At 36.6% G+C, this 144,179-nt stretch overlaps 1 pseudogene; it reads left to right on the forward strand.

The window, feature by feature from the left end:
- Positions 1-55,024: 55,024 nt before the first annotated feature.
- LOC131409231 (large ribosomal subunit protein eL14-like) lies at positions 55,025-114,733 on the forward strand (annotated as a pseudogene).
- The last annotated feature ends 29,446 nt before the right edge of the window (positions 114,734-144,179 follow it).

Genomic DNA, 144,179 nt, shown 5'->3' on the forward strand with positions numbered 1-144,179 from the left:
AAGTTACTCACAATTCATAGAGGCCACCCACAGTTCCCTGCCATGTGGCTTTTCCAACATGGCCACTTACTTCATCAAGCCACAGGGAGAGTCTTTGGAGAGAGTCTGTTAGCAAGACAGAGTCTTATATATAGTAATGCAATCATGGAAGTAGAATCTAACACCTTTGCCATGTTCTATTCCCTTGGAGTAAGTGACAGGCCCCACCTACGCTCAGGGGGAGGGAATTATACAAGGATGTGTACACCAGGAGACAGGGACCATGGGTAGCTGCCCTGGAGTCTGTCTGCAACATCAGCTAATGTAATATTGTTGTCACAGCCAGGCAAGAGCCACGTGGCACTGGGTGGATCCTCTTTGAAATTTCACCTGTCGTATAATTTTCTTTACTCTTATTAATAAATACAAGTGTTGAAACCACTCTGATGAGTAGCATCAAAGTTAGAAAATCCAGAATGACTAAAATTAGCTCTGCAATTAAGATGTTTTGCATTTGAGTTGCACTTTACACTTTTTAGAGCATTTATATATGTTTTTCATTTTTGTTTTTTCACTTATAAGTATCCTGAGAAATAGACAGGGCAAGTGATATTACACATGTATTACAGGAAAGGAAAATAAATGCTTTCATAAAAGATCCATAGTTAGAATAGAGTCCTGTCCATCCTTCATAGAATGTTCTTTCCAGTGAATTTCAATAACTTTGCAAATATGAGTGAGGTCCTCTTCCCTTCTGTTTATTACTCAGCAATTATGAAGCTGGGTAGTTGCCTGCAGGAAGCTAGAGAAATTGAGAATTCCACATGGATACAGATTTATTTTGTGGCAATTTATTCCATCAAACTTTATTTAAAAATGAAAATTTGAAAATAGTAATAAAAAGTAAGACTTGTGATTTCTCCAAATGAGGCTTATTTTTCTTTTTTGATCAGAGGGAATAGGGCGTTTAGATGATTAAACTATCCTCTGCAACTATGATAAGGCACAATATATTCTATTTCATAGTTTCTATATTTTCTTGTTATAAAAATAAAACTTTCAATATTGTTAAATAAAATTCTATCAAAACAGAAAAAAATCCTTTGTCATAATTTCCATTTTAATGGAACTTTGAGTATAATTTTTTTTTTCTTTTCTCTTATGATTTACTCTAGGCACTGAAGAGAGACCAACAATTCGCATTTCACTCATCTTTACCAAAGGAAAACAATGTGCATACTGCTCAATTTTAAAAAATTTAAGAATATAATATATATTGATACTGAGTTCTAAAAGAAAACATTTTTTTCCTTATCATTAACTCTAATGGGCTAAATCTAATTTTTCAATCATGTTGGACATTTGTACGTATTTTGCATGTTAATTTTCAGATATCAAAAATGTTGATAATAATATAAAACAAATATGCTTTGAGAATTTGCAAAGAGAAGGTGTCAAAAGCATCAAAGATGTAACAATTCTCTGACTCAAAAGCTCATTCACTTTTCACTGTGGCTCAACGGCCATAAACACCATCATGCCTTGCTGCCTCCGTCAGGAGCACATTTCAACAAGTGGTTCGTTTATTGATATGCTTACAAGTAGGGGAAATATTGGCAGGTAGGGCACCAAGAAATTTTATTGTATCATTACAGATCAGAAGCATTTTGTTAAAATATTATGAGATAGTGTATAGTAAGTGCATGACTTACTCTTCAAACAGTAAAATGAGGCTCAGAATGTCAACTCATGTGAGTGACAATTGTTTGAATGTGGAGTGAAATGTTCTCTCCGCGTCAGTTTCACTTGGTTGTTCTGCATTAGACAGGGCTGGAGGAATCCAGCAGTATGATTAAGGGGACTGTCAAAAGGAATGTCTTTAGAGGAAGCCCAAACTATTATTTAGGTTGATACAATGGTATTAAAATCACAGACTTTGGGGACAAAGCAAAGGAAGCGTAAACTGCAGAAGGTGCAAATCTGTGTGAAGGGTGTGGATAAGAAGATGTTTTCCTAGCTACTCACATGAAAATTCTAAGACTCTGTAATTGATATACTTGGAAAAAGTGATGATGAGACATTTTCTAATAATGACATAATTCTAATCCATCAGGGCTGGTCATCCATCAAAGCTTTGTTTGTGATGCTTTGATTGATGGAATGAGAAGAAGAAAATCATTCTCTATTTTAGCCAAAGAGGAAAGGGACAGATTCATTTTAAAAATTGCACTCTGCTTTCAAGATAAAAATAAATATCTCTTAATCAAATGGATGCTATCAAATAAATAGCTAACTTGTAATGGATCCTAAGGTCTTGTGATAGCTATTAATACTGCCATGAAAACAGGCACACATAAGCACCACCTTAGAGGACAAGGGTTAGTTAGCCCTGTGTGGAATCCCTCTTAACTGATGGACCTGAAGCACTGATGAGTTGCAGGAGTGCCTCAGAGGTGCCTGGCTGTGGATCACTGAGGGTCAAATAACACGTCCACAACAGTGGGAGCCAGAGTATCATGTTCAAAAAGTCTTTTGAACAAAGTTAGCACCAGGAGCTAAGATGGGGAGACAAGAGGGTTGGAAAAAGCAAGCAAACCAAAGGTAGGGTTCTCTGGGCTAACTCGGGGGATGCAGAAATGCAGTGAGGGGCAATCCATATGAAGGAAAATTCCATTTAAGTGAGCAGGATAAATGGATAGCGTGTACATGTTTATAGATTCAGTATTGTGACTTGGAGGAAAGCAGCAAACATATATATACCAGAGAGAGGCTAAATCCATGAGATAAATATATCCACCTAAGGACAGGATGAAACAATTACTGGTGAAATATAGTCATCCTTGTTGAACAATTTTAGAGTAAATAGACACTGTAACTGGAATTGATAGGTAAACACTGTGATTCATAGAATCATACAGACATTTTTCTACTTCATTTTATTTAGAATAAGATTATATTATTGGACACAAAGTGAGGACTACATCCAAAAATAACAAATAATATTTTAACAGGTTGTTAAATTTGATTGGGTCACCAAAATCAAATAAATATGATATTCCAAAATGAAGAAGCAGAATAAAATGCAAAATGTTTAAGAAATTATTTGAAAATTAATTACATGATCCCTCGTCAAAAGTGAGAGTATAAAGGGTCAAGTTATTGGAGACTAAGAAAGAATTTCCTTGGAAAGGCTCTACCATTGGCCCCTCAAGTCCTGACCACATGGGTTGCCTAAAGGAGAAAACAGACTCAGTACAGACTGGACATGAATTGCTAGACTCTGATGGGCTGAGGGAGAAGCAAGTGATAAGGTGAGTGCATGGCCCAAATCAAAACCAGTGCAGGTGAGAAGTCCTTAGCAATTGGGATAGGACCTACAAATGTGCCCACATAAGAAAAAGTCAGCTTTAAATAGCAGCCAGGTCCAGAGAATATAGAACCAGCTGTGTCTGTAACAATCAAGTACAAATATTTCCCTCTCCCATTAACTTTTCTCCCTCCATATACTCCAGCTTCAGAGGATTCAGAAACCATGATTAGAATATAGTGGAAAAACACAGGGAGGAAAAAAAATAGGCTGGATATGCCTTCTTCCTTGGCTCATTTATTTATCTGCTGGAGGCCCTAGCAGGGAGCACAGTAGCTGTAACTTTGAAAGAAAGAGGAATCTTGCATTATTTCAAATTAGTCTGGATATGCTAAGAAAAGAATCAAATGTATGCATTTGTTGCCTTAAAGAAACTTTATATTATCTAAGTTTTGAGCAATAAGCAACTTTACCTAGAGTAGGAAAAGCTAGCTTTCCTGACAAAAGATAAAAGACCAGGGAAGAAGAAAATAAAGTGGTTTTGGAATTGGATTCCACTTGTCTTGCTCGTTCAGTGTTCTGGTTGTGTTATATGTTAGGTCCATTCAGGATTTTTTTTAACAATCTACATACATTACCGGAGATGCACGCTGGATGCACAACAAAAATCCTTAGACATAAAAATGGAACCAGGACGTCAAATGAAAATTAAATGAAGATCAGAGTTTTAATTATTATAGGCATTCTAACTCTCTGAGTCCCACTGTGTTTGACGATTTAAAGCAACTGTGGTTCTTATTATCTAAGAGTCACCACATAGGTCGTGGTGCTGCCTGAGTTTTCATCCAAGAGCAAGAGAAGAATTTACCAGACTAAATAAATTTCACAGAGTTACAGGGGGATAAAATAAAGTCTCTTTGTGATTATATACCATGTGTTATGATTGTAGGACATACCAGCCAAGATAAGAAGAAAAATAACAACAAACAAATTCACCTCACCAGAAGCTGAGTTTATATCCACCGTAGGATTTGGGCTCTGAAAGTTTATGGTCTCCATTTCTATAAGAACTTGAATAAGTCCTTGGATGCTAAATTACGGTTATTTGACAAAAGGAAATTCATACTGGTCAAAATCCGATTAACATTGAAAAATACCTGCTTTTCATTCTTGGGGATTTTCTTTCTCTGTACCTCCACGTAACAACTCTATACTCAGTGCAATGCTATTTAAACTTTTTCGGGGGGCATCATGGACTCATTTCAGAATCTGAAGAAACCTTTTGACACTTCCTTCTCCTACCCATAAGCATGCACATATGCACTTAGGGCCGATCTATTGCTTTTGGTGGCCATATCCCTTCCTATTTCTTAGGGCAAAGCTCCCCTCTTCTCAGTGATGGGACCTATTTAATTGTGGTATATTCAGAGCTGACACCAGCCCCCAAAAGAAAAGGACTAGACATAACAATCAACAGAGTGAAAGGCAACCTGCGGAATGGGAGAAAATATTTGCAAACCATATATTTGATAAGAGGTTAATCTCTGAATATACAAGAGACTCCTACAACTCATAACCCAATTAAAGCAACTAATAACCCAATTAAAAAATGAGCTAAAGACCTGAATAGATCTCCAAAGAAGACATGCAAATAGCCAATGGGTATATAAAAAATACTCAACTTTATTAATCGTCAAGGAAATGCAAATCAAAACCACAGTGAGATATCACTTCAAACCTGTCAGGGTGGCTATTATCAAAAAGACAAAAGACAACACATGTTGGCAAGGCTGAGGAGAAAATGGAACCCTTGCACACTGTTGGTAGGAGTGCCAAATGGTGCAGACACTATGAAAAACAGTATGGAGGTTCCTCAAAAAGTTAAAAATAGAACTATCATATGATGCAGCAATCCCACTTCTGGGTATGTATCCAAAAGAATTGAAATCAGGATCTCGAAGAGATGTTAGCACTCCTATGTTCATTGTAGCACTATTCACACTATTCACAATAGCCAAGATGTGAAAACAACCTAAATGTCCATTGACAGATGAATGGATAAAGAAAATATAGTATGTATGTACAATGGAATACTATTCAACCTTTAAAAAAAAGGAAATTCTGCAATATGCAACAGCATGGATGAACCTGGAGGAAATTATGCTAAGTAAAAAAGCCAGTCACAGAAGGACAAATATTGCATGATTCCACTTACATGAAGTATGTAAAATAGTCAAATTCATAGAATCAAAGAGTATGATGGTGGTTGCCAGGGACTGGGGAGAGGGGAAAATGGAGAGTTACTAATCCATAGGCATAAAGTTTCAATTAAAGCAAGATGATGAGTAAGTTCTAGAGCTCTGCTGTATAACATTGTACCTACATTCAAGAATACTGTATCGTACACTTAAAAATTTGTTAAGAGTGTAGATCTCATGTTAAGTGTTCTTACTACAAAACAAAAAAAATTTAAAGAAGAAAGAAAGAAAAGGATTAAGCATGTTACCCATGCCTGACCCTTCAGGTGTGCCATCTCCCTCATCTCAATGGTTTATTAGGTATGAGTACATGACCTAAGCTGGACCAGGTACACCCCTTGTATTAGTCAGGGTTCTCCAGAGAACCAATGGAATATATCTATATTTATACATATAGATATATAGGCAGAGATTTATTATGAGGCGTTGGCTCATGCAATTTTGGAGGCAGAGAAGTCCCACGATCTGCCATCTGAAAACTGGAGGCCTGGAAAAGCAGATGGTGTAGTTCCAGTCCAAATCCAAAGGACTGAGAACCAGGAAGCCAATGATGTAAGTTCCAGCTGAAGTATGAACGCCCTAGAACCAGGATCATCAACATTTGAGGGCGGGAGAAGATGGATTTCCCAATTTAAGCAGAGAGAGCCAATTCACCCTTTCTCTGCCTGTTTTGTTCTATTCAGGGAGGGCAGATAGCCCATTGAAATTGTTGAGAGCTATCTTCTTTACTCAGTGTACCAATTCAAATGCTAATCTCTTTTGGAAACACCATCACAGATACACCCAGAAATAATGTTTTACCAGCTACCTGGGCATGTCTTTGCCCAGTCACGTAGACACATATAATTAATCATCACATCTCTGCATGGAACTTTCTCCTGGGCTAACTGGGGGGGGTGCCCTCTTTCCCTTAGATTCTGAGGTAGCAGGATATGAGTCTCAGGCAGGTAGAAATCATTATTTCTGCCACATTTCAAGGGTCCATCCTGAAGGTAAGGAGAATACAGAGCCCTAATATCCTTTGAGCCTTGGGAACAAGAATTTCTTGAAGCAAACCATACTCATTGACTCTTTGGTAGTATGAGCTAACAAATTCCCTTTCTCATTTAAACCAGTTTGCTTTGGGTTTCTTTTTTTCTCTAACACATGTACTAAATTGCTAAAGTTTGTTTATAATTTCATGGGTTTCTGGACCCAAGAAATTCATCAACCTCCCAACCCAAGTTAGGAAAGCTTCTCTTTATGTGACTTATTGAAATGGAGTCCTGAGAATTAACAAGAGAAAAAGAAAATATACCCAAAAGAGAGGGAAAGACGAGTATCTCCCAATTCTTGAGTATTTCCCAGTTCCCTAGTATTCCTAGTTTACCTCCATTACCTCTGAGAAAGAAGGCACATATCTCTTTGGAACATTAAAAAATCCAGCAATGTGTTAATGTTTATGGGAGAAAGAACAGACAGTTAATACACACTCAGTCAGTGAACTTGTTTATAATTATAGCTAATTGTTCACTAGAATGTCAATTTATATCCTTGAAAGCACTTAGTACACAGATGATCAAAAATAACTGCAGATGAATAATTACGGGTAAAGGATAGGCAAAGTATGAGGATAACTATGCCCAGTCATAAATGTCATGTATTTTTATGAACTTGATACTGCTTCATTGTGTTTCTTAGAATGCTATGACATTTTTATTCTCATAAATATATGAAGTTTTTTCCTATGAAGAATAAAGTTGCTGCTCATAATGGTAAATAGAGGATTGTTTTGTGTGTGTGGGGGTGTGTATCTGTGTGTGTATGTTCTGTTTGTGTGTTTAGATTTATAACGTGAAAGAAGAAAGAGAGAAAGAACTGGTTTTTGAGGGGGGGACTCTACCAATGGATGGAAAAGGGAAAACTCCAAGTTTTTCTCTAAATTTCAAAGTAATGTCACCCATTGGGAAACAGCTAGTAGACTATAAGTTACACATTCTCACTATGATAGTAATCTCAGGTGAAATTTTTTTTTTTTGAGGAAGATTGGCCCTGAGCTAACATCTGTTGCCAATCTTCCTCTTTTTCTTTTTTCTCCCCAAAGCCCCAGTACACAGTCATATATCCTAGTTGTTGGTCCTTCTAGTTCTTCTATGTGGGGCGCTATGCCACTATGACTTGATGAGCGGTCAGTAGGTCTGCACCCAGGATCCGAACTGGTGAACCCCAGGCCACTGAAGCCAAATGTGTGAACTTAACTGCTGTGCCACTGAGCTGGCCCCTCAGGTGAAAGTTTTTAAATCTTTCCTTATGATTCAGGAGTGACTTTGTTTTCCATATTTGACTTAGTGGGTTGTGGTGAGCTTTAGATTGAACACTTTTTCTTCTTGAATATCATGGTCCATATGCTGTCTTAAAGTCTAATTCAAAGCACCATCATCTCTTTGCAGGGCATCTTCAATGGCCTCCTAAATTGATCTCCCTACTTCCTCTCTGGCTTTGTAGTCTATTTTCTACTGGTTAGCCAGAGTGATCTTGTGAAAATGTAAGCAAGACTCTGTCATTCCTGTGTCCTATGTATACCTTTCCATAACCTATAGGCTTTATACTACTTTACCCCTTGCTACTTCTCTGACTTCATCTTCTGATATTCTCCCTTTCGCTCTTGCTGTCTCTTGGCTAAGAATACTGGCATCCTTGCTGTTCCTTTAACTTTTGCTCACTTACAACACTCTTCCCCTATTTACTGGCATGACTCACAGTCTTACTGCCTTCAGGTCTCTGCTAAGATGTCATTTTGTCAGAGATACCACCCAGATCTCTTTATATAAAACAGCCACTTCCCACCATTATAATTGTTTATTCTCTTACCCTGACACATTATTTGTTTGTTTGTTCATTTATTGTCTATCTAGCCTAACTTGAGTATAAACTCCAGAAAGACAAAGATTTCATTTTGTTCACAGCTATATTTCCAATTCTTGGAAGAGTGTGAACCATAATGAAAATCTGTTGAATAAATGAATTTTCTCAACACAGAAGTAAGATGCACAGATTTCATAGTATGAGTATCTAGACAACCACCAATAGATAAAAATATTAATATCTAACTGATAACTAATGAACCTGAGACAGAGCTCAAGGAATTTGCAAGAGATTACATCATTAAAAAGGTAAGCAAGTCCAGAGACCCCGTCTTCATAATTACTTCTTTGTCTATTTTTCTTACATCTTGGAAGGAAGAATCAGCTGGACAAACTTCCAAAACATAAATCAGTATATCTTCTGACACCAGAGTAACAAGCAGCCTTATTTATAAGAAGTTACACTCAGAGAAAAAAATCCATGTAATAGAGACTAACAGTTGAGTGTGATGTAACAGAGCTTGGAGGATATGCCACAGAACAGTCAGAATTCAGCTTTTAAACCCCTTCTAGAATGTCAGGAGGCATTATGCATTGTTAAAGAGCTGCCAACTCCTTCCCCAGAGGAGATGCCATCTCAGTGATGGGGGAAGTAATTTTCTTTGCTGATCTGCGAAGGTTCTTCAGACCTTGAATTCTCTGGGAATTTGAATGTAAGGTATTATGAATGTGAAATGTTAAAAACAATAACTAGTTATTCATGCCATTCAAATGTAATTTGTTTGCAAGAAAGACCTGACTTCTTTTCTGAAGTGGTGTATTAACGTTTCAAATTAAATACTTGTAGTAAAAAATGTAAGTTATCTTAGGATCTGTGTAATTATAGATTACTTCTCAATTCTTTTATCTTTCATTCAATGTGCTCAGTACCATTGATTATAGACTTCCCTTGAACATAAAGAAGCTAAGTACATTTCACTTAAGATCCTCTTCTGGCTATGCTGTCTGCCACCCACCCCTCCCCATTCTTTCATAGGATCCAATTTACAGAAGAATAAGGTAGAGCACAGAAGATCAGATTTCCTCCATATGCCTTTGTGCCCTTAATTCACCATTTTTCTCCTATTTTTTTAATCTTTTATTTTTAAGCCCAGTTAGATGGAAATAAGGCTATCTTTCAATTAATGAAGTGATTTTAATTAAAGAAAATTCAGCAAGGTGGAAGAGGGCAATATAGAGATAAAAAAAGAGTTGGAGAAGTACGGGGGGAAAGTTGGATAATGAGAGAGGGATAAAATGAAGGAAAGGGAAAAGAAATGGGAGTAAAATATGGAGGGAAAATGTGGAAGTGAAGAAGTGAGGCTTGCAACTGACCTTGCCAAGGAGCGTTTGCCTAGGACTTCTTCCCTGCTAGCCTCTGTCTTTTTCTCTAAATGCTTAGACATTTCTCTGTCTCTATGAGGCCCAACACCCAGGGGTTTTATCAATACATTTTTTTTAAGACAGCGGAACACCGTTAGAAGGATAAAAAGGAGAAAATATGACAGAATATTTCCTCATTATTTAGGAAGTTGTGTAAGGTAACGCCTAAGGTTGTTTTCTACTACAAGGCATGATATTTTGATTGTCACTTTTAACCTGAATTATCTTTATCTTAAAAATTATTTTATTCTCTCTTCTTCTGTGTTTTAGTAACTCAGGTTGTTGGGGCATGTGGCTCCCTAATGCCTTTTTCTGTTGTAGTTGACACCTATGAGAGACCCCCTGCCTGAACTTTTGGTCTCCTCAGGTTATCTTCACCTTGGGTTGAGACTCAGCACAATCATATTCTAGTGCCGTGAATTTCAGTGGAACTGGTGAGCTGATGTTTGATCCATTCTTCTTCAGAGGTGGTCCAGTGTGCCTACTCTATATTTTGTTAGGGCCTAATTATAGAGAAAGAATATAAGGTTGAACAAGACAGACATAGCTTCTGTCATCTCAGAGTTTTAAATCTTATGCAGGAGACAGACGTATAAAAAATTGTTTAAGTGAGACGCATGGGGTAAAGGAGAAATGCAAAATATAGGTGTATGTAAAAGACTGGAGGTCTCTGAAGAAGTGACACGTAAGGTGAGACCTAAAACTTAATAAGAGTTAGCAAGTAAAGGACAGAGTGGGAGGAAAATTCCAGGTGAAGGCAGGCAAAACTCTATGATAGGAAAGATCATCGTAAGATATAAAGGAACTGAAGACATGTTGCTGGGGCAAGGAGCATGAGAGAGAACACGGTATCTAATTGAGGTGGGAGATGTAGGTATGGGCCAGAATGCTAACGTCTTAGAGGGTGTGAAAAAGATTTTAAATATTCTAATGGCAAAGGAAATTCACTAAAGTTATTAAGCAGATGAGTGGAATGACTGATTTAAATATTTTAAAAGTTTCCCTAGTTTTCCAGTAGACAGTGTATTGGAGAAGTTCAAGAATAAATATGGAAAACCATTCAAGGGTGATTGTGAGAAATAGTTGATAGAGGCTTGTCCTGGCAGGTTCATATTGGGTTGGAGAGATGTTGATAGCTTCCAGAAATGTTATAGAGTGAAATAAATATTAAGAAATCCAACTGCTTTTGGAGGAAAGTGTGAATTAATGGCAGACCTTAATTATCTGGATTCAAAATTGAGATTTGTTTTCTGATAATTGCCATAATACATATTTATGGGAAAGGGGATAGAATACTTGAAATAGGTACGTCTCAAAGATGTGGGAGGTATGGTGGCTATTTACACGGGAGTTCTAGGTGGTTACACTAAGTCTAAAAATAGTTTTGACACAGACTTCTCAGTCCATCCAAATCTACTAGCTCTAAACATAATTTTCACCAGTTTTTCACTACTGGTCCAATGAGTGTGAACTGTTTAACTGCTTCATTTATACCATCTTGATTGCTCTTCTGATTCTTCCATGCCAAGTATCAACATTTTTTTCAGTACCAGTCCTTCCATGTAGTATCTAAATAAACTTAAAATTACTAGATAAATTGCCCTTTATTTTTTTTAGCTGAGGAATAAGATGTATACCATTTGGTTTTTCAATAGCCATTTTTCTAAATATGTATAGGATACCAACATAGACCTTGCTCTAATGTATACACGTAAGAATTCAGCAGGCCAGGTATGTAGTTTTGTACAAAAGGTTGACATTTTTTTCTATCACAATGGTAGCATTCCAAATTCATTTAAGTAGAGGCTGTTCAGTAGGAATTAAAGTCACATATGAAATAATTCAGAGAAAACATTCACGTTACTGAAATGGAATAAGGGCTTGCAACTTAAAATTGTGTCAATTAAATGCTGCTGCTTTTAGTGAATTATTTAATCTTATTAATGTCTGGTAGTTAAATTCCATATTTCAAAAATATCTGTTTTTATATAAGGTCTTTTGTTATTTGTTGTTGTTGTTTTTTGCTGAGGAAGATTCACCCTGAGCTAACACCTGTTGCCAATCTTTCTCTTTTTGCTTGAGGAAGATTCGCCCTGAGCTAACATCTGTGCCAATCTTCCCCTATTTTGTATGTGGGTCACTGCCACAGAAGGGCCGCTGCCAAGTGGCGTAGGTCTGCGCCCAGGAATCGAACCTGGGCTGCCAAAGGTCAGCGCTCCGAACTTAACCACTAGGCCAGAGGACCACCCCTTGTAAGTTTTTAAACAACAAAGAAAGATTGGCAGTTTATTCACGACTAATAAAACGTTTTCTTCATAATTTAGCTTCCAACACCCTAAAGTAATTACTCACTTTGGAATTGGCTCTATTTAAAATCCCATTGTGTTACATCTCTCACTATACAATAGCCCCACCGTTAGTTCAAGTACAATGGGGAGATTTTTATCTCATTTTCTTACCTGGTGTATTCAAGTGTCCTTGAATATTTTTAAAATTCTACTTGAACCCCAAATTTGCAATATCAATATAGTGCATCCATCAAATAATAGATAGAGAATTAGTGGGAACAAATCAGGAAGAGAAACATATTCATTTGTTCACATAGTTTTGTTTTCATTCACTTCACATATTCACACACTCACTCCCTCAACAATTCCTTTGACAAATATTAAGTAAGGACGCCATGTGGGTTTCAATATACAGATAAATAAGACAGAAGTTGCCTGAAAAAAACCACATAGTCTTATGGGAAAGAAAGTCACATAAGTGGTGACTGTATAACAACCACCACATAAAAGATGTCTATGCAAGGAGCTGTGGGAGACAGAAAAGCAGCATCTCCCTCAGCTTGAAGAAGTCAGAAGAGACTTTCCAGAAGAGAGAACTTCATCTTTGAGGCATGAGTATGAGACAGCTGGTTGGATCAGGGAGCAGAAACATTTTTGATAAAGAAAGGGCATTTGTAAAGGCATCAAATCGTGAGTGAACTTGAAACATTGCGAGGATGGCAATGAGTTCCTAATGGACCATACGTAGGGTGCTGTCATGGCTCAGAGACAGAATGACAACTAAGGCCTCCTGAGCCTTTTGGAGGAATTGGGCTTTACACCAAGTTCAGTGTGACCTCAGCTAGTTCTCTATGGTGTGTCAGAAATGCTGATGGAGGATAAGTCAAAACAATGGAAATGGCAACCCCTCAATCTGCCAATAAAAATAAACTTGAAATTAGATGGGAAGTACCCTGCAATCACTGTGTAACAGCAGAGAGGGCATATATAAGGAGCTTGATGTTTGAAATGACTATATCTGAAATGGTTTATGGTAAAGAATATATGACCATGGCAGAAATTCCTGATTGATTTTAGATTAAAAAATAATGCTACTTCAGAACAACTTTTAATTTTTATCTTGTAGGTAGAAGGAATTGTGTAAATGACAATGTTTCTACACTTGATCTTAGCCAAAAGGCGGAGAAGAGATAAATGACAATGTTTCTTTTTTGTATTGGCTGAGAGTGTTGAGCTAAATCTGAGGTCCCACCATAACAAGAGGGAGGATCATTTTGCTGTACTTATTGAGCCAAATTGCTGGCTTTACAATGTCCCCACTCTTTATTTACAATTTCACTATACCATCATATTTTCTTCTGGGCATAATTTTATGTGTATATATAATAAAATACTACTAATAATAGTTAGCATTTACTAAGGACTTCACAATTTACCAAGCATTGTTAAAGTGTACTTTTATTCCAAAAACAAATGTATGCAGTATCCTCATTTTGCAGATGAAATACAGAATGAAAGTATTATCATTATCCTCATTTTACAGATGAAGAAACTGAGGCAGAGAAAGGTTACTTGTTTTACCCAAGCATGGTTGCACAGCTAGGACGTGGCAGAGATGTGATTCAGGGCCAATATGCTGAATCATTTTGCTATCATATATTTTTGTTTCTCCTTCATCTTCAGAATTGAAGTGGATATAATTAAAAGGTCCTAGAAATGCTGTAGGGAATCATAATCAGTGATTAGTTGACTTGCCTGTTTTATTTCACTGTGCTTAAAAATACCTTCTGATTGAGTGATTTAAAAAAAATCTTTAACATATTTTTTCTTTCAATATTTTTTCTTCTGCATTTTTATTTCATTTGAAATGTATTTGGTTAAAAATGTTATATATTATCAATTTTCCCAATTGAGTAATCTTATCTATTTGATTGATATGTGTTGCCAAATTTATGAGATAATAAATTCATATATATGTATGTGTGTGTGTATATATATATATATATGCCTTTTGGAGAGCTATATTCTTCAGCTGATTTGCCTGACAATTCTTGTATTCTTTTACTTTTTGTTGGTTTATATTAGTTATTAATATCTCATTTACATTTCATATCTTACATTGCATTGATTAGAAATTACAGAAAATGGTACATAAGCATGATGATATTAGGCTTGATTTTATTTTTCCTGATTTTAATGGGGATTGCTTTAGTGTTTCATTTTTAATTATAATAATAGCTCTTATAACATCAATTAGCATGTTAACATGATGCAAAGTAAAAGCATTCCACCTATTTGTCTAAGGTGATGGAGTTAGTAAATGACATACCTGGGACTCAGACCCATACCTGCCTAGCTCCAAAGTTCACGTTTATGAGTAATGTTCTATACGCCATCCAGGAGATTTCAGCACTACTGCAGCTTTAAATCTATTTCAGTGTGTTTATGATCGTCTCAATGGGATACAGAATATGAGTTAAAGACACCGCATGGTAATTATTTTAACTTTTTTGTCACTTGTATTTTTAAGGTTTTGAGATGATATTGGACACATTTCTACTACATCACTTGTATGTTTTACCTATCATAATCTGTATAATCATTGCTGCGTTATCGATTCTATCAAGTTTTTAAATACTTTCCTAAGTATAAAATAAAACTCTTGGACCAAATCCATTATTCCTTCCTAACCGTTCCTTTCAATTGGAGTATATTAGAGTATGCTGTACTTACATTACATGTAATATGTTTTGGTTTCTATTTAACCCGTGCTATAGCTTCTTAAAACTGCTGAAATTAGCAAATTATCATTTTTATTTTATATATACATAGGTAAAAATTGTCTAAAAATATATGCAAGTGATTCTCTGTGTACCAATCATGGGATTATTTTTAGGCAGCTTGGACTCCTGAAAGCAGCAATTGAATTACACTAAGAAAATAGGAAAACTTTAACAGTCCTAAATTGAACAGTGCTATTGTTTGTTATTATTCTGTAAGTGTGCTTATACAAATAAAGGAATCAGGAAATAATGACATCAAACTATATATAATAATTTTTTAACCTAATCATAAAATATTTCTGAACTCTATTTTGTGCATCTTCTAATTTTAATAGTAAGAAATTTGCACTGTGCCCAACTCTGTATCAGCTTCCTTAGCCTTATTGTTATTTGATTTGTCTTCCACTCGCTAAAGGCATTCACCTTTTGCAATTGTTTTTCTTTTCTCAGTGTACAGTACTTTGTTCCTTTATGTTTTCTATAGAAAACAGACTACCTACTATTTACTAAACAAACATTCTATTTTTAGCCGTGAGCTAATTGGCCTATTTTTATTATATCACTTAATCCTCATAACAACCCATGAGTTTGATATTGTTTAACTAAGTGAGTTAGAAAATAAATGGTGAGTGAAGTGCCTGATTATGTAAGTAGGTTCCAGAACCAGGATTTGCATTCAGATCTACACTGATTTCAAAGCACTACCACTTAACCTCTTCTAGACTATGGAACTTTCAACATCCTACTGCTGTCAAGGGTAAGGCGCTTACATTGAGTCATTATTCTGTTCACCTTTACATTCAATCACTTGGGCAACAAGAGAATGGGCCCACTAGGAATCTATTTACATAATAGATCTTAGATGATTATCATAAGGAAAAAGATAGTCAAAATCCATATGTTTTGTTCCAAGGCAGTTGGTAAATGTAGAACAAAGCTCATCATTAAGTTGGTTCTACAGCTTAGCCCCTGCGAATATAAGGGGGCTTAAAGGTAAAAGACCTATTCTCTATAGACTTTGGGAGATATTGAGAGCAGAATTCTCAAATACTTCTGGTACTGATAGTAATGGCTGGAGTCACTTTGGCAATGATAGTGGATATTGTGTTTGTGACAGAAACCAAAGCTTTGGCAGGGGTGGCACTGTTAGCCATAGGGTTAACAGCAGCAATATTGCCCTCATTGGCTCATTCAGTACCGTTGTCACTGGACACTGACATTCTTGGAAGGGACATTGTAGCATGTGCTATTTGCAACTTCTTTGGTAGTTTTTGGAATTGCTATCTCCTTTGGCTATGTTTGCCTACAAGAGTCCTCACCTTTCTTATATTTCTCCCTTTCCACCTCATTTATTTTATTTCTTTATTGCTTTAATGCCTGACCTTACCTGGATAGGAAACACAAGGAAAAATGCCATTCCTGTTTTTAAGAACTCAGTGTCTACAATGTGCCCAAAGCCAAAGTCAGGGAGTCTAATCCTATTAGCTAAATACAACTCTTTCTAAGACGAGGCACAATATCCTTGTTGGGCAAAAGTCTACTCTAATGTTCAGTAAATATTAGACTCAATTCCAAGTAATGCAGAGGAAGCTGTCTTTTGAAGGTGTTTCCTTTGAATTATCCCTTTGATTGAAGCTTATTTATTAACTCCATCATCAAGAATGTTTGGGAAATACACTATATACAAGATCATGCATCTCACATGTACTGCTATTTTTTGTTTGTTTGCTTGTTTTTAAAAAATATTTCCTCCCCTCACCGTCATTTCAGATCTGGATTATCGTTATAAATTTCTAAGCAATCACACTGTGTCTAATCTCTCCCTGCAACGATTCATTCTGGGTGTTTATGCATGTTTAATCCTCCAAAAACCAGTATTTACTTCTGGCCATATTTCCATATTCAGAAATCTTAATATTTTGTTTACCACATATTATCAATTCTCAAGATGAAGACTAGGCTTCTGAAACTGGAATTGAAGGCACTTCACAATAGGACTGATGGCTAACTTTTTACACTTGTTCTTTTCTGCTTGTTTTTATTAACTTTCAAACAAGTATGTTCTGAGCAGACTTTATAAATTGCCATTTTCATGTCTTTGCTATTACTATTTTCTCATTATCTGGGCATTTCAACCCATAATTCAAGCTTCAGCCTAAGACTCATCTCCTCTATAAAAGCTTCCTCTAGTCCACAGTGGTCTCCTCCTTCATTCATACATTTTTTCATATATTATATTTGTTATTCTTTTATTCCTCAAGCAACCTGCAAGTGCCTAGAGGAGAGATGTTATATGTGTTCTTTTCTGTATTTCCTATAGTAATGTAGTACCTGTACATAGCAGATTTTCATTTTGTTTTTGTTGGTTGATTGACTAGGTGATTGAACAAAAGTAACATAAATACTATTTCTTGACCTTTAAAAGTTTATAATATTCATAATATTGCCTTATTTTTTGCTAGAGGATTCTCAAGGGATTTGGAAGTATTCTTAAATCATGACTCATAAGAACGTTATGGATACAACTCTTATAAAATGAAGATGTTGTTCTACAGTATCCACACAGTTTTTTTACTCTCATTTTCTATTCTGTAAGAATTCAGAGAAGTAATATATTAATATGGAGAAGATGGGACGTTTTATTTTAAAGGTATTGAGAAATTTAGAAGGTCATCGAGGAAAAGGAAGGGATTCTAGATGGTAGATGGTGAGATTCCCACCATAAATAGCTGAAAGAAAAACACAAATAGTCTACATTTAGGTGTTTTAAGGAAAGTTGCCTGGTGTGGATGCAAGCTTCTTGAGTTGACATGATGGGACATAAGCCTGGAGAAGTAATGTTGGGTCAGATCCGTAGAATGCTTCCATCAAACACATGCAAAGGGGAGCTACTTAAGATGTAAAACTAAGATGTGAAAGAGAAAGGCTATTTATAGGTCACAGGTCTGTTCCTACTTGGAAAAAAAATATTGCAGACATTACTTCATGGCTTTCTGCTTTGAAGGCCTATTATGCATGGCCTATGTAAGTGTCTGAATGTAACTGAAACAATCAACTTTCTTGCCTTTTTCTCTATTGGAGTTCTCCAACTTACTTTGAAAAAACCCCCAAACTTATATAAGTTATTTTAGAAAGTACACAATGTGTCAAAGGTGACCGGAGTCGACTTGGAGAGAGCTCTGAACATGACTTCAACTAAAAAAGAAAGATTTCAAATATTTTATAAATGCTTGCTATATTACCTGTATCAGCGACACAGCTGGAGAAAATTACTACAGAAACAGGGTAAGAGCTGGTGGTACAGAGAGTGATCTGAGACTGATTGGTCAATAGTTCATGCAAGTTGTATCATCTGTGCTGGGATGATCTTGCACTGGTAGGAAGAATATTATTGAAAGCCGGCAGAATCATTATATCCGTTTCTATGAAAAATGAAATACTTAGATGGAAGGCCCATAAGGAATGGCTAAAACTGGGACATATAAAGTCTGCCTCGTGAAACTATTACTGACTGGAGAGGGAAAAATAATACAGAACAGGTGATGGGCTTTGCTGATGCGATATCTTAAAGGGTGACCTATCCAAGCAACAGAATTAGTTAGAGCATACTCACAATTTTATTTTCATAGACATAAATAGAAGATTTATATTTTCACATACAGAGATATTTGTTAATTATCAAGTGAATATTTCTGTGCTTATGTAATGCATGGGGAATGTTAGTGCTTCTTAGATTGCCCTAAGTAAGAAAACACTTCAGAGAAACTTGTCTTTGAACAAAGAAGATGGAATTGTGAATTTAGTTTCTTTGCTTAAGTATGGCCCTCCTAGATCTACCTGTTTTCCCCGCACAGTTGTTCACAGCATCCAAAGCAGTTAATCTCTCTGTATAGTGGACATGGCTATTTTTGCAGTGCCTTAAGAGTTTTGTTGGTTGCCAGATCATTAATGGGCTATGAACTATGCAAGAAACTTCTCCTGCACCAATAAAAAAGAAGCTAGCAGTGAAGTCTGGCCTGAGAATAGATGAAATGCAACAATAAAAGCCATAAACACATTTTTTCATTTTGAAGTCCTATTAAGAATTAGAAATAATTCATGTTCAGGTGGTTTTGTGTGGCAGAGATGCTGTAATGAAAGAGTTTGCAGGACTTTTAAAAAGTTGAAGATGAAAAAGGAGAAGATCATTGGACTTGAGACAGACGCTGTGACGGGGCAGCAGGGAAGTCATTGTCTTTGTTTCCTTCTTCCTATTAAAGTCTCAGGCTAGTAAAAATTACATTTATAATTACAAGGTTATGGGCCCATATACAATTTATCAGACGGTTACTTTTTTGGAAAAAAACCTCACTTGCTGTTTTTCAAAGCACTTTCATGTATTGTTATTTTAAATTCATGCTAAAGATCTAAAAATGTATTTTGTGTTTGAAGCTGCTTCTACTGATGGTATAGCTCTTTCTGGGTCTGAGAGTAAAAGAATGAGAGATGAATAGCATTTCTTCTTAAGCAAAATACCAATTAGGAATGCTTTAGCCTGGAGTTGCAGTTTATCTTGAGTGAGTCTGCCAGTACGTGAAATTTGGTCTTTTTGCTTTTGAGTTTCTGCATTTTGGGAAAAGCACTTGGAATAAGTGTTTATAGAGCTTAAAAGCATGGATATAATACTCATGGTTCATATACTCTGGTTCTTTCACTTACTAATTGAGCTTGGGGTAAATTAGTTATTCTCTTTGTAATGGGTTAAATTGTATGCCTTCCAAATCGTGTTGAAGTTCTAACCCCTCAGTACCTCACAGTGTGACTTTACTTGGAAATGGGGTCATTGAAGATGTAATTAATTAAAATGAGGTGATTAGAATAGACCCTAATCCAACATGACTGATGGCCTTATAACAACGGGAGATTTGCACACAGAGATACTGTTGGGGAAATATAACTTAAACTCTCTTCCCAACCCATAGAACTCTCCACAGAACTCGTAGAGAAATAAAACAGTTTTATTATTGATGGGAATTAAACCAGAATGTGATAAAACACCATAGACGATTCATCAAGAGATTGTAAGGACTGAAAGATATCCTCACCCTTTTATATAGCCAAGCAGATACAACCCGTTACATGCATGTTTTCAAGATAAACAATGACTAGTCAAATAGAAGGGCTGGACAGCACCTTTTGTTACACATAGTTCATGCTAAATTTATCTGGTAATTGAGGTGACCATCTGGGTTAGCTAATTGGCTTTATCCAGAAGGAAAACAAACTTCTCCTATTTTTATGACGGGAGGTAGTTTTGCAGCTTGGAACAAGGTCCCTCCGAAGTTAGGTTCCTATGTTCCCACAGAAACTGGGAGATGGGGGTGCTATCTCCCTTGAAGATTCTCCTTCACAGCCCTCAGAAGGAACCAACTCTGCTGACACCTTGATTTTGAACTTCTAGCCCCCAGAACTGTGAGACAATACACTTCTGTTGTTTAAGCTCTCAGTTTTCAGTACTTTGTTAAGGTAGCCCTAGCAAACTAATACACCCTTTATATTTCAGTTTTGTCCCGGTATGAGTAAGGTTTAGGAAGACCTGAGAACTGTAAAGTGGGTATGGTAGCACTATCTACTTCAGAGAGTTGTTAAGAAAATTAAATTAGTTAAAGCACATAAAATGTTTAGAAAAGTGCCTGGAGCATAGTACTCAATACAACTTACCTGTTATTACCATTCGTCTTTCCTGGAGCAAATTACATAACATAGTATTCATGGACGTAGAATCAGGAGGTTAGACAAAATTCTCTCACGTCCTTTGCATTTCCCAAATTCAATTATTCTATTTTTTTCTATCTTAAAATTATAAGGCCCTTTTTTTCATTTCACTACAAGTCAATCAATAAAAGTATATTGAGTATCTTCTATTCAATTCAACAAATATTTATTGAGTATTTCCTATGAAGGATACATGTGAAAAATTGATTAGGTAAAGTCATGGAAATATAAAGTGATATGGAGGAAGCACAGAAGAGGAAGAAATCAAATCTGGGGACCAGAGGGATAAGTGAAGACTCAACAGGTAAGATGATGTCTGGAGTGGAGTTTAGAGGTTGAATTCATCACCCAGGAAAGTTCAGGGATAGTCATTCCAGGCCCAGGGAACAGCAGGACCCCAAAACCAATTAACAACACAGAGTATTGCTTGTTGCTTCAAGTATTTCTGGAGCCTAAAATTGTAGGAGGAGCAAAGGGAGATGTGGCTCAAAGGGCAGACATGGGCCAGATTATGCCAGAACAAAGGGAGAGTGTCGAGTTAGAGATGGAAGCTTTAAAAAAGAATTGAGAATGAAATGCAATAAGTAATAGAATTTTGAATACACATGATATCTAACACGTAATGAGAGCTAACTATACATCAGGCCCTATTCTAAGTACTTTTATGTATATTAACAAATGTAATACATATGGCAACACTATTAGATAAATATTTTTATCTTCACTTTAGGGGAAAAGATCCTCAGGCACTGAGATCTTAGGTGATATGTCTATGATTATATAAACTAGTAGCAGAGGCAGAATCTGAAACTATGTGGTTTTGGTTCCAAAAAAGAAGTGTATTCACATCCATCATGCTATAGCAAAGGGTATCAGATGCCATATGCAGATACATGGAGGGAGGTAGACCAGAGCAGACAGTAATACTCGTATATGAATCCCATCTGTTTTTTATGGTACAGTTCAAACGCTACATTTTCTGCAAAATTTTCCCTGATGCCCTCCACCGGAAGTCATCTCCTCTGTTGTAAATTCATTTAGTACCTTTGGTTTTGTTTGTTAATAGTGTATGGTTTATAAAACTTCTAAAATCTGTACCAAAACGATTTATATGACAGCCTTAGCTTCTTTATATAAGTTAACAATTTAACACCAAGAACTGTATGTGAACAGCATTTTGAAAATAAGAGGTGCACAATAAGTATCTGATGGATGAATGATAAGGGAAGAAAAGTAAATAAGACAACGGCAATATATTTTTGGAAGCTGGCAAGTAACTGAATGAGTTGTAACGGAGTGACCTGAGGCATTTTCGGAATAAGTGGGGAAAGCTGGAAAATAAATTGGTTTCCACGAGTAATTCTCCAAAGACTTGGAAACTGGTAGCACTGGATTTTGGGATTACGGAGGAGTGGCTACAATAAGCAGGAACGATGCGGTAGGGCTAGTAATTTAGGTCTGAAATAGTGATGGGCTGGGTAAGGGTGGGTATAGTGAGACTGCAAGGGCAGGAAAGGATGCAAGACACATTATAAAAAAGCAGCAAAGGACCCAGGGCCTAACTTCATAAAGAAAGGGAGAAGGTGAAGTGGCATTAGATATGATGTATTAAAATCTGCTAACAGAGTGATCAGAGAAGTTTTTTGTTAGATTATTTAAGGAGTGCTTCAGTGAGGATCTGATGCTTAGCTGATATTTTTATGTCTTTTACTTTGGATACATATTCTCTAATTCTTACTGAAGGCTATCTTTGTTGTTTGACTAATCTAAACAAATATTCTAAGCCATTACAGAGGCTTCTAGCTAAACCAAAGGTGAGACGATGACGAGGAAACTCTTACTGTCCTTTTGTAGAAATCCAAATGTCTCACTTTCCTGGAAACCACGTGTTAACATTCTCTTAGCACATTTTCTGTGAGAGCCCTCTAGATTCATCCCAAGTCAACATCCCACACAGAAGATGCTAGGAGTTCTTGCTCTCATTTCTTCTTGGCACACTGCCCAGTGACCCTGTACTTGATCTTCCCCAGTACATTAGCTCCAGTTATCTGGCTATTCTCTAGTACTTACCTTGAATTATCACTAAGAACAAATTCTATATGTGAGGTGACGCTGAGGAAATTTGCTTCACGTCAAGAAACAGTTCAAGATTTTTCTGGAACATGGGATTTCCACACACTGATCTGCCACTTGTTTTATAATTCAATCTTAATAATATGAACTAGGAGTCTTAGAAGAAATCTATTGTGAGACTCTTGCATGATTAATGGAAGATTCTGTCAAATCTGCATCTTTAATGGGCAAATAAAACAATCCCTTAACTAGGAGTTTTTATTCTTTATTTCTCACTTAGCTACAATTAAAAAAAATTTTTTTCCCGGTGTTCACATAATTATTTTCTATGTTCTTTCCTTGAAGTTTTCTTTTTTTCTTGATTGTTTAACTTGAAAACATAATGAGAATGAAATTGGGGTAAAATGAAACCGTATATTACATTCGAATAAAATCATGATTTTAATTTTAAAACTTTTCAATATCAAAAAAAACTTATACAAAGGAAGGAAGTAGAATTCACATTTTTTGAGAACTTATAATATGTTAGCTGTTTTATGACTCAGATGAGATTAAGTCAGCATCTCAATAAGGTAGTTACTCTGTATCTCTATTTACAGATAAGAAACCTGAGAGTCATAAAGATAAAGTTGTATAGCCTGTTCAAAGCCATTCAAGAAGTGGCTTGAGTGTGATTCGAAACTGTTTTGTCTGACTTTAAAGTTTTTTTTTTTTAAATATCACCTTGTTTTCTGTCTTCATAAGGAGTAATGACCAGTGTCCAAATGTACTGTTATAAAAGGGAATTAGATGGCGATTGTACCCAGAAGCATCATAAGTTAACAGAAAGATCCTAAACCTAGACGATCTGGTTTTAATTTCCTTCTCCATTATCAGCTAGTGGTGGAACCTTGAATGGTCTACTTAGTTATACAATAAAGACGGCATTAATACACATACTCTTGATGTGAGAATTTAATGAGGGAATGTGTATGATCATGATTTATAAATTCTAAAGTGTTCTATAAACTGTAATTTTTATTATTGTACAAATTGCAATATAGATAATTCTTTCCTGAGATTAAATCATCATAATAAAATATGAAAATTTATATTTAAATCTAATTGATAACTAACTTTATAATATGTTATACTATGTTCAAATGACTGAAACCTATGATCTCAAACTAATCTTGTTCTCTAGGACTACTCCCTATAGACATATATATTTAAATATCAACATAAGAATTTTATTGTGTGTTATGTGTTTAATTTTATGTATATTTTCTCATTTTGAATTTATATTTTCTTTTTCTGAACTTACATAAAATTCAATACTTAATGTCTCAACATTTTATAATTTGTTTAACTACGATTCAGGAAAACATTCAAATTGAAGAAAAATATTCTTATATTTGCTATAGATTTTACATTATTTTAATCAAAAAGGAAAAAAAGAATGGGAGTAGTAAATAAATGATATATAGATAGATATAGATGTAGACATAAATATATAGATAGATAGATATACCAGATAACAGAAAAATGGGAGGGGGTCTGGATTATCCTATAAATGAATTACCCATTCATTAGAAATGTGCATTTACTGTAGCTTTGTATTATACGTTGTTCATATTGCTTTATTGCTTTCGATGATAATATGATTTATTATTAATTCAAGAATTGTGTCCCTGAGCCATTATATGTTTTTTATTTTCTGAATACAACAGTGACAAGAAATCTGAATCAGGAGTATTTTGAGAATACAGAATCCACCAACTGATGTGATGATTTGTAGATAAAAATTACTTTAATATATAAAGACTGAGTTATGGTAGTTATTTTTAATGATGTTTACGAGATTATATAACCTACATGAATATATTTTGCTTGTTACATTACCAAATTCCATATAATGGAACATGATATGTGGCTAAAAGCCAAAATCTAGTAGATATGCCACTGTGCATATGGAACCACCCAGCTCTCTCTGACACGTAGCAGGCCCTCATTAAGCATTAGTTAAACCTAAGAGAGAAGAAATTTCAAAAGATTTTTTATGCAGGTAAGAAGAGTATAATCTTTTAAATTTAGAAATTTAGGCAATGGATGTGAAAGATACATTTTAATGAATGCAATTAAAAAATAGTTTCAGTGAATAATAGCATTACATCTTAACTTCTGATTGACCCATTCTTTCAGGAAAAGATGATGAGCAAGAATTAACTCACAATGGATAGAGAGTTTGGTCTTCTACTCATGGTTAGATGGGCTTCTATTGCACTGGCAGGGGACCCTCCACTGGAAAATCATTTCCATAGCAAAGTGGGAGGGGAGTCCATGACGAGGGTTGTATATTTCTGTCATGTTCCACGTAGTGTTGAAAAGTATCAGAGGGCGATAAGGATAATGCATTGTTCCAAGTATATTTCTTGGCTTTAATGCTTTGTACTATAGGGAACCATTCAGGTTTTGGTGATATCATTTTCTAAATAAGCTTGCTGTCATTTCATCTTGCCAGCCTCTAGGCCCTCTGAGCTTGGCTTATGCTTTTGGGTTTTCATTTTAGCACACAAAATAGTATTTTCCAGCACAGGCTACTCTGAGGCCACCAATACATTCTTTGAGCTTTATCTTTAATTACATTTAGACAGAGTCAATGTTTTTATTTATAACACAAAACATCTTTAAGAGAAAGAAGAGAAGCAAGCAAAAACAATGAGAAATGGGATTAGAAAAATCTCTTTATGTAGTTGATCCTCTGTGGGTATAAAACAAACAGTGAGTACGTATAGGAAAAACTACACTGGCTGAAACCTTGCATTTATGAAACATTTATATTGATCAGCTGATTAGTGTTAATAACAGGTTATTAACAGTAATAACAGGTTAGGAGATATTACTGGGGAATATAATTTTTATTCATTGTATAACATTTTTAAAGCTAACACCCACATAGGCTAGATTTTGAATAAATTGCTGGAAAGATGGGACTGGGCGAGTAGAAAGAATTACTTCTCTGGTTCTCTTTTGATTAGTTTCGAAGACTGGTCAAAATAATGGATTTTATAATATTTTTTAATTCACTCCAGAAACAGTAGAATTCCCTGCCTTATAGAAATTTTGACATTTATTTTTCAATTTGAGATTAACAGTTGAATTCAATCAACTTCCTTTTTGTGATTACTCATTTATAATGAAATTTAAAATTCTGAACAAATAGTTTACTAACTATTGCCCTAATGCTCCTGAACTGGAAGTCTTAGGAAGGATTCAGGTACCTGCCAAAAGGTCCAATTTCAGCCTCATTGCATCTCTTGGCTTTTATTCAAAGACTGCAGCTGTTACTTTCTTACAATACCATGATGCTTCTGTTTCTGTAGAGCCCACTTTCACTACAGCATCTACACGTTTCCTCAAAAAATTTTATTAGAAGTAATCATCTGGTGGGGGCCATCAAGAGACAAATGTTGAATGTTGTAAACTCTCCTCTCACATCTTTTCACCTGAGGAAAGCTTCTTATTCAGCCCATAGATAGTTGAAGTTTTTCTTAGATGACTTGATAGTGTGACTTGCAGTTTAATCATTTAAGAAATTTAAGCAGTTTAAGAAATTATCACCATTCACTAAGAAGCTGCGATTCAATTTTAATTTGATCATTCACTAATAATACTACTAATAACATTTTACTATTAATCAGTGCTACTTATTTTCTCTGTACAATATGCCCTACATTGAACCAAACGTTCTACATGCATTGATTTTAATTCTTATGCCTTTACTGTAAGATAAGTATTATTATACTCTCTCCCTCATTTCACATATGAGATAATTGAGGCCGAGGGAGGCTCAGGAACTTTCTCACTTCATTAATTTCCTTCCAGTACTAGGTACTGTGCAAAATCTCAAGGATACATTAAGTGCTTAGGATATATTACTACAAACAGACAAAAAAGCATGCCATTATTCAGAGGTCTGAAACCTATTCCACTATTCTGAAAGAGAAGCTAAGATGCTTTAACCTTCAACTTTGTTATTTCCAAATACCTTTGTTCTTGTCTACTTTGAAACCTGTATCAGTTTTCTTTCACTTGCAAGTAACAGAAACCCAGCTCAATCTAGTTCAAGGCAGAAAGAAAAGAAAACAAAAAACAAAATTGAGTTTCATCTGAAGAGTACTGGAAATTTTCAGATAATTAAAGGAAGAGCTTCAGAAACCTGGGAAATTGTGGGGAGAGGAGGCTATTGATAGGCCAACACACATAAGCCAGTATTTAAGGATCTTGGCTGTGAACTCAGGGTGCTTTCTGAAGTCAAATATAACTCTTGCTTCACCTTCTTTTTCCCTGTGGAATTAAATGTACTTAAAGATAAGTAATAATAAAAAGGAAACAACACATAATCTATGAATAACATGGTAAAATATTGTATCTCAAAAAATAAATGAGAGGATCACTCAGGCAAAATATCATGTCACCTACAACGTGGAAAAGTTTGAATTAACCTTAGACTTCTGTATAGCAGCAGTCACCTGCTAGAATATAATGGCCACCACATCTACAAAAATCTTCAGGGAAAGGAAATGTGGTGACATTTAATAAAAGATAAAAACAAAAATCTCACTAAAAACAGGCATCCTAATATAAACCAATTTATCAGGACTAAGATGAAATATGTTATATCAATAAATGTGAATGAACTAAACTTCACTATTAAAAGAAAATTATTTTAGCTTCAGATCTCAATGAAAATCTCAACTGTATGTCATTTGTAAGAGAAATATCTGAAAAGAACTCAGAGTGGTTGAATATAAAAGATTGAGTAAGGAACAAAATAACAAAAATAAGAGTAACCATCTTAGTATCAAGGAAGTTAATTTCTGATGTAAAACCAATATACATAACTAAGAAAGATTAAAAAGGAAAAAATACATAATCTAAACTGAATAGCTTTTATGTGTATGTATGTACAATATTTTATAGCATCAAAATTTATAGGCAAACTCATTAAGAAATCCAAGATAAAGTAGTGCCTAACAATCTATATAACATCATCTCAAAACACTTTCACCTAAAGTTGATGAGCAGGGGAACTGGATCAGCTCTACTCATTGGAGAGAATTCCCCTCTCCACTGTCTTTTAGGGATACCCCCTAATTGTGTCTGTAATCCATTCACATCTCTTTTTGGCTTGTGAACATACACTGAGCTGGCCCATGTGTAAAACAAGCTGTCTTTTCTCTCATCATTCGGCTCCTTTATTGTGACAAACTCATACAGCTCTAAGTGCAAGTCCAAAAAGGGATACTTCTCAGGCAATACTTGTGCCTTCTTGTCCTGCTCAGGTTCATTCTGGATGTATTATTTCTATTTCAAGATGGACTGGTACTGAGCAAACCCAGCTTTATGATTTACCATGACCAGTGGAATCCAGTTTATTATGGCAGTTGTAAGTGTATGGTCACATTGTGTCTCATGGTTAAGCATTCTGTTTCTTCTGGGACTCATTAACGTGCCAGGAACAGTTTCTCAAAGGCTGTATGATTCTCTGTTGAAGATGCCGTGGCCTTGTTCCAGAACCCCATGGACCTGTGTTGTGATTCTCTCACTGAGGCTTACCATAGCTCCATACGGCATCTTTTCCCACCATTTACACCACCGACATCACAGTATCTGCTGGATAGTGTGACTCAAGCAATAATGCCTCTTGCATCATAGCCTCAATTTGTTGGAGAATCTTTTCCTTCTCAGTGACTCACTCAAAGCTGGGGCATTCCATGTAATCCAATATATGGGCTGGTTTATTATCCATGGGTGTGAAATGTGTTACTTCCAGAAGCCAAAGAGTGCTATGCTTCCATCATTGTGGTAGGAAATGAATGATGCAGCAATTTGTCTCTTACTTTGATACTGTATCTGATGATTGGACCTCTAAAAGCTTCGCAGAAGTTGCAGGTCTTAAGCATTCTTATGGTTTATCTCCCGCCCTCTAGAGTGCATGTGTCCCACCAAGGTCTTCAGCATACTAGTCACCTCTTGCTCATTATCAATAAGTGTTATGTCATTGATGTAATGAGTCAGTGTGATGTTTTCTTTCTTTTTTTTTTTTTTGTGAGGAAGATCAGCCCTGAGCTACCATCTGTTGCCAATCCTCCTCTTTTTGCTGAGGGATATTTGCCCTGAGTTAACATCTGTGTCCATCTTCCTCTACTTTATATGGGATGCTTGCCACAGCATTGCTTGACAAGCGGTGCGCGGGTCCGAACCTGGGATCTGAACGTGGGAACCCCGGGCCACTGAAGAAGAGCGCATGAACTTACCACTAATGCCACGGGGCCAGACCCCAGTGTGATGTTTTCTTAAGTGTTCAGATGGTTTAGATCTTTTCAGACTACGTTATGACACAGGGCAAGAGACTTAAAACGCCCTGAGGCAAAGCCTAAAAAGCCCTGTAAATGAATCCTCTCTTCTAATTGGAATGGAAAAGAATGCATTCACTGAATCAATAGCCTTATTAATCTGTTCTGGCAATGATACCACATTTAGCACAGCAGCTATGATGGGAGCTACTACTTGATGAAGCCTGAGGTAGTCTGTAGTGGCTCTCCAGGATCCATTCAGTTTCTGCAAGGGCCAGATTTGTGAATTAAATGGAGATCTAGTAGGGACTGCTACTTACTTCCTTTAGGTTCTTAATCACATTACTAGAGTCTGCTATTCCCTTGGCCTGTGATACTGTGTTTGATTTGTTACCTTGGGCAAAGTAGGGGGTCCAGTTTCAGAGATTTTGCACTTGACCTTTCCTACTGTGATAACTCTTAGCCCACAGGCCAAGAACTCAATGTGGGAGTTACTTCAACTGCTAAGCTTATCAATTTCAGTTATACAATTGGGATCTGGGAAAATGACCACTACGTGAGTCTGCAGACGCGGTGGGCCACTGGGAGCTGAACTTTAGCCAGGACTCTATTTATTATTACCTGACCCCAGAAGTCCCCATTCTAACAGAAAGGGAATGATGGTATCTTTGTGAGCTCAGATCCCATGTCGCATATCCTTGCAATGTCTGGGTAATACTGTTTCCTCAATGTACGGTCACTTGGGTTCATTGTTGCAGTTTCCTTTGGGGAAAGACTCAGGAAATCATCATCGTATATACCTGGGTATTACAGAACATTTCCTCTTCAGTCAATGAATTCTAGACCTGCAAATTAGCTCAGGTGTGAGAACTGAGCAAGGGATTGCAATTTTGTATTGTGGCAACCACCTTTAGCCTCCCACACCTCCATTCTTGCCTCTTTCTGGTTGTGGATGTTGTTGAAGTTGCAGCACCTTTGTTGGCTACCTGTCTTTTTGCCTCTGTGGTTGCCATGTTAGATAAACCATCTCTAAAACTTCCTGCATGTCAAGCCCCCTTATCTGCCTCTCCTACCTTACCAATTTTCCAGTGCAGTAGCCCCTCCTTATCTGAAGTTTCCCTTTCCACGTTTTCAGTTACCCATGGTCAACCATGGTCCAAAAATATTAAATAGAAAATTCCAGAAATAAACAATCCATAAGTTTTAAATTGTGTGCCATTCTGAGTAGCATAATGAAATCTTGAGCTGTCCACTTTGTTCTGCCTGAGACATGAATCATCCATTTATCCAGCATATCCATACAGTATACTCTACCTGCCCGTTAGTTACTTGGTAGCCTTCTTGGTTATCAGATCAACTGTCACGGTATCACAGTGCTTGTGTTCAAATAACCCTTACTTTACTTAATAACGGCCCCAAAGTGCAAGAGTAGTGATGCTGGCAATTTGGATATGCCAAAGAGAAGCTGTAAAGTATCTCCTTTAAGTAGAAAAGTGAAAGTTCTCGACTTAATAAAGAAAGAAAAAAAATTGTATGCTGAAGATGCTAAGATCTAGGGTAAATTTTATTACAGTATATTGTTATAATTCTTTTATTATTAGTTATTGCTGTTAATCTCTTACTATGTGTAATTTATAAATTAAACTTTATCATAGGTATGTATATATAGGATAAAACATTGTAAATATAGGTTATGGTACTATTTGCGGTTTCCGGCATCCGCTGAGGATCTTGGAATGTATCCCCAACAGGTAAGGGGAGACTACTGTAATTATGACCTCCTGGCTTCTGGTAACTAAGTACTGCTGCTTGACTTTCACTATTTTGAGGCCATATCATCCCTATAAATGTTAATGAGCCCCATTCTGTGGTCACCTCTCTCACCATCATCCCTGGCCTGCAGCCCCTACTGAACTTCTTTGTGGTGCTGATGCCTCTGTCACCAACAATTCCTGATGCTTTGATGACAGGTGGCTCCTTTGGGCCCTCCCGTAGGACATATCCTGGTGAGTCTTCTGATCTTACATAATGTATTTATTCTAGCATGCCCACAACCCTTGGCCTCTCGTGTCTCTACTATTTGCTATGGAAACTCAGACCTTTACTCTTTTCTGAGTGCTGTCCATCATCTTTTCCATGTTTTTAAAAGCCATATCAGCAGTGAGTTAGGCACATCCCCTGGTAACCTTGCTGGGCTGTTAATTCCATGTCCTGAGAAAATATCCCCAAATCAATGGACTCTTATCCAGTCTTATACTTTAGACACCTTGATCAAATTCAATGCTAGGAATGCTTCCCTGGCTCCTCCTGGGACCTGCTGCCTAATTCTTGTAATTCTTTTGATGTATAGTCTGTTTTCTTTCTTATCAGCCACAGAATATTCCCAGCCAGTTTATGTTGGGATTTAACCCTGGTTATTGGCCTGGAAGCCAGGAAAGAGGGTGGAGGTAGCTCTTGAGGGGGGCACCTGCTGCAAGTCCAGAGAGTTCAGGGGTACGACAACAGAGCCAATATCTTCAGAGGCATCGAGGCAGATGGCCCCATCCCATGTTCAGGGTGCTTGGATTTCCCAACCAGCGTCCTCATCTTTGCATAACAGACTTGCCTGGCTTGAGCATTTAGACGTCTGGAGCTCTGGAATGTTAACAATTAGAGCCTACAGCTCAACAGAGCCTGTCCTTCCACCGCATGAGATAAAGGCTTTTATAGAGGCTACCCCAGAGGCCCTGTGGCTCTCACACTGAGCCCTTAACTCCATTTTAGAGTCTATTGCTCACCGTGAGCCAGTCCCAAATCTCCATCTAACTGCCTGTCTTCTCTGCCCACTCTGGGTACATTTGTCATAGTCTGAGTCCTCTAAGAAGTGGATGCCAAGATGGGATGAGACATGTAAAACATTTACTAGAAGAGATGACTGTGAAAGAGAATGGGAAGTGAGTCAAGGGAGCTAGTAGAGCCATGAGTCTGCCTTGTATGTCTGAGCCTTATGAAGGAGAGAAGGAAGGAAAAATAGGTTGGGAGGATGAGTGTTAGATTTCAGCACAGTTCTAAAGAGGTTCAGCAAGACCCATAGGAGATCTTTGACCAAAGTCACTTTAGTATTACTGCTGTGCCCAGTTATTGGTTGGGAGCAGCTCATGGGATGCTTGGCTCTGGAGCACATACCATGATGGACCTGAGAATGTAGCAACTTAGGCCTTTGGTCAATGACACTCCTGAAGTCAGAGATTTGGTAGGTGCGTTGCAGGACTGAACAGTATCAGCATGTTTGTACATCCACACAGATAATTACATTCTCCCATGCAAACATCTGCGGAGCAGTGGCACTTAAGAAAGTTTCTTTATTAAAATATAAACTACTCACTTGTGTTATTGTAATATATCACAATATACCATATAATATTACAATGCAGCATTAGTAATTCTGGCTCATAGCAGCGTTGAATCATGCTTCAATAGTAGGACATCTGTTAATAATTCACAATGTTAATTCAAAATAAAAATCATATGATTGCTAGAAATGCTAAACATGCATTGGTTAAAAAAATTTTTTTTAGCTGTTTTAGATAAAAAAAATTCTTAGTAAAATAGGGATATATGAATAGCTCCTTTATGTGAATACATATATATTTAGAATTACGTCTTGTAAGGAGATAAAGAATTTCACAGTCAAGACAGAGCAAGCATGTTTAATTTAATTTTAGTTTATTAACTTAAAATTGTGCTAGGGGTTGACCTGGTGTTTCAGTGGTTAAGCACTTGCGCTCGCCTTTGGCAGCCCAAGGTTCGCAGGTTTGGATCCCGAGCACGCACCGACGCACCGCTTGTCAAGCCATGCTGTGGTGACATCCCATATAAAGTAGAGGAAGATGGGCACAGATGCTAGCCCAGGGTCAATCTTCCTCAGGAAAAAAGAGGAGGATTAGCATTGGATGTTAGCTCAGGGCTGATCTTCCTCATCAAAAATAAAAAAAAAATAAATAAATAAATAAAATTGTTCTAGAGTTATTAGTTCTAAATATTAAAATCAAAAATATTTATTGTTGCAGATGACCTAATTGTACAATTCAAGAGAGTGAAATGAAATATAATTATGATTAATAAGAACATTCAGTAATGTACCTGCACCCAGTATTTACATATATACAAACAAATTACATATATATAAACAAATTCAATGAGAAAATATAACGAAGTCAAACATCTCATTTACAATAGGCAAATAATATATAAAATAATAGAAATAAGCTTAACAAAAAGAATACAAGACCTATGTGAAAAAACAAATTATAAAGCTACTTAGGGTCGTAAAATAGGTCTTTAATAAATAAGAAGACATAATCTGTTATTAGATGGGGCAGCGAAACATAAATGTGTCAGTTCTCTCAAAATAATCTTTTAATTTAACTAGATACCCTCCAAATACTGATTTGAAAAAGAAACCAGGTTATCTTTTAAATTCTTACAGAAAAAAGAAAACCTTGCCTAAATAACCGAGAAATTTCTGAAACTGGAGAATAGTACAGTTAATACAGAACATGCCTTATAACTTGTCGAAGATTTGATTGGCATAACTCCCAGTGACAAAAATGACCCTTGTTCCATTTCTACAGTTACAGGGTCAGCCAAAGTGTTAACTCAAGATGTTGAAAGTGATAGATGAAAAGTTGTTTTCAGCCAAAGTGTGTTGTGCGCTTTAGCCCAGAAATCTTTCCTTTCATTTATTTAGCATTTTCAGCAATTGCTTCTTGACTCTTACTCTATGACAGGTTCAGTTCTTGATGCTGGGAATAGAGCAATGAACAAAACAGACAATTCCTGCCCTCATGCTGTGTATGTGCTAGTGGGGATCATACAGTCCACTATATAAGTTTAAAGTTAAGGAGTGCCCCAGCCAGTGGCAGTGGTTTCCAGCACGTGTTTGGGAAGGACTGTGGTGCTATCATCTCTTGCATGGGAGTCTGCCTCTGAAAGGGGAATAGTTGAGCTTCCTCAAGTTCTGACTTGGCTCTCCCTGACTCACATTTAGGATCTACAACTATGTATCCATTCCGAGGACCCAAAAGATTAATCCTTCATCTATCACTGGAGAAGAGTTCTGCCCGCTCTGCTATAAAAGGTACAGCTGACTTTATGTATCTTTAGTCAAATTTGGTTAATTTACCCATGTAGAGTCTCTGTCTTGGCATCTCCTTCAAACGGAACTTACTACCAGCATTTGTCAATTAAATGATTTACACAGGAAATTATTCTTAATAAATATTAAAATAAATTTCAAAGTTACAACATATAAAATAGTATCAGTGATTCAAAAATAAAAAGTCACATCAATGGAACACAACAGAAGTCATAAATCTATTCAAATAAATATGAAGATCAATACGTGTTACGAGTGGCATTGATTAAAGTGGGTTGTTAAATTAGTGTTGCACGAAGCATTGAAATAGCCCACAGGAAGACAAAAAAGAGTCGAGCCCCCGATCTTAATCATTATCCCACAGTAAATTTCCATTGAACTAAATATCTTTTTATTATTATTATTGGAGCAAGAACACTTAACATGAAATCTATCCTCCTAACAAATTTTAAGCGCACAATAAATTATTGTTGACTGTAGGTACAACGTTGTATAGCTGATCTCTAGAGCTCATTCATCTTACGTAACTGAAACTTTATGCCTATCGATTAATAACATTCCATTTTCCCTCCCACCCAGCATCTGGCAACCATCATTCCACTCTGATTTTATGACTCTGCCTATATTGGATATCTCGTATAAGTGATATCATGCAGCACATGTGACTGGCTTATTTCGCTTAGCATAAAGTCCTCAAGGTCTATCCACGTTGTCACATATTTTAGAATTTCCTTCTTTCTTAAGGCTGAATATTATTCTATTCTATATACCACATTTTCTTTATCTAGTCACCTGTCAATTGACAGTGAATGGAAAATGTCAATTTAGGTTGTTTCCCCATCTTAGTGTGAATAATGCTGCGATGAACATAGGAGTACTGATATCTCCTCAAGATCTTGACTGCAATTCTTTTGGATATATACTCAAAAGTGGAATTGCAAATTATATGGTCATTCTATTTTCACATTTTTGAGGAACTTCCCTACTGTTTTCCATAGCAGCTGCACTATTTTGCATTCCCACCAACAGTGTACAAGAGTTCCAATTTCTCCACATCCTTGCCAACACTTGCTGTCTTTTGTTTTTTTCAATAATAACCATCCTGACAGATGTGAGGTAACATCTCATTGTGGTTTTAATTTGCAATTTCCTGATGATTAGTGAAGATGAATATTGTAATATAAAATAGCAGTCATTAAAAAAAGTACAAAAACAAAACATTGGAGAATTTAATTGCACTTATTTTTAAGCATTGTGAAATATCTAGAAGCAATGTTAGGGATAATTGTTGAGTTGAATTGCACTACAAAATTTCTTCATGGAAAAAAATTTCCTTAAATAAAGTCAAAATACAAGCAAATCTTGAGAACCAAAACGTTTGCAACACATACTAAAACAAAGCTTGCTGATTGTTACTTCTGTTGTTTTCCTTATCGTTTCCTTATTATTTGCTTTTAATGGTTGCCCTTTGGACGGTTTAAGTGTATTTTACTGTTATGTTTACTTTGATACTCTAAGAAATGACCTGAAGTTATAAAAAGAATATTTGCTTTTTTCTTTTAAGTAATTTAGTAACAGGAATTTCAACTTTGATTAAGGTAAAAGTAGAATAAGTTCACTGTGACTTTAACCTTTACAGTTTTTCATAAATTTAATTTAAAATGTTAAGTAAAAACATCACTAATTGATATTTAAATTAAAGGTGTAAGTGATACATTTATATGTGAATCTACACAATCTTTAATCATCTTCAGGAGAAGATAAATCTTCAATAAGCAACAATATGCAAAGTTACGATATATTTAAATGTCGATTTTGTGGACAAAAAGGAAAATGTGTAGACTCTTTAGAAAACTGAGATGTGGTATGCTATTTATTTTGCTCTCATTTCCATCGAATCAGTACTTCATCAAAATGTTCCCTTTTTTGATATTACCCGAATATTCTGTAAATTTTAATTTTGTATCAAAACATTCAAGGTGAGAAGAGAACCTGGGAAATTATGCCACAATAAATAAAGGAATCACTGAAATAATACACCTGTTTCTCCAACTGGAAAACAAAGTTGCTAGTAATTTTGGCATGCCACAATCAATGTATTCTGACTAATATATGGATTTTGAGTAGGTAAGATTACGGTGGCTTTTAAGATTTACATCTTCCTTCTTAGATAACCGTATTGTTACTGCTTCTTAGTAAATAATCTTTTGATATATCTGAATGTTTGCCTATCACTTTACTTTTTCACAAATTGCATTGTATTGTTAATAACCATGGACTTTTCTAACCAGTCCCCAAGTAGTTAATGGTATTACTGTGAAGAAAGATGCATATTTTAATTTGTAAAATAGGGATTTTGCCTTTTTTCCATTGTAATTTAGAAAAAACATGTTCAGCCCATTTTGGTTATCTTGTTTACACAGGAGCCATGTTGACATAATTCCAGTGGTGACACATTTATGCTGAAAGACTGTGTATACTGTGTGTAATTGGTTTAATTAGTAATTTCCTTACCTATGTCAACTCAGCCGTCAGATTGATCTTTTAAAAATATTGATCAGATCATGTTTTTCTTATGCTTAAAACTTCCTACTGTTGTTCACACACGGTTTCAAATATTTAGCCTGACCTAAAAGCCCTCACCCTCTGGTTTCTGCCTGCTTCTCCAGTCTTAGTGATTGACACTTTTTCTCTCTTACTCCCTCACTTCCTAAATTCCAGTTATACTGGTCTTCTTCATCTTCTTCTGTTTTGTTTTTGCTTTTATAATTCCTATAACTGGCCACAGACACTCTCACCTCAGGATACTCACACGTTCTCTCTGTCCAGAATTCTCACTAAAATAAGTCCTACTCTTGATTTTTGATATTTAACCATATTTTCGTGTCTCCGATCTCTCAGACTTGAGAACTTGGAGTTGAAATCTTTGAGTTCTCTGCCTTCTTTACAGTTTAGTCCTATCACATCCCAAATGCTCTCACTTAACCTTCTTGCTTCCTTTGTCACTATACTTCACATCCAGTCTAGGGTCACGTCTTCAATCATTTTAGCAGCCTTCTACCTAAAATCCTGCCATCTAGACCTCCCATTCCTCTCAATCCCATGTACCCAAGCAGATCTTTTCCTCTCACTTCACTACTTTGGTTACTTAAAGCAGTTATTCAAAAGTCTTTACGTTTCCAAAGAACCCTTTGAGTAAAAACTAAACCCATTTTTTAAAACATTCTTAAAACTCTATAATGTATCTCCTATTATCCCCACTGTTTCCTTACACAAACAACTTTGTTCTACAACTGATCATTCCCTGAATTGTTCTTTTTCACACTTCCTCATGTCATGCCCACTTCCAAGAATACCTGCTTTCATCCACTCTACACATCACCAATTACAGTCCTTTCCAATTTTTAAAGGAATTCAGATACCGCAAATTCAGATATTATGCTGCCACACCGAAAACTTTGAGTAATGTCTAATCATGATTTGCAATGGGTATTTGTTTCAAGGCATATCTATACCTTGACAACAATTTTTATTTCATATAACCCTTATTAATTCTGGTTCCCTCCTAAGATAACTCCTCTTCTGTGAGGCAACTGCTAATCCTCCAGTCAGAATTTACATCTACCTTCCACTGTGGTAGTTTGTCTCATTGGTGCCAGTTTTCCCCCTCCTGTATCCATGCTTTTTGCCACGTGACTTTGTAGTTCTTCAGTCTTGGAGTCAAATATATTTCCAACTCTCTTGACTTTGAGATTGGCCGTATGACTTGTTGTGGCCAATGGAGTGAGGTAGACAAGACAGGGAACTGTTTCTGAGCCTAGGCCTTAGAGGCCTCAGATGTTTCTGCCTGCTCTCTTGCACATATGCATTGCTGTGAAGATAACGTGCCATGGTTAGCAGACAGTCCATGTACCTTTAGTGAGAAACAGCCACTCAGCTGCCGAAGCCTGAGAGAGAACAGCCCGGTTGAGCATGGCCTAGATTGCTATTGAGTTTAGGAGTGGTTTGTCATGAGCAACAGCAATCAGATTCATTCATGCAAACATAGTCTTAGTTTGTACTTGGGTTATAGCAGTTATTGTCTTACTCTATTATTTGACAGAGATAATTCATTCAAAAATATTTATTATATGCCAGATTACTATTTTTTAACGAATGAATGAAACTAAAATTTTATATCTATTTTGTTATATATATTTATACATTATTTATCTTATTGATTTAACTCAAGAAGTAAACTTTAGTTTAGCTTTCAGGCCCCATCTGGGTAGGGGCCATCCCTTAACCATCATTGAATCCCGTAAGCACCCACTGTACACAGTACTCTGCACACAGTAAGTATTTCTTAGTGCCTGTAGAATGAATGAATAGATTTTAAACTTAAAATATTTCAAATGGTACAAATGTATATATATATATATATATATATATATTAAAAAATATTTTTGACAATAAGCTGGCATAATAGTTTTATAATTTCATCCTTGATTCAAAAATTTAATTAAAATGGCTATTTTTAGTTATTTTATATCTTAATTGTTGAGAGTTCTCTTTTGTACTTAAAGCGTGGGGGAGTACACCCATGTTTATGGCAGCACTGTTCACAATACCTAAAACGTAGAAGTAATCCAAGTGTCCATTGACAGATGAATGGATAAGAAAAACATGGTATATACATACAATGGAATATTATTCAACTTTAAAAAGGAAGAAAATTTTGATATATGCTGCAACATGGATGAATCTTGAGGACATTATGCTAACTGAAATAAGCCAGTCATATAGACAAATGCTGTATGATTCCACTTATGTGAGGTCCCTAGAGTAGGCAAATTCACAGAGACAGAAAATAGAATGGGACTGGAGGAAGGGAGGAATGGGGAGTTAGTGTTTAATGGGTGCAGAGTTTCACTTTTGCAAGATGACGAGTTCTAGAGATGGATGGCGATGATGGTTGCACAACAATATGAATGCACTTAATGCCATAGAACTGTATGTTTAAAATGGTTAGAATGGTAAATTTTTATGTTACATGTATCCTATAATTTAAAAAATTGAAGGAACAAAAAGAGTGGAAGAAAAAAATTCATTAGCTGCTCCTAATATGTAAGCCAATGGATATGAAAAGGCTTGATTTGGTATTTAAATCTTGGTGTAAGTTTGATGCCCCTGCCAATATTTATTTGTCAAAGAGTCTATGTGGTGAATGAGTAAAAAGAAGCTTTACATAATAATGTCCTTATAGTGAAACCACATATTCGTGATTTAGATTGTGGTCTATGTTTGGCGCATGGCTGAAGTGTGTTGATCACTATAGAAACAGTTTAGCAGGATGGTTAAGAGCCCAGGCAGGGGTTCCAATCCCATCTCCAACATTTACCAACTGCATAAACTTGGGTGAGTTGCTTACTCCCAGTTTCCTCATATGTGTGTGAATTAATATATATAAAGCTCTCAGAAAACTGGCAGGTCACAAATATTGCAATATCAGCTGTCATTATTATTACTGAGAAATTTGGGGATTGGAATCTAAATTCTATTATCAGGGAAGCCCTGCAATAAGGACGTTTTAGTAAAATATTACCTTGCTCTTTCAGGATGATGTTGATTCTGAGGGACATCTGCTGTCTTGGAGCAACTTGCCAGAGTCTCTCTCCCTTTGGTTCCTTTTGATGCTGTGTCTAGGTAGTTGGTACTTTTAAGTGCTTATGTAAATGTTGTACTTTATGCAAAGTAAAGGGACAAGAATTTACAGCTCAGGGACTCTTGGTTTCTATCTTAAATGTTCACAAATCTGCAGTAAAGAGGGAATAAATCTATTACCATGATATAGGTGTTTGGCGTCTTTCTCTCCTTTTAAGTGCACTTTCCAATAGTCATCTCTCCTCCTTGTTCATTTAAATAATTGGCAAGCGGTACAGCCCTTAGCAGAAGGTGGGAGCTTATTTATGTCTCCTCTTTGTCTGTAAAGACAAAAGAGAAGAACAGATGAGATCAGATCAAGGAGTACTTTGTTTTATAATCTCTCTGGAGAAATCTAGGAGTTCCCTTTCTCCAGGCTCATATTTCTTGTTGTGAAGTACTAGTGAAGACACTAATGAGTCGTTCAGTGCCATGGCTTCCCTTGGATATTTTCAAGACCTACTTCTTTCCATTTTGCATATGCTTCTCTTGTATGTTTCCTGTTGCTCTTCTTAAAGTCTGTCTGTGATATGGAAGAGAAAACCAAAGCAACAGCAATCCTCCTTTTTTGTCAGATTCGTTATGTCTAAAAGTGCATATTGAGTGCATGTCAAAGAAAATTTATTGCATCAGACAAAGACTAAATTGGCAACACATTAGGTAAAAACCAAATGCCACTGACTACAATAAAGTACAAAGATGAGAAGTCCAAATCTTCTAGCGATAGATTTCCTAGCTAGGGTATCTATGTTCTTATTAGCATATTGCAATGCTGAGTGCAGAAAATGATATGACAAAGTTTTCTTTAATGATTGGTACCAAACCTATGATTCCCAACAGCTTGGATTTCTTGCTCATCCTAAGTTTGAATTGCATTGGATGCATCATTAGTTTCATTAGATTCACTGATTTCCTAAGTTTGAATTGCATTGGATGCATCATTAGTTTCATTAGATTCACTGATTTCATTTATTAAAAAATATTTAGAGTGCTTCTTCTATTCAATATATTGTTGTGGAAATGTCACAATAGGTAAAAGTTTACCAAATTCATCAAACTAAAGGACCAGTCGGTTGGACAATATAGTTAATATCAAAAATTATTTTGAAAGATTGGATAAATAGATCCGATCTAGCAAGGGGTATCTTGATATGAAAAAAAAAAACATAAAGATCCACACAAGTACAGTATTTGAGAACATTCTAGGATTTTAGCTTACTCCATACTCATTTTGAGTCAACAATATGATGTATTGGTCAACAAACAAATAAACAAAAAACGATGAAAATACAAAGACAAAAATTAGGAGAACCTTAGAAGGCAGTCATAGAATTATAGAAGAATATGCTTCTAAAAAGACATGAACAGATTGGATGAATCCTTAGAAGAACAAACAGGATAGTGAGGAGTTTGAAATAAGAAGCTGTTCACCTTGAGGGGCCGGCCCGGTGGCACAAGAGGTTAGGTGCGCGTGCTCCGCTGCGGCGGTCTGGGGTTCGCCAGTTCGGATCCCAGGCATGCACTGACGCACCGCTTGGCAGGCCATGCTGTGGCGCCGTCCCATATAAAGTAGAGGAAGATGGGCATGGATGTTAGCCCAGGGCCAGTCTTCCTCAGCAAAAAAAGAGGAGGATTGGCAGATGTTAGCTCAGGGCCGATCTTCCTCACACACACACACAAAAAGCCGTTCACCTTGAAAAACTGAAGGCTTAGAACAAGAGCTGTTTTTCAATATTGGAATTATTCTACATAGTCCTAGAGATGATCTATCCATCAGTTTATTTATTCATGCACTAATTTATGATTTTATTTATTCAGAAATATTCATTGGCATATATAATAGCCCACACACTTAGTGCATACCTTAATGCAATGATGAACAAAAAAGAAGTGGTCCCTGGTCTATTTGAGATTATAGAATGAACAAATAAACACCATTGGCCAAGGCAAAGTCAATACAAGCACATTTCACATCAATATAAAGAAAACTTTCAAACAGAACTGCTCTCAAATAGAATGGATTCCACAGAGCTGATGTTTCTGTTTCTGCTACTAGAGGGATCACATGTACCAGATGACCACTTGTTTGGAAATTTAAGCACTGAGTGAAGTCTTGTACCAAGTCTCTCTGTAACATTTTATGACTATATCTCTAATTTAATTCCTTTATTTGAGGACAATTTAGTCAGGTACGATTCAAAGGAAATGTTATGATAATAAAATAATCAACATGAAGCTAAACACAATTAACATGAAATCTTAAGTTTTAGGTTTCCTATTTATTTATGACACTTATAGTTTACCATTTCAGAGTTCTTGGAAAAATTATACCCATAAAGCTTCCAAATTACAAAGATCGTTACTGTGTTTGTTGATATGGAATGGGGAGAATGAAGGTGGGATAGAAAATTCCTATTCTACAGCAGAGTTTATAACAAGGGTTTATTCAGGTGCAAGTTATAAAATCCAACTCAAATTAAAGATGTAGGCAGTGTATTTATACGTAACTATGTGGAAGTCTTATGATGGATAATGGTTTCAGGAATATTTGTTTACACTCTTCCAATCATGTCATCAAATATCTGCCTTTTTCTCTCTCTGTCTCTCAGCTCTGCTTTCTACTATGGTGACTTTATTCTCAGATAGCATCTCTATATGTGACAATGATGAGATCCTGTAGTTGATCCAGGCTTATACTGTGCAAGCGACTTGCAGTATTCACTTAAAGGAATCCTTCTTCCATGTAATATCCTTATTGATTCCACCAGCATGCTTCTGATTGGCCCTGCTTAGGTCATATGTACACTTGTATGACTAATCTTATGATGGAGATTGTAGTAAAGATAGGAGCATGATCAATAGTTTTATGCTGTGGGGGAGGGATAATTCTCCCAATACATTAGTTGCTTGGTAGACAAAAATATACTAGAGGACCATTAGAATTACTACCTTGCTGGCTTCATTAACGTTGGAGTTTGCATGATACAACTATATAAAGGTAATATCAACAATAAACTTTCATCATGGGTGGAGAAGTTTTACATAATATTAGTGCAAGCCTTATACTCTTCTACAAGATCTAAAAACAGGTAAGGATCCAAAGGCATCTCATAATTACTAAGCCAAAGAGATGTGTAGTCAAATCACAAAAATTTTATTTTACAAATTTCTCAGAATTTTTCTTCATCCTAACAGATTTCCATCTATATGAATTAGACCTTAATTATATCACTTGCAGTTCTGTGCTTAACCTGCCTCGGTATTGAATGATAATACTTCACCTTTATTAAACTTTTCTCATGTAAAGATGGTATCTAATCTTCATGGCATCCTCTTGAAGATGACAGGCATTATCCTTGTTCTCTAGATGGAGAATTGGAAAGCTTTCAAATGGCTCCAAATCACTAGCTAGTTGAGAGCTAAGTACAGTAATTCTAACCAGCACTTCAGAGTTCTATCTGGCAAACCCAGAAGGCAAAATGCTATGAAAGTTTCTTCTTTGATTCATTTCAATTCAGTTCAGCTCAATTTGATTCACTAAGCAGTATTAAAAACGCACATGTGCTCAATGTCGTCCTAAATACTCTGGGCAATGCAGAATATGCATGAGGAAAAATTCCTTAACCTTAAGTGTTTCGTAATTTAATTGCAAGTACAACACATAAACTCAAGTAACAGATACATAACAATTTCAGTTAATACATACTCTAATGTTCAACTGCAAAAAGTGATAGAGATCATAAGTACAACTGTACTTAAGGTATTATATACCAAAGTTTAGCATTGATTTTCTCACATCCTGAAATTCCTCCGCACCATAATTTTAAAATTTATTTTTGTAATTTATCCACTCCAAATTAGTTTTTGTATACCTACAGTAAGCCAGCTAAGGTCTTAAGTGCTGCATGCAGGGTGGTGATTGAAAATACACCATCCTGGTCCTCATGGAATTACTTTTTAGAGAAGGAGAGATATTAAATATATGCTGACCAACAATATAACATTATATTTGTTGTGAAGGGAATGTTCAACTTACTAGGGAGAGTACAAAAAAGAAATTTGGTTTCTATTGGGGTTTGGAGAAGGAAATTAGAAAGTTTAAGGCTGAGGCATTTAGGCTGAAACCTGAAGAATGAGTAGAGGTTCATCAAATAAGGATCAAGTTGTGCAAAAAGCATCCTTGGAAGAAGGAAGAAGCTGAAGATACAGCCTCTTAGAGAACAGCTTAGAACAGGCAAATAAAACAAACACAGATTTAGCTATATGACAGTGTGGTTTCTCTTAACTTGCTCTTTAGATTTCTGGGGTAAATGGGAATTTGACATTATGTTTGTTCAGAAAATTAGCGGATGTCCAGGGACTAACAAATGCAAAGAAAAGCTCAAAGAGAGAAAACAGACGACTTTAGCAGGAATTCTTGGGCAGCTTTGGGTGAGAGCTCTAGAAATCAGAACAAAAGGAACTGGGTTTATCCATAAGGTTGTGCTCTAGCAAAGGGCTTGAAGTTATTTATGAATAGTTTAAACTCAATTCACTAGATAGTATAAATTCATTAGATGGTGCTTAAATATCTTTCTATTTAATGGTATGTTGCTTCATTAATAACCTCAATGAACTTAAGAAAAATCTTATAATTTTGTGTTTTCCCATGTTAAAAAGGAGACAACAGGCCCAAAATAGAATCACTTTGTTAGGCACCACAGCAGCCCAAAGCAAGGCTTAATGCCTAATCTAGTTACACTTTCATTCTTCCTCAGAAATGTGACCTTTAACCAGCCAACCTGAAATTTCCTGCTCTGCACTAGGAAATTTACTGATAGACCTCTTCTGTTCACCTTAGGAGCACGACCTTGACTAAGACAAGGTGTTCTTTGCTAATAATTTCCTTTTTTCCGCTCTCCTTCTGCCTCTAAAAATCTTTCCTTTTCTACAGCTCGATGGAGCTCCTTTATATTTGCTAGATGGGATGCTGCCCGAGTCATGAATCGTTCAATAAAGCCAATTTGATCTTTTAAATTACTCAGTTGAATTTTTGTCAACACTCATCAGTACTTAGAACATTGCCCTGTATGTAACAGGTATTCAGGTAAATTTTGGGCGTTGATTGAAACAATGATTTCAGAGGATAAGTTTAGCAAAACTAGAATAAGATAATTATGATATTTGGAGTAGATATATGCTTTAAGATGCTGGTTGCAATGGTTTGCCATAATTGCTTCTTTTGCCCCAGAGCATCTTGTGTGTTACAGCACTCATCCCTCTGCAGCAGAGCAAGTTCAAGTGCCTGTCATCACTCCTGTACTATGAGCCCAGATGGACTATGTTTGATTCGTTTGTATCCACAGTGTCTACAAAGCATGTGGCATGAAATAAGTGCCTTATTGAGTGGCAGAATGAGCAAATCAGTGAAGTGAAAAAAGAAATGAAGAAATGAAGTGATCCAGTCATCTTGGATTATCATTTTGTTAAACTGATGCAGATGGAGGGAAAGAAAAGTGAGCAACACGTTGTGTAACATATACTAGTCACTCAAGAAATGTGTGCTGAATGGGTAAAGCTGCACACACAAAAAAAAGATATGACTTGATCATGTACTAGATGCATGAAAGGTGGTGATAACTTTAAATATATAAAAGATTCATATTTTTAATGATTTTTTAACTGTTATGTGTATAGGAATCACTGAGGCTTTTTTTAAGTGCATACATATTGAGGCCAATGCACAAAAATTCAATTCAATAGATTTAACAAGAATAGCAGCACTCCCAGTGCAGGTGGTCCAAGACCACCTTACAGAAATTCTGCATTAGGTGTAAATAGTGGCATGATTCATATTACTTGGAAAATCTGAAAGGAAGATAATTTTGTTCCCTTTGAGTTGGTAAAGCAGCATTTTAAACAACTCAAATCTTTTGCTCTTTTATAACAACAATTTGTTGAAAGAAAAAATCAACATATGATGCTAATTTCTCCCTTTGATTCTTGACCTGGAGAAAAGCACTATGAATTATAAGCTGACTCTCAGTGTTATTCATTACTTAAACACATTTAGCCAAGCATTTTGGGTATATTTCAGCAGTTCAAAAACTAATGCGTTATACAGAGTCCTGCTGAAACTTTCCCTATACCTATGGCTTCACAAGTAATTATGTTCTTAACACCAGGCAGGAGGACCAATCAGGGCAGGTGATGGAGCCGCTATAAGCAGCAAGGCTAAATGTATATCTAGCATGGCCAATTTGTAACCGAGTTTCCAGGAGTGCTGCTATTCTCCTTTGAAATGTAATAGGGGATAGAGCCATACGAAAAAAGATTGAGGGTCTGTTTGCCACTCATTCTCACATCTTCTGGGGAGAGCTGTTTCTCTCTCTCCAACCATGCATTTTTATAGACTTTTGTGAACAGTAGACTTCTGTGTTCTCATCTGACCCTGGGATCCTGGCGATAGTTAATTTCAATGAAAATGGGCATCCAAACCAGTTAGGATCTTCAGAGGCATGTCTTGAGAGTCTTGAACCAGAAATAGAGAAATGTGTTCCTACCCTACTTCTGGTGGTGAGATGGATGTGCTGCAGCCGATGTTCCAGCATTAAAGACTGGCTTTGCCAAAGAAAACCAAGACAGTATGCGTGGGTGTGGGGGAGTGAGGACAGAAGGAAAGAGAGCAGAGAGACAGAGAGAGACAGGAAGAGAGAGAGTTCAGTGACAATCTAGGTCCCTGTTTCTGGTATCTTGGAGACCATTTGCCTTTCTCTTGGCTACATAAGCTTTACAAAAACTCTCCCAATATGCCTAAATCAGTTTGAGTTGGATTTTTTAAAAATTCGACTTTATTTTTCGGAGAAGTTGTAGGTCCACAGCAAACTTGAAAAGAAGGTGCAGAGATTTCCCATATGCCCCTTACCCCAGGCATGCACAGCCTCCACAGTTATCAACATCCTCCATGGTACATCTCTTGTAATTGGTGAACAGTACTGATACATCATTATCACCCAGAGTCCGTAGTTTATGTTAGGGTTCACTCTTGGAGTTGAACATTCTATGGGTTTGGACAAATGTATAACAGCATGTATCCATTATAGTATCCATTATAGTATCATACAGAGTAGTTTCACTGTCCTAAAAATCTTCTGTGCTCTGCCCATTCATCCTTTCCTTGCCACTAAGTTGGTTTTTACATTGCAACCAAGGATTTCTAACAAATTTGGTTATGGGGTTATTCATCAGTGACTCCATAAAATTGGACTTGTTGTGTGAATTGTGGAGAGTTAACTCTTTGGAGGAATAACTTCTTATATTGTGAAACTAATTTAAAGTTTGACATAACTATTCATTACATTATAAGAGAAACTCCTTGAATGGAAAAAAAAAGCTTTTCCTCTGCTATCTTCCCAGACTCCCATCTTAAAAGAAATATTCAGGAAACACAACATTTACAGAGGCCTTGGATATGGGGAGCAACATATCACTTCAAAATCTCATTTTCTTAAGTATGTTTCTATTACACTCCACTGGTCAAAAATTATGCTTTTAATTCAAATGACTTTGGGCAAGGTCTGTTTAAAGTGTTCTCTTATGTTGCAAAGATATTTTCCTCAAACCTTGTTTGGATTGCGTATATTTTATTAAGTTATTCATGTATTCCTGTCTCAGTAACAAATGGTCCAAAATGTTTTTTTAACAGTCATAAATAATCTGTTCACTAAATGCCTAAACTTTTATAAAATTGAATCGCTCAAATCTCATAGTCTTAAATTTAAAACTCACCCATGCAATTATGTGAAGTTCATACATCATCTTTGATGATGTTCTGGTTTCCCTGCTACTTGATGAGTGATGAGTACCAACTTCTCATTGTCTTTCCGCTTTTACTGTTATGATTTTTCCTTCAGATTTGAGGTCGCTGTTTTCTCATAAATTCCTATTAATTTTTCCTTAATATTTTCTTAACTTTAAATATTGAACCTATGTTACCATTTGACCTTTTGCTTCTATGACCTAAGGCTACCTATACCTATATTCAAACTTTAGGGAGGAGGAACATGTCAGAAAACATCATATTCTGTAAACCCATGAGAAGAAATAGAGTTGATTATCCCCAATATTTTAGAAAAAGGAACTCCAATTCTCTGTAGACTTCATAAAACAAACACACAATACAAAATAACTGGGGAGAATGGAAAGCACAATTCTAGCAGAAAGTTTCTTAAAGAATAGAGAACTTGTTCTTGCATCTGGCCTCCCAGAATTCGGCCACTGATGGAGATGATGTGGCACAGAAAGATGAGCAGTGACTTCAAAAGGCGTGGAAGCCTAACAGGTAAGTCCTCCAGATCCATCGATATTTTTTACTGTCCTGGTTTGGAACACATTACTGTCTTGCATAAAGTGGACATGTGCTCTTCAAATCTTAATAAAATGAATATGTGAGACGTATCTAAGATAATTTTCTATTACTCATAATGTTAGGAGAGGGTCAAGAGGGAGAAAGATTTTCTCATGTGAAGCTTATTACGTATGAACATGTTTTATTTTTGGAATCAGAAAAAAATTACTGAGGTAAACGCTTTTAGCATACTTTCTAGAGGCTATGCCTGTCAGTTTCTGACTTATATTGGTCTCCAGATAATTCTTCTGTTCAAATTCAGAAGACTAGAATTCTGACTAGCTTCCCCTACAAGTTTTCTAAGCTTCTGAGAAGAATAATATTTCAATGTTTCATTGAATTTTTTTGTTTTTTGGTGAGGAAGATTAGCCCTGAGCTAACATCTGTTGCCAATCCGCCTCTTTTTGCTGAGGAAGATTGGTCCTGGGCTAACATCCATGCCCATCTTCCTCTACTTTCTATGTGAGACTCCTGCCACAGCATGGCTTGATAAGTGGTGCATATGTCTATGCCCAGGATCCAAACCTATGAACCCCGGGCCGCCGAAATGGAGCATGTGAACTTAACCACTACCCCACTGGGCTGGCCCCTACTGAACGTTTTTTAAGTGAAGACTTGTTATAAAATATATCTTACAAACTTTATAATAGGAATCTAATTTTGTCCTCATTTTTGTTATGAAGGTTTTGACACTTTGAGAGGTTGCTTAAATTGTCCCAGTTTTTGAAAATGAGGAAATCCGTTGGAACACCAATCTCTCTACTAGCTTGTTTGCTCTTTAGGGAAAGATTCTAAATTTTTTATCCCCAGAGGCTGGTATGTTGTGGCCTCTCATTTGTTGAATGAATGAAAAAAAGAGGCAAATTTAAAATCCAGAGTTAATGTTCCCTTGACTCACAGTCTTTCTATTTTCCTTAGATTGTAGGTAAACTAACAGAAGGGGTTTTCCAGAAGTGTATATACCAGGTGATATTTGGAGTGGCATTTCTTTATATTTATTTTGAAGAAATTTATGTAGCTAAAGCACTTAGGACAGTCCTAGCTCAGTGTAAAGATACATTTTTTTTCTTTTGCTGTTATTATTATTATTATAAACTGTCTATTAGTGATTTAAATGTATATAAATGCTACTAATATCCACTCAGTAAAAAAGAAAAAGCAAAATTGAAAAAAAAAGAGCTAAACTATTCACTTGATTCTTTAAACTACCTTTCTCTTGCGAGAGCACCCTTTCTAATTTATATCATAGATTATGAATTTATTCATGCCTATTTGATTAAAGAAACATCACTTTTTGTTTCTGAACATGATGAATGGCTGCCGTTCGTTTGAAAGGTAACAATGCAACGTTAGTTTGATTTTTGTGTAGTGCTCTAATGATATTTGCTAATGGCCTAAAGCAACAGATTCAGATGAAAAATTAAAATGTTTGCTATCGTTCCTCTGTATTATGTGAGAAGAGTTCCTCAGAGAACATCATTTTCATTATCGAGGGTGATTTATTCTTTGTGATTTATTTTGTTGTGAAATTCAGAGGGCAGACATGTTTCTGACTTTATATTCAGTTTCATCTCTTCATGAGGCAGCAGGAAGTAAAATAACCTCTTAGGAAACATGGAAAGCAGACACTTATTATGTGAAACAGTTTGAACTATTCAACATCCATGGCTAATTCTGTCATGCTTTGCTAACATAGCGCAGCATTTAAATACTGAAGAAGCAATATACTGCTAATGAAACCATTTCCAGGGAAAGATCTTAGAACAGGTATTTAGTCTGGATAGTTTCATTATAAATGTCTGTGCATCCTAAAAACATTTCAGGCTAATGCAATGCAAAGAACTACATTTGGAGGGAAAGCATATACTTGTTTTAATCAGAACTTGATACAAGAAGAACTTTTTTTTTTTTTTTTTGGTGAGGAGATCGGCCCTGAGCTAACATCCGCCAATCTCTCTCTTTTTGCTGAGGAAGACTGGCCCTGGGCTAACATCCGTGCCCATCTTCCTCCACTTTATATGAGACGCTGCCACAGCATGGCTTGCCAAACACTGCGTCCGTGAGCGTCTGGGATCCGAACCAGCGAACCCCGGGCCGCCACAGCGGAGCGCGCACACTTAACCGCTTGCGCCACCGGGCCAACCCCCCAAGAAGAACTTTTTAAATGAAGATTCTTTTAAATGGAATCTTCTCTTTGTTGGGTTATTAATACACACATGTAAATAATTCAACTGTCAATATTATCCACTTAACTCAAAGTTATGAAATGACCTCTGTATGCCAAGCATTTCCTTAATCCTAGAAAATTCTGGGTTAATAAACAGGGCAGGTTAAACGTGTTAGCATATTAAAACCCACAGACGAATAAAAATGTCTAATAAAAATTGAAGTGTTATTTCTAATCATAGTTGAATATTTTACTGACTGCAACAAAAATGAGTTTTTGATTTAGAATACTTTTTGTTTCTTTTGTTTTGTTTTGTATGGTTTCCAATTGTGGTGAATAAGTGTCCAATATAAGTATGACGTGCTATTAGTTGGCAAGGGAGGAAGAGTAAGAAGAAACAGCTCAGATTCAAAATGAATCAACTCTTGCTGATTAGGTGATGAGAGGCCATTAACCATTCTGTAACCAAATCTGGAAAAACATTTAAAATCTCTTTTATATATTTATATTTTCCAATATGTTCTTTATTTCTTTTTTCCTACTGCCATCTTTTGTTTGTAATTAAATTAAAAATTATTATTTTAGTGGAGTTTACCAATTTTGCTTCTTTGTCTTTAATCTTCAGGGTAGTGGTTATGCGAGATCACACAACTCAAGCCCTAGTCCTGCTACAGTGCCTGTGGGGGGGGCACAAATACTTAACATTTCTACCCTTTGGTTTCCTCATTTGTGCATAGAGATCACAGCACTTGTCTCACATTATGAGAATTAAATGGGATAATGAACATAAACTCTTAATATAAGTATTCAATACATATTATTTACTTAAAATCTTTAATGTTAAAATTGTACAGGCTCAAAATGAATTTTAGGAAAAGACAATTTTCATTGCAGTCAAACTGGCTGTATCAGATCTATTATTGACCAAACTGCTTTGAAATCTGTCCTTAAGAGAATTTCGTTTTATTCTGTGAACAAGCTACCAATGGGCAATTATAGGTAAAGCCAGGAAAAAAGGCTACTTTTCCTCAGAGCCTTGGGTTCTCAAGGAGTATTTACTCAGGAGTCCACCGTAATTTCTTCCCAGGAATGAAACATGGGCTTGTGAATTACTATGTTCTCCACCAGAGCTGTTTGGATAGGATTTTCACCTCTTGTTTGCATGTCCATTTGAGAGGGATTGCTTCAGGAAGTTGGGGGCGGAGGAGGGAGAAAGGCAACACGTATTTAATTCTCTTTCATTTCTCCTGAGCATTCTTAGGTCAAAAGTGGAGAAAATTTGAACTCACTGTCTGAGAGCTATATTTCTGAATCATCTACCCTATTATAAGGACACAATAGAAGTAAATGTTTTTGTTTCTTTGTAGTAAAAATGTCACATAATTTTCTGTTTTTACTCCAGATTACCTTCAAAATTCTGCTCCCAGGATATCAGCAAACTTTTTTAAAAAAAACATTACATCTGCAACTCAAAGATTTTGTAAACAACAAGAATGTCTACCAAGTTACTCATGGTAAAATCCTCCTATGACTGGATGGAAAGACATTTGTTTTTTCCTAATGAACGTTGCCTCAAGCTGCCTCAAAATCTGGTTTGGGGTGTTCTCTTCAGATAAGCCTTTGAGTCATTTAATACTTGAACTCTGAATCTACAGAAATGGTCAGACTACACATGTGCTTGGCTTTATAAATTCTGCATATAGGAATCATCTACTTTTATAACTAGCTGTCCATTATTAGCATATCAGGTAAGGTAGATTTTGGCACATAGATTGCTAACAGTCTCATGGTTCAGCAACTAGGAAAAATAATAGATTTTATTATAGATACTAAAGATTCAAGTGTATCATCAGAACCTTCACTCAGGTTTGTGTTAGACTACAAACATCACATAATCAAGACTGTGAGGAATACCATATAGTTGTAGAGGTCTTTCAGTGTGACCTAGAAAATATTAAATTAGTTTGCCTTTATCTATAATATGAGACTCAAAAAATCACTCTGAAAATAAACAGTAGTGGGTTTTTTCTGGTCTCATATTAGGATTCTAAGACTGAACTTATATTGCTACAAAAAATGGGTGTTTGAATACAAGAGTGCTCATTTGATATATTAAATTACTGTTCAAACTGCTGCATACATTAAGAGAGTAAGACAGTGTCCAAGCTCTAATGTACCAGGGGCACTTATGTCTGTCTATTTTTGTATCCTCACCATGCTGTAATGTGTTTCTGGTATGACCGGATGGTGCTACCCATTGTCAGCAGATCTGAAGTTCTGATTTACATCCAACTTGTCAGCACCAAAGTTATGCTTGCTGCAGTTAAGCTCTGTTGGTCTGGGCACATGTGATGTGACAATTAGAGATAAATATAAATCCACTACGGTGAATTGAATAGGCAACTGTCAATTTACTGGGCTTTAAAACTAATTAGGGGGAGAAATCTAGAGTAATTTAATTCTCATAAAATTTTTACCAGTCTATACTTTTTAAAATCTACCTATTTCTTTACCTACCTATCCTTTCCTCTGTGAGTAATTTGTATATGTTATGGGGTGTGAATATATATATTGAAGACACCTAGAGATGCAAAATTAATCATTCATTTGTTCAGTGAGTTGCAAAATTGAACCCAAGATGCAACACAATCATGTAGAAAAAAATATAATTTCTTTATTTGTGGTTTACACAATCTGTTTTTCCTTTCCTAAGCTCTCTTCACTTGTTAACAGTAAAAGCAAAACCTAAATTTCTTATCCTGTTTAAACCTGAGTCCAATCTAATAATTTAAATAATTTCTTCAGGTAATATAAGCCTCTTAAAAAGTTTTATAGTTATTCTGCAGTACCATCTGTCCTAGAGGTCTTGTTTGGTGTTTGGGTGATCTTGGCTTGGAAGAGATGAGTCACTAGGTAGAGTGACCCCTGGCTTCTCTGATCTCCAGATTTTTCTTGTCCACTTCCTGGCTGGGCAGTCTGCTGGCCACTGAAGCTAAAGGCTACTCCTGGTCAGATCTTCTGGCTTGATGACAATCCTGAGGCATTGTCTGGCTCAGTAGGTTTCATTTTGTCTTCAGCTGGGGCTGGAGACTCCTTGAATGTGTCTGGCAGTGAATTTCATTCAGTCCTGATGTAAGTGATCTACTCTGTAGCTCTCAATACAGTCATCTGCTTCTCTTGTAAGTCTTCCATCTGGTTTCTCCACTATTTCTGGGTCCCATCTACTCATATAGACCAAATGGTGACCTAGGAAGGTGTCAATCTGGATGCAATGACCAGACTACAATACCCAAATTGATAGGTCTGTACCCCACCTGGGTGAGGAGGCAGTGTGAAATGTAATCTCTTGGAAGATATATGGGGGTGAAAGTAGATACAGGTGAAGTGAGGATGGCAAAAGAATGCATCATCTTTTCTCTTGACATTACTCACACTTATCCAGTATAACTCACTATCACTTAGCCAAAGTCTTGAAATGGAAAATTGGGATACATATGAATAACCATTCAATTCCAGTTTCTTTCTTTTTTTTGTGTCCCTCTGAAACCAAATACTTGAAATTAACAGGTCAAAGGGGCATTACCTTGGGAGATTTCTTTAGCAAGAACTCCACGAATATAGATGTCTCAGACTTGATGGTTTAAATGTTAATGAGGAAATAAAGGAATTCAGAAAATTTTCTTCCAAGGCTGCACAGTACTGTAATTAGCTCTGGTGAAACAATACTGTATAAGAGTGCTTCAACTTGCCGATTACTCTAGTTCTCACACTTCAGATTGGCTCATTGGAGTTTTATTGAAAAATTTAGTAAGGAGCTGGAGTTTCTCTCCTCACATCTCAATCTTAATTGCCAGGACTACTGTACGATGAATGAGAAGTCACAATCGTAATTGGAGACCCAATCATAATTTTCTCATCTTAAATCTTGATAATTCTTATGAAAATTGACAGTGACATATTCTTCTATCCAGTTCCTATTTGCCCTTTATCTTGTTTATGAATCATAAAGTAAAAGAAATTTTGCAGGTGCAATGACTTCTGAGACCAACTACCCAGAGTTGGGCTGGCCTGGTGGCATAGTGGTTAAGTTTGTGTGCTCTACTTTTGTGGCCTGGGGTTTGCAGGTTCAGATCCCAGATCCTGGGCATGGACCTATGCACCATTCATCAAACCATGCTGTGGCGGCATCCCACATACAAAATAGAGGAAGGTTGGTACAGGTGTTAGCTCGGGAACAATCTTCCTTAAGCAAAAAAAAAAAGGAAAAATTATTCCTGGACAGCGCTACCTCCTCCTGGCTACAATGTGTGGCAGCGCTCAAAGAGTATTGTGAACTAGGGATGCTCACCCAAGCCTTAGGTGTTCTGGATTTTTTTTTTTTTTTTTTTTTTTTTTGCTGAGGAATATTGGCCCTGAGCTAACATCTGTTCCAATCTTCCTCTATTTTGTATGTGGGTCAGCACCATAGCATGGCTTGATGAGTGGAGTAGGTCTATGCCTGGGATCCAAACCCGCGAACCTGGGCCACCAAAGTGGAGTGTGCGGAACTTGAACCATTTGGCCGTGGGGCCGGCCTTTGTCCTGAATTTTTATTGAAGTTCGATTAGATGGTGTTCACGTGGCTGACCTTTAGCTTCCAGCCTCTCCTGCAGGTTTGGTCTCCAGTGCCCCCTGAGATCATAGCTGATATGGCATGTTCCAAAGCTCCTATCATAAGTCATGTAAGATTGCCTATTGGTCAAAGCACCCAGGCAAACAGAGACATTCTTATCAGGCACGACATTCCAGGGGCCTAGCAATCACCTTTCAGTAGCCAAAGGCAAATGTCGCACTTCTCTTTGGATGAGGTTAATTCTTCACTACACAGCAGGATCTTTTTATAAATAATTCCAGGGACTTGTATGCTTGCCTACGCTTGAAATCAGGCCTGCACTTATAAACACACTTGAACTTGTACGCAAGTCTGTACATGTTTTCAAGAGTCTCAAGTTTCTAGTTGACCTTTATCTACTTCTTTTACTTTTACTTCTCTGTGAAAGAATATTTCTCCACGCTATTTGCTTGAAAAAGTCCGTTTTATTACTCTAACAACATATTTGTAAGACCTTTTTCAATTTCAATTTCTGTTTGTCATGATAAATAAATGACAAGCAATAGGATATATCGGAGCATATGAGGAAGCCATTTGGGTTAAAACTAATTCGACCTGAGGTTGTTTTTCCAAAAGGGCCTCACCGGTGCCTGTTGAGCGTGCATTGTATATCTGCTTTAAGTATTTACTATGTCCCAAAGACAAGAACAATGCCCTTAAAGATAAAGATGTAACTTCCCCCACAACGGCATTTCCTTGAGGATAAGCATCTCTCCCTAAACTGAGGATTTATTGCTGACCTGCTGCCCTCAGCTTGTGACCACCCACCTAGTGACCACTGACCTGCTGTGTTCACCAAATTGCTGTGCCGGCAAAGCAATCCTGTGACTATCCTAAAAGGGACACTGCAATCATGTGTGATGCATGCTCTTGACAGTAGATAGCCACTCTGTACACCTCACTTCTCTAGAGTGCTCCATTCCTTTGTGAAAGGACTCTCCCAGGCTATATGGTCCTCAGGGTTGGCTTATGATAAACTCACCCCAATTTTGATTTATAGATTGGTTATGGATTATTTGTATCGACAGTCAGTATAACTAAACACAGACATCTTTAAAGTAGTTTAACTTTAGCATGTTTTATAAATATAGTTTCTTACAAAATTATGAGCTTCTTGAGGACAAGGATTATGTTTTTCTACTTTTTGATTCCTAAGGGCCTCAAGAGTATATGTTTCATATTATTATTACTAGTAAATATTTATTTGAGTGTAAGTGAATGCAGTCAATTAGCAGGAGGATTACAGTACAGCCTATAAAAAGCATTGGAATGTAACAACAATGCTCAAAGAACTTTCAGGGTTCAAATTAACCAAATTATTACAGTGATGACAAGCCACAACAAAATGGGAATCTAATTGGTGATAAACAGTGCCATCTCTTACCACCACAAAAAGCATCAAACTACCATCTCAAATATGGCAACACTTTGTATTATTTGATGGTGAACACATCTACTTCCCAAATGCCAGGAAACACTTTCAATATGATTTTTATCATTTTTTTAATGCTATATCCTTTGTGTAGTGGGAGTTTTAGCTTTAGTCTAAATGGTTCTCAACATATTCAGATATGTCTTAGTTTTGCCAGGAATCAAATTCACTTGAGGATATTTGAAAGAAAGGTTTACACACATCCAAGGAGTGGGCATGTGGGAGCTCAACGGAGAAGTTCATCCCCAGACTCTAACCCTGTGGAGAGAACTGCTGCTAGTGGGAGCTGAAACGCCTTTCCTCCAGGGAACCTTGAGCTGCTTGTGGCGTAAGAAACTCTATGCTGGGTAATGATGTGTGAGTCAAGGCGGGGCATAAATGATTTTTTTTTTTTTTCATTTTATGAGGATGCAGCATGATTTTTCTGTACCAGGGAATGTAGGGCTACTTCAGGACATTGAGTGTCCGGGGCAGCAATAGCAGTCTCAGGAGGTTGGGAGTACTTTAAGGGAAGACGTCAGAGTCGACCAGGAGACGGCTCAGGGTGGATGCTCAAATGGCATGAAGATGCCTTTGCCCTGCTTGGGGGCAGTGAAGGGCATAGGACATAAGATAGAGATATTATGACCATACTTTTGTGATAGAGCGTGTGATCAGCAACTGTGAGACTAGCTTAGGGAGTCTCAGAAACTCTTGTTGACAAAAGGCTGGAGGTCCCACATTACCTAGTATGGAAAACAGCAAGGGAAAATGTGGAATCCATTAGGATGTTCCTACTTTAAATACTCTGTTGTTGAATATGGATTATTGTTTCCAGACTATATTGTCCATAAAAATCATACAGGTACAGTCTGTTATTTCAATAATTATACCAGATTTATGATAATTTTTTATGCAAGACTAGTCACCAAGAAATCATCAGCGATGTTAAGTAGCTCATTGCCACCACTAGTCTGCATCTGACTGAGTCCCCTCTGTTCTTTTCCACATCCACTGCTTAGGAAAACTCACCCACCCAAAGTTCCTGATTCTTAAATTTCCCTTGGGAAAGGGCTGTGTTTTTTGAAGTCAGGGGTAATAGAAGGAGAGAAAAGCAAGATGAGAAGAGAGCAAAGGAGGAGGTATGCTACGAAGCATTTGAATCTTGAATTTTCTCTTTGTTCCTCACAGTTGACAACTCAGAGTAGATTTCAAGTATAGGATCTGCAGGGATGAGCTGTGAATTCACATTCCGGGCTTAAGCTAGAGGGATGGGAGGGAAGCTTTTGGCGGAAAGCAGAAGCTGGCAGAGGAAATGGAACCATGTTGTCCTGCCATCTATTGAGGCAGAGGAAGACTTTTAATGGGATAATGATGAGGTCACCATAGACAAGGATGAAGCTCCTGTATTAGTTAGGGTTCTCCAGAAAAACAGAACCAATAGAACATATATAGATATATGAGAGGAAATTTATTATGGGAATTGGCTCACGCAATTATGGAGACTGAAAAGTCCCACTGTCTGCTCTCTGCAATCTGGAGAACTAAGAAAACTGGTGGTATAATTCAGTTTGAGTCCAAGGCCTGAGAACCTGGAAGGCCACTGGTGTAAGTCCCAGAGTCCGAAGCCCCTCGAACCAGGAACTCTGATGTCTGAGGGTAGGAGAAAATGGACATCTGAGATTAAGGAGAGAGAGAATTCCTTATTTTTCTGCCTTTTTGTTCTATTCAGGCCCTCAAGGGATTAGGTGGTGAGGATCTTCTTTACTCAGTCTACTAATTCAAATGCTAACCTCTTCTGAAAACACCCTCACACACACACTCAGAAATAATGTTTTACCAGCTATCTGGGCATCTTTTACCTCAGTCAAGTTGACACATAAAATTAATTATCACAGCTCATTATGCCTTAGTTCCTAAATCCCATCCTTACTCCATCCTTTTCACTTCAATTCTCATCTTTCAGCTCAGGGATTTAGAATCCATGAATTTTGTACCAGACATTCAAGGTAAATTCAGCTAACATTTTTTGGCACTATGTTTTGCCTATTTGTTCACTTATTGCATTTTTATAGTTGAGGTATATTATGATTTAAACATTTTGTGAATTAATCTGTGGGCATAGCTAGCATGTATAACACTATTTCCATAGAGACACACATTCTGAATTTCAATCAAATATCATACACAACTACATGGGCAGAATAATGACCTCCCAAAGATGTCCACAGCCTAATCCCCAGAATCTGTAAATATCTTACCTTACATGGCAAAAGGGGCTTTGCAGATGTGAATAGCGTTAAGGAAATTGAGACAGGAGATTTTTCTGTATTATCTGGGTGGGCGTGATCTAACCTTGAAGCTCTAAAAGCAAAAAACCTGTCCCAGCTACCTCAGAGGCTGCAGCCAGAGGGAGATGTGACAAGGAAAGGGTCAAAAAGATGCCATGTTTCTGTTTTGAAGATGGAGGAAAGGATCCACAGCCAAAGAATGTGGGTGGCATCTAGAAGCTGGAAGAGACAAGGGAACAGCTTCTCCCCTAGAGCCTCCGGAAAGGAATACAGACCTGCCAACAATACCTTGATTTTAGCCTACTGATAGCCATTTCAGATTTGTGATCTCCAGAACTGTAAGACGATAAAATCATATTGTTTTAAGCCATTAAATTGGTTGTAATTTGTTATCACAGCAAGAGAAAACTAATACAATAGGCAAATTACAGAACACATCCAATTAGGAAGTTGGAAACTGCATACATTAATTGCTTCTTTGAGGTTTAAAAATACAGCATTTTTTACCAAGATGCTGCCCCCTGCTCCATGTGCAGTGGCACACTGGCAAACACATGAGAGCAAACAGTCTACTATTCTGTGAATCTGTTCAGGCACAGTACTGAGGGTTTAATGTATATTCTCTCACTTAGTCATCAACACCATTTCAGGCAGGGACTAGGACAGCCCTTCAAAAGGGTGGTGATTTCCTTAAGATTCTGTAGCTACTGAGTAAAGGAGCTGGAACTAGTCAAGCCCGCCTGACTCCAAAGTCTGCTTGCTCTACTGCACCACCACACAATGCATTCAAAACTACAACTGCCCTGGGGAATGTTATTTGTGCTTTATTTAAATATATTATGTAAACTAAAATAGTGTAAATCACTACAAGGCATACCTAGTGATAAAGTTAAATGATGCAAACATAATAACAAAGACTCATTGCACAGTGAATTCCTGATCCCAAAAGATTCTATTCTAACCTTAAAATGACTTTTTTTGTGGAATACCCAGAATGTGCTTTTTTTCCAAAAGGGCCCTGTCAAAGCATTACGTTATTAAAAATCATTTAGATATATGCAATCTTAGATATAAGAATCATTGTAAGATTATGGGCATTGCTTAGGAAGAGCAGTATGTCAGATGCAGAGGAACCCAATCGTACAAGCCCTGTCATACGTTCCTCTCCCAGGACAGTCAGCTCAATGTCTGGTCTCAGCTCCTCCCCACAGTTCTGGCTGACAGACCCAGTGGGCTTGGCCTTTCTGTCTGACTTTGGGATTCTGTGCTCACTCCTGAGACAAAGGACCAGAAAATAGGAATCACGGCTAATGATTTGTGTACATTGGGTGACCAAGAAAGAGGGACCATTAAAATAAAAACAATAATATAATAAAAACAGAGTAATTATGGTGGGAATGAGGTGGTATATTTTTTTCTTGATTATCATCCCAGTCAGAAGAACAGTCATCATGAGAAGGATTGTGAGGCAAAGCATTGAGATGTGTAACTCTGATAGACTGAAATATGAGGCCCTTGTTAGCACTCATAATAGCACTCCGCTTCTGAACTCACATGAGAAAGAAAAATTGAATCGTTATCATTCTATAAATTAGTCATTTTGAGAACTACCTCGCTCTTTGATTGCCCTCCTTATAATAGAATCTTTTGCTACTACCCAATAAATCTTTATTTTAAGACAAAACAATGTCCAACTTGAGATTTCTGCTGTCAAGGAAAGAACATCCTATCAATTCAACAGGTCCCAGCACTGTTGCAACTGAACCTAAAGAGAATATAGTTTAACCCAGTGCAGCACACATGAGGTCTTTATTTTTTTAAGGCTTATTAAGGTAGACCAGTTGGTGCCTGTGGAGTGCCAAGTGTGAGCTAGACGCTGAACAACACAGGACTGAAATAGTGCTTCTTGGTCCATGAGCTAATCTTCAGGGCACACTGATATGATATTGGGCTGATGAATAAATAAAGTATAAAAAAGATAAAAGAGTCTTTGTCATAAATGTAAAATATTTTTTCTCCTTTGGGGTTTAATTATATTTTGCTTAATAAATCCCTGCAAAATATTACATTTGGAGCTTTATACTCTAATGAATTTTATCAGCATAGTTGCCAAAAAATAAAGATGAGAAACAGTATCTTGAGGAAAAGAAAACATCATGATTAAGACAACACACTCAAATACAGATACATCTGCAAGGTCTGGGATTTGTTGTCATTGTGAGAAACAGTACTTACTGCTGATGGAAGTATTTCAAGAGTTTTTCAAAGCATGTTAAGAAAATAGACATGGAAGTCAGAAATTAGAGCATTTGAAGAAAATTGAATAGGTATCTGGAAATGAAGGCCTGGCCAGGCGCATTCCTACTGTAATTGTATACAACTTGAACTTTTTTCTAGGAAGAATTTCCTATGTCTAGTAAATATTGATGTTCTTCTCGTCTCCATGGGTGCATCTGTATGAACTTAGGTCAAGCTCTATGGAGTCAGTATCCTTATCTGTGTATCCCTCACATGCGCTAGTAGAGTGGTAGACACACAGTAGTTGCGGAGCACAGTAACTACTTGTTGCAATAATAGAAGAGTAAGAGTGATGAAAGGCAAGGACAAAGTGTTTCCTTAGCTGTGAAGGCCACAAACTCTAAGCCTGCCCTAGGGTATTAAAAAGTCTCTTATTATAAAGTCATTCTTATTATGAAATACTTCAAACAGTTTGGATGACATTTAAATGAAACTGAACCAAATTGTTACTGTTTTTAAACCTCTATGTACTGAGTTTGCAATGTGACCTACTCTACGGCAGTATTTTCATTTACACTTCCCATTCATTTCTAGTGTCTACTGACATTGTTCACTGTGTTGTGTCTGCCAGAATGGATTGAGGCCATCCAGGGAAAGACGGATATTAGAACCAGCAGAAAGTGATTATAGGTAGCATCTGGCAGGAATCATTTTCTCTTAAGGCTTTGACATGTCATTCCTGGTAAATTGGTTCTATTAGCTATCTAAAGGCACCAGATGTACCGTAAGAGATTATGCCAATAAATCTTTTGTGGATTATATATATTTTTTACTATTGCTGATTCATTGCAGTTCACATAAGCTCAGCTATGTTTGTTTAGAAATGGATTCCAATTTAAGCTTCTTAGATGCTTCCTTACTGAATAAATGTTTCTGAAATTTGTTCTTGCATAATACGACCCACTACTAGAGATAAACTCTTTTAGCAGATATTGGTATATTGATAAGATATTTTATCTGTTTGACTTCAAATTTTTCAACAGATTATTGTCTTGGTGAATTCAGTAAATACTGCAAATACATTTTTAGTAAAATATTTTCTGTAAGATCTAGCAGGTATTGATTTCACTTCTCTGAAATGACTATTACCAGTGATGGGGTTCAGGGTAGACCATCCCAAAATATACCATTTTTGTATATTTGTTATTTTGAATTAAAGTTACTTAAGAAACAGCCAACACAAGAAGGACACTTTGATCCTCCTTTGCCCCCCCTTAGAGCAGGAAATAAATGTCCCCTGTAAAAGGTACCCTCACTGTGCCAGGAAAAAGAGAGACATTGTTATCACAGAGATAGGGAATTGAGGGCCAAGAAGACTGTATAAACAAAACTTGTTACTTTACTAATTTACTGCCCCAAGTCCAAACCCCCTTGTCTTGTCAATTCTTCACAAATTCATTCTTTCATTGACTAGAAGGTATAAAAGCTGCCTGCTTTGGTCACTTCTTTGAGTCTCATATTTCTATGGGCTCCTGTACATATGAAATTAAATTTGTTTTTTTTCTGTTAATCCATCTTATGTCAATTTAATTATTAAGGCAGCCAAAGAACCTAGAAGAGAAGGGAAAAATTTTCCTTCCTTTCCTTCCTTTCCTTCCTTTCCAGATAGTCTAAAACACGTAAAAATAAAATGAATGTACCAAGCGCAGTATTTGGGGACTTACGATCATTTGGTGATAGGGGTGAGTTGGAGTCAGGATATTACATAGTGCTGTGCATGCTCTTTTGGGTTGCCTTTCTTCACTTTATGAACACTAGCCACAATTAACCTCATTTATAAACAAGCTTCTTTTTAGAGCCATGTCTACTCTCTACTTCTACACTTATTTAAGTTTTATACTTCCGAGTTCAGTTCATGTTTGATTCTTGAAAATTCTTATTAATTTCTAGTAGTCGTTAATACCGTCTCTATCATAAAATCTATTGCAGCACGTAGAGGCAGAAATAGCTATTTCACTTAGATTCTTTCTTCTATATAATGGTTGAATTTTTACTTGTGCCTCAAGACCCAGATCAAGTATTTCCTTTCTGATTCATCTAAGAATATTGATCACTGCATCCTTCGTGCCACCCTTGTGCCTGGTGTATACCATTACTTTTGTATTTGTCGCACTCTATTACTATTTTCTATTTTTATTTTCATCTCACCTTCTTTTCTGAACTCTTTTGACTTTTGCTTCTCCATATAAAGTATAACAGAAGGGAAAAATAAAAAGGATTGTGGCAGAAATATCAGCTTTTCTACATCTTGTTTTTTTTTACTTTACTTAATAGCAATAAAATCTAATAATATGTTGATGTGTTTTGAACATTTACTTCTGCTCTTAAGCAATTCAATCATTCAGTTTTCATTGCTTTTACAAGTATTTATTGAATGGCTACCACTGTACTCATGTCTCTGCTTGGTGCTGTGAAGATCACATAGTATTAAGTAGAATATTTACCTCAAAGGAATTTATTACTTTTTAGAAAGACAAAAGATACATTCCTGAAAAACACCAGGACTACACTCAACAGAGCCTGAGTTAAGTGCCAAATTGAGTGATACAGCCAATTAGTAACATGGCATTTTTGGAAATGAGGAAGTATATGGAATGGCAAACATAATAAATGGGGAGTAGAGGGGATGGTGTGCAGAGTGCAGAGTGTTTACTTATATGTAGGTGTCTTCAGTGAAAAACAATGGAAGACCTTCAGAGGTCTAAAGATAGCTTTTATATCCCTTCCACACCAGTATCAATTGCTTTGTACAACATTCTTATTAAGTTAATCTTTGCCTTAAAATTCCTCTGGCCTTTTAATCTTCACATTGAAGTTGAAAACACATCCTTCCATAAAAAATTAGGAGCAGAAAACTAGCCTTAATAAAACATCTCTATCGAATAGTGTGGCCATTGTCACTATTCATCTCTATCTTTCGGTCAATCTGATTTAATACTCAAGAACCAGTGGATCCACTTACTGAAAGTTGTTTCCCCTGCAGTGAAGTCATCGTTTTTAAGTTTGATTTGCTCTTCCAAGAGAGAGCCAGGATAAAAACGTTACATGGTTACCTTCTCAAATGCTTTGTTACTTGATAGGATCGAGGGTCTCACTCTCACATTTTCTGCTTGTGAGATGCTGATGCATGAATAAAGTGGTTGACAATGGTTTTATGATGTCAGAGAAACTTACATTTACTGAATCTGACACTATTAATTTCTGTCCTATAATTGTGTCAATAGCATTTTGTAATTTAATATTAAATCATTTTTTATAAATAACAGACCGGGCATCAGCCTTGCCTTACTCTGATGTCCATGGGAAGCTTGCCAAGGGTATGGCTAATGAAACAGAACCTTAGACAAGCTCCATCTGTCCCATTTAGACGATATACAGTGTCAGATCTCAGTGGTGGCAGTAATAACGGTAAGCTGCCCTCTGGGCAGACAGTGAGAGAGGCTACTCATCACACTGATTAAAATAAACAACCCTTAGGGTGGGTTGTAGTCAGTATAAATTTGAACTAGATAACCACTTTCAAACAGACTTCTGCATTCAGGGCCAGTGTCACATGGAAAAATGAAGCAAATACAGGTCAGCTCGTTTCAAATATATGTACTTTTGATTTAGCCATTAAGAAAATATTTCAGAAGTCATGTTACTTTCCCCCTTTTAGGAAATAATATTTAAAGGACATAGAGCTGTATAAAATGTTTCTCAAAAATATCAAGACTCAAGGGCATCCTTAAACTGGGTCAGGAGCTCATCCTTCAGCCAGGCTTTAGTGAAAACCTTTCCAAAACAAGGTCAGAAGGGAAGAAGGTGTTTTATCCCGGGTCAAATGGAACCCTATCATTCCATTATGAGTTTTAATGGGAGTTTCAATTACCACGTCCAAGCCATTAATGCAGATGAACCTCCTGGAAGCAGAAAACGTCTAAAAAACCCCAAATCCATTGAATGATTGAATGATTGGGGAATTCTTCCAAAAAATTTTCCTACGTGTGGTTATCAGTAATTATGTGGAAATATTTCAAAAACAGATTTCTTGATATTGCTTTGCTATATATTTCTAAGAAATATTAAACTAGTGTGTGTACTAGATATCTAGTCAGTCCTTAGAAGAAAATTGGAAGTCTTTTGGAGAATATTGAAAATGACCAAAGGTGATTAAGTCTAAACTAGAAGTGAATATTTTTTTGTAGTCATAAAATGAAGTTTGATTATCCATATGTGTGTAATTGACTTCTAAGGTCAAAGTTTATTTTAGCCTGCCTTTTACACTTCACTGTGTCGGGGGAAGAGGGAGAATCTCCCTCTGCCCTTTTCCTTAAGGTTCTTATGGCTGGCCAAATAATTAACAAGACAGGTTAGCAGGAGAAAATAATACCAAGTTTAATAACATGTATACATGGGAGAAAGCAGGGACACTGCGTTTCTCAACACAATAGCAGAAATTCTCGTCTTAAATACCATTTTCAGCCAATGACAAAGGAGGATTTTGGGGGTGGGGGGAGTCAGTTACAGGAGATTACCACTAAAGCACAGTAAACAAGAGTAAGGTTATTATGCAGCCCCAAGGCCTCACCTTCCACATTGATAAGTCTCTAGAAATGAGCTCATCCCCCTCTCTTCTCAAAACAGAGAGGGATATACCTTTACAAATGGAGATTTCCCTTATAAATGTAAATGATTGTCTGGCAACTCCTCGCAGGGTCATCCAAAGAATGTGGCCAGAGAGACAGAACTTCTGATAAGATGGGCTTGTTGGTGCCTTTTCTATTGTAACCTCTATCCTACAATACCTTTATAGCAGTCATGATAGGTCTGTTCTAGGAAGGAGCCACCATGTCAAATTCTTTAGGCAGTTAGTGGGGGAGGTCAAATGTCCTTCAGAGAAAACAACCAAGGTAAAGAGATAAATTTCAGGGTGGCCAAATCTTGATCTCCCACAACTGCAAATTTAGTGAATGCGAATGTAAGGGGATTTGTTTTCCTCAATAGGGCTGGTTCATTTTCATAATTATCAGGCAACATTTACCGAAGATTAAGTATTTATTTTATCTTGATTTCCAATGAGAATTTTATTATTTAGAAAAGAAGCAATCCTTTAGTTTTGAAACAGAAAGCTATTTAGTAAACTGAACTGTGATGAAACAAGATGCTCACATAGGGGGGCGAACTCAAGATGGCGGCATAAGCAGAGTCAGAACTCACCTCCTCCCGTGGACACAGACAATTTACAACTACTTGTGGAAAAATTACCCCTGAGACAGAACTGAAAACTGGATAAGAGGAACTCCTGCAACAAAGTACAATCCTAACTGAGGTGGAAGAGGCAGAGGCTCCCTTCTGGAGAGGAAAAACGCCGCCTTCACAAGCCGCCAGCTTCACGGCTGCCGGGAGTAGCGCACAGGTCCGCAGCCCTCCCCGGAGGAGGCGCAGGGCCCTGAGCCGGGAGCGCCCCCACTGTGGGCCTTTTGTGGACCCAGCACAATCGAGACCAGTGGCATAAATCTGACTTTGCCTGCTACTGAAACATCGGGGAGCAGCACAAGGAAAGCTGATTCACAAAGAAACTAAAACCGGCTCTTAAAGGGCCCACGCACAAACTCACCCATTTCAGAAAGCATCCTAAAATCACCAGAAAGAAAGGTGCACAGTGCTGTGGTGAAAAGAGACTCACCTGATAGGCCCTGAGTGCATCTCGGTGAGAGGTGAGACCTCTCCAGGGACTGGGACGTTGGCGGTGGCCATTGTTGTGGCCTGGTGTGGGCGTGCTGACACAGACGCCATTGGAGTTCTCCCTGGGGCCTGCTAGCCCAGGTCTGCCCCACCCGCTAGAGCACCAATTTAATCCAGCTCAGCCAGGGCAGGCAGCCCACCCTAGAGACTGGCCCCACCCAACAACAAGCCCTCAGGCAACTCGTGAGCCTGCATAGATTGGTGACTGGATTCTCTGCAGCCTGGCAACTGAGCCCACTTGAGCGGGGCAAGGTGTGCACAAGGAGCGGGTGGAGAGTGTGGGGCAGTGGCAGAGTGTTTAGGGCTCCCGCCGTGGAGAGACTGGGTCCACTTCGGGAGGTCGGGGTGCGCACACGGGGCAGGACTGTGTTGACTGTGTGTGTGGACCTGTGGGCGGGAGGGCTTGTCAGCTGCAGAAGACTTGTGCTTCTCAAAGACCCACATAGGGGGTTTGCCCCACCTTCCAAAGCCTGAAACAATTGGGTGCTCCCGTGCCTGAGGCCAGCCCCACCCAGCTGCAATCCTCAGAGAGCTGACAAGAGACCTAATAGGCTAGAGGCTTACAGCAATTGTAAGGCCCTGAGCCTTACAACCTGCCATGCTGGGGGCCTACACACTTAAAAGAAATACTGCAACACAAATTTGGTATGAGAAATTGCAGCCAACTGTGCTGGAGCTCCCCACACCTGATAAAGAGACTGAAGGGCCCACAACAACTACAAGCAGCTGAGCATTACAACAGCTGGCCAGGAGCATAACTGGGCCTCCCTGGGCGCCTACAGGGAGAGCAAACGGGCCACAACAGAAGGACACACGTAGCACACATGGGGTCACCCCTGGAAGATTGAGAACTGAGGGAAGCACACTGGAAGCCTCCTAAGGCATCACTTACATAAGGTCACCTATCCAAGAGCAAGAGACGTAGCTGACCTACCTAATATGTAGTCATAAGCACAGGGAAAGAGGCAAAATGAGGAGGCAAAAGAATACATTCCAAGTAAGGGAACAAGACAAAACCCCAGAAAAGGAACTAAGTGAGACAGAAATGAGCAACCTACCTGACAGAGAGTTCAAACAAAGAGTGTTAAGGATGCTCACTGATCTGGGGAGAAGAATGGATGAACTCAGTGAGAATGTCAACAAAGAAATGGAAGATATGAAAAAGAACCAATCAGAATTGAAGAATACAATACTGGAAATGAAAAATTCATTAGAGGGACTCAAAAGCAGAGTAGAGGATACAGAAGAACGGATCTGTGAGCTGGACAAAAGACTAGAAGAAATTACCCAAGGTGAACAGGTAAAAGAGAAAAGAATTAAAAAGAGTGAGGACAGTCTAAGGGACCTCTGAGACAACATGAAGTGCACTAACATCCGTGTTATAGGGGTCCCAGAAGGAGTAGAGCGAGACAAGGGGGCAGAGAATCTATTTCAAGAAATAATAGATGAAGACTTCCCTAACCTAAGGAAGGAAACAGACATCCAGGTACAGGAATCACAGAGAGCCCCAAACAAGATAAACCCAAAGAGGCCCACACCAAGACACATCATAATCAAAATGTCCAAAATTAAAGATAAAGAGAGAATCCTAAAAGCCACAAGAGAATGTCAAGTTACATACAAAGGAAACCCCATAAGGCTATCAGCTGACTTCTCAGCAGAAACCTTACAGGCTAGAAGAGAATGGCACAATATATTTAAAGTGCTAAAAGGAAAAAACTTACAGCCAAGAATACTCTACCCAGCAAGGTTATCATTCAAAATGGAAGGAGAGAGCAAAAATTTCCCAGACAAGCAAAAATTAAAGGAGTTTTTCACCAAGAAACCAGTGCTACCAAGAAATGTTAAAGGGACTGATTTAAGGGGAAAAGAGAAGACCACAAATAGGAAAAGTTACCTGTTTCCAGGATAAGAACATAATGGATACAAATGCACAAAAAAGAGGTTAGCTATGATATCAAAAACAAGAGGGAGGAGGGGAGTTAAAGAGTACAGCTTTCAGACAGAGGTCAAACTAAAGTGACCATCAATTCTGTATAGAAGAAGAAAGGAACAGAGAAGGACTACTAAAACATTGAGAAAAAAAAAAAGTTAAAATATGGCAGTAAGTACATACTTATCAATAGCTACTTTAAACATCAGTGGACTAAATGCTCCAATTAAAAGGCATAGGGTGGCTGATTGGATAAAAAAAACAAGACCCATATATATGCTTCATACAAGAGACACGCTTCAGACCTAAAGACACTCACAAACTGAAAGTGAAGGGATGGAAAAGGTACTCCATGCAAATGGCAATGAAAAGAAAGCTGGGGTAGCAGTACTCATATCAGACAAAATAGACTTTAAAACAAAAACTGTAAAAAGAGACAAAGAAGGGCATTACATAATGATCAAGAGAACAATCCAACAAGAGGATATAACACTTGTAAATATCTACGCACCCAATGTAGATGCACATAAATATATAAAGCAATTATTAACAGACATAAAAACAGAAATAGACAGTAATACAATAATAGTAGGGGACTTTAACACTCCACTTACACCAACAGATAGATCATCCAAACAGAAGATCAATAAGGAAACATTGGCCTTAAACGACACACTAGAACAGAGGGACCTAGTAGATATATACAGAGCATTCCATCCAAAAACCAAAGAATACACGTTATTTTCAATTGCACATGGAACATTCTCTAGGATTGATCACATATTAGGCCATCAAACAAGTCTCCATAAATTTAAGAAGATTGAAATAATACCAAGCATCTTTTCTGACCACAACGGTATGAAACTAGAAATCAACTATAGGAAGAAAATCAGAAAAGCCACAAATATGTGGAGATTAAACAAAATGCTACTGAACAACGACTGGGTTAACGAAGAAATCAAAGAAGAAATAAAAAAAATACCTGGAGACAAATGAAAATGAAAATACGACATGCCAGAACTTATGGGAAACAGCAAAAGCAGTTCTAAGAGGGAAGTTTGTAGCAATACAGAGCTGTCTCAACAAACAAGAAAAATCTCAAATAAACAATCTAACAATGCACCTAAAGGAACTGGAAAAAGAAGAACAAACAAAGCCCAAAATCAGTAGAAGAAGGGAAATAATAAAAATCAGAGCAGAAATAAACGAAATAAAGACCAAAAAAACAATAGAAAAAAATCAATAAAACCAAGAGCTGGTTCTTTCAGAAGATCAACAAAATTGAGAAACCTTTAGCTAGACTCACCAACAAAAAAAGAGAGAAGGCACAAATAAGTAAAATCAGAAATGAAAGAGGAGAGGTTACAACAGACACCTCAGAAATACAAAAGATTATAAGAGAATACTATGAAAAGCTATATGCCAACAAATTCAACAATCTGGAAGAAATGGATAAATTCTTAGAATCCTACAACCTTCCAAAACTGGATCAAGAAGAAGTAGAGTATTTGAATAGACCAATCACCACTAAGGAGATCGAAACAGTAATCAAAAACCTCCCCAAAAATAAAAGTCCAGGACCAGACGGCTTCCCTGGTGAATTCTACCAAACATTCAAGGAAGACTTAATACCTATCCTTCTCAAACTCTTCCAAAAAATTGAGGAGAGGGGGAAGCTCCCTAACTCATTCTATGAAGCTGGCATTACCCTGATACCAAAACCAGACAAGGACAACACAAAAAAAGAAAATTACAGGCTAATATCACTGAGGAACATCGATGCAAAAATCCTCAACAAAATACTAGCAAATCGCATACAACAATACATTAAAAACATTATACATCATGATCAAGTGGGATTTATTCCAGGTATGCAGGGATGGTTTAACATTTGCAAATCAATCAACGTAATACACCACATTAATAAAATGAAGAATAAAAATCACAAGATCATCTCAATAGATGCAGAGAAAGCATTTGACAAGATACAGCATCCTTTTATGATAAAACTCTGAATAAAATGGGTATAGAAGGAAAGTACCTCAACATAATAAAGACCATATATGACAAACCCACAGCTAGTATCACCCTCAATGGTGAAAGACTGAAAGCTATCCCTCTAAGAACAGGAACCAGACAAGGATGCCCACTCTCATCACTCCTATTTAACACAGTACTGGAAGTCCTAGCCAGAGCAATCAGGCAAGAGAAAGAAATGAAAGGGATCCGAATTGGGAAGGAAGAAGTGAAACTGTCACTATTTGCAGATGACATGATTTTATATATAGAAAACCCTAAAGAATCCACCAGAAAACTTTTAGAAGTAATAAACGAATATGGTAAAGTTGCAGGATACAAAATCAACATATAAAAATCATTTGCATTTCTGTACACTAACAACGAAGTAGCAGAAAGAGAAATTAAGAATACCATCCCTTTTACAATTGCAACAAAAAGAATAAAATACCTAGGAATAAACTTAACCAAAGAGGTGAAAGATCTGTACACTGAAAACTATAAAACATTTCTGAAAGAAATTGAAGAAGACACAAAGAAATGGAAAGATATTCCGTGCTCTTGGATTGGAAGAATTAACATAGTTAAGATGTCCATACTTCCTAAAGGAATCTATAGATTCAATGCAATCCCTATCAAAGTTCCAACAACATTTTTCACAGAAATAGAACAAAGAATCCTAAAATTTATATGGAACAACAAAAGACCGCGAATAGCTAAAGGAATCTTGAGAAAAAAGAACAAAGCTGGAGGTATCACACTCCCTGATTTCAAAATATACTACAAAGCTATAGTAACCAAAACAGCATGGTACTGGCACAAAATAGACACACAGATCAATGGAATAGAATCGAAAGCCCAAAAATAAACCCACACATCTATGGACAGCTAATCTTTGACAAAGGAGCCAAGAACATACAATGGGGAAAAGAAAGTCTCTTCAAGAAATGGTGTTGGGAAAACTGGATAGCCAAATGCAAAAAAATGAAAGTAGACCCTTACCTTACACCATACACAAAAGTTAACTCCAAATGGATTAAAGATTTGAATCTAAGACCTGAAACTATGAAACTTCTAGAAGAAAACATAGGCAGTACGCTCTTCGACATCGGTGTTAGCAACATCTTTTCAAACACCATGTCTGACTGGGCAAGAGAAACAATAGAAAAAATAAACAAATGGGACTACATCAAACTAAAAATCTTCTGTATAGCAAAGGAAACCATTAACAAAACGAAAAGACAACGTAATAATTAGGAGAAGATATTTGCAAACCATACATCTGATAAGGGCTTAATCTCCAAAATATATAAAGAACTCATGCATCTCAACAACAAAAAAACTAACAACCCAATTAAAAAATGAGCAAAAGACCTGAACAGACATTTCTCCAAAGAAGATATACAGATGGCCAACAGACACATGAAAAGATGTTCAAAATCACTAACTATCAGGGAAATGCAAATCAAAACTACAATGAGCTATCACCTCACGCCCGTCAGAATGGCTATAATTAACAAGACAGGAAACAACATGTGTTGGAGAGGATGTGGAGAGAAGGGAACTCTCATACACTGCTGGTGGGAGTGCAAACTGGTGCAGCCACTATGGAAAACAGTATGGAGATTCCTCAAAAAATCAAGGATAGAACTACCATATGATCCAGCTATTCCACTGTTGAGTATTAACCCAAAGAACTTGAAAACACCAATTTGTAAAGGTACATGCACCCCTGTGTTCATTGCAGCATTATTCACAATAGCCAAGACTTGGAAGCAACCTAAGTGCCCATCAAGGGATGAATGTATAAAGAACATGTGGTATATATACACAATGGAATACTACTCAGCCATAAGAAACGATGAAATCCAGGCATTTGTGACAACATGGATGGACATTGAGGGTATAATGCAAAGTGAAATAAGTCAGAGGGAGAAGGTCAAATACCGTATGATTTCCTTCATTAAGTAGTAGATAATAACAACAATAAATAAACACGTAGAGACAGAGATTGGATTGGTGGTTACCAGAGGGGAAGGGGGGAGGGAGGAGGGTGAAAGGGATAATTCTGTACATGTCTGTGGTGATATGTTGTATTTAGTATTTTGGTGGTGAACATGATGTAATTTATGCAGAAATAGAAGTATAATGATGTACACCTGAAATTTTTACAATGTTATAAACCAATGTTACTGCAATAAACAAAAAATTAAAAAAAAAAAAGATGCTCACATAGCTCTGGAAATGAAAGGCATTATCATAAGGAAAGAAACAGATATCTAAGTGCGCAAATAATTTAATCATTTTTAAGCGTCGTGTTTCCTCAACCATCAAATGAGAAGGTTGAATTAGATGATTTCTAAAATTCCTGCTAGCTCTGATGTTTCATTTTCTCTGATCAATGAATTTTCTTTCTAAATCAAAATAGCGTAAACTCAGTGTCATCCATGTGTACAGCTTCTAATAGCTCAGAAATTTTAGGATACCCTCTAGGTCAGAGTTTCTCAACTTCAACACTATTGACATTTGGGACCAGATAATTATTGTGGGGCTGTCCTGTGCCTTGTAGGATTTTTAGCAGCATCTCTGTCCTCTACCAACTAGATACCAGTAGCAATCCACCCCCACCCCCCAACACACATGCCCTTCAGTAGTAATCAGGGAAATAATGTGACACATTAAAACAACGAGATACTACTATACACACAACAGATTTGGTTAAAGTGAAAACGTTAGATATTATCAAGTGTTGGCAAGACTATCAAGTGTTGAAAAACAGGAATTCTGATAAAAATGTTGGTAAGAATGTAAATCAATTAATTTGAAATCAGTTTGATGTCATCTACTAAAATTAAAGATATTCATACAGTTTGACCTAGCAGTTTTATTCATTTTACACACTACCAGAATGAGTCCTTAGTTTCACCAGAATGCATAAACAAGAATGTTTATAACATCTTTTTCTGTAATAGCCTTAAACTAGAAATGTCTGTATTATGTAGAATGGTTAAATTACATAAAATTTACTTATAAATTAGAATACCATATGGCTATGAAAATGAGTTAACTATATATATACAAAACCAACATGGATGAGTATTAAAAATGTAGCTTTGAGGGGCTGGCCCTGTGGCCTAGTGGTTAAATTCACACGATTCGCTTCTGCAGCCCAGGGTTCGCAGGCTCAAATCCTGAGCATGCACCTACACACCATTCATCATGGCATCATCCCACATACAAAATAGAGGAAGATTGGCACAGATGTTAGCTCAAGGACAATCTCCCTCAAGCAAAAAGGAGGATTGGCAACAGATGTTTGTTCAGGGCCAATCTTCATCAGCAAAAAAAAAAAAAAATGTAGCTTTGAGCAAAATAATCTAGCTATAAAAGAAGACATACTTTATGGTTCCATTCATATGAGGTTCAAAACAGGGAAAATGAAACCATATAGCTTAGGGGTACATCATTAAGGAAGAAAACTGTAAAATCACGTTAATTCTGGAAGGAGGGATGGATGTTGTCATCAGGAAGGGACATTTGGGAGCCTGGCAATATTTTCTTCTCTTTTGCCTGAGTTTTGGCTATATAAGTATTCATATTACAATATCTCATCAATTATACATTTTTTTAGCGTTTTTCTGAATATGTGTTATGTTTCACAAATATATAAAAAACAAACAAAAGTTATTTTATTTGCATTAAATACAATGGAACTGACCCACTGGCAAAATATTATTTTTGGAATTTCTTTTATGTCTTCAAGTAGAGGGGAACACTTGCAATAAAGGGTTCAGCTAGTACACCCCCTGAATTTTGGAAATTTTAAATAGTGGATTTTATGGAGATTTTGAGGAAAGGTGCATTCTCAATTAAAACAAAAATAAGATTAAGAGTTAGTGCATCATAACAAATTAAAATTTTGGACATTTCCAAAGAAGCCCAGAGTCTTCATTCTCTACATCTAAGTGTCGTTGAAATATATCTAGTCCTTCTTTCACATCATGTTTAGAGTTGCCCCTTTGACAAATACCAAAAATGAAGTAATAAGGCTAGTTACAAGAATTTCAGACTTAGCTGGGCCACTAACGTTCCTTGTTATCATTTTATCACTACCACCACATCATTCTCTTACAAACCCCAACTTGCTCCTTCAAAAAAAATATCATCACTCATCAAAGATTTCCTCACTCTAGATTTCATGACTTTCAGCCATCAGAGGTGACCTTCCTCATCTCCATTAGTCAAATCTGAAGCCAAAACCTATACCTCTGTTCAGTTTCTCTGTTTTTTCTTGTTCAAACAGAAGCGTGATCCTGTTCTTGTTAAATCCAAATCCTGATATTTCTTAAGCTTCTGTAGTCTTCTTTTTAAAGACTGTGCTCCTTCCTAATTTCCAATATTTTTCTTCAGAATCAGTCTACTCTCTCTCTACTATTTCATCGTTATCAGCATATAATATATACCAGTATTTCCCATCTTAAAAAAATCATTCATTCATTCTACATCCCCCTTCAGTCACAAATCTATTTCTCTGCATCCCATCCCAGCAAAATTGTTCAAATATGTTATCTCACACTGATATGTCTCTACTTCTTCAGTTCCCATTTGTTCTTCTTCCATCTTTTCTTGGTTTTCATCTCTGTATTTCTTTCAATCTGCTCCTGTCAGAAAACCTCCCTGTTTTTCAAATATAATAGACATCTTCACATTCTTATCCTTCTCTGACTGGAGTTAATCTAAGAACATTCAAAGTTGAACACTCTTCTTTGAAACATTCTCTCCATTTGGCTTCTTTTATATATTTACACTCCTTTTCTTAGATGATCTTGTCCTGTGTCAAGCCTTGAAAATTCATCTATATGCTGATGTCTCCTGATTCTATATATTCAATCAGGAATTATCCCCTGTAACCACATTTTTTTTCCAAATGCCTACTTGACATCTCCACTTGGATGTAGGGGGAACCATCTCAAATTTAGTGTTACCAAAATGGAGCTCTATTCCTTCTTCTCCATCCATCTACCTCTCTTAGTCTTCTGCATTTCAGAAATGGTTTCACCACATCAATTCTTTTTTTTTTTTTTTTTTTTGTGAGGGAGATCAGCCCTGAGCTAACATCCATGCTAATCCTCCTCTTTTTGCTGAGGAAGACCGGCTCTGAGCTAACATCTATTGCCAGTCCTCCTCCTTTTTTTTTCCCCCCCAAAGCCCCAGTAGATAGGTGTATGTCATAGTTGCACATTCTCATAGTTTCTGTATGTGGGACGTGGCCTGAGCATGGCCGGAGAAGTGGTGCATCGGCACGCGCCCAGGATCCGAACCTGGGCCGCCAGTAGGGCAGCGCGCGCACTTAACCGCTAAGCCACTGGGCCAGCCCCTCACCACATCAATTCTTAATTTAAAAATCTAGTTAATTTCTCTGTCTATCTCATCTCCTTATCCACATTCCAAATATCAACAACTCTTTCAATTTAGCTGCCAAAATATCCTGCATCTATCTATTTCTCTCCACCACTATATTTCCAAGCTGCCATCATTTCTTGCTTAGATTTCTACGCCACCCTCCTGTTTATCTTCCTGATTTCATTCTTACTATTTTCCAACCCATTTTGGACACAACAGAATCAGTTGTTTAATATAGTTTTTAATTAAATCATGTCACTCCCTACTTAAAATCTCAGTGGCTGTCAATTGCTCTTTTAATAAAATTAAAATCCTCTACCAGACCACATGAACCAGCATGACCCAAATCCTGTCTCCCTCTCCAGCTTCACATTTTGTCACTTACTCATTGTGCTTCACGAGGGATGATGATTTTCTGTCACCTCCTTGAACATTCCAAGTCTTGCTCTACTCAGAGCCCTTGCACCTGCTCATCCTTCTGCCTAGAAAGTTTTCTTCCCAACTCTATCTTACTGGCTTATTTATAATCTTCAAACACCAGTTCTTTAAAGTAGCCTTCCAGAACTGCCCAAACCTTCCAGTTACTTCTACAAGAGCACACAGTTCATTTCCTTCATAGAAAAGATCAAACTGTAATTATCTTATTTGACTATTTATTAGTTTAATATTAATTTCCCACACTAGGGGTATAAGCTTCAAGAGACAAGGGCCTTGTCTGTCTCTGTACCAATACCTAGGGAAGCCCTATACATTTAGAAGATTCTCAGTCACTGCCTGCTGCATCTGTGACAGCCTGGCTGAATGAAGTCGTCAACTAAGTACCTAATTAAGTAACGAGTGAGAGAAACAAATTCGGTTTGTAGAAGCATGAGATCCACCAGGTTTTAACAAATTGCTGTTGGATACAATTTAATATGCAGTATTTCCCAGGAACATACTGATCTAGGAACTTCCTCACCTGAGTTTTATGTTTTTTCTCAAACTTTATGTCTCTTTGTATACAAATAGTATTGAGTGAAATGCAGAGAAAGATGCAACTTTCTGCTCTTAAGATGTATTAAAAGAATTTAAAGGTAAGAGTGTGGTGTAGGGAATTTTTCTTGAAGGAAAATGAGATTATTTTACATTTATTGAAATATTTTGATCAACAATGATTGAAACTAAATGTTGATGATCGTATCTCCTTGGTGACGTCACCTTTTCTTTCTCATCTAAGATGGGATCAGATTTCACAGGTAAAGAAGGCTATTAGGGCATAGATTTTCTGTGAACCAAATTGTATTTTTTTTCTTTTTTAAAGAATTATTTTGGTCTCAGATCTTTTCTTGGATATTCAGGAAATAAAAAGAGAAAAATTGCTTTTAAAAAATAACTTTTTGAGTAAATAGTGTAAAGCCTCTATATTATTTAGTACATAAAAATGGTTTTAGATATGCAGAGAAAATTCCAGAACTTTCTGACTTTGTTTAGCAAATAAATGTGATAAAATACCAAACAGCTTTTAAGATAAGGAATTCACTGTGGAAGAAACCATCAATTAACAAATATATACATAATTCGTCTGATTTTCTGTTTTTTTAAAAAAATTCTGCCTTTCACCCCCCAACTATAGCAGATTTGTGACATTTTTCCAAAAGGTCATCTGTTTGTAGAATTACATAGACTCACAATTTTGAAAATAGGTCTGAGGAAAATACTGTAATTATTCCTATTTTATAAATGTAGAAACTAAGGCACAAAGAAGTTAATTAACTTGCCTACAGTCACAAAGATAGTAAGTGACAGAGTTAGGGTTGGAAGCTTGGCAGTTTGACTCCAGAGTGTGTCTCTTCATCTCTGTGCTTCAACATTATTTGCTCCCTGTTTGCTTTTCTGAGTGAATTTGGTATCATAATCAAGGAAGATTTGGAGATATATTTTTTGTAATGGAATTTTGCAAATTCAGTGTTTTGAAAATTTTTCTTATAAATCAGGAGTCATTGCCTATAGTGTGGGATTTGGATTCTGAGTATTTTCTTCAATATAAAATGAGAAGAGTAACAGTACCACTCATACAAGTAGGACTTGGTAGGTGTTTAAAATGTAAGATCTCTTCTATCGCCTTTAATCAGGGATGTGAATTGGCTTAGGTCTGGTTCCCTAGAAGGAAAGCCTGAGATGGGATTCAAGTGCAGGTGATTGAAGATGTCCCTTAGGAGAAAGCAACTAAAGTAAGCAGGATAAGATTATGGGATGATAGTAAGCAAGAACGTGAGTTTCACCTTAGCCTGATTGCGCGGGAGCTCTGGAGCACCAGGTGCACTTGAGAGTTGCTCTGTGACACAGAGGGAGCAGCTATTTTTGTCTCTGTCTGTCATGGCCAGTCACTGGCTGTCAGTGACAAGTGGAGGATGGGATGAGGAGTAATATGCCTTTTCTACAGGGCAAGGTGACTCCTGGTCAGCCAATGGGAATTCTCGGGAGAAGGGGCAGCTGTGTGTCATAAGCAGCCAGCACACAGCAGATGGAGGATGCTTGCTCCAGCCCCAGTAAGGGGATCTGGGTGAGACTCCAACAGTATCTATGATATTAATGGTGTCTAGAATTTGATATCTCAATTTACATGTGTCTCAGGACTTTTTAAATCATGAATAATACGGCTGAGAGGTTAAATTAACCACTGCCTGTGTGCATTTGTTCCTTAGGATGGTGACATTGCTGAGGTTTTCATAGGTTAATTCAAAAGTGGATGAGATTTTCTGAAAGATTCCCAGTGTTGGAGCTTTGAGTCCTAACCTTTATTTTTTGAAGTCAGGGAATTATAAAATAATTAGCAAAATTCTTCTCCCATGTAACAATGACACAAGTTGCTGGTACTATTTTCAGCATGACATGCTTTAGAATGAACATGAATTATACTGTAATTACTAATATAAAACATGAACACCTATAATAGCTTGCTAACTGTAGAATTGTGGGGGATTGTCCTATTAACAAGAGCAGTAGCTTAAATTGAATTCATTTTGCCTATTGTATTTTACTTTGTTGCAGTCAGAAAATTAAAAGAAATTCAGAGTAGGTGTAATTTTGGGAATGAGTCAAATTTTAATAAAATTATATATTTCTTAGACATTGCTCCAGTCAAAATTAGTTATCTTTAAACATAGTGAATTTGTCCCATGATGGAGTAATCAATCTCTGAGGATCCTCCCTTACTCATTCTGAGTTCCTGATACCTTACCCCCTTCCCATGTTCTCTGTTTTGTCATTCCCCAGTCAGCTTCACCAAAAAGCCCTTTGAGGATGCAGTAAGCAGAGTCTACCTCCTCCCTGGCATGTATCCCCCAGCCCCTCTTTCTCTTGTAAACAAGGCTGATTTATTGTTGGCAATACAACTTTTCAGATATACTATGCTGGTTGTAAGTATCAAAATACTGGCATTTTTGTTGGTATAAAAACATTAGTTCAGTATTTAAAAATCAGAAAACTGAATCACTTACATCTTGAGAGATACCCAGAGAATTATAAACTACATTCAGTTTTTGAACAGAAGAATATTACCTTACTTTGAAAAGTGTTTAGACAGTATCCCTCCCAGGTATCTTACTATTATTTTAAATCCAATTCATCACTATAATTGGGTTTTTGTTTTACATCATAGGTAATGGTATCATTTCTCTCAAAACAAGGTAGGAGAAGAACTTCTGGAAAGGCAGAGTAAGACCTCCAAAATTCTCCTCCCCCTTAAAATGTAGGGAGAAGTAAAAGTATATCTATTTGTAGATGACATCATCTTGTACGTAGAAATCCTAAGGAATCGACTAAAAAACTATTAGAATCTATGAACAAATTCAACAAGTTTGTAAGATACAAAGTCAGTACAAGCCTACCTCTTTTTATAGCACTTCGCTTTATTGCACTTCACCAATATTGCATTTTTCACAAATTGAAAGTTTGTGACAACCCTGCATTGAGCAAGTCTATTTGCCCCATTTTTCCAACAGTATTTGCATTTTTTAGCAATAAAGTATCTTTTAATAAAGTTATGTACTTTTTTTTGATATAATGCAATCGCATACTTTATAGGCTATAATATAGTATAAACACAACTTTTATATGCACTAGGAAACCAAAAAATTTGTGCAACTTGCTTTATTGCGATATTAGCTTTATTGTGATGGTCTGAAACCAAACCTGCAATATCTCTGAGGTATGCCTGTATACAGAAGTCAATTGTATTTCCATACATTTGAGATTATCAATGCAAAAACAAAATTAAGACAACAATTCCATTTACAATAGCATTAAAAAGAATTAAAAACTTTGGAATAAATTTAACAAGAGAAGAGCAAAGCTTGTACTCTGAGACTGCGAAACGTTATTGATTGAAATTAAAGAAGACCTAAATAAATGGAAAGACATTTTGTGTCCAGGGATTAGAAGACTTACTATTGTTAAGATGGAGTATTCTCCAAATTGATCTACAAATTCAATACAATCCCTATCAGAATCTTGGCTGTTTTCTTTGCAGAAATTGACAAGTTGATTTTAAAATTCATATAGACTTTATGATCAAAAATAGTCGAAACAATCTTGATTAAGAACAAAGTTGGAAGACTCATACTTCATGATTTAAAAACTTACTACAAAGCTTCCGTAATCAGACGATGTGGTACTGGCATAAAGATGCACATATAAACCCAAGGAATAGAATTGAGAGTCCAGAAATAAACCCATGTGTGTATGATCAACTGATTTTTTTTTTTTTTTTTTTGGTGAGGAGATCGGCCCTGTGCTAACATCCGCCAATCCTCCTCTTTTTTTTTGCTGAGGAAGACGGCCCTGGGCTAACATCTGTGCCCATCTTCCTCCACTTTATATGGGACGCCGCCTCAGCATGGCTTGCCAAGCAGTGTGTCGGTGCGCGCCCGGGATCCGAACCAGCGAACCCCGGGCCAACGCAGCGGAGCGCGCGCACTTAACCGCTTGCGCCACCGGGCCGGCCCCGATCAACTGATTTTTGACAAGGATTCAAAGACCATTCAATGGGGAAAGATAGACTTTTCAGCAAATGATGCTAGAATAACTGGATAGCTACATGCAAAAAAATGAAATTGTACCCTTACCTCACATCATATTTAAAAATTAACTTAAAATGAATAAAACACTGTGGTGCTCTGGTCTCAGCCTGTTGATAACCCATATTGTGGCTGAATCAGCTCTTGTGGTTTTTATTATGATTGCAAGATGCCCTCAGCAATAACCATCAGGAAACTTTGAAAGAGACAAGATGTATTACTTACACATTCTGGAAATTACATGGCATACCACACAGCAGGGCCACAGGCAAGGTCACGGGTGGAGAGAGATTGAGTGGGCCTGAGGTTTTGCTTTTATTAGAATCGAAGATGGAGACCTAGCGTTTCACAAGCTCACTGTGGTGAATTTAAAACATAAGAGCAAGAATTTAAAGCATGGGAAGAGAAAAAACAAATGGCCCAAATAGGCAGTTATTAAAATCAACCAAGATCTCTAAAACAAAGGAGGCTTGGCAGCAGGGTGAGGGATGGGGGTTGGGGGATGGTTCTTTAGTAGTGTGGTAGGCAGTATGTTTATTCTGGATAGCCATCTTTGAAGTGGATGCCTCTTTGAAGGGAATGCCTCAGCAATCAAAGTATAAGTCAGGCACTTGCCTTACAAAAATAAAAGCCAACTGTCAGGGCTTATGCTACAAACACCTGTATTCAAGATCTAAAACCATAAAACTCTTAGAAGACAGTAAAGGGGTAAATCTTCATAACCTTGGATTTGGCAAAGGACTTTAGATATGACACCAACAGAACAAGCAACAAAAGAAAAATAATAGATAAATTGGACTTTATCAAAGTTATAAAATCTTGTTCATCACTAATACCATCAAGAAAGTAAGAAGACAACCCACAGAATAGGAGAAAATATTTAAAAATCGTGTATCTGATAATGGTCTAGCAACCAGAATATATAAATAAATGAAAACTCAACAATAGAAAGATAAATAACCTCATAAAAATGGGCAAATTATTTGAATAAATGTTTCTCTAAAGAAGATATACAAATATTCAAAAAGCATATTAAAAGATGCTCACCATCATTAGTCATTAGGAGATGCTAGTCAAAACCACAAAGGGATAGTATTCATCATGACTAGGATGGCTTAAAAAAAAAAAAAAAAGCAGCCAGACAATAACTGTTGATGAAGATTAGGAGAAATTGCATTGCTGGTTGGAATGTAAAATGATGCAGCCACTTTGGAAAACAATTTGGCAGTTCCTCAAAATGTTAAGCGTGGAGTTACCATATGTTCCAGAATTTCCACTTCTAGATATGTACTCGGGAGAAAGGAAAAATGCAAAAACTTGAACACAAATTTCATAGCAACATTATTCACAATAACCCAAAAGTGCAAACTTTACAAATATTCATCAACTGATTAATGGATAAGTAAAATGTGGTATACCTATATAATGGAAGATTACTCAGCAATGAAAAGAAAAGAAGTACTGGTGCATGCAACAACATAGATAAACCTGAAAAACATTATGCTAAGTGAATGAAGCCAGTCACAAAAACCTACATATTTTGTGATTCCATTTATATGAAGTGTCAAGAATAGGCAAATTTACTGACATAGAACACAGATTAGTGGCTGTCAGGCATTGGGGCAAGGAGAGAATGGAAAGTGACTGCTAATGGGTAAGGAGTTCCTTTGGGGGATAATAAAAATGTTCTAAAATTAAGTCGTGGTGATGGTTGCACAACTCTGTGAATATACTAAAAACCATTGAGTTATACACCTGCAAAGAGTGACTTATATTGTGTGTGAATTATATCTCAATAAAGCTGTTATTTAAAAAATTGATTTGGGCCCTGATAAACATCTCTGTATTGTGGGTGATCAAAACATACTCTTGGAAGTGGGTGGGGATATGATGACTGTGTTCTTTCCCTCTCAGAGATACATTCCCATAGTTCCCACACAACACCACAACATTTTTCCTTCTTTGATAAAACAGTATCTAACAACAAAGAATAAAAGATGCTTGTATTAGTTTAGTGTAAGTTATGTTGCAGCAAGAATCAACCCACAAATCTCAGTGGCTTAAAACATGGCCAAATCAAGCCATCCATCTGTTTTTGTAAATAATGCTGTATTAGAACATAGCCACACACATTTGTCTACATATTGTTTCTGACTACTTCCACACTAGAATGAAAGAAAGAGTTGTTGAGATAGAGAGCGTTTGGCTCACAAAGCTGAAGATATTTGCAATCTGTCTTTACAGAAAAGGGTTGCTGATCTCTGTCCTAAGACACCAGACGTTTATTTCTTTCTAACACAGAATCCTTGTAGGTCTGAGTGCCTCTCTGGGGCAGCTGTGCTCCACAGGAGGACTCAGTTTTGCACCTCTGAATCAATATGCACCTCCATACTTGTCAAGACAAGAGAAGAACAAGAACGTATGATTGTGCTCTGTCAGATGTTTCTGCCCAAGTATGACACGTGTCAGATTCACATATATTTCATTGGCCAAAGCAAGTCACGTACCAGTGCCCAATTTCAAGGTTGCAGAGAAGTGTAGCTCTAATGACTCTCCTTCTTGTCACCAATATTTTGTTCATTCCTTTACCTGAAGCAATTCATCTGTGTGTTTCCACATATGTGATTTCAAAATGGTTCAACGTTACACAGACTCCTTTGTTTTTTATCAGCTTCATGACTGTCAGGCTTTCAGAATAATTGTTCTGAGATTTTTACTTCTATGCTCTCTGTTCTAAGAACTGATATAGAATTCTAATGTAAAAGCTGATAGTATACAAATTCTACATAAGAAAAAACATCTAGAATGTATGTGCATCTATCTATATTAAGAAAACATATATACAGGAAACTTACATTAGAGAATGACTAGTATTTTAAGGAAGAGTTATTTAGTTTGCTAAATAATCTACTGTTGACTCTTTTTTTAATTGTGGGATTCTTTACTGAGTTTTTAATTATTGCATTCCTAGTAATTTGATCTAGAGGTGATTTTCAGGAGCCAAGTTATTGTAGAGAGCAAACTGCATTTTTCCTGAGTAACGTGGAAACTCAGCTTTCATTTTGGTGGTTTAGAAGTATGAAAAAATTCCTTTGAAAAGTATTTGAGGGAAAATGTACAATGGAAAAGAAATGGGAAGGATTATGTCACTGCTATTCTAAAAGTTAGTATTTTATAACTGCAAAATCAGACTGGGACCAAATGATTCATAGATTCTGCATTTATTTACTATAGAGTAAATGTTAGCAGAGACATGTCATGGATGTTTCAAATTATTTAAGCTCCTCTTCACTTGTATTTCCTATTGTCAATAATTGCCTCTACCCAAACTGAAATTCATCTTAAATAAACTTTAAAATGATATTATTCTTTTGAGCCTGTTAGCTCTATTAAAAGGTTTAGGAATTTTGAAAACTATGACTCATTTTATGTTTGTGTTTTCCCCAGCCTTTATGAAAGTACAGAGAGTGCTATCTTTCTCTAATATTTAATCTGGAATCCATTCAAGCATAAGCAAACCAAAATTAATACACTGGAAAATATTCAAATTTTAAAACATTTGCGTGTGAAACATCCCTGGTAGTACTCCATGCCAATACCCAGAAAGATCTACTATAAATGCTATATATGTGGTTGAAATGATCAGTAATGACAATATTGTTTCGATAAAGTATAAAGTAAAAGAAGGCTCATTCACACTTATTCAATGAACAGAATAAACAAGAAGTAGCACCTTCAGAAATCAAGAGATGCGTGACTTCTAAGAGAATATTTCCTTTTGTTCTTACCTATTTTTTGCTCTCCTTTCTATTTTTCTTTTGCTGGCTCTTCTTCCTGGCCCATTACAATTGCCGTCTGTCTACACTCTTTGCTTTTGTTCTTGTGGCATTGTTTCATGTATATTACTCTTAGGAGATTATAAAATTCCACTTATCTAGGGGCCGGCCCCGTGGCGTAGCAGTTAAGTGCGCGCGCTCTGCTGCTCGTGGCCCAGGTTCAGATCCGGGCGCGCACCAACGCACCGCATGTCAGGCCATGCTGTGGCGGCGTCCCATATAAAGCGGAGGAAGAGAGGCACAGATGTTAGCCCAGGGCCAGTCTTCCTCAGCAAAAAGCAGGATTGGCATGGGTGTTAGCTCAGAGCTGAGCTTCCTCACACACACACACAAAAATTCCATCTAATTCTTTGTGTATGTAGAATTATTGCAAGAGCAACACCTCTCCTTGCCCCTGGGGATTTCCTATTTCCTTCTTCACTCATTCAATTAACTTTCTGGTCATTTGCTATATTCTGGAAACCATACTAGCAACCTGACTTCAAGACCAAAAAGCTTTCTGAGCCTCAATTGAGCGACCCCCATTATAGGAATGCCCCATCTGCTAGTAGTTTCTGTCTCAGATAAATGGAGGAATGTCCATTTAGTTAGGAGTCAGTAGACATAGCACTGTCACTACAAGGTAAGTGTTCAGGAGGTGATATGCTCACTGTTGCTGGGAGTGTATGCTCCTGGAATTTGAGGTTGCAACTTGAATTGCTCTCTCTCTCTCTCTCTCTCACACACACATACACCCCCCCACACACAATTACTTCGTTCAATAATATTAGTGTATTATAGTATAAAGTATAATATTTACAAGTGTAAGTTCTGGGATCTGATATTGTGGGTTCCTATCCCAGCAGAACCACTCATTAGCTGTGTGACACATTGAGAATGTTGAAAAACTGCTACGTATGTCAGTTACCTTATCTGTAAGATGATAGTATAATAGTACCCACTTCATAGAGTTATTGTGAGAATTAAAAGAAGTAATATGGTAAAGATGTTTGGCAGAGTGATTGAGTCAGCATAAACACTAGAAATCAAATACAATATGAGTTTATGTGTTAGAGATGCTTCGTGGAATACCTTAAAATCAAACAATATTTAAAAAGACTTTTACTGAAAAATGTACCATGAATTCCAATTGATTTATAAGCATGTTTTCAGAAAACAACATGTTTATAATTGGAGATTATTTAAATATCTGGAACTTAGAAATTTCACAACACTCAAGTCAGCCATCTGTCCCTTTAATACCAAAGTAATATTTTATGAACATCCTCCTGAAAGCTTTAAGAAGCTTCTATTTTCCAATTGCTTTTTTTTCCTAATAAATTTTTGAGACTTCCCGAGAAACAGTGATGGTTACTTCTCATTTACACCAACTCTCTTTCTCTCGAATATTTGCTTTCACTTCCTATAAGTCACCTCTTGCCATCGTGTCACAAATTTCTCTAAGCTGCTGCTGCTCTGTCCTACCACCACCCCCTCTCCAAGTGTGGACTCTGGCCACTCACTTCACTCTTCAATGCAGAACTAAGATGAAAATTTAATGATCTTTGCTGAAAGCTTGGATTTAAATGAAAGAAAAAGGAAACTTTAAACTCTGTCACTGCTTGTGGGGTCTTTTGGTCATGCCCCTCAAAGAGGTGCCTTCTACTAGTCAATCCTTTCTGTAGATCCCAGGTTGTCATCCTGGTATAAAGGTCAACCAAGGTCCCCTCAAAAAAAGTGCCTTCGACCATGCTGCCCTACCTGGAGTCCAGATTAAATGTGTCCTGGCCCTAAAGAGAAGAGAAGCACTCTTTCCCCTCTGCTTCAAAGTCAGATTTCTTAAGTGGCCCGGGATGATTGGCAAGGAAAACATCCAGTCTGAAACACTGAAATGCAGGGGAATGCTGCCTTAATACCTTCTGGAATAACAATAAATTTTTTATTACTTTACATTTGCCATTCAGGTGAATTTCTCAAACTATTTTAAAGGTAAAATGGTATTTTCACCATCAGAGGGAGAAACTGCTAGTAACTTTTAAATCAAATTCTTTTTTTCTGAAATCAAGCTAAAAACTTTAAGCTTTACTGGGTATCTCAATTTTTAATTTAAGAATAATGTGTAATCTTTATTTTCGACTTCTACTTAGTGGAATTGTAAGCCATGACCACAATTTAAAGGTTATTTTCTTTTAAAATTTTTCCCCTTCAAGAAATCAAACTGTCATGTGTTTCTCTGACTATAATCTCTGATCTTTCCATCTCTTCCATCCTCTCACTTCTGTTGAATCTATTTATTGCTTTTGTCATGACTTCAGTCTTGCCAATTCTTTTAGCCAATTATTTCATTTCCAACTATCTCCTTAAACCCTTGAATCTGGTAACTTTCTTCACCATTCAGCTGAGAATGTTCTCTTGAATCTGCAATTCCTTCTTTACAGGCTTTTTTTCAATTCTAATACTGTGCCCTGCCTTGTACTATTGGGTTAAGTTGTTCTGATTGTGTTTCTTCTTGAAAATCTCTTGTGAACTCTGGACATTATACTCTGTTAAATTGTCTCCCTTCTCTCTGACAATTTCTTCTCTGATCTTTTCTTATCACTCCTTTTCCCTCTTTGCTCTCTTTCCTGTAGCTCCAATTAACCTCCCCATTTAGATGTTAACATAAGTTCAATTTCTAGCCCTAATGTCTATCTCTGGTTTTGTACTGTCAGATACTTATGGTATTTTCCTAAATATATACCTTTGCTAAGGACTATATTTACAACTGCTTGTTCATACCATACTAGCCACAGAAGACAGTCATGCTGCTTCCTAGTGCAAGGCTATATACTTTTCTTCCCCCGTCCTCCATGTCCTCCACCATACTTGCATAAGGAACTCAAGGCCATTTGCTTGCAGCTGCTCACTGCCACTAGCAACCTCAAGAGGTTAAGAGATAAAGGAACATGGTCCCCAGAACACATGAGACCAGAGCACACATCATCTACCAGGTGACTGTAAAGAAACCAACCATGCATACCAATCAACATAAAAGCTCCTCTAGTCATCTTTACTCTCCCGTATTCTTACTTGCATAGAGTACTTCTTTAACCCAAACTTAGAAGTCAAACTTATAGTTCTCTTCTTCCTCCCAGAAGTCTTTTTTTCAGCCTGGGCCTTCGGGGACTACCTCTCTCTCTCTTTCTCTCTCTCCCTCTCTTTGAATCTCTCTTTATATGTATATCTTGTGTATATATCACATCACACATATATTGTACAGTCATGTGCCACATCATGACATTTTGGTCAACAATGGATCACATATACGATGGTGGTCCCATAACAATAAGCCCCTTAAGATGTGTAGTAGGCTGTACCACCTAGGTTTGTGTATGGATACTTTATGATGTTCACACAACTACGAAATCACCTAACAACACATTTCTCAGAACGTATCCCTGTCGTTGAGTGATGTATGACTGTGTATACGTGTGTATGTATGTATTTCTTTTTAATCATACTCATCCACGTTTTTGCTGAATGTTTCTTTTGCTTGTGGAACATAATGCCACCTGGGGTCCTTCATGAAAATTCTGCTTCCCAGGGAGCTGAGGATGTGATTGCAGGCCTATTTTCCCTCAGTTCATACCTCAGAATCAGTAAGTAGGGCAGAGTCTTCATTTTTCTTTCATTCTGCTTCTAGATATTTTGTGCGTGTGTAAAGAGGCCAATGGTTTCTTACTATGGGCAGGGACTTCCACTAGCATAAAACTGATCTTTTTCTACCATCTCACTTAATTCTCTCGAAGGAGACGAAACATGACTTATCTCTGACTCAGTAGTGGAAATGGGCCCTTCCCACCTCTTTAGGGAGCCATGCATGAAGGAAGTGTCCATCTTCATTTCACTCACTTTACTGGAGAAGGTCCTCCACTGAAGTCTGAGGCGGTCCAGTGTTGTCCACAGCTGAATAAGTAAATCTGGTTTCACGGTTTAATTTTTGGAAGCCCATTGTTGTTATACGCTTTGGCCACATTCTCTAGTAACAACTGGACTCAAGTGACCTTTCATCTTTGTCATTAACTAGCTATGTGAGCTTCCATTGCCTCATGTGTTGTGTGAGCCTCAGTAGCTTCTTGTGTTACATAGAGAGAATAATAATACTTTACCCCACAGTATTGTTGCGAAGATTAAATGATTTAGTACAAATGAAAACACTGGACAATATTCCCGGCTCATAGTGATTATTAGATGTTATTTAAAACCAGTGTGATCCCTTGTTCCTCATATGCCGTAACCTCTTTATTTCTATCAAAGTTGCTTCACTTGGAGAAGAGGGGTGATATTTATTTGGTTCTCTCTCAAACCCCAACACAAATCATCATTTCTTCACCTTATTATTAAAACAAACAGACAAACGGACAAATAAAACCCTGTTCCTTTGAGGGTCATGCTATTTGGTTGTCCCATTCTCAATTCCTTCTTGTCAGGGTCAGTCGTGGTTTCCCCAGCACACCCACTGCTTCCAGTCAACAATTCTTTGTCTGTTTTGACAGTATTATCAGTGGCACTTTTATACTCTCATTTTCCAGGTTTTCACACCTGGAGAAATGTATAGCATTTCTGATGATTGTCTAAAAAGCTATTGCTAATTGTTCTTTATGATTTTGTTTGCTTGTGTCTATTCCAATTTCCTAAGGATCATATCGATACTTGATAAAGTGAGTTCTTCAGCTAAGAAAGTATAATTTACTTTACTTATTTACATATTAATGTTTGTGGCTATACCCACTAAGGTGGCTAGGTATACACCATTCTCTTTTCTTGGACTGCTCCATTCACTTCTATACCAGTTCTCTAAACTTATGTCTAAAAGGAAGCTTCCTTCAATTAAACACTCACCTCTAATTCCTCCTTTATTCATAGGTTTTTTCTACCGTTTTACACTATGCACTATTTTAATTTGCAATTTTAGTGTATTGCTTTGTAGTTGCTTCTAAAGTTATCATGAATGCATTCTGAGTAACTAAACAAATAATATTGTGAAGGACAGGAAATGTTTCTCTTTTTCCTCCCCACACCTTCCAAGAATCTACTTCCTCTTTCAAAATAGTGAATGCTCAATAAATACTATTATCTTGCAGGCATGTATGTGTGATAACATCTTATTTCCTTTAGCTTTGAATTATAGATAATGAATCTTTTAGTTGTATTTCACAAAACTTAGCTTGGACATTTCATATATATATATTTGCCACTGGATAAAAATTTAGATATGTTATCACGCATTCTACTGAGACCTGAAGGACAGAACTCATCTAACAAGGTATGTTATAAGCACTATGTGTTTTACAAGAAGAGAAGCTTTTCAGATTCAAAAGCAACACTTCTGCTATTCATCACCACAATCCTTCACACAGGACAGTATGGAGAATTGCACTGAGCAGAATTTTAGTGTCTTAAAAATTTATATTTTTATTGTTTTTAAAACACTAGGGCCCAATTTTACTTTGTTTATTCTAACTTTACTATTGAATTGGGGAGATGAGCCCAGAATGATTTCATTAGCTTTTTCTCCCCCCCTAAACTTTAATCTACAATCCAGAGCTTTCTCTCCTATTGATTTGAGTTTCAACCCATGCTAGCAGGTGAGAAAATCAAAATAACAGTAAATTTGAACTCTTTCTATCTGTGAGAGTATAGCTGAAATAGTTCTGATTGAATGATTCTGTTCATCATCTGTTAGACAGGTTGTTTCAGATGTATCATTCCAAGAGTCCTGTTCTAAACTCCATGGTCTGCCATGTCTTACCATCCAACTGCAAGAGTCCTAGTTGACCTTATAGCAATGACATTGACCTTATGTACTACATCAGAACAGTTCTCTTTGGTTTGTAATGGCTTATTGCTATCTTCTTGCTATGTTATTTTTGCAGTTCATTAATTAAGAGAGAAATGCTATTTTCTGCAGACCCGAAATCAATAAATCTATCCATATAAATATACACACACACACACACACACTTACTGTCATTGATCAAAGAAAGAAGATTCCATTTTTTAAAAAGAATCGTTAGACTCTGCATTCACCTCTTTAACCTCTTTAATAATTATATAACCTCCCATTGGTGTATCATAATAAATATCAGGCAAGTTCTCCTGATCTCCCAGGCAGATTCAAGAGTTTCAGCCACACTCATATGTTTATAGATTTTTTTTTTTTTCTCGCACTGACAACCCAAGTTGGTCCATAGTCTCAGAGTTTGTTTCATGCCTTTCTCTGAGTTGGATACTGTCTTCTTTAGGCATTCTTCTGTACTGCTTCTGCCTATCAAGGGGCCAGTCAACTCACACCGAAAAGGGGGATGCCACCTACCATGCATTTGAGCTGCTCAGGGCCTCAGAAACCTACCTCAAGAATCAGCTTTCTAACAAGCTTTTTCTGGAAAGGAAGGATGAATGTGTTTTCACTCCGTTTCACATTCTAATCTCCATACTGCAGTTGAAATGAACTCTCAAAAGTCAAAACTGACCAACTCTTTCCTCCTACACAGTCACTTGCAATTGCTTACCATTGTTCTTTGAATAAAATCTGAAGTTTTATCCAATTCTTATTGATTTATTTTTATTTTGAATGCATAGAATTCTAGCATGCTTCCAAAAGACAAAACTACAAAAATGTGGTACTCAGAGAAGTGTCACCCCCCACCTATTGTTTTCACGCCATTTCTCACCCACTTGTTTCCTTATAGGTTCCCAGTTTCATCGCTTTTTGGTTTATATTTCCTGTGTTTCTTTTTGTAAAACTAATCAGATACATGTGTTTTATTTCCCTTCTTTCTTACATAAATTGTAGCATACTATATATAAACTTAAATTTCACTTAATATTTCCTGGAAATGACTCCATATCATTTAAATGCAATTCGTGTAATTTTTTTCTATTTCTAAATATTTCGTGAACAAGGATCCTAACTGAAGAGAACCCTCTGTGATTGTATAATGAAAACGTTTCTTTAATGACTGATATTGGTGTTTGCAGTGTAGAGAGGGTTTATGTCTTATTCTCTTTCATTTCTGCGTGTTAAATTTTTTCTTTTCCTTTTCCTCTTTCTCTTTGTCTCCTGTCTCCAAGAGGCAATATCCCTCTTGTTTTTATCTCATTTTCCCTCAGAGCAATGCTTCTCCACGTCTGCAACTTTTATTTTCATTTTATTTTAAGCCCTTTTCCTGTAGGTGGTGCTGTGAACGATTGGGGCTGAGATATGTGTTCAGCACTTTAGCACTTAGTGTTGGACCTTTTCTTTCTGGGAGTGGTTTTATCTGTTCTACATCTAAGGTCTACATTCTGCTTTCCTCTTTTTTCTCAGAATCTCTTCAATTCCCCTTGTCCACTCTCCCTACACACAAACTGGAGGTCATGGTGGGTGCTCCAGCACTAGCTCTGTCAGGATTTGGGGTTTATTTTTCTACTTACACGTGCCTTGAAATTTGTGGAATTTCCCATCTTCTAATGATGCTGAAGGCACGGGTCATGTGCAGTCTTCTTTGAGGTTCTTGTTGACCGTATTATTTTGAGGAGATAGTGTGAAAAGGTTCAGATTCAAGAAATTGTGATTATCCTCCAAACAAGAAATGCTTAAAATCCAAACTTTTAACATGGCCTGTACAGTGCTTCACATTTGTTCTTTCTGCTCTGGTTGTGCTCTAGTTCTTTGCCTTTGGACTGTCTCTTATAGATGCCCATAAAAATAATTTACCTTAATATTTATTTCGATAGCATGCAAATATACTATCTTTAATATAAGTAGAATTAACTTACTCTTTCTTGCACAATGATTGTTACTTCTTCCTCCAACAGAGTACATGCACAATTCCCTTCTCTAAATATCTATTTATGATTTTTCACCACTTACTAACATGATTTAAACATGTCAAAATATGCTAATGATTGATTTTCTAATTTTTAAGGTAAATATAAAATTAGTAACTTTGAGAGCATAGAACTAAATACACTTCTTAATTTGAAAGAGCACATTTCCCCTTTATTCCCCTGAATTTTAAAGTCTACTCACTGGAAAAATGGCAGAGTTGAAAAAGTCAATCATTTTTATGTTGGTAATGTATCTGTGGCGTAGTAGAACTAATATATATATAATACAGTAATAAAAACAATTATTTGGTCTTTTTAAAAAAAGTTAAAAACATGCAAGTTGCATTGGCTGTGATAACACCGTAATTCGTTGGTCAGAATACAGTAGCTATGCTGCCATTATTTATATCAACAGACTCATTAAGGAGTTAAAGATTTTTCTCCTTGAGTTATTGTGCTTCTCTGAATAGTCAATGAAACCTTTGGCAATTTCTTCAATCCAAAAACATACCTTTGTTTCTTTAGAGAAGCACTAGACAAATTATCTTAGAGAGACCATAGACACTCAAACGGAAGCCTCCATATTATTTTAAGAGTAACCATTTCTGGTTTATTCCCCATAGATTAATGTATAATATGTTTGGCAAACAGAGTTTTAGAATTAAAGAGACTCAGGTTCAAATTCAACTCCACTTCATACTTACTGTTATTAAAAAGTTATTTAATCTCTCATTTTCAGCTTGTGCATCTGTGTGATAAGGAAAATAAAGTCTATCTCATGAGGGCATTATGAGAATTGATAAAGTAATGTATACCAAGCTAATTCTGTGGTAATTGGTACCTCATTGAGGTTCAACAAGAAAGCTGTTGCTATTCTTCAAATTTCTTTGCAATTGAACTGCAAATTAAGGTGGCTTATTAGAGGCAATATCATTTGAAGTTGCTCAATTTTTATACCATAATGTTTCTTGGGAACTGCCCTGTATATGTAGCAGAATTTAAAAGAAGTCTTATAATTAGTCTCTAATTGTGGCTGTTCTTAAGTAGTTTCATCAAGCATACAACAGAGGGAACTTTTGCTAGTTGGGCAACTTCAGATATTAATCTGCAGGTGTGTCTTCTCAGGCCCCTTATGAGACACAGTGTCCCAGAGGAAGCAACCATTCGGTACTAAGAGATATACATCAGAGTGACGTCTCATTGAGCATTTCAGTAACATGCGTCAGCTACTGTTCTAAGCATTTTTAAATACATTAATTCATTTAATTTTCACATTAACCCTTTGAGGTAGCAGAGTAGACAATATCCACGATCTTCTCTGCTCACCTTTACCTTGCTGTGCATTCATACCCTAGTGGCTGTGAGTGCCGGGTGCTAACTGCTCAGAGATGTTCCCATCTCTGGAGAATTGCCCTCCCCTCTGACTGGAACTGTCTTAGCGATCAAACCCAAGCCTCATATAAGGGTGCAAAAGGCTGGCTTTTTGCCTAAAGGTGGGACCAACTCCATGCTTCCCCCATAAGTTCAAGCTGAAGTGGATTCCAGCTGTGGTAGCTACTCTCCAAGATGGCTTCCTAATGAATCCATATCTCTTGATACTTATCCCTTTACGTGGTCCTCTTCCATATTGAACCTGGGGTGGCCCAACAGAATGTGTAACCCGTAGAATAGAATATAACTAACAGAATGTGGCAAAAGTGATGCTGCAAGTCTCTGAGATTCGATTATAAGAACCTTCAAAGCTTCTACATTTGTCTCTTGTAATATTTATTCTGGGGAAGGTAAGCCACCATGTAAAAAAGTCTGATTATCCTGTGAGGGCCGTACTGTGAGGAGCACAAGCCAGGTGGAGAGTCTGGGTAGAGACAGAGCAGATGCTGGCCAGCTCCGGGAGTTACAGCCATCCCAGCCCAGGTGTCAGACACGTGAGTAAAGAAACTATTTTGGACATTTCAATCCCAATGGACGCAAACGGGGAAGAAATGAGGATCCCAAGTTTATGTATCCAGTTGTGTTGTTGCAGTCACCTTCAGTCATTTGAGCCCCCTCACCTTGCTGTCCTCTGCCTAAATTCCTGAGCCATCAGAATCAGGAGATAATAAAATGACTGTTGTTTACACCACGATTTGGGGGGAAATGTGCAGCAATTGATAACAAGAACACCAGCTGAGACCACATGCTTAACTTAGCTTCTTCCTCAGCTCTGTGCTGCCTCCCACTTCCCCCTCCTTTTTCAGTACAGTCCTTCAGTAAGTCACTGGCATAAGAATCATCATCTCAGTTCTCCTTCTGGATGATTTTATCTAAAACTGGTCGGTTCTATTATTTTTCACATTTTGAAGATGCTTAAATGGAGGCACAGATGATAAAATAACTTACTGGAAGTCACACAGCTAATTATTAATTTGGGAGAGCTGGTATTTGAACCAAGCCCCAAAGCCCTTCTTCTTAACCAGAATGCTATACAGCTCCCGACCAGAGTTACTGCTGCCTACCATGGGCACAATCTTGTGTTGGGTTACTATCCTAAGCCTTCAAATCAAATAAGCCTTAGAATATAAAGAGCAACCATTTACTCACTTTCCGAGGGTGAAGGCCTGTGTCTTTGACCGAGAGAAAGAATCCACTGTCTTGTTTAGCGTGTACGCCTTCTGTGAGATGGCAGGGTGACAACACACTGGGCTGCCTGGCCATTGGCCAAGTGCAGTGGTGTTCTGTTTGCACCATGCCAATCCTTTTGTCACTTGTTAAAAATTCAGTGTTATCTCTTCTCCCAAACATTGCTACCATCTGCCTACACATGACTTTGACAATGAGTATGGGGTAATTGCTGCTGTGTGTCTGATACAAATTATTATGTGGAATGGCCAAAGCAAATACATTTTCAAGCATCTATTTTTAAACCCTATCCTTCCCCACCTCTCTGGCTCCTCCAAGCTCCTTGCTCATTCTTTTGAAAGTTTATGATGGTCTTGAAAACTACTGATGTTTTATGCTTCATAAAGAAAGAATCATCAAAATCTTTCTATACATCCGGCGACCAAATTAAAACAGCTTTAGGGGCTAATTTTTTAAGATCACAATAGAGTTATAATATGGACTGGTAAAAGTGTTCATTTAACTTTGTTAAATGGAGTCAAGATAACTTGAGAGTTTTACAGCAGCGTTCTCCCAAATGTGTACTTAGAAATAAGTCAGTGCTTGCATTTATGGATCTTAAGCTTCTTTTCAAACTTCTTAGAAAAGAATACATAGTTTGACATAGAATATTATTAGCTAGTGTTGTCTGAAATGTTTGGCAGTTTCCCTTCAATAAGAAATTCCTGAAATAGAAAAATTTTTTCCAACATCTGACTTGGTAAGTTTATCATTCATCTCCATCTCTTCACCACCTTAACTATAAAATGTCAGTTAATGTTTGCCACCTATTTAAAGCAATAATAAAAAATACTTTCATATATGTGCCTTTCAGACAAAGATCTTTCATGTGAAATGCCTGGCAAGTTCTTAAGAAAACCATACGATTGGCACAAAGCTGAGCACAATCCGAAGCTGGAAAGTCTTATAAATGTAAGAATGAAGGCAAGAAGATATGACACACTCTGGAAGGAAAGTAAACCATAATATGGTAATAAAAATATCTTGGTATCTATCCTGGGAAATTTTGGCAATTAACTGCGGGGTTCCATTTAGTGAGAATCCTAAGTATTAGAGACTTAAAACAGAATGTAAAAGTCAAAACACAAAGGAAGTATCTAATCAATACAAAAAGTCCTAGCCAATTGTTCTCTACCTTTCTTCAATAAACAAACAAACAAAAACAAAACACACAAAGAACTTACCTATATTTCTCCCTGCAAATCCTTTGTGGTACTAGAAGAGTTCCTTGGGCAAGTTGCACTCTGTTTCAGTGTCCATGCTGCTTCTGCACCTGGCTAACTACCACTCATTCTCCATGTCTCCTGTTGGGCATTTCTATCTCTGAGCCCCGCCAGTCTTTGATAAGTGACCCTCCTTGGTTTTCCCATAGTGCCATGGTCTTGTACCCTAACACTTGTTCACTTTACGGCAATTACCTGCTAGTTAGTCTTATTCACAATTGTATCCCTGATGCCTATAATCACATAAAGAATATAGTTTGTGTGTGATAAACATTCACTTATTCCAATATTTATTAAGCAGCTACTATATTCTAGGAGCTGTGGTAAGTATTAAAAATACAGTAAAGAAGAAGTCAAACATTGTTCCTGACATCATGGAGCCTCCATTTGAATGTAGGACACATACAATAAATACTATTTCTTTTGAGTCAATTCAATATATTTACTATTAAGGATAGTGTGTAATAATTGCTGGACCCCACAAAGACTGCATTCATTCTGCCACATCTTTACCATCCATTAGCCTCCTTTTGACTACCCCTCCTTCTTACCCAGCTTAGATTTCATGGTCCATTATTGTAGTCACTCCCTTGTCTACATTCTCAAGTCTTCTTCCTCATAACCCTTGCTTGGCAAAACCTCAACCATGGGTAAACACAGCTCTCTCCCTACTATGTTCCTGTAGTGCTTCTGTGTAGCTCAGCATGGCTACAGAAAAAAGAAAATCCTGCTGCCTGAAAGTACTCTATATGAGTGGAAATTTCAAGCTGCTCAGGAATCCTGCTCTATTTCCCTAATCAATTCACCTTCCCACCCTTTAATATGTCCCACAGTATCTGGTTTTCGCTTTCTATTAGCTCAATTACATCAATACACAAACACGCTATGATATCTACCATTTAAAAAAAAAAAATCTACATAGTTCTCCAGCTACTTCTTCCATAGTCAGCTAGCTTTTTTGGTAAAATTCTGCCAAAGAATTCTTTATGCTTATTGTCTTTACTTCCTGTTTTTCCATTCTCTCTTGCTCCAACTATAACCAGCCTTTGATCTGGTCTTGTCTAGATCACCAGTTACCACTATGTTGGCAATTCAAGCTGTCTCTCCTAAGTCTTCAGATTACTCAAGTGCTCAATAGCACTTGGCACTTTCTTCTTGCTTCTGGGACAGTACACTCCCCAGGTTTTCATATTTTCTCATGTCCAGTACCCTTCACTGCCCCCCTTTTTTTGACTCCCTGTAAAAATTTTAGGGTCCTTTACAGATCTCATTCCTCATCTCTTTTCTTCAAACATAGTCCCTGGGTGACTTCACCGACATCAGCTACGCTGATGATTCTTAGATTCGCATTTCTAGCCCAAACATTTCCCCTGGGATCTAGATTTATATATCCAACTACCTACTAATATTTCCAGTTGATGTTTATAGGCATCTTACATGTACAGAACTCTTAACTCATTGCACGAGATACTCTCCCTCTATATCTTCTAAACTTTTCTTTTCATGTCAATCAAGTCTAAGCTTAAGTATCTTTTCTTAAGAAAATTCTGTCCTAACCACCCAGTCAAACCCTCTCCCAACTGCACATTCTATTACCCTGCTATATTTTCCTTCAGAGTATTTACTTGCTTATTTTCCATTTCTCCTGCTAGAAAGTAAGATTCATGAAGACACGTATTGCTATAACCTTAGAACCTAGAACAAAACATAAAACAGTAGGCATTCAAAAATTTTGATCAATGAAATAAGCAAATAAAGTAATTATATACAGTTATGTATGTTCTGAAGGGAAAAATAGGGTGTGGTGTTGTGTTTAAAAACAAAATAACTGTGGGGGGTGGTGAATAGGATTGTCAGAGAAGATCTTTCTGAAATAATGACTAAGACTTAAAGAATGAGAAGGAGGCCGCCTTGTATAAAGCCAGGGGAAACGCATTCTAGGAAGAGGGAATAGGATGTGCAAAGGATCTACAGTGTGAAAGAGCACGCTGAATTTCAGGAATTGTTGAAAGACCTTTGTGACTGGAGCACAGTGGATGGAGGAGGGAGTGGCTTGAGTTTAGGGTGGAGAGATGAGTAAGAGGTAGGTCACACAGGTTCTTATAAAATGATAAAAGGTGTTAATATTATTCTTAGTGAAATAGAAAACTACTGCAAAGTTTTAAGCAAGGAAGTGGCATGATATTATTTGTTTTTAATACAGACTTCCAGTTCAGTGGATAATGGGTAGAAGAAGAGCAATACAATAGGCAGAGCAGTTCTATGGCTATCACACTAGTCCAGGAAAGAGATGGTGATGACTGGTCTTGAGTTATGACAATGACATGGAGAAAATGATACAATTTGTAATTTATTTTGAAGGTAGAATTGATAGCTCTTGCTGACAGCTTGTTTTTGTTGGGATGAGGGAAAGAGCAAAATTAAGTAGAACTTTCAGACATACGTGGGAACAGGAAGCCCTGTCAATTTCTGATATAATGAAGACTAGGTAGGAAGATTCACAGAGGAAAAGCAGGAGTCATTTTGGTTAGATTAAATCTTAGACGCCAGTGAGATATGCCAGTGGAGATGTCGGGGCTCTGATAGAGTTCATGTAATCGAACTTCTGAGGTGGTTTTATTGTATTCCCATTTTACACGTGAATTTACTGCGATATAGAGAAGTTAATTAATTTCCCCACACTCCTTTAGCAGCAAATGGAAAAGGGAAAGTTACATTAAGTCTGTCTCACTCTAAAACAGTGCATATAACTCATTAAGGTTAGAAGATCTGGGAAGAAGTCTGTGGTCGAGAAATATAGGTTTTGGAGTTCTCAGCACATGATATTATATATCCACAGATTCAATTACCTAGGAAGAAGAAAGGGCTGAGACTTGAGAGATAGCAACATGTAGAGACTGGCTAAAGAAGCAAAGAACACCAAGATGAGATGACCAATTAGGTAGGAGTGAAATCAGGAAAGAAGCTTCATGGCGGCAGAGAGCAGAGTGTTACAGGGAGGAAGGAATGGTGAACTGTTGAATTGTTGAGAATTCAAGTAAAATGAGTGCCAGAATAATCCACATATGTTTGACAAACAAATAAATGCATGATTAAAGATCTTCAAAATACATTTCCCCCAGAAACTCATCAGCATCTTTTATTCCCTTCAATTTTTAAAATCTATTATCAGGCTGGGATCAAAAAAAAAGTATAAAGTGTAGGGAAAAAAAATGGAACAAGAACAAGAATTTATGTTATGTGACTTGGACAAATCATTTGACTTTCTCTAAGGTTTCAAGTCCTTGCCATAAAATAAGAAAATTTAAATCTATTCTAGTTCCTTCATAAGCTTCTTGGAAATCAAATGTGGTGATGGGTTTTTAAAATGCTTTGAAAACTCTTAAAGCATCAAGGAATGTTGGTTTTTGTTTTGTTTTGTTTTGTTTTTGGTGAGGAAGATTGGCCCTGAGCGAGCATCTATTGCCAATCTTCCCCTTTTTGCATGAGGAAGATGGGCCCTGAGCTAACATCTGTGCCAATCTTTCTCTATTTTGTAGGTGGCTCACCACCACAACATGGCTTGACAAGTGGTGTATGTCCGACTCCGGGATCCGAACGTGTGAAACTGGGCCGCCAAAGCGGAGTGCGCCGAGCTTAACCACTACACCACTGGGCTGGCCCTGATCTTAGTTCTTTATACATATATGGGCATTTATACTTTCTTTGATCCATTAAATAGCAAACCCCAAAGACTATAACTTCTTGCATTTACTTAGTTCAGTTGGGCCTAGTAGTGTAGAGTGCATTTCACAAAGTATAAAAGATGTCAAATTAGATGCTATTTTCCAGATGACTTCATGGATTTGGTAATTATCATTATCATTAATCACATCAATATTTGTAGGTGGCCATTTCAGTCATCTCTCCACATGGAAATGTAAATAACACTTTTCTACACATTTAGGTATATATTTACTCCTCTTGTAACTAACATAGAGTTACAGTATAGTAAGGTTATGAGTAATAATCCTAAAGTTGGAGGCTTTCTTGAGCCTATGCCACAATTGCAATTTTTCTTTTTTAGTGAGGAAGATTGACCCTGAGCTAACATCTGTGCCCATCTTCCTCTATTTTTTATATGTGGGATGCCTGCCACGGCATGGCCTGATAAGCGGTGCGTAAATCCACGCCCAGGATCCTAAACCACGAAACCTGGGCCAAAGCGGAGCACGTGAACTTAACCACTATGCCACTGGGCTGGCCCCCAACAATTGCAATTTTGTTAATGGAAAACAAAAAGGAACACCAGAGAATGGTTTTGAGTTTCCTTTGTAGGAAACTGTGTGTATAGATATCCTTCTAGCACCTATATACTTTGCAGCATATTACAAGGAGCCTACAGATAATAAGACTTGAGAGATAAAGAGAAAGAATATATATACAATGTATTATATAATGTATACAGTATATGCTAGTATAATATATTAGTTGGACAGACTGAGCACAAAGGTGGTATGAAAATATCAGCAACAGCATATCTGAAGAGACAGTGCCAGTACAAAAGATAATAGCAGCCCATCACAGAAAATACAGGGCTAAAAATTAGCAACTGAGCATTAGGAGCCAAAAAACATTAACATCCCTATTATATGTTAGCTAATTAGTTAGAAATTTAAGTCTCATAGTCAGTAGATTTTATTACAGAGCCAGAACCACCTTTTCACAGCAGCCATGGCCCTTCAGTGTCCTAGAATAACTTTACAAAAGCAAATCCGGTCTGGAATTTTTATACACCAACTTGGTCTTTTCCGGCCAAGCTCCAAAATAGTCATTCCGAGCAAAGTTTATAAAGGAGACTGCTATGAAGCTCCTATCTCACTGTAATATGACAGCAGCCACTACCGTTTTCAGTTCCCTCTCCACAAAGAATGCACATTGTGTGATGGAGAATGGGAAAGTAGTATTAGAAGAACTGGAAAAAGCAGTTCGTTTTTGTGACTCTTAACTTGGAGTTATTTGTATTAAGACTTCCTCTAATCTACCCATAAACTTGGGATACTTCAGTCATAAGCCCTAAAGAGTTCAGGATTTACTGCAGGTTTCTATTGGGAGTTTCCTTTGGCATTCCTGCCTCATCCTCAGATCAATAGGCCAAGCAGAAAACAAAATTACAGAGATATCAAGTAACAGGTAAAGAAAAATATTCTAAGACAAATGGGTTTTAGTCTGGATTTAGAATGACTCAACCATTAGCCAATTCATAGCTTAAATTTTGAAATTTAAGAAACGTTTAAGGTATTTTTCTAAAAATTATATTCTACCTCTTTTTCACCCTAATGATCACCAGAGAGGCATGGTTTCTCAAGGACAGTGCAAAGAAAAATTGTACCAGATGGTGTTCAACAGGCAAGGAAGACTTTATTCAAGACCACTGCAGTAGAGGAGAGAGATTGATCTCAACTCCACTGAAACCAAAGGTGGAAGAGTTTTCAAGCGTTGGGGTGAGTGGAAAAGTACTAGAGGACATGGTCAATGCGATTAGGCCATCTGTGTTTGCTAACTGGCTTTCATCAAAGTTAGGTTTCTATCTTCCCATAGAGACTTGGAGATAGGGGCAATATCTTTCTTGATGATTACATTTCTGGAAGAAGATTTACATCTCAAAGGGGCAGAAAAAGAATTTACAATTGCAAGTTTTCTAAAGGGAGTTAAGGGGACTATAGTCAGCAAAAATCTAGCTAAAGTTTGTGGTTGTCTTGGTCAACAGTAGCAAAGCTGATGTCCTATACAGACACCGCTGAAATTGTCTTTATGATGTATGTACTTATAGCCTATGAGTTATTCAAAGCAACATGCAGAGACTTCCGGGAAATCCGGATTAAGATTTATGAACTTCTCAAAGCTCTATGCCACGGCTCTACCTCTCACCTGCTAAGACCTCACACATTGTTTTGAAAGAACTCAGTTTTACAGCATGGAGTCAACTGATGCTGTGCTGAGGCACACATGTTGTTTGCCTCTTCTTCAGCCAGCAGGAAATCTCTGGAGAGGGTGTTGTAAGAAGGCTAGACGTGATGTTGAAGGGAAAAGCAATTGCTTCTGACTGCTAATGTTTAATCTGTCCCCTACAGAAATGAAAGCGACCTTTTATCTTTGAGTAGAATAAGGTGATTTAGAAGGGGAACAAGATGACACCACTGTAGTTGATTTTGATGCTTTAGTAGTAAATTCAGTTCAGTGCATGACTTATGCGAATTTCTTGACTGAGATAAACTTCACTAATGTAATGGCTTCTAGGGAATAGTTCAGAATTTCTTTTAAGTCTCCTAAACTGTTGTTGCCTTGCCATTCTGGGTTACGTTGTAGTGGCAGTGTTTGATCTGCCACATTTAATAACTTGTTGTCATATCTATCATCTTCATAGAAATTTGCTCCGGGCTGAAACCTGACTTACACGTTGAAGGGAAGTCTTAAAGTATTTTCTCCCAAATTTGAGAACTTCATAATTCAATATAAGAAAAAATAATAACACACAGTGTAAACACCTTAATAAATACCTGTTTCATAATCAATTTGTTTGTTCGCTGTGTTTTTCAAATATTAATTTAATATCTATAAGATCCAGAGACTCCTCTGAATTCTAGTAAGTTTATATTGAATAACACAAACATAACTATTCTGGTATGTTTACAATACTCTTATTTCTATCTCCTGACAGTACTACTGTGTACTTATGATTTTTTTTTTTAAGATTTTTTTTTCCCCAAAGCCCCAGTGCATAGTTGTGTATCCCAGTAGTAGGTCTCTCTAGCTCTTCTACGTGGGATGCTGCCTCACTATGGCTTAATGAGCAGTGTGTAGGTCCACGCTCAGGATCTGAATCCGTGAACCCCAGGCCACCTAAGCGGAATGTGAGAACTTAACAGCTATGCCACCAGGCCAGCCCTTGTACTTAATGATTTTAATGTTGTTTTCTATAGTACATTAACATGAAACCTTTTGAAAAAATGTTTTATAGCTTTAAGTAGCAAAATGGTCTTAAAAACAGTTATGTCAATGAATATTGACCTACAATAAACTACATATATTTAAAGTGTACAATTTGATGAGTTTTGACAAATGTACATAAACATGGAACTCTCTTCACAATGAAGAAAATGAGCATCATCCATCACCCTAAGTTTCCTTGTTCCTATTTTTGATGCCATACTTGTTGATACAAATAATCCATAATTAATCTATAAATAAAAATTGGAGTGAGTTTATGATATAAGCCAGTTGTGAGGACTATAGCCCAGGAGAAAAACAACCTTCACCAAGGAAGAAAGCTCTCCAAAGATGTGGAGTATACAGAGTGGTTATATACCATCTTGAAATAAGGAACATACATCACATATGAGAGGAATATCTCTTTTACTACAGTAATGAGATGCTTTGCTGCACAGTAGGTCAGTGGTCACAAGATGAGCACAGCAGGTCTGTGATCAGCAGGTCAGTGGTCACAAGGTGAGCACAGCAGGTTTGTGATCAGCAGGTCAGTGGTCACAAGGTGAGCACAGCAGGTCTGTGATCAGCAGGTCAGTAGTCACAAGATGAGCACAGTAGGTCAGCAATTAATCCTTAGTTTCTCGAAAGAAATGCTTACCCTTAAAGAAATGGAGATATGGAGGGAGGCAACATCTCTATCTTTAAGGGCATCATTCTTGGCTTTGGAACATTGTAAATGTTTAAAGCAGATGTACAGTGCATGCTCGACATGCCACGTCAGGCCCTTCTGGAAAAAAAAAAGGTCAGGCCAAATTAGTTTTAAACCAAATGGCTTCCTCACATGCTCCAACACGTATTTTTGCTTTTCATTTATTCATCACACTCTTGCCCTCTTCACTTCTACTCTTGAGACCTTTCTGGAGTAACTGCTAGAGGCAGCTTCTAATCTGTTTCCTGTTATTATATATTAGTTTGAATTTTCTGAAAATGGAATTATATAGTATACACTACTTTAGTCTGCCTTTTTTACTCAGCATAACTATTTTGAGATTTACCCATGTTTTAGTGTGTATGAAGAGTTCATTCCTTTTTAATTGCCGAGAAGTATTCTATTGTAGGATATACCAGAGTTTGTTTATCTAATCACTTGTTGATAGACATCTGGATTGTTTCCAGTTTTCGAATATCTGAAATAAAGCTGCTATGAACACTTGCTTAAAAGTATTTGTAAGGTCTTATGCTTTCATTTGTTCTTTTACTGATTGTGCTTCTTGGGTTATATCTAAAAAATCTTTTGCTAACTCAGGTAATAAAATTTTTGTCTTAAGTTTCTTTTAAAATTTTTGTAGTCTTATATTTTATATTTAGGACTGATCCATATGAATTAATTTTTTAGTGTCCTTTGTGTATAAAGATGTTTTTTGCGTATGGATATCCGATTGTTCCAGCATCATTTGGTGAAAACACTATCCTTTCTTTACCTTTTTATATATATTCCTTTGTACCTTTCTTGAAAACAGTTGTCCATGTGTGTGGTCTATTTCTGAACTCCCTAATTTGTTCACATGATTGATTTGTCTGTTCTTATGATAACACGGCACTATCTTGATTACTGTAGCTTTATTATACATCATGAGGTTAGATAATGTTAGTATTCCAACTTTGTTCTTTTCAAAATTGTTTTTGGCTATTCTAGGTCTTTGCATTTTCATATAAATTTTAAAAGTAGCTCATCAATTTCTTCAAAACTTTAATGGGATTTTGATTGTGAATCTAAAGGTCAATTTGGGGAGAACTGATATCTTAACAATATTGAGTCTTAAAATCCACGGACAAAGTATATTTCCCTGTTTATCTAGGTGTCCTTTAAATTATCTCAGCAATGCTTTTACCTTTCAGTGCTGAGCACTTTTGCATATTTTGTCAGATTTATCCCTTAATGTTTAATATTTGATGCTATTGTAAATGGTATAATTTTTTTAAAATTTGATTTTCCAATTGTTCATTGCCAATATATAAAAATATAAGTGATTTTTATATGTTGACATTGCATGTTGCAACTTTGATAAATTCACTTATTAGTTCCTGTAGCTTTTTTTGTCTTAGTTAAATTCAAGATTTTCTACATATAAAATTATGCTGTCCTTGAACAAAGACATTTTTACTTCTTCCTTTCCAATCTGGATACCCTTTTTTATTATTATTTATTTTAGTACTTGTATTCCCTTAATGTACTGGTTAAAATTTCCTGTATAATGTTGAATAGAAGTGGTGAGAGGAGATATTTTTTTCTTCTTCCTGATTTTTAGGAGAAAGCAATCAATATTTCATCATTTTCTATGATATTAGCTTTAAGTTTTCATAGATGCCTTTCACCAAGCTAAGTCAGTCTCCTTTCTAGTTCACTAAGATTTTTTTTTCAATCAAGAAGGGATGTTAGAGTTTATTAAATGGTTTTTTTCCATGTATATTGATGTTTTTAATGTTTTCCTTTTTAACGTTTTTAATGTGGCAAAATACATGAATTGATTTTCAAATGTTAAAGTAATCATGCACTTTCTTGCATTTTAGGATAAATCAGAATTGGTCATGGTTTTTTCTTTGTGTTTTTGCGTCTACGGCCATAAGAGGTTGATCTGCAGTTTTATTTTTATCTCTATCTACTTTTGGTATCAAAGTAATTCTGGCTTTTTAGAATGAATTTTGAAGTTTTCATTGCTTTTTTATTTTCTGGAACAGATTGTTTATTATTGGTATTATATTTCTTTCTAAATTCTTGCTTGATAAAATTCAATAGTGAAACCATCTGGACCTGGAGTTTTCTTTTTTGGAAAGTTTTTATCTACAAATTCAAAGTTTTCCATAAATTTAAGACTATTCAGGTTATCTATCCTTCTTGAGCAAACTTTGGTAGTTTATGTCTCTCATTGAATTGGTACATTTCATCTATGTTGTTGAATTTTTTGGCAGAAATTTGTTCATAACATTGCTTTATTATCCTTTCAGCATCTGGAGAATCTGTATCAAAGTCATCTCTCATTCCTAATATTTTTAATTTGTATCCTTTATTTTTCGTGATTAGTCTTGCTAGAGGTTTAGTAGTTCAGTTTATCTTCTCAAATAAAATTGTGGTTTATATTGTTTTTGTTTTCTATTTCATTGATTTCCACTTTTAAAATTATTTCCTTTCATTTACTTACTTTGCATCTAATTGGTTCTTCTTTTCTGTTTCTCAAGGTAGAAGCTGAAATTATTGATTTGGTATATTTCTTCTTTGCTACATAGGCATTTAGTGCTGTAAGTTGCTCTCTAAGCATTGCTTTCGTGTCATCCCAGAAATTTTGATATGTGTTATGTCAATTTTACTCTGTTAAAAATATTTTAATTTGCATTTTTATTTTTTCTTTGATTCATGGATTACTTAGAAGTGTCTGAGGAAATTCCAGATATCATTACTTTGTGATTTCTAATTTACCTCTACGTGTTCAGAGAACACACCGTGTATGACTTGAACCTCTTCGTTGAGACTTCAATTATGGCCCAGAATATGGTCTATTCTCTGTGTAATTGAAAATAGGGTGTATTCTGCTATTGCTAGAAGAAATGTTTTATTAATGTCAATTAAGACAATTTGGTTGATAGTGTTGTTCATGTCATATATTCTTACTAATAATCTATATACTTGTGGTAATTACTGAGAAAAGAGCATTAAAGTGTCTACCTATAATTGTGAATTTGTCTATTTTTCCTTGCGGTTCCATAAATTTTTGAAGTTGTATTATTTTGAAGTGCTGTTATTATGTCCATAGACATAATAACTCTTGGGTTCTCTTGATGAAATGACCTTCTGTATTCCTAGTAATATTCTTTATTCTGAAATATATTTGGTCTACTAATAATGCAGCCACTCTAGATTTCTTTTGACTCATGTTAGCATGTTATGTCTTTTTTCATCCTTTTGCTGTTAACCTGTGTTTTATATTTGAAGTTCATTCTGGTGGGCAGCATATATATTGAATCTTGCATTTCTAATCTATCTGACAATCTCTGATTTTGTATATAGTCATTTATATTTATTTTGATTATTTATATGACTGTTGTTATTTGTTTTCTATTTGTCCCCTTTTTATTTTGTTCACCTTTTCCTCTTTTTCTATCTTATTTTGGATTAATTATTTTTTATGATTCTATTTTATTTCCTTTGTGGCTTATTAGCTGTAACTCTTTGTTTTATTGCTTTAGTTACTTTATGGTTTATAATATCCATTTTTCACTTACCATAATCTAACTTCAAGTGATATTATACAATTTATGAAAAGTATATAACCTTACAATAAGAAATTTACATTTCTCCCTTCTTGATATTTGTACTATTGTTGTTATACCTCTTATTTTCATACCTTTTACAAACCTTGCACTATATTGTTAATATTTTTGTTTAAATGGTCAGTTCTGTTTTAAAGAGCTTTAAACAATAATAAAAAATCTTACATATTTACCCAGATAGTATCATGTTTTTGTGCTTTTCATATTTCATGTGTAGATCCATATTTCCATCTGGTATGGAAAGTTTCTTTTTCTTGAATAAATTTTTTAATTTTTCTTACAATATAGTGATGAATTCTTTGAGTTTGTGCATGTTTGAAATACTCCTATTTCACTTTCCTTTTTCGAAGATATTTTTCTCTGGGTATGGAATTCTAGGTTACGTTTTTTCTTTCAGTGCTCTAGAGATAGTGCTCTCCTTCCCCCTCACTTGATTTTTTCCAGTGAGAAATATTCTGTCATCTTATCTTAGTTCTTCTCTTGTCTTTTACACTGAGTGAATTTAAGATTTTATCTTTATCACTGGCTTGGTAGTTTTCTTCACTTTTCTTATGCTTGGTGTTCAGCGACCTCCATGAAGTTTATAGTTTTAATCAAATTTGGAAGATGTCCAGTCACTTTTCCTTCAAATATTTTTTCTCTCCTGCCCCTTCTCTGTCTTCTCCTTAATGGACTCATATTTTGCGTCTATTAAGATGCTTCAAATTTCTCCACAGTTCACTTATTCTCTGCTCTTTCATTTTCTTTCAATTTCATGTACTTTATTTTGATTAATTTCCATATATTTTATTTTTAGTTTCTATTGTTCAGTCTTCTAGTTCACTGATTGTTTTTTTCTATACTGTCTATTCTGCCTTGTATCTGATCTGTGTATGTTTCATCTCAAATATTGTAGTTTTTTTCATCTCTAGAATTCCTATTTGGATGAATTTTTTATGTATTTTATATGTTTACTTAACATTTGAACACACACAACATAGTTGTAATAACTGTTTTAATGTCCTTTTCTGCTAATTCCAACATCTTTGTCAATCTTGTCTAGTTTTAGATTGACTGATTTTTTTTCCTCACTGTGTATCAGAGACCCCTGGTTCTTTATAATGCCCAGAAAATTTTATTGCATTCAAAACATTGTGGATTCTAACTTTTTGGGTACTAAATATTTTAGTATTCTTGAGCGTAGTCCTAGGACACAAAGAAGTTACTTGGAAGTGGTTTGAAACTTTCAGGTCTTCCTATTAAGATTTATTAGGTGGGACCAGAGCCGTGCTCAGTGTAGGACTATTTATTCCTCAGGACCTATAGAAGACTATTTTGTGTACTCTGCTCAAAGTTTCATAAATCATGAAATTAGGTTGCCCATTCTGACTAGTGAGAACAGGTACTATCTCTGGCCTTCGTGAGCACTGTTACCACCAACCCTTCCAGATGGTTCTTTCCTCAGTGGCAGTTAAGTTCTTCTTATACATGCAATGATTAGTACTCAGAGAAATACTCAAGAGCAGTTCTCTGCAGATCTCTGAAGTTTTCTCTCTGTGCAATATTTTTCTCTCCAGTGCTGTGTCTTCCAAAGGCTAGTTGCCTCAGTCTCCCCAGTCTCTCATCTCTTTCACTCCAACTCGGGGAATCTACTGGGCTCTACCTGGATTCCCTCTGCCTGTGCTTTGGCTGGAAACTCTCAAGAAGTAAGCTGGGACAATCACAAGGATCACATTGTTTCCTGGTCTCAGTGACCACTGTCCATTGTTGCCTGATGGACAGTGTCTCACAAACCAGTGTTTTATATATTTTGTCCAGTTTTTCGTTGTTTTAGGAAGGAAGAGAAACTCTGGGCTGTTACTCCATCCTGGTTGGAAGTGAAAACTGTTATTTTGTTAAAGATGATTTTATCACATTATTTACAAAATACCTTAGCCTGAGTTCACCCCTCTGGCTCACACAGATCCAAAAGATTTCTTCCTACCTCATTTTGCAGTAAAATTTACAATGTCAATTTAGAAGTGATTTTATCCTCTGGGTGGTACTGTACTGTGAGATAACATTCTAAATTGTTTTTATGAAGCTTATTTTCAGTGTCAAACTGGGGAGAAAAAAAAACAACTAACTGATTACAATCAGGATATCTTAAAATAAAATGAGTTTGATTTGGGGGCCTTTTTCACTCCTTCAGTAGATCTCCTTTTGCCATTGCTAAACTAAAATAATTAGCCTGTCTTGAAGATGGCTTCTCTCTGGAGGATAACTTTATCCTACATGACCAATCTTTTCTAAAGCATGAACTGATAACTAGGTTGCTAGCTGATCCCTCAAATCCAATGTGCCTGGGCAAAAAACAAATATTTTCTTGACAACTTATCACTAGAATTAGTCATCTGGAAGAAAATTTTCTTGTTTGGAAAAATACATTTATAAAAAACCTGTGGGTGGAGAATAAGAAAATAAAGGCATAAATTTGCAGGAAGCAAGTAATCAAAACAAATTGGCTCTAAAAATAAATGAAGAATAATTTTGGGGTGGGTAGAAACAGATAAAAATAAGCAGAGGGGCAACACAGGAGAAAGAAATTGAAGTAACATGGTAGGAGTCTGAAATATGAAGGAGTAGAAATAACCTAACACTTCTAAAAAACAGCATGAATAGTGTTTGTGCCTATGTTGTTTACATTTCCACAGTGTAAATGTGCTTCAGGTCTTCAGCAAAATCTGTTTGTGCCCAACGATCCTCAGACAATCTTATGGGCAGGCTAAGTCTTCTAGGAGAAAAAGTCCTAATAAACTGTCATTAGCTGATATAATATGGAAAAGCATGACTGGTTCTATTCCCAAGAGGTAATTTACATAAATTACAAAAAGTAGATGCAGTGAAAGTATGAGATAATCTCATGTCTTTATTTTTCTCAGTGCTAGGATAACATTTACATGCTTGAAATATTTCTAAGAAATATTTCTTTTACGGAATAGAAAAAGGTCACCTCTAAACATCCTCTAACATGTTAGTTATCTATTGCTGTTGAACACATTATTCCGAAATCTAGTTGTTAAAATGATAAACATTAAATGTCTCACATTTTCTGTGGGTCAGGAATCAGGCTTGCCTTAGCTGGGTGCCTTGGCCTCAAGATCTCTCACAAGACTGCAATTAAGGTGACAGCTGGGGCTGTGGTCTCATCTGAAGGTTTGAATGAGAGAAGATTCACTTCCAAGCTCACTCAAGTAATTTTTGAAAGGAGTCACTTTCTCATGGGCTCTTAGACTGAAAATTTCGGTTCCTCACTGGTTGTTGGCCAGAGACTTCCTTTGATTTCTTGCTTAGTAGCTTCTCCATGGGGTAGATCATAACATGGCAGTTGGCTTTTCTCAGAGCAAGAGAGGACAATCATATGGAAGTCACAATCTTTTTGTAATCTAAGTTCAGAAGTGACATAACGTAGTATTTTCCTGTATTTTATTTGTTAGAAGTGTGTTACTGTATTCAGTGCACACTCAAGGGGAGGGAGGGTATTACATAAGGGTGTCAATACTAGGAAGTAGGGATCATGTGGGTCAGCTTAGAGACTACTTATCACACCCAAGGAAAACAAAATGTGTAATTAATGCTCATTGCTGTCGATCAAAGTAAATTATTAATTAACTCAGGGCCTAGAAGGAGATAGATATCTTTCCTTATGTTGGTTGAGAAAAACCTTTAAGAATTTGTGACATTGTCTAGGGGCTGACCCAGTGGCATGGTAGTTGAGTTTGTGCACTCCACTTTGGCAGCCCATGGTTCACAAGTTTGGATGCCGGGTGTAGACCTACACACTGCTCATCAAGCCATGCTGTGGCAGTGTCCCATACGAAAAATAGAGGAAGATTGGCCCTGATGTTAGCTGATGTTAGCTCAGGGCCAATCTTCCTCAGCAAGAAAAAAAAAAAGAATTTGTGACATGGTCTAATTATAATATATGACTGAGTGAACTATAAATTAAAAAATATGTGTTTAGGGGCCGGCCCAGTGGCACAAGCAGTTAAGTGTATGCGCTCTCCTGCGGCGGCCCGGGGTTCGCCGGTTCAGATCCCGGGTGCGCATCGATGCACTGCTTGTCAAGCTATGCTGTGGCAGCGTCTCATATAAAGTAGAGGAAGATGGGCACAGATGTTAGCTTAGGGCCAGTCTTCCTCAGAAAAAAAGAGGAAGATTGGCATCAGATGTTCGCTCAGGGCTGATCTTCCTCACAAAAAACAAAACAAAACAAAACAAAACAAAAATGTGTATATATGTTTAATTATAAGACTAGTTTACTTGTGATTAAATAATCCTTTTGTTGAAATATTATGTATATGTAAGTTTGGTGGTTCTTCTGTTTCATATTTTTCTTTTTAGCAGTTGGTAATATGCCAGAAATTTTAATATGCAGGTGATGAAATTGTATGATTGTGTCCACATGGTGAGGAATAATTAGCATACATAAAATAAAAATATTTTCTTTAAAGTGAATTATTTTAACAGAAGCTGAAACAGAGAAGTAAGCAAAATTGGCAAAAGTTACCCACACCCCTCACTACCTCTTTTCCAAAGGAATAAATAGCCCATATAGTTAGATATTCTTGCCATTTTGAAATATCTTAGGACAGGCTACCTCAGCTGACATCTGGGTTATACAAGCTCCAAATCAAACCAAATATATCTCTTACTCAATTTGCTCTTCTTTCTAATTTTATGTTTTTGTTAATAGCATCAACATGCTTAGATTCTCTACACCATCACTTTTTATTCTACATACCACTCTCCATATAGCCATTCAGTTGCAGAGTTCTTAACTCTACACACGCAGTGGCTCTCACATCATCTCATTGGCTCTATTTCTATAGCTACTACACAAATTCTCTGTTCCCTGAATAATTTTAATAAACTTTCTTGGGCTTCCTGATTAAAAATTTTCTTTCCAGTACTCTTTACTTTTTATTCTTTTAAGAGTAAACATTTCAAATAATACAATATATGAATCTTTTGTGATATAATATTCACTCCTCAAACTTCTTAGGTTAAACCACGCTGTTCTTTACAGAACCTATATTGAGGTTTAATCTCTTATTTTTATTCCGATGGCTGCCTCTGAAACTTAGCTTACTGTATTTATTTGCTTGATTTAAATGATATAATTTCTTTCCCATCCTTCCAACTATACTACCACTGCCTCCCCCACCAATATGTCTAAAACTTTCCCATCCTGCAATAATTCTAATGGTAATCTGCTCATGGAGCCTTACTTGATTGTGCTAGTTAAAAGAAATATTTCCCCATCCTGAGCTGTGTCCATACTTAATATTACATTTTTTGTTTGTATATTTTATCACCCCCATTAGACTACAAAGTAATATTGTTCATCAGTGTTTTCCACCAAGTACCTATCACGGGATCTTACATATAGTAGACTTTCAATGAAAGTGTAAAAGTTAATTGAATGACTAGGTAAACCAATGACATGAATATAAGTACCACCCTACCCACCACATACACATATATATAAATACACAGATAAGCACTCGTTATATTTTGGGATGTCTGCTTGGACACCTCCAGTGGGGGGATGAGTTCACCCAGGTCATTTTTTATTCTGTTGCTACACCACTCTAATTGCCTGAATATTTTTTCTTTTAATAATCTGAAATCTGACTTTTGTTTTTCTTTTTTTAATTTGTTTTCTTTTCTCCCGGGAAAGATTTGCCTTGAGCTAACATCTTTTGCAAATCTTCCCCTCTTTTTTTTTTTTCCTCCCCAAAGGCCCAGTGCATAGTTGTATATTCTAGTTGTAAGTCCTAGTTCTTCTATGTGAGCCGCTGCCATAGCTTGGCTGCTGACAGATGAGTGGTGTGGTTCTGCACCCAGGAACCAAACCCGGGCCGCCGGAGTGGAGCACGCCAAACTTTAACCACTAGGCCATCAGGACTGGCTCTGAAATCTGACTTTTAAATCTTGATAACTAAAAATTATAACAATAGTAATAACAGTTACTTCATAATTTTATGCTAAATTGCAGCTTATAGCTCTCGCTGAACCCCTCCAATGAGTTATTCAGGCACATCATGGAGGTTGGCCGCACGGCCTATGTCTCCTTTGGGCCTTGTGCCGGGAAGCTGGTCACAACTGTAGGTGTTATTGATCAGAACAGAGCTTCGGTTGATGGACCTTGCACTCAGGCGGGGAGACAGGCTGTGCCTTTCAAATGCATGCACCCCACTGACTTCATCTTCAAGCACCCACACCGTGCCCACCGCGAGTATGTCCGAGAAGCCTGGCAGGAGGCAGATGTCCATACAACATGGGCAGCCACAAGATGGGCCAAGAAGATTGAAGCCAGACAGAGGAAAGCAAAGAGGACAGATTTTGATCGTTATAAAGTCACGAAGGCAAAGAGAATGAGGAACAGAATAATCAAGCTTGAAGTCAGGAAGCTTCAACAGGCAGCTCCCCTGAATGCTTCTCCCAAAAAAACACTTGCTGCTAAGGGTGCAGCTGCTGCACCCTTTAGCTGCTGCAAAGATTGCAGCAAAAGAGATGACCACTGTGGGCAAGAAGGCCCCAGCCCGGAAGGTTCCTGCCCAGGAAGCTGCAGGCCAGAGGGCAACGCCTCCGAAAGCTCAGAAGGGTCAGAATGCTCCAGCTCAGAGAGCATCTGCTCCAAAGGCATCTGATAATAAAGCATAAGAGCATAGAGGCTTTTATAAAAATAATAAAGGTTCTTTTTGAAAAATAAATACATAATAGCTTACAAAATATTTTTACATAAACAAAATTCAATAGTATTCCTGGAGATTCACAGAATAAACCCAACCTCTTATCTGCTTTTCCACGTCATCTGTTAACACTCCTCCCTAAATATTAATCACCCACAAAGCTCCCCTAATTACTTTTCTTTAAAAGTAGCTTAGAACCCCTTTTGGATATGCCAGAGAAAGAGTTAATATTGTTAAACTAAAAAGAGCTTAGACAAGCAGAGTTTCAAGAAGCACTGTTACTCTAACGATAGAAAAAAGACATGAGACATTTAGAAGAATGAAATTATAATTATGGGATGTGATAGAGGTGTTAGCTAACACTATGGCAGTAATCATATTCAATGTATAAATGTATCAAATCGACATGGTATACACCTTAAAATTACACAATGTTATATGTCAATTATTTTTCAATGAAAAAGGAATTAACCAAGATAATGCACATAAAGCACTTAGTAGCATATCTTTGTAGACAGAAAGTCTACAAAGTCTACAAAGTCAGGGTAAATTATTATTATTGTTAACAGAAGTGTTAATAAATATTTATAGTGAGTATATAAAAATGTTCAGCTTCTCTGGCAAACAATAGATATAGTTAAAACAATGTATGCACATGTGATTAAGAAAATATTCTATAATTTTAGCAGTGCTTATCCATGTGTTATGAGGTTCTTGGTAATTTTTAATTTCTTTTCTATAGTTCTCTGTACTTTTCAAGTTCTTAAATAAATAATGAATGTTTTCTTTTATAATTAAAAATGAAGTTTTGTTTCTTTGACTGATAAATATTTCCTTTGTTTTCTATTTAATTTTATGTGTCTCAATGTATTTCGAGTATAAATCTTCCTGACACTCTTCTCTCAGATGCACGAAATCCTGCTGTTTTTATCCTTTGGTATGACTTTGTTCATTTGCTATACAAGCCTATTCCATACCTGATCTATTCAGTGACCGTCTTGGCATTTATATTAATTTATTTGAATTTGTTTCTTCTTACTTTCAGGTAAAAATTACTCAAGATTATTTTTTAGAATGAAATTATTGGATCATTGATTCTCAACTATTTTTGTTCTTAAACATCCTTACACCCTTTGATGGTCATTCCCATCGATATTAATGGCTCACTATGACAATATCCCAAGCTAGGGATAACGTAGTCTGTGTATATAGCATACAGTTGAGTGCGTGTACGTGTGTATGTGTGTGTGTGCATGTTTGTTAATGGTTTTAAAAAATCTCACAAGTAATCCTGATAAAGTTCCCTTCAACCCCGCATTGAGATTGCTCGTTAAGAGCTCGCATCCATCTGAGACATTTAATTTTCCAGGTCTTGGCTGTGGAACACTATGTAGAGTGATAGAAATAGTCCTGGAGTTGTTATCAAATAACCTAGGTTCAAGGCCTTGCTCTGTCATTTGCAAGTTTGTGATCCAAGGCAGTCACTTAGCCTTTTTTGCTTTTCTTCCTTGATTTTAAAATAGAGATAAAATATCTCATAAAGAGATTGCCAGAATAAAATGAGTTACTACAAGAGCTCTTTGTAGGATAAAAAAGGTTATATAATCAAAGGCATGCATATTAGTATTATTTTCTTTTCACTTTGAAGTATGCTTACTTAACATTTGAGACCTTTCTCTGTGCTTTAGCTCTCAGCCCTTTCGTTGTTTTGAAATCCAATGTTATGGGTTCATTTTCAGGCTTTTTCACAGTAACAATTAGTTCCAATTGGTTCTTTTTTATTGGTCAGACCACTTTAGGGGTACTGTAGGTAAAGACATCCCTAGAAGGCATGACACGCATGATTTTTAAAGATCAAGTGCCTCCATAAATCCATCGCACTGTCCTGACATAGGTAAATTATCGAAATAAGAGATATCATGACAGGAGCAGGGTCAGAAAACGTATACAGAAAGCACAAAGTGAAAGCAATATTAGACTTAAACGTAGTTGATAAAAAACAGGCCAGAGTACAATCAGGGTATTTCATATAAAAATAAAAAAACAGAATAATTTTTAAAAAACTAAATACATAACATGACTCTCAATTGCTTAAAACTCCTCAATGGCTTCCATAGTATGTAGAATCAAGTTCCAACTCCTACATTTTTTGTTATTTAAAATTAATCCGTTTGTGTCTATGTGTGTCTGTGTGTATTTTTACGAGTTCTCCACCTTCTTTAATTATTCTCATGGTTAGGAGAGATATTTAATAGTTTAGATCATATTTGGATCATAAGCATTCAGTGAATATGTCTCTTTTTAAATGATAAAACCAAACTAATAATGGTCCATTGGACTTTTGGACACACTTAAAAAATATTTCTCCCTTTTGTTCTTTTCAATACAGCTTATTAGTAAAAGAAATAAAGTCTATCAATTTTCAAATCAAATTAGATAGTGGAAGTGAAATTAATTTATAAAACTTAAAATGCTATTTATTGCATAGAATATATGCATATATGTAGGCATATATGCATGTATTTATATGTATATGTAACTTATATGCATATGTAACTCTTTAGCAATTAATTTAAAAATTATTTTGAAAGTCTACTATCTAGTAATTTCTCCTTTCATTCTTGTTTCTTCATTTCTGTTTTCTCTGTGTTCTTCCTTCCAAATAACCTAACTTTATGATAATTGTAAAAGTTTTCCAACTGAGAATTCTAGAAACTGAGTTTTGATATTATGCTAATCATGGGTAAATGTAGGAAGCTGTTCCTTATCCCAATTAGTAGGTGATTTTTGTTATCCAGTAGAATTTGAATTTGAATAATGTTATAATCGAAGCAGAGTTTTCAGAAGGGTGATAATATGACAACCTCCTTTGTCCAGGTCTTATGTTGTATAATGAATGTATGTAAGGAGCTTTGCATTGGCCTATCTACACTCTATTGTTAGTAAGGATGCCTGGGGAACCAAGTGAAGCTAATATATTTTACTTCTATTAGTTTTTATTTTTAAACAAGCAGAGCTAATTAGAAGAAATTCAGGGATGAGACTTATAAGAAACATATGAACATAACGAAGCAGGACTAAATGCACACTAGCTGGTGACAGCGCTTAAGGAGTTAATAAAGGCGACAGATCTTAAGGATGTGACAACTTAGGGTTTGAGTCTAACGATATTTTCTAATCTATTTTAATAATGACTGAACCATGTTTTCAAAAACATCCCAAGCTCTTTGTAAATAAGGAAACTTAATTTTAATGTGGTTTCTAATTCATCGACTAATTAACAGAAAATATTGATATAATAAAACCAAAAAGCCCATATCATTCTTAGCCATAATTTCCTAACATATATGTATTTTTTAAATGCAATAGATGAGAAAGCATTATAACCATTATAAATATAATTGTTTTTTGGGTCTGCCATAATAACTGTAATAACTTTAGATTTGCTATTAAATTAGCCATTTATGAAAGATATAGTGAATGGTTCTCACAACAATGAAATATTTCTAAAGATATAGAATTTGAAGAGAATATCTATTTTTGTTTCCATTTTTGTCTCCTTTCTTTCTTGTTCCAAAATAACCAAATATGTTAAAATCTGTTTTTCCCTGACTCTTGTTTTAAAGCCAACAAAACTCTTCACTATTTTAAAAGACTAACAATGTCCCAAATAGGTTTATTATTAGTTTAGTGTAGAGCATCACTCTATCTGCCATGTTCAACACACCCAACTTCAATTTATTTCCTCACCTCGGGGTAACCTTAGATTTTAGATTAATGTCATTCGATAACAGACTGCAATTCTGCATGACATATTTTCAGTTGCCAAAGACAAAGCTTTGATGAAGGCCTTTAAAGTAAAATAAATCTCTTATGCTATAAAACAAATGGTACACTTTTGCAACCACAATGAACACTTTTCAGGGGTAAAAATGTCAACAAAATTTTCAAAAGACAATAAAAATACGCCAGCGATAGTATTTCTCTCTGTACCCAAATCATCAGGCTCATTCTAACTGGTTCCCACTGAAGCCACTTTTCCTGGAGTTATTGGGGATGCAGGTGCAAATGATGTACAGGTGCAAATATCGGCCCAATTCTTCAGTCGCCAATGTTGTGAGAATATTGGGGGACTTCTACACAAATAGAAGGCAGATTCTGCTTCTGAGGGTTAAAAAATCCCCTCAATCTAGACCATTAAACTAGAGCACTTTTATACTGAGAACTAATTAAGACAAAGAAAACAGTGTTCCTTAACTTTGAAAGTTGTTTATCAAATTAAATTGCAAATCATTAACATACTGATTTTCTACTGCAAAAAAATTCAGAATGTTTTTCTATCGACATGTTCAAAGTGATGTTCAAATGAGCAAGAAAAAAGCTTTAAATATATTTCACTCTGATTTTATAGTCATGGCCATGCTCTATGGAATTCAGTTTTTTGTTTTTTTTTAAGAAGAGATGTGGTCATTGTCCTCAAATAGTAGAAAACAGCAACAGTTTAATGCAAAGTAAGAATGAGAAGTCTGTTTCAAATTTTAACACCACACTGTTTGTGTTAGTGCTATGCTCCTGATTCAAGTCTGTATCAGTAGACTTAACACAGTGCTGGACAAGGGCTGATGTACAGTATGTGTGTTTGGATCAACACATATTGCTTTATTTCTGGATAGAATTTTGAATGACTTTTTCTTCCATCAAATATTATCATGGTAGCACTTTTAAGTTTCTTCTTGGAGTTTTAGAGATTATGCTTTCTCCAAATAGTTTATTAGCAGCCAAAAATGCGTTACAAGTTGTTACATAAATCACCATGTTATCAAGGATATTTAGTGTACAGAAAATACCATCTAAATTTGGAATGAAGCTTTAGCACATATGTCGATGTATATATATACATATATACATTTAATTTATTTAGTAAGCACTTATTTGTATGTAATGAGTGCTTATTACTTACCAGGCTCTATTGTAAATGTGATCTGTTAGCTCACTGACTGCTCACAACAGCTCTATGAGGTAGGTGTCATTATTATCCTCACCCCAGTTCTCTAGATGAGGAAACTGAGGTATAAATAGATCACAAAGCCAGGCAATTGCAGAGCCAGAATTAGAACACAGGCCATCTGGTTTTAAAGCCTATTAGCTTAACCTCTTTTCTTTAATGTCTTTTGTTTGGCCTTATTGTAAATTTTGTGATGGCACTTGATTATAGAGGCATGTATAACTGACCTATAAACACTGGTCTTTTAACTGACCTGTTTTACAAATGGCTCTCTCACTCCCTTCCATTTTAATATGCTCCCAACATTATCACAATATTTTTCTTCATTTTAATGCACTTCACAAGAGCCTATGAATTTCAGATTAGTCAAATTAATATTCATTCTGTTTTCTTTTTTACCACAAGTACCCTTGAAAGAGTTGAAAGGCAATTATCAATGATACAATAGCCTTCACTTTCTTGCTAATTTAAACTATATGTACTGAGGGAATAGGAGTTTCAGTGGGGGAACATGGGGCATGTGCGCAAATTGGGAAGATCTTAATAGGATATTAAAAACCCCATGGCCAATCTAACAGAAATTCTTAGGTTCCATATTTTAAAAAAAACCCCAATCCATACCTTCACTGTGACCACTGGTCTAAGCCGCCATCCTCTTTCGACTGGATTATTGCAGTTGCCTCGTAATATGCCTCCTTCACACATCCACTCTTGCCCCCGTAGTCTACTCTCCACGTAAATGATTGAGTGATTAAAACAAAAAAATAACATAATCAGTTCATGTCACTATTCTGCTCCAAATTCTGCTATGGATCCCTACCTCACTCAGATTAAAACTAGGAGATTTTCAGTGGAGTGTGTGGCCCTAAAGAACTCCTCCCTACTTGTGTGAGAGGAACTCTCACTGTACTCAATCCCCACCACCAGCTCCTTGCTCCTTTAGCTCCAGGCACTCAGCCCTCTTCATGGTTTAACTCAGTGAACACAGAAAGTGTAAAACAGTCTTCTACCTCTTCTTCCTCCGGGGACTTTGCCAAATAGCTCCATCGCTTCCTTTAGTTACTTGTGCAAATGTTACCAAACCAAAGAGGCTTCACTGAGTATTCCTATAAAACAGCAAATCCATTGCCACTCTCAAACTTACTGCCCTCCTTTGTCTGCTTTGCTTTCATTCATCTACTTATCACCTGACTTAGTGTGCTGTTTGTATATTTGTTTATTGTCTGTCTCCTCCCTAGAGTGTAATCCACATATCATAAGAGGAAGTTCCTTGTCAATTCTAGGCACTGCTGAATCGATCATCTGTGCCAAAGAGTGCCTTACACCTAATAGGCACTCAATAAGTATTGGATTAATACATGGATTAATAAAGGAAGAGGAAGGTAATAGGAGAGGAATAGAAAATGGGAGGTAGGAAATGACCACAGATAAATAACTATCAACAAATGTTCTCTAGGATCTGTTTGGTATTAGAGAAAGAATGAGGAGATGCCCGTATTTACTCCTCTTTTCTCTATAATGGTAGAATTGTAGACCAAGCTCAAAAATTCTAATTCATTGTCCAACTTTGTATTTCCACCTATTCATAAATTAGTTATCTTTTTTGGTGTCTTTGCTAACTTACTGCCTGTCTTGTGACCAGATTTGTCAATATTATATTTATAATACAATTTTATAACCTATATTTTATTCCATTTGCTTTGCATTAGGTCTAGCCCAAGGAGAAACAATAAAACAGGAGATAATTTTCATCACACACAACTTCTCTCTGTAACTTTCCCTGTTGTTTCTTTCCTTTGCCTCTGCTCTTCATGCCTACTGACTGTAATCTTGGATTTTCTCTCAGGTCGTCTCCATATATCTGTCAATCTTGACTAGATCATTTGCACCTTAATGTGGAATTTAATCAACACCTCTTGTCTCTCAGATGTGATTTCATTTTAAGACATTTGGTATATTCATCTCAAGCATCTTATTTTAAAATTGTCTCTAAACTCTACATATATTTAGATATTTTTTCATGTATCTGTATCGTAGGTCCTAGAAGAGTGATGCACACAAACACTCAACACAGTATCTCCCACACTGGAATCTACAAGTCTTCTGAGAGCAAGAACTTTTCTCATTCACTTTTACATCACATGTTTTGTGGAATCCGAATAGATTAAACATTTAATAAATTTTTGTTGAATGAATCCATATAAGAGCGAATGAAATAAAATTTCTAGTGGAATAAACAGTAAAAAATTACTTTTAAAAAGTAGTACTTATGGCCATGGATTTCGTTTAGTTGTTATTTTATGTCTGTTTATATTTTCTTGTTGTTTTTTTTTGTTTGTTTGTCGTTATAAAAGTTGGTAGCTCATTTATTTAGACCAAGTTGAACTTTCTGTTCTTGTAACACATATAGGAGGCAATTTTCTTGTTGACATAGAATATATCCAAATATCATATATTATTCATTTCTATCGTATTTATGTGATACAATGAGAATGATACTCTTGTTCAAGTTTACAGTTTATTACGTATAGGAAAAAATAGGATGGAGAAAATATTTTCTGTTTCCTGTACCCTTGAATATTTTAAAGCAAATGGTCTCTTTCTTAATGATTACCTGAGGATTGTGGACAATATGTCAACTTCTTTTAACAAGAATTCCAGTAGATGCATTGCTGATATGAAGCTGCTCTGAATTGCATCCATAGACTACACAAATTCCATATCTTACCAAATTCATCATTAAAATTTTGTAGATTCTGTTAGTCACCTTCCCAAGGAAATCTTCCGAATACACTCTTCTAGAGAGTGTGATTATTTCATTAAATAATTTAGCATCAAGCCAAAAAAACAGGAATCCAATCCATATTCACTAGATGATAGGATGAAAGTTACAATTGAAAGAAATAATTTTCAAGAAAAAAAGAAACGAAATTCCCTTTTAATATAAGGACAAACAGTTTGCTTGAGTAAGCATTTGTTTAAAACGTATAATTATTTGAGTATACTTTCAAATTGCAGAATGATTTGCTAGAGTAAGAAAATGATGATATTAAGAGCTATCACCATAACTGTTTCAACCATCTGATTTGGTAATGGACGTACTTGTTACCGAATTCCAGTCCCTGTGTTTAGTGGGCTAGTTATTTTGAAGAGGAAAAGGAAGAGAGTGAGATACAAATAGTATAAAATCTGAATGCTGATTTAGAATTCCTCAGAAGCTAATTAAAGAGCATATGTAGTAGACACTTGAACATTGTCTGGTGATCTCCTGTCTGGACACATGGAAGACCATCCTTCCCAGTTTACTTGTAGTTAGGTAGGCTATATGACTTGTGGTCGAGAGACATGAGTGGAAGGGATGGGTGTCAAGTTAGGACTGTGGCTGTATAAAATCCTTTTGCAACCCTCTAACTTTCTCTTTTCCTTTTGCGGCATTCTGAAAGCCACATTTTGTGATGATGAAATCACAATATGAAAACCAACTAGATCTCAATACACCATTTAGTAGGAAATTGCCCTGGAAAGTTACTGAACCTCATTACGCTTTGCATTAACAAGGCATAAGCTTTTGTTTTATTAAGCCACTTATATAAATCAGGGTAATTTGTTATTTCATAATAACCTAATCTTTATCTTAACAACAGTTATGTTCGTTTTATATGCCCTGAAGTTCAAAATGTGTTGAGTTGGATATTTGGGCACACATTCTATGATGTACAGTGATTGAGTGTCCTAGCATGTCCTTATTGAGTCACATAAGGTTTATTGTGTTCCTATCCTGCACTGACATTCTGCTAGGCACCAGGAAAATAAAGTTCCATAAAATATCACAATCTAATAATATAGAAATATTATGAACAAGTAGTTACAATTCAAGTGATATTAGTGATATTAGTAAAACAAGTGATATTAGTAGTAATGCCAATGCTCTATTAAGAGTTAGAAACCAAGAGCTAAAGAATATTTGAGAGATACATTACCCAAGTGATTCAGGGAAATAATCACAGAAGAAATATTGGAGATATACCATGTGGATGCTAAAGGCTGAGAAGAAAGTTCCAATTCACTAAGGAGAAGGGCTCTCTGGATGGCAGAAATGGCATGTTCAATAGTACAGGGCACACATTTGACACATAGTTAATGGAGACTAGTTGCTAGCCTCTAGGTCAAGGAGCAAATAGAGATAAGAAGTGGAGGACAGTATCATTAATGTAGTTTAGATACATCCTGCCAACAGTGAAGAACCACTGACAGATTTTTAAGTTGGGCAGGTACAGGATCGTAATTATTTTTCAAATATTTTGGAAACCATGTAGAGGACAGACAAGAGAGAGAGGACTTAGAGGCAGGAAGATTCATTTGGGTATTGAAATAGTACAGAAGAGAATAATTCAGATCTCAACAATAGTGGCAGTGCACCCGAAGAGAATGATGTAAATTTTAGAGCCATTGATAGGGAGGAAAGCTTGTTACATTGTGGAATGTCAGTGTTAACTGGAGAAAGAAGAGATAGAGATTATAGTGAAGTTATCAGTATATCTGACTTGGAAGAAAGTAATGCTGTTAATACCAAGAGGGTCCAAAAAGAGAGAAATGTGGTAGGCAGAATAATGGCTGCATAAGATATCCATGTCCTAATATCTGGAACCTGTAAATGTTATCTCATATAGAAAATAGCTTGCAGATCTGGTTAAGTTTAGGATCATGAGATGGGGAAATTATCTTGGATTATCCAGGTAGACACAAAGTGCAATCACAAGTGTCCTTATAAGATGGAGGCAGAGTGAGCTTTCAGACAGAAGAGGAGAAGGCAATGGGACCACAGAGGCAGAGATTGGAGTGATGTGACCATAAACAAAGGATGGCAGCTGAAGCTGGAAGAGGCAAGAAATGGATCATCCCCTGGAGTCTCCTCGGAAAGCTCTGCTCTGGCAATATGTTGATTTTGGCCCAATGAAATGATTTCAGACTTCTGGACTCCAGAACTGTAAGAAAATAAGTTTCTGGGCCGGCCCCGTGGCTTAGCGGGTTGAGTGCACGCGCTCCGCTGCTGGCGGCCCGGGTTTGGATCCCAGGCGCGCACCGACGCACCGCTTCTCCGGCCATGCTGAGTCCGCGTCCCACATGCAGCAACTAGAAGGCTGTGCAGCTATGACATACAACTATCTACTGGGGCTTTAGGGGAAATAAATAAATAAATATTTTAAAAAAAAAAAAAGAAAAGAAGTTTCTGTTGTTTTAAGAGACTAAGTTTGTGATAATTTGTTATCAAAAGGAATAATGCAAGAAGTTTGTAAGATTAGCCTAGTGTTTCTGGCTATGAGCATGTGTGTGTGTATATTTGTATGTGCATGTACGGTTTTGAAGTGTGTGTGTGTGTGTGTGTGTGTGTAGATATGAGTGCATGAGAATTGATGAAAGTGTAGAGGAAGGGAAAGGCTAAAACTGAAGTAAAATGAAACAAGAAACTCGGAAAACCTGTGCTTCTCACTTCTCTCCACTGATACTGCAGCTAAGATACTAGACATGAAAATATCAGAGGAAGTTAAGAGAAAGGTTGTAGGCAGGCCAAGATAGTACTCCCAGCTGGTAGATAAAGTGTTGTCAGGAGGGCTAGCATGGACTTTATGATTCCCTGCCTGAGGCTGTGAGCCTTAAACTCTGAGCCTCACCACATCTCAAATTCCTGTATCCCAGCCCTTCTTCTTCCACATCCTTCTATTAATGACTTTCAAAAAAAAGTGATAGAAGAATTTCATGAATTCACTTGAGACCTCCGGATACAAAATAAAAATGGTATTTGTGACAACCACGAGGTGGTGCCCCTACATCCTTCCTGTATGTCCAATCACGCGAAGAGAGTAGAGATTAGGACAATCACACAAGGTCATGCTCTGAATTGAGCAGAGAATGCTGTAGAATCTGGTAATTCTTTCAGTCCTCTTTGTAAGAGTTTCTGTAATGAACAGACGGTAATTACAAAAACATCGACTGAGTCAGACACTGTTTTTCAAGTGTCATCTATTCAGTCCTCATAATAGTACCATGCTCCAGGTTTTACCTGTAAGATCATCTCTATTTTATAGACTGGGGAGTAGAGGCACAGAGAGATCAATTTATAGCCGGTAGGGTCAAGAGGCAAACTGAGCCCACATTCTTAATCAATGTTCTACAGATTTTACTCAAAGTCAAATGGCGCTCAGATTCATTTCTAAGACTCCTATTCAAACTTTCTAATTTGGTGGGAACAGCTTTAATGCTGGGGCAGTGTTCTGTAGATGATCTTTGATGTATGTGTTAGACTCAGCAGCACCAGCAATAAGAACATGAGATCAACAAATTTTGGAAGGCCTCCTAAAGGTCTCAGTCTTGACTCATGGTTTCTAAGCTCAGGCTCTTCTGGAATTCAACTACCAAAACAGGGATAATGCACTTCTTCCTCTTCAAATTCCTCCCTCTCTTTTTTTCTCCTAGCAACAGACTCTAATAATTGTCAGGTTACCTGATAAAACATTTATACTGATAGATCTAATCAGAACAAGTTTCTGATTAAGACAAACACATAGATAATAGTTGATAAGATAGAATGATTGGGAAACAAATATCCTGGTTAAGTAGAAAATCATTTTTAAAGTCCTCATTAAAAATCATTCCAAACTACCCAAGACACTTCTCTTTTTTGATGAAAAGCTTTTATATGTTTCACGGTCATCACTTAAAATTGAAATTCACGTTTAGCATTGACGTTGATAAAGAAAACCCAGAGACCCACACGAAATGTATAAGGACCCCACAGTATAAATTGAATTTGCCATTGCAATTTTTAACATTGCCTTCAATGGCTTATTTCTTATAATTTATATTTTCATTTCTCTAAATGCAAAAGATAAAACTTACAAGTCAAAATACTTTATTAATTGAATTTTCTAATAGGTGCATTTTCAACTATTTAAATTTAGACCCCATTACAATTTTTTCATGTAACCTATGAATGTTGAAAAAAGTGTCATATGGCGAAAAGAAATAATTTCATCTTTTAGATAAAGTATTTGAAATTATTTATTTTATATTTTTAGTATTGTAAAATTAGGATATGCCAAAGAAATACATTTCAAACCCTTTCTGAAGGATTGCAACTAAATGTCTGTCTCCAGGACACATGCCCAGTCTCCCTCCTCTAGTGTAAACAGTTTTGGGCTGTTTCTGATTTTTGTGCTTCTGTTGGCTGTCTACATTATATTAATTGTAAACTTCTGCCACAGTCTCTTGATGGATCAACTGTAAGCATTATCTGATTCCATTTATTGAAGATTAACTTCAATTAAACTCTTTCCTCTTCCCCCTTCTTCCACGTTTTATAATAAAGATTGGTTCTATTGATTATTTATATAATTTTAAATAATGTACTTAATACTCTATTTCTTGATCAGTCAACCTCAGAATCTCTTGACTTCCCTCCTCCCTCCTTTACTTCTCTACCTTGCATATCTGTTAGCATTTCTTTACATCGTCAAAAATTTATGTCACTTGTACTCTGTAATATTACAGACTTCCATGATTACAGGTCTGTAATGTTAGACTTCCATAATTTCACTACAGGTTGACTCTGAAAAATTAAGGCTGATAAATAATTTTGCCATATTAAGATTATGTCAATACCATTTATTTTGGAACGAGGTAAATCTTCAGAGGAGTGTTGGCTTCATGTCACTGAACTTTTGCAACTAAAAGGGGAAAACTCCAAGACTCCAAACGTTTTTTCTTTTTATACATTATTCATCATTCAAAATCATTTCACATTTTAGTTTGCTTTGCACTGTGTTTCTTACTTAAAGCTCTATATTTTCTCTTGGATTTTCTACCTACCTTTTTGGGTTTTTTTTGTCCCAGGAACTGTATGCCTACTTCAAATCAGTAAGGTCAGTCTTGAATGGTTTCTCAAATGTTGTGATAAGTAGTGATTCCTCCGTAGGCCTGCTGAACAGTTGCCACTCTGGGAATTTCTTTTCTACTCCCTTCTGAAGCCCATGTCCGGCACTTTCTTGGATGACTTCTTTCTTTCCTGAAGTACATATTAATTTTTTTTTTCAGAAAGGATGCATGGGAGGTAAACTTTCTGCATCTTATTTTGCTCACTCTCTATAGATGTAATATATTGTCATTTAGCTTCCGATGAGGCTGGGAGAAATCTCAAATTCATTGTGATTCCCATTTCCTGGTAGAGGATTTGCTTTTTCTCTCCGGAAACTTTTAGAGAATTTTCCTTAGTTTTTGCATTGGATATTTTTTATGTGAGATCTCTGGGTAGGTGTGGGCTTTAAAAACAATCAACCCTCTTGATACTAAGTGAGCACTTTTAATCTGAAGGCATATGTCTCTATCTTTAGCTCTGAAAATTTCCTTTCTGTTATTTCTTTGATAATTTCTTCCTTTCCTTTTTTTTCCTATTCTTTCTGGTATGTAAATATTTCATCACTCTTCCTATGGAGGAACAAGAAAATATGGATTGCCAATGTTTTCTCTACCATTTTTCATATTTTGTCTTTTTAGTTCTATGTTTTGAAATAATTTCTTACCTTCTCTTCCAAACATTTTATTGGATTCAATTTTCAGTAACTATATTTTAAATTTTATATAACTGTTACCCAAATTCATAACCGGCCATTTATATTTCATTGAAACAATATCTTATCTAAACTCTTTGGACATATTAATGAGAAGTAGTTTACTGTTTATTTATACTCTGTTCTCTAACCTGAATTTTATTGCTTTTCCTTCAGGATCAGTTGTCTCATTTATTTCTCTTTATGCTTCTCTTTTGAACTACTGAATTTCTAAAATAGCAACTGATCTTTAATTAGTCATTGTAAACAGAAAATAAAGGATCAGGCAGATTAACCATGTGGCCAGCAGGGGTTTCCTCTGCTGTTATAGGCCTGTTCCTTGAATGAGAAGGATGTTTGCAGTATGTGTATGTGATCTTTTGAGGTTTTACTGCGATATTTCCAGGGCATAAGAAGGAAGCAGGCATACAGGTGAGAATCCAGACACATTCAAATACCAATACAAGGCCAGTCTGACTAATGTGAACAAACTCTGAGTCTGGGAGCCATGGATGTCCGTCAACATATGACTCAATCTATATCTGGCATTGAAGCAAATACCAATTCCTGATGCACAAGAATGGGGGTGGCCTGAACACGCACATGACATTCAGATTGATCCTCCATCAGTCATCATGATCCCTGCCCTTCCTCCCACGCCTTCTCTTCTTTAGCTCCTGACTCCAGGGAGCTGCACTGTGCAAAATCACCCCTGGCTCCACTGCAGCTTTTTCTGTTGAATATACTGAGCAATAGCTTCTTTTATTCTAATATATCCATCAAGGTGCTCCCATCAGTCTTCTGTCTTCCAGAAATTTATTCTAATCTTTTGACTGCTGATGTTTCTCTGCTGCCATTCTCAGAAGCTCTGCGGATTTATTCACTTTCATATTTCTTCACTCAATACTCCATGGATTTTTGAGATACAGGAGAATTTAATAAAATTTCTGACTCTAATAACTTGAACCAGAAGTCCTGTGAGAATTTTTAAATGTTATTTTATAAAGAAAAGTGATTCGCTTATTTAGAGTCAATATCCAAGAAATATTCCCATATATATGTATGCATGGATATGTGTATGTATAAAGAGTTAAGTTCTCCTTTCTACAGTCTTTACACAAATTTCCAAAGATAAACTAAATGAGCAAGAAAGAATTCAAGGAAAAAATGTCTTTATAGATTTGAAAACCAAAAAGCTTTAAACAATATTTTATTTTTAAAAACAAATTAAAAATTAATTGACAGATTGAGAAAATGTAATTTTAATACATACAGCTGAAAAAGAGTTAATAACTATACCATGTTATACCATCCTATAAAACAAGCTCATAATTTTATTAAATTGAGAAAAATGTTAAACATCATAATTAGAAAAAAAGGCTATAGGATACAAAGGGGTAGGTTAAAAAACGAAATGGCTGGGGGCTGGCCCTATGGCCTAAAGGTTAAGTTTGGTGTGCTCCACTTCAATGGTTCCCAGGCTTGGACCTACACCACTCGTCAGCCACTCTGTGGTGGTGACCCACGTATAAAATAGAGTAAGATTCACACAGTTGTTAGCTCAGAGTGAACCTTCCTCAAGCAAAAAGAGGAAGATCGGCAACAGATGTTAGCTCAGGGAGAATGTCCTTCAGCCAAAAAAAAAAAAAAGAAAGAAAGAAAGAAATGGCTGATACGTATTTTTTAAAAAACTTTAAATGATAGGGAAAAAATTACATTTTTAGCAGATGCAATATGACTGTTTTGGATGTAACTGCCCCAAACACAATTTGAACTAATTTAAGCAAAAAAGGAGTGTACTAAAGAAATATTGATGTAGTTACTGAATTAAAAGAAGAGGCACTGGGGGGGCTGGCCCGGTGGCAGAAGCAGTTGGATGTGCTTGCTCGGCAGCGGTGGTCCGGGGTTCGCTGGTTTGGACCCCAGGTGCACACCGAGGCACTGCTTGTCAGGCCATCCTGTGGCCATGTCCCATATAAAGTGGAGAAAGATGGGCATGGATGTTAGCCCAGGGCCAGTCTTCCTCAGGAAAAAGAGGAGGATTGGCAGATGTTAACTCAGGGCCAATCTTCCTCAAAAAAAAAAAAAGAAGAAGAAGAGGCACGGGCCCCAGTATGCTTCTGGGAATCCTAAGTGACCCAGTGCTTCCAAGGTGTTTACTCTCTCTGAGTGATTCTCATATGTTCAACTCTGTACTTGGATAGAGTCTCGTGTGATGCAGAAAGTAAATATGACCACTGATTCCTGAGTTACATCTATCTTATTTGGTGGCCTTGGAGGGGAACTCCTGCTTGTTGGGAAGACCTCTGACCTACCTCAACAAGCATACCTACCGTGAACACATGACTGTGGCTCGGGGCACTGTCATTGCACCAGCTGGTTCTCATGCCGAGCCCCGTGGTCATGAGGTGGTGACTGGGTTGGCTACAACAAAAGAAGACGGAGCTATTTTGCTGGTTATCATGTGTAATGAGTTAAGAGAAGGTTTTGTTAAAAGGAAGATGTTGCAAAACTATAGAGCAAAATGTTCCTGAATCTTTTTCTGATAGTCTTTCACCAGTGAGGATTTGGAGGATGTTGACCTCCCAGGAAGGGTAGTAACTAGGAAATAAAATATCACTTTATTTTTGGCGGGGTCGTTGTTGGCCGTCACAAGGGTTTACTGGTCAAAGACAGATCGGAGAACGTGGCATTACCTAAAGACCAATAAGAAACTGAATTTTCATGCAGTTCCAATCTCATCATCAAATTTTCACTGAAATCCCACATGCCCAACACTTGAGTGGTCTTTAAAGTAATAAATTACTTTTTTTACTTATTTATAGTCATTAGCATTCTCCTAATAACTGCATGTAGCACAACATATAATAACTTTCAGTATTTGTAGGGATAACAAATGTTCAGTAAACTGCATCATTTTATATAAACTATCATTCTATTTTCAATGAAAGAAAATTCCATTTATTAGAAAATTTTCTGTATCTTCCAAGATTCCAATCTTCCAAGATGGGTACTTCCACAGATTTCTTTTTCTTTTTTTTATTGATGTTTTAATAGTTTTTAACATTGTGAAATTTTGTACATTTTTGTTTGTCCATCACCATATATATGACTTCCTTCACACTTTGTGCCCACCCCCCACCCCCATGGCCCCTGGTAACCACCGTACTGTTTTCTCTGTCCATCTGTTGGTTTATATTCCACATATGAGTGAGATCATACAGTGTTTGTCTTTCTCCTTCTGGCTTACTTCATTTAACATAATACCCCCCAGGCCCATCCATGTTGTTGCAAATGGGACGATTTTGTTTTTTTTATGGCTGAGTAGTATTCCATTGTATATATATACCACATTTTCTTAATCCAATCATCAGTTGAGGGACACTTAGGTTGCTTCCACTTCTTGGCTATGGTGAATAATGCTGCAATGAACATAGGGGTGCATGAGCCTCTTTGGATTGTTGATTTCAGGTTCGTTGGATAGATTCCCAGTAGTGGCATGGCTGGGTCATAGGGCTTCTCTATTTTTAATTCTTTGAGGAATCTCCATACTGTTTTCCATAGAGGCTGCACCAGTTTGCATTCCCACCAGCTGTGTATGAGGGTTCCTGTTTCTCCACATCCTCTCCAACATTTGTTGTTTTTTGTCTTGGTGATTATAGCCATTCTAATGGGCGTGAGGTGGTATCTTAGTGTTGTTTTGATTTGCATTTCTCGGATGATTAGTGATGTTGAGCATCTTTTCATGTGCCTATTGGCCATCTGTATAACTTCTTTGGAGAAGTGTCTGTTCATTTCCTCTGCCCATTTTTTGATCGGGTTGTTTGTTTTTTTGTTGTTCAGTTGTGTGTGTTCTTTATATATTATGGAGATCAACCCCTTGTCAGATGTACGTTTTGCAAATATTCTCTCCCAGCTGGTTGGTTGTCTGTTCATCTTGATTCTGGTTTCGTTTGTCTTATAGAAGCTCTTTAATCTGATAAAGTCCCACTTGTTTATTTTTTCTTTAGTTTCCCTAGTCTGGGTAGGCATGTCATCCAAAAAGATTCCTTTATGACCAATGTCAAATAGTGTGTTGCCTATATTTTCTTCTATGAGTTTTATAGTTTCAGGTCTCACTTTCAGGTCTTTGATTCACTTTGAGTTAATTTTTGTGAATGGTGATAGCAGATGGTCCACTTTCATTCTTTTTCATGTGGCTGTCCAGTTTTCCCAACACCGTTTATTAAAGAGACTTTCCTTTCTCTATTGTATGTTCTTAGCACTTTTGTTGAAAATTAGCTGTCTGTATATGTGTGGTTTTATTTCTGGGCTTTCAGTTCTGTTCCATTGATCTGTGTGTCTGTTTTTGTACCAGTACCATGCTGTTTTGATTACTATTGCTTTGTAGTATGTTTTGAAGTCAGGGATTGTGATGCCTCCTGCTTTGTTCTTTTTACTTAGGATTGCTTTAGCTATTCGGGGTCTTTTGTTGCCCCATATAAATTTTAGTATTCTTTTTTCTATTTCTGTGAAGAATGACATTGGGATTCTGATTGGGATTGCATTGAATCTGCAGATTGCTTTAGGTAATATAGACATTTTAACTATGTTTATTCTTCCAATCCACATGCATGGGATATCTTTCCATTTCTTTATGTCATCATCGATTTCTTTCAATAATGTCTTGTAGTTCTCATTGTATAGGTCATTCATCTCCTTGGTAAAATTTATTCCTAGGTATTTTATTCTTTTTGATGCAATTGTAAATGATATTATCCTTTTGAGCTCTCTTTCTGTTAGTTCATTATTAGCATACAGAAATGCAACTGATTTTTGTAGATTGATTTTGTACCCTGCAACTTTGCTGTAGTTGTTGATTATTTCTAATAGTTTTCCAATGGATTCTTTAGGGTTTTCTATATATAAATCATGCCATCTGCAAATAGTGAGAGTTTCACTTCTTCATTACCTATTTGGATTCCTTTTATTCCTTTTTCTTGCCTCATTGTTCTGGCCAAAACCTCCAGTACTATGTTGAACAGGAGTGGTGAGAGCAGGCAGCCCTGCCTCATTCCTGTTCTCAGAGGAATGGCTTTCAGTCTTTCCCCGTTGAGTATGATGTTGGCTGTGGGTTTGTCATAAATAGCCTTTATTATGTTGAGGTACTTTCCTTCTATTTCCATTTTGCTGAGAGTTTTTGTCATAAATGGATGTTGTATCTTGTCAAATGCCTTCTCTGCATCTATTGAGATGACCATGTGGTTTTTATTCTTTGTTTTGTTGATGTGATGTATCATGTTGATTGATTTGTGGATGTTGAACCATCCCTGAGTCCCTGGTATAAATCCCGCTTGATCATGGTGTATGATCTTTTTAATGTATTGTATTCGGTTTGCCAATATTTTGTTGAGGATTTTTGCATCTATGTTCATCAGCAATATTGGCCTGTAATTTTCTTTCTTTGTATTGTCTTTGTCTGGCTTTGGTATCAGGGTAATGTTGGCCTCGTAGAATGATTTAGGAAGTGTTCCATCTTCCTCTATTTTTTGGAATAGTTTGAGGAGGATGGGTATTAAATCTTCCTTGAATGTTTGGTAAAATTCACTGGAGAAGCCATCTGGTCCTGGACTTTTATTTTTCGGGAGGTTTTTGATTACTATTTCAATCTCTTTACTTGTTATTGGTCTATTCAGATTCTCCATTTCTTCTTGGTTCAGTTTTGGGAGGTTGTATGAGTCTAAGAATCTATCCATTTCTTCTAGATTGTCCAATTTGTTGGCATATAATTTCTCATAGTATTCTCTTATAATCCTCTGTATTTCTGTGGTATCTGTTGTAATTTCTCCTCTTTCATTTCTAATTTTATTTACTTGAGCCTTTTCTCTTTTTTTCTTAGTAAACTTGGCTAAGTGTTTGTTGATTTTATCTTCTCAAAGAACAAACTCTTTGTTTCATTAATCCTTTCTACTGTTTTTTGGTCTCAATTTCATTTATTTCTGCTCTGATTTTATTATTTCTCTCCTTCTGCTGACTTTGGGCTTTGTTTGTTCTTCTTTTTCTAGTTCTGTTAGGTGTAATTTAAGGTGGCTTATTTGGGCTTTTTCTTGTTTGTTAAGCTGGGCTTGTATCGCTATGAGTTTCCCTCTCAGGACTGCTTTTGCAGCATCCCATATGGTTTGGTATAGCATATTTTCATTTTCATTTGTTTCCAGATAGTTTTTGATTTCTCCTTTAATTTCATCAATGATCCATTGGTTCTTCAGTAGCATGTTGTTTAATCTCCACATTTTTGTCACTTTCCCAGTTTTTTTTTCATGGTTCATTTCCAGTTTCATAGCATTATGGTCTGAAAAGATGCTTGTTATGATTTCAATCTTCTTAAATTTATTGAGGCTTGCTTTGTTTCCCCACATATGGTCTATCCTTGAAAATGTTCCATGCGCGCTTGAGAAGAATGTGTAGTCACCTGTTTTTGGATGGAGTGCTCTGTATATGTCTACTGGGTCCATCTTGTCCAGTTTTTCATTTAAGTCTACTATTTCTTTATTGACTTTTTGTCTGGATGATCTATCCATTGATGTAAGTGGGGTATTAAGATCCCCTACTATTATGTGTTGTTGTTAATGTCTCCTTTTAGGTTTGTTAATAGTTGCTTTATGTACATTGGTGCTCCTATGTTGGGTGCATATATATTTAAAAGTGATATGTCTTCTTGGTGGAGTGTCCCTTTTATCATTATACATTTCCCTTCTTGGTCTTTCTTAACCTGTTTTATCTTGAAGTCTACTTTGTCTGATATGAGTATGGCAACACCTGCTTTTTTTGGTTTGCCATTAGCTTAGAGTATTGTCTTCCATCCTTTCACTCTGAGCCTGTGCTTGTCTTTAGTGCCCAGCTGTGTTCCCTGGAGGCAGCATGTTGTTGGGTCTTGCTTTCTAATCCATCCTGCCACTCTGTATCTTCTGATTGGAGAGTTCAATCCATTTACATTTAGGGTAATTATTGATATATTAGGGCTTAATGTTGCTGTTTTGTCACTTATTTTCTGGTTCTTTTGCGTTTCCTTTGTTTCTTGTCCTATTTGTTTCAGACTGCCAATTCGGTTTGGTTGATCTGTCTTATGACTCTTCTAGTTTTCTCTTTGTTTATCATATGTTGTTTTGTTTTGATTATTTGTTTAGTGGTTACCTTGAGGTTTGTGTAAAACATCTTGTGTATGAGATATTCCATTATCTGGTGGCCTCCCATTTCCTTATACTAAGTCAATTCAATCACTTTCCTCTTCCCCTTCTAAGTCGTTCTTGTTATACCTTATTCTATCTTGTGTTGTGGCTGTGTGTTTACAGTGATGAGGTTAAATTTATTTTTGGTGAATTCCTTCCTTTGATCTTTGATTTTAGTATTTAAGTGGTTGCTAACCTATTCTGGTAAAGATCTACTATTTTTCTGAGTTTATCTACCTATTTTTCTCCTTGCTCCAAGCTTTGTACTCCCTTTCTCTTCTTTTTTTCAGGCCTGAGGGCCTTCTTGAGTTTTTCTTGTAGTGGGGGTCTCGTGGCCATGAACTCTCTTAGCTTTTGTTTATCTGGGAGAGTTACTATTTTTCCATCATATTTGAAGGATATTTTTGCTGGATAGTGTATTCTTGGCTGAAAGCTTTTGTCTTTCAGTATTTTGAATATATCATTCCAGTCTCTCTTAGCCTGTAAAGTTTCTGTTGAGAAATCTGCTGAGAGCCTGATGGGAGTTCATTTGTACGTTATTTTTTGTTTTTGTCTAGCTGCCCTTAATATTGTTTCTTTGTCATTGACTCTGGCTAGCATTACCACTAGGTGTCTTGGAGAGGGCCTTTGCCTGTTGATATATTTAGGTGACCTGTTGGCTTCACTTACTGGTATTTCCTGCTCCTTCCCCAGATTTGGGAAGTTCTCAGCTATTATTTCCTCGAATAGGCTCTCTGTCCCTCTTTCCCTCTCTTCTCCCTCAGTAATACCTATAATTCTTATGTTACATTTCCTAATAGAGTCAGGTATTTCTCAGAGTCTTTCTTCGTTTCTTTTTAGTCTTAGTTCTCTCTCCTCTTCCATCTGGAGCATATCTGTATTCCTATCCTCTAAAATGCTAATTCTGTCCTCCATATTGTCAGCTCTGTTCTTTAAAGTTTCCAGATTCTCCTTTATCTCCTCCATTGTGTTCTTCATCTCCATCAGCACTGATTGGTTTTTCTTTATAATTTCAATCTCTTTTGTGAAGAAACTCCTAATCTCATTGAATTGTTTGTCTGTGCTGTCTCATATTTCGTTGAGTGTTATTATGATAGCTATTTTGAAATCTGTGTTGTTTAGATTATGGATTTCTGTGTCTTCAGAGTTGGTTTCTGAGTGCTTGTCATTTTCCTTCTAGTCTGGTGATTTCATGTATCTTTGCATTGTGGTTCCTGTGTTGGCTTTGTTTTTCCTCATCCTGGAAATCTCTGGTTGCAATTTCCACCTGCCACCACTGTGTGGTGGTAAAGGGCTGTGTAATCTAAGCCCCCTGTGCTCCGCCGCGTTTTTTCCACTCCGATCTGAGGGTCACATCACTTGGTCTGGTCTGCCGTGGATCGCTTGGTCTGGTCTGGTCAGCTGAGCTGCACGGTCTGGTTTGCCGGGAGTGAGGGGGCTCTCTCTTTTGCCTTCTGGGTCCCTGGTGTGGGGGGCTTCTCGTTCACCCCTCGTTATCCACTCTCTGGGGTGCTCAGATGTTGATGGTAGCCCTGTGGCTCTTCTGAGTCCTCTGTGTGGGAGTTTCCCACTAGCTGAGAGAGCCTGATGAGCTACGGTTTCCCCACCAAGGGCCGCCCCTCCCCCCTCTCTGGGAGCCCCGTGGACCAGGATCGCTGATCTGATGTGGAGGGAGAGGAGTTCTCCTTACCTCTCCCCACTTCCTTCCCGGGGCCCAGCACGTTCCACTCAGATGTGCGGCAGCATGGATCTTTCCAATCTAGCTTTTTGCTGTCTGGGATTCCGTTTTTGGTCTGTGACTGTTTCTTTTGTTGTATCTTGTCGGGGGGAAGAGTTCACGGGAAAGCTCACTCCGCCATGACGCTGAGGTCACTCTTGAGTGGTCTTTAATAAAAAGAAAAGAGAAAAAGTTGAATGGGCTCCAAGGAGCCCTAATTTAGCTTCGTCATTTTAACACATGAGAATAAGCAGAAGAAAGGGGCCACATCCATGACCAAGATTACTAGTTAATAATGGCCCAAATAGTGAACTGGACTTTCTTCTATTAGATTAGCAAATGACTAAGCTGGAGGAAGAAACAAGGAAATAGATGAGAGAAAGAGATAGGCCATCCTTTGCTCTACCATGTAGCTTATCCAAACTGAAGTTTATGAATCTCATTTGATCACCTAAGGTTCCAGTCATATATTTTCACTTCTCTTTATGGCTAGGGTGGACTTTATTCACACAATTTAAGAGCTGAAGAGGAATTTAGAAAATGTTAATTCAAATGTGTTATTTTATAACAAGCTGATATTCCGAACAGATAAATAACTCTTTGAATTCAGGTTTCCTAACACACCATTGTATGTGCTTTCCAATATATGTAACTGTCTTTCTACAATTAAGAAGATTGTTTCTTCATTAAAAAAATATCTACTTGTCTATCTCTCTATCTTTATCAATCAATCTTTTTACGATCATCTGTGTATAATCTTAAGAAAATTTATTTTCTGTATAAGATGTTATCCACTAATTAATTTTCATTTCTAAGTTCAAGCTCAATAAAATTGTGCCCAATCTCTTCTGTTTTTCTTTTTTTAACAAACTTCAATTCCTGACTGAAGCTTTTCTCCCAATGTATAGGTTTATTTCAAGGTTTTATTTCCTATCTTTAGGGAAAATGTTTATTCATGTTAGTGGATATCTTTACTTTTTAACTATTTAATAATTTCTTTCCTAATTTCTCGTGTAATTTGTATATCAGACAGAGTCAGAACAGATAGATACACACAGAGAGACGTAAAAACACACACACGTACACACAATCTGCAGCAGTCTTACTAGTGTAATATTTCAAGTTAGAAATTCTTTGTTTTAGGAATGGGGAAATATCACTGGTTTTATTTTTTTTTTTTAATAATTTTATTTATTTCTTTTCCCCGAAAGCCCCAGTAGATAGTTGTATGTCATAGTTGCACATCCTTCTAGTTGCTGTATGTGGGACGCAGCCTCAGCATGGCCAGAGAAGCGGTGCTTCAGTGCTCACCCGGGATCTGAACCTGGGCTGCCAGCAGCAGAGTGCACACACTTAACTGCTAAGCCACGGGGCTGGCCCTCCACTGGTTTTCTATAGGCTACCCTGAAATTTGATTCAGGGTGACATGTCATATCATGGTACATGTGCCCCTTTCCTGTCATTGGAATGTATAAGTTCAAAAACCCCCACATCTTAACAATTGCATATCTCATCGATTTAATTTAATATTGCAGAATAAGGATAGTAAACCTTAGCTATTTAATGTAATATTTACCATACATATACATATTCCTGTGGAATCTCACAACAATTGTGTGTGTGTGTGTGTGTGTGTCTGTTGAGAGAGAGACAGAGAGAGAGAATTATATATTTGACTCGGTGATCTGTACAGTACAAGGTGACATTTCAATTTACCTTACTTTTCTTTTGCACAGATACAGTATCAAAGTTAGTCTTATATGTAATTTGTGGTTTCAATATTTTGTGTGAAATCTATTGTAGGTGCCATACATCTCACAGAATAAAATTGTGTAAAATTTATAATGAAAGTCAATAAAGGGATAACCTATATTATGCCATGGTTTTAACTTTCTCTTTAATAATATTAACAGCAATCATCTTTATTAAAAATGATTGTGTAAAACTTTAAAAATATGTTCTTTAATTTGTTCATTTTTGAACAACTTAGTGGAAAGATACTTTGTAATCTAGCTATTAATAATTTATTTTCTTCGACCTTGAGGTAAATAAGTATCTTAGAATTAACTGTTGCATAACTTGTCACTGCGTAGGAGGTAAAGACAGAAGCATAAAACACCTTTCTAAACAAAGAAAAAAAACATGCTTGATGTTTAAGGAAAATAAGCAAACACGTAACTAATAATGATTTGTATAAGTAAATTTATATATGCAAAAGAAATTATCTGGAAATAAACATTTGCCTTGATAACATAATGCTAACCAAACTTCTTAGGGAACATTGAAGAAAAATGCAGTTTTAATTTTAATATGCACATGAGATCAATTAATATATCACATATGCAAATATGAAGGCAATGACCCTGATTTCGAATGCTTGTTATTTCTGGAGTTGGCATATGGCTCTCCCTAACAGCAGACATAATGATTTCAATAAATTAGCTGCTAATGCCATGTAATGAACTCTGATTTGTGTTAATTTGGACATTTCTTAGCAATTTCATGTTAATTTTTTTAAAAAATCAGTGTTTAAGGCAGTATTAGAATTTTGTTTTGCATCTAAGTTTTTAAAAATGGTAAAAATAAGGAGAACATTTTAATTCAGATGTTTTAATGAGACAAAAGTAGTTTCATAAAGTAGGAATGCAGAATGTGACACAAAATCTAAACAAAAAACTGTGTCTAATAATCCAAAGTATTAAAAAAATACTGCTTCCATTGAAAATAATCATGCCAAAGTGTCAAAAGGGTTATGCTCATATTAAAATAGCTAGTGCTGAATGCTCCTCTTGAAGTCTTTCCCACCGTCCTATTTTTATCTATTGCATAACATTACAGAGTTTGTCTGGTTGTTGCTGGTGGCAGTGGAGGTAATAATGGTGGTGGCAATAATATTCACAGATATATACATATCTATGAATTATATACACATATTTAGCTTAAATGCACATGCTAGATTAATTATTTTTATGAAATCATTAGAGATAAAATATGCTAAAAGAGAAAAAAAATTTTCTTTTTGATCTATACCAAGCAAAACCCTTCTCCTTATGTGTGGTCTTGCACAGATGGATTAATTGTAGACATCAGCTTACATAAAAGCTAATAAGCATGAATATTTTCTATTTGATTCTTGTGAGAGAGTAACAAATACAACAGAAGTTAAAATTATTATTACTCGTGTACATTTTTCTTAACACCTCAGTTTGCTTATGTAGGAGTGGGTTAGTGGTAATTAACGCATACGATTTTTATTGAAATTTAACGAGGTGATGTATGCAAAGTGCCTGGTAAATGGTAAGGATTAAAGAAGTGTTGTTAAAGAAATATGGTTCAAAGGTTGGTGTCACTTGGTCAAGCACTGATGTCTTTTACTTAAATATCCTTCTGTCCGTATTTCACGTTACAGCCAGTGTTACAGCCCGGGTAAAACATAAATCTGATTTACATTATGACTCCTTTTTTAAAAAATTCTTCAGTAGATACATCCAAGATAAAAGCCAGAATCCTTCCCATGGAATAAAAGGCCCTTCTTATTCTGGCTTCTCCTATTTTCTTACGTCATCTGCCAATCTTTGTAAATCATGTCTGTCAGTCTATCCACACTGAACTATTTGTATTTACCTGAATAGGTCACGATATCGAATGCCCCTATACCTACTTAAACAATATTCTTTCTGTTTGAAATGCTTGTCTTGACTTTATTATCCTGGGAAATTCCTATTGATCCTTCTAGACTCTGAGATGTGATCATTGATACACCTAGATGATATTAATTTCAATCTCATTGTTTCCGTAGCCTCTTGAATACCTTGTACTGAAGCATATTACAGTATGTAATATTTATTTGTTTGCACGTCTTTCTCTCCTGTAGACTCTTAACATCATGAAGATTAGTATTGTATTCAATATATCCTTTAACACGTAGTGCTAAATACAGTACCTAGCATATATGTGAATATTTCAGTGAATATTTCTTGAATCTTATGTTGAAGATAATGCAGGAATTGTGCTCATAAGACGTCTGCCAAGATGAGAAATTAGCGTATAATATTTCAGTGGATCTTTGGTATTTCAAATAAATCTTGTATTTATGAGATACCATTCCTGTTTCTCAGCAGCTGTATTTTCATGTTTAACTCTATGAAATGTTAAATTCATCTGCTTTTAATTATAACTACTAGAAATACTGCTTTATTTTCTCGTAATACAATCTTTGTTTTTTTCTGCAACGTTCTCCATGTCTCATCGGATCTGGTAAACTTTCTCACTTCGTGAAGAGAACAGAAGGTATGGCGAATTCATTCAGTGCTAATAATGAGATGAGCATTTTGATGTTTCACTTCCTCCTCTAAGACAGAGTTAGAGCTGCCAGGAATATTGAGTTGTGACTTGTGAATCTTCTTGCTGATCCAAACACATACAGGAGACCGAAAAATACCCAGGACCCACATAGAAGTAGATGATGGATACGGAATGTCCCTGTATTCAAGGGCATGGAGTCTTTAAACCCTGTTTGTCTTGTATTTGTAGTATGGATTTTAGAATGGATCAGTCTATGTGGTGTGCCAAAATGAGTTCTATTGTAGTTGGGGAAGGCAACTCTCTGTGCAACAAACTGCAGCATTTTCCAGAGCTTTGCACTCTTGTTCTCATTACTGTCCAGTTCATCAGGGCTTCTATATTCCTAATTAGCTGCTGCTCATGTCATCACTTCAATGAGGTACTAAGGTTTTGGTTCTCATCTGCTTTGACTGTTGGAGTCAGACAATGGGCCTTCCATCTAATGTAGGGTGTCCTAACATTCCAGGTAAAAGTGGTCAAGTGGCCATTTTAGGATTTTTATAGACAGATTGTCATTTTTTTGAATTATAAAAGTAACCTCTTCTCATACCATCTGTGGTTGCATAAAATGCTGTTTTTTTTTTTAATTTTCTAAACATTCTAAATAATTTCAGTAATGACTTGTTTTATAAAATTACTCATAAGTTTTACATATTATAATATTCGTGTATAATATTTTAGGGCCTTGCTAACCTGATATTGAATTATTATAAAGTTGCATGCTTGTGCGTGTATGTGTATTTCTGTAGGATAGGAGAATGTTTCAAGAGTAAGTATCCCTCATAATTTCTTTTCCTAATTCACCATATGTAACAATTATTATATCAAATATGTAAGAGCTTGGGTACTTATCAGGGCAAGGATGTGTTGATCCAGCAACCTAGACTAAGCACCTGGGCAGAATGAGTACAGCTCATGAATTTCAGTGCATAAAATTGAGGAAGGCATTTGGAGAATCACTATTGGGATAAAAAGAAAACCAAAGTGAAGCAGTCAGTCCAACTCAGACATTGGTCTGAAGAGGCTGAGTCAGATGGGGAGTAGGAAGCTTATTGACTAAGCAATATTAATCAGAACAAGAATTAAGATGGAGAAGATATTGCCTCTGAAAAGGGAAATATAAAAAGGCTTTTTAGTTGTATTAGTCAGTGTTCTCCAGAAAAACAGAACAAATAGGATATATATATACACATATGTATAACACATATATATACATGTAACACACACACGTACATATTTACAGAGAGAGAGGGAAGAGAGAGACAGAGAGAGAGATTATAAGGAAGTGCCTCACATGATTACGGAAGCTGGCAAGTCCCAAGGTCTGCAGGGTGAGTTGGCAAGCTATGAACCTAGGAGAGCAGTTAGTGTAGTTCCAGTCGGAGTCTGAAGGCTTCAGAGCCAGGAAAGTCAATGGTGTCATTCCAGTTCAAATCCTGGCTGACTCGAGACCTAGGAAGAGCTGACGTTTCAGTTCAAGTCCTAAGGCAGGAAAAAAGCTAACGTCCCAGTCGAAAGACCATCAGACAGGAAGGAATCTTCCTTACATGGGTGAGGGGGCATAGTTAGTCTTTTTTTGCTACTCAGGCCTTCAACTGATTGGGTTAGGCTCATCCATATTATGGAAGGCAATCTGCTTTACTCAGTCTATTAATTTTAATGTTAATCTCATCTAGAAACATTCTCACAGAAACACTCACAATAATGTTTGACTAAATATCTGAGCACCTTGTGATCCAGTTAAGTTGATCCATAAAATTAACTATCACATTAATAGAAACAGAAAATAGAAAGTCAGTGAATTCACAAATCACAGATCTCTGATGTCTAGTGGCAATCAGACAAAGTGACCACAAGAGTTCATTGAGCTTTAGACACAATCGGGCTGGATCAAATGGAGTCAAGGATGCACTGTGGCAGAATGGAGCGGGTGGAAGTCCCAGTTGCTCAAGTGCTGAGGCTCCCTCCCCACACCAATGATCTTATGATGAGAAAAAGAGGAAACACACTCACGCAAAGGAAGTAAAGTATAATTAGAGAGAAAGTTACTTATGGTCTAGCAGCTAATTCCACCTTGGGAGAAGGTTCAAGAAGAAGTTTGGAAAGAGTTTATCATGAATTAAATAGTTGGAGAAATGTACCAAAAGATTAACTTAAACCTGATTATTCACATCTCATCAGACTGTACTTTGGCCTACTAACTTTGTTCAAATCCATGTAGATAACTGATCACATGGTTTCATGCCTGCCTATATTATCTTACCTGTTTTACTTGTCAGTCTGTGAGGAACCTTAGAAATGGGAAAATACTGAAGCTGATTGTCCCCATGTCTGTGTACCTTGTTCTAGGATCAGAGACATTGTAGCAGTTGGCATCTAGATTACTCCTTAACATGGTTGGACCCCACTAAGGCAGATAGCAAAAGAGGAACAGGGAGTCAGCACTGGCAAGAAGCACTTGGTTGGAAGATAAAAGAAACAAACCAGAGTGAAACAGTTTGTCCTAAGCAGATGATAGGAGGCAGTCTGGGAACAGTTACTGT

This window comes from Diceros bicornis, chromosome 8 (assembly GCF_020826845.1).
Source record: "Diceros bicornis minor isolate mBicDic1 chromosome 8, mDicBic1.mat.cur, whole genome shotgun sequence".
NCBI lineage: Eukaryota > Metazoa > Chordata > Mammalia > Perissodactyla > Rhinocerotidae > Diceros > Diceros bicornis.